The sequence below is a fragment of the Argiope bruennichi genome, chromosome 1, assembly GCF_947563725.1.
Source record: "Argiope bruennichi chromosome 1, qqArgBrue1.1, whole genome shotgun sequence".
NCBI classification, from domain to species: Eukaryota; Metazoa; Arthropoda; class Arachnida; order Araneae; family Araneidae; genus Argiope; species Argiope bruennichi.
The window spans coordinates 47342700-47486878 of NC_079151.1; the positions used below are offsets into that span (position 1 = coordinate 47342700).

The following is a 144179-nucleotide window of genomic DNA, read 5'->3' on the forward strand; positions in this document are numbered from 1 at the left end:
ATTGACTAAACATAAACATTCTATATCTTCAAAGTTTGAGACTTTGGCACTGAAGCATATCAAATCGAGTCAGATACAAAATGCCTTAATATAAACATTTTAAAAACATGTTTGTTTTTATATAGATCTAGTTTATATAATAGACTGTGTTCGAGATTAAAAACATTTCCAAATACAAGTACTTATAAAGCAGTTTACGAAAATTTGATAAAGGAATTGTTGTTTCTAATGGCACTTGTCATAGAGAAGCCCGTTAACAAAGTCAATGATTTTGAATGGAGAGTGCGTCTCTTGTTTTAGGAGCGCCAACTAGGGGCAAGCGTACGTCTTAGCTACTCACGCGCCACATTCAATCGCACAACCCTTTTTTATGGGGGGGGGGGCACAATCACACTTCTCACAGACAAAACAACCATTCTCGAACCCGGGACTCCCAGATCACAGGTAAGGTGAGCTACCCCTATGCCAGGACGTCGGAAATAAAGGAATTTAATTTAACAATTGAAATTAATATAACAATTTGATAAATTTAATAAAACAATCTGACAAGATTGTTTTTTTTTCTTTATTCATGTACTTATCCTTCATTGGCCTTATCTACCTATCCAAAATGTTAAATTCAATTTTTATAAAAAAAAATTCAAATTTGATTCCAAACTGTAATTAATTTTCGATTCAATGACTGAAAATTTCTTTTTTAAGATGTTTCACTACTTACAGAATCATACAGTCTTAGAAATACTCAGAGATGGATTTACAACTAAGCAATTGCCAAGGGTCACTGGTTGAGAGGGAACTGCAAGCAGAATGATTAAAAGACTTTATTTTTTTTAGTTTCCAAATTATTGTAAAATTACAAATTATGTGAATGATAAATATTAGGTTAATGTTAAAATTTCGTTTCCTAACGTTTACTTAGTTATAAGTATATTTATAAAATTTTTCAGTCAATAGTTTGTTGTGCAGTCTGGAGTCATAATACGTTAGTAAAAATAAATATACGTTTTCCAAGTTAATAAAATAAAAAATGTTAACTTAAAATAAATAATGAAATCTGAAGCCAAATTGACCGCCTTATTAAACGAGACGCTTTACCCTAGTAGCACACAAATACTGTACAATATTATATGACATTGATAAATATTATATAATATTGTGGAATATTGATTAATATATAATATCGCACAATATTGTGCAGCAGGCTGTGTTATCTGGGTATAATGGGTTTTTGCCTAGGACCGAAAAATACTTAAATTCACAGGTGGAAACGCTCCTAATTTTTAAAAATTAACTGATATTTTAACAAAAAATTACATGCTCACTTAAAATTTAATTATATTAAAAAATTAATAACAATAAACAAGAAATTTAATTCTGCAAATTTTTTGTTAAATGAGCAGTTTTAATGAAGGCTAAAGAAGGTTCGAAAGTTTATATTGTTTAGAGGGAAGTTGTTCATTAACTCCATGTGAGATTTTGTCTATATGGATTTAAAGCAAATTTCATGAATTTCTTTAAAAATTAACATTGACTGCATGTCTAAGAAAATGATTTTTCAGTTTTATTGATAAATATTTCATGATGAGAAAACAATTTTTAAGGACTAAAATATTAACATCGGAAGAAAACCGTAAAGCAATTAGTTGTAAAAATAGTAATAGGTAAACTCGTTAAGGTGGAAAATGTCCATTTCTTTCATTTTAACTCAGAAAGATACTCTCTTTGAATAATGAAAGGAAGTGAATACATGTTTTTGTATACACCTCAAAGATGATTCACTGCTTTAATTAGAAGTCCCTTTCTCCGACTGGTGAATAAGAATGGGATTTTACATGATTTACATATCAAATGACAGAAATAGTTACACACAACATTTAAAATTTTCAGAAAATTAATTTACGTAACACCACAATCATATGAGATATTCAATTGCATTTGTCCCTTAATCGTGGATTCATGTGAATTGAATTCCTTTAATTCTATTGGAATTTTAATCTCCTTATCTGTAACCTTTTAGGCACTTATGAGAACTTGTATTTATTTTAAGAAGCACTATCTATAATAATTTTCCAAAGCTGTGCACGTATCAAAAAGGGCAATTTATAGTAACTACAAAAGAAATTTATGGGTTCTATAAATAGCTTTCATTTTCTAAAAACAATTTCGAGATTTCCCAAAGGAACATAGTCGAATTTCAATCTTATAATCCATCATTATTATTTGAAAACAGCAAATCAGTGTCTCCCCCCTTTTGTTCATGAGCATGCAATTTCCTGATGTCATTACATGTAAGTTTTCTCTTCCATCATTTCTTTGGAAGGGTACTAGCCGCTATGGAGAATTTGTATTCTAATTATTTGCTAAAGGGGATTTGGTCGATTTATAATATAAAAAAATTATTTTTCATAAAAGAGAGAGCACTCAACTGATTACCGAAATGTATGTATATAGATTTTTTAAAAAATTGAAAATTCAAAATTAACTTAAAAATAGCTTAAATAGTTTTCCAAAAAAAAAAGTAATTAATAGAAACTTTGATAAAAATACATCGTTTTTTTTTTCCTTTCAAAACATGACTGTTTCAAATTTCAGGGCGTATAAATAAAATTCTTTTTATTGCAAATTATATTTCCTTATTTTCAAACACTATGCGTCTGTTAAATCTATCATTTCTACGCTTTAATAAATTTTTTAAAGAGATTATTCAAAATGAAAAATATCATACGTTATATTAAATTTTCATGTTGTTTAAAAATTTTAAATCATTTTAAGTATATTAAATTGACAAAAAGCTCATTATAATTCTTGAATCTATACTCACATATCCTGCTGATTTTGGAGTAGTTTTTTTTTTTTTTTTCCTAAACATACCAATTTGTAGGTATGAACTTAAAGTTCATCTATCTCAATATATAATTGACTTGATGTCGTCAGGAAACTAAGAAACAAATAATGTACTCTTACATATAACGAAAAACTTCAAAACAACTCCTTCTCTATAGAGACATTTAAATTTTATATTAGATATAATATTTATTTGCAAATTTTTTTTTATTTATACGTCAAATATCAGCCATGTTCGTTGTTGAGATTAAAAATAAATACACAAATAAAATTATTTACGAAGATTGCTATTAAACGTTTTTAAATAATTGGGAAATATGTTGGCTTTTAAGCTATTTTAATTTATAAGGGATATTTGAGTCAAAAAAATTAATCAAATTATTTTTAAGAAGAAATTAAAACTGCGATTCTTTATACAAATTATATATATTTTTTAATTTTTTTATTCTTTTTTTTTTTTTTTTTTTTTTTTTGATCATGGTACAAGGAAAGGCAGAATATTTGTCGACAGGTTTTCTTACAGATTTTTTTCATGTTTAAGCAGGAAAATTACTTTTAAAAATTTGTGTCACTTTTTTTGCAGAAATAAAGTTTTACGCATAAAGCATGGTAAAGTTTTGAATTTACAAGAAATATTTAAAAAAAAATTACATCTGTACTTGAGACTCAAATATAAAATCTTGCTGTCATCTGAAACATTATTTTCATGGTATAAGTAGCGTGAGAGATTTTGCTTCATTTTGTTTCTAAAATAGATTGGAAATTTTACTTGTATTGATATACTGAATTAATAAACCTATTTCAAAACTGAACGTATTTATAATGACAAATGTCTAATAATAGATTCTTAAAAATTAGCTGCAAGAAAATCTTGCTGCACAAAGGCAATTGCTTCGCCGCTTCAGGGAAGTGTGGAATTTGGAGATTTATAATATTTACTGTCAGTAACTTTTTCGCTTATATAAAATAACATAATGTAATAAATTTCTTTGAAAAGTCTATAAATATTTGTGGTTCTTAAATATCATTCAATGCAAAGCCTCAGTTAATAAAGGTATTCTGAATGTAGATTATCGCTACCAATGCATGTAACCATTTTTCTTCCGTTTCTTTGCAGTTTTGAAGAAAGTATTAATTATTTTATTATTTCTGTATTTCGAATTCAGATTAGCATATATTTAATATAATCTAATAGTTAAGAAATGAATTAATATTTAATTCTCATCATATTCAAATTTTCCCATTTGAATCACTTATTTATCATTAGTATATGATTATTTGGAAAAAAAATTTCTGCATTATCGTTTTTGTAAAATTTATTCTCAAGGAAATAACAGCAACGAAATTAACATTTTTAAAGTAGTGATTAAATTATTAATAAATTTTTCAATATTAAATGGCAAATTAAAAAATTTTGGCATTGATATGATCTTGCAGAAACATTTTTTTTTCCTTCGAAGATTATAAGCAATTATTCACAGCATGGTATCTAAAATTCAATACATTCTATGATATATACTTGTGAGAAATTTGTGAGCTGAATTTTAGCATAAATTACAAGAGCTATGGAACTGGCTTTTCCCTATTTGTAGCACTGAAATGTAGAAGTTCAATTTTAGGATATCCGGAGTTCTTTCCTTCCGAAGCATCATGATTCCAAATTCGATCAAATTAATTCCTCAAATTACATACAAATATCTGATTCTGAATTAGAGACAAGTAGACTTCGATACACCAAGTATGAAAACAGTTAAAATAGAAGAAATGTACTTCTTTTCATGAAATGTACCACTCACATTCTCAGTAGCAGTTAACATAGCGATAAAAAAATAGAGGCCGAAGCAAAACATGATTTTTTTTTTTTTTTTTTTTTTTTTACCACAGTCATTATCAACAATTTGGGAAGAGTAAATGGTACTAAGGGCAAGCCATATTTGTTCACCGATTCCTCACATCTGACTTCAGAAAATTAAACAAACGCATCGATGCTTTGTCTTCATTGTCCCTTTTGTGCTAGGCATTTTACTCCATTCCTTTCCTCCCTCAGTTGATATGCTACTGCTGATCAAACATTTACTAAATAATCTCATTGCTATGCTATTACTCTATTTACCTATTAGGTCCGGTAGTTAAAAACCTTGAGTTAAGCACTCCGTGACTCTCTCCTCAAATTGGTGAATAGGCCACTGCTGAGTAGAGATTTGTTGCAGAAAGTAGCAGCCAATTATTCACCGATAGCTTGGGATTTGCAAAACTGAAAATTCCGAATATAGAGATGGCTTGACGATCGGGTGCAAGGGAGACGTATTCTGGGTTCCAATCTTAGAGGGGGAGAAAACATAAGGCAAAATATCAAAGGAAGAAAAAATAATTCAAAGGCCCTGGCACTTTTAAAATTCGTTAATACACTAGCGACATCACCCAAACTTAGAACGAAAAGTTTGAGGTCCCTGGGAGTTCCTCACCATCTCTATACCACCGCTGTTAATTATCAATCAAGTTTATCAATTCATTACTAATTATATTTACAATTAATTCTGTTGGCTACTAATCGACTGAGTCGAAAAGTTGGTTCGCCGTTAACATTGGTTATATTGAATTTCTGATAAATTATTTAAATATAACTTCATGCTCATGATTCTGCCAAATTGTTTGGCAATAAAATCCTATTATTTTGATTATTGGGCACATGAACCTTTCTAATGGAGACCAGTCTCATAGCAGCATAGCTCTATCAAAAATATAAGTAGCTCACTTATCTTCTAAATTTTCCGAAATTATAATTTCGCTTTTTTTTTATCTGTCTTGTAAACAGTAAACGCGGATACTAAACAGGATTCTTCTTTTTTAGCTTTCAACAATAGAAAAAAGTTACGTAATAAAATATTTAAAGAAACGATGAAAACGGTTTGAATTTCAGGGCAATCATTTAATTAATTATTGAAAATTAAGTAAAAAACATTTTTTTTCAAAAATTCATCAGCATTCAGAAAACATTTGCACGACTATGAAATTGTATCATTAAAAAGACATTTTTATAAAACATTTGGGGAGGGTATAAAAATCATTTTCGTATTGTAATAATTTCGTAAATAATCAAGGAAAAGTGCAATATTCAGTTTAATTTCTAATTAATTAAAATTGTAGTAAAAACCTCATAAAAAATCGCATCTAAGTGCACATCCTCTGCACCCCTTCATTATATATAGGTACAAAATTTAGTAACTGTAGGTCAAACAGTCTAGCTGGTTAAGCGCCAGAACATACACTCATCTTCGTTACTAGTAGGTACTGCAGCGGATTTGTAAATGAGCGAGGATAGAACCTGGGACCTTGTGGTTCGCAGTCCAATAACATGACCACGATACAAAAGCAATTGCTCGGGTAGCGTAGTTGTTAGCTGGTTTATAAGCTTTCACCACAATACTAAGACTTGGCATTCTTAAATTTTTCTACCGGAGAATTTGTACCTCTATATTCTAATCCTTTAATATTTTACTAAGAAAAGTGGGGAATGAAAGTTAATTATCCGATTAACAGATTAATTGAATGAAAATAACAAAACTGGTTTAAATATGTAATTTGGTAAAAAAAAATGCGAGAATAATTAAAAATTAAACTTCTCAAAAATTTTCAAACTTCTACGGCCTATTCTTTGATGACATTCATCCATTCAATACTTTTACATTTGTCTCCTCAGTATATTGTTTATCATCTGTCACCTCATCTCACTCAATTTTCTGGTATAATATTATGGATATTTAAGGCTACTGTTTTCTGATCATTAGATTCAGACTTTGCCCGTAACTTCAAACTTTGAGCAAAATTATTATTCACACAACGGGTTAAACCGTTAATGAATCAGTTTTACAGTCAGATACCAGATAAAATAGACGTAATTAAATTCTTCCTGTTTGTTAATGAACTTAAAAAAGAAATTTGATAGACGAAATAAGGATTAAACTTTTGTTATATAATGCATTTTAGAATGCCAAATTGAATAAATTATAAATTCAAATAATGAAAACAGAATTCCAAAATCAAAATCCTTCGTTTTCGTGGACGGTAATTCATTCTATAAAGAAACGATTATTTTGCAGACATTGATTATTTCTTTGGTAAAGTTATGCTGTTGTCGTTCAACTGGATGACCACGAATCCTGTTTTTGAAATTTCTTAAAATCTTTAAATTCGTGAATAACATGTGTAAAAAAAACATATTTGTACTAAACATTGCCCTTTGCAGACAAAATGTATTAAATTATTTATATAGAATAGAATTTGCACTTTATTTACATTCCTGCAAACTGTAGGAATCATCTACAGTTTGCAGGAATGTTTAATGAAATACGTTACAAATGGGCAATGAAATGAAATTAAAAAACGTTTACAAATGGCGGTGGCGCTGCTCATTGCTTACTTGATATTTAAAATATTGTATAGAAACTAATATACAGGGCATATAAATATATGCATATTAGCGGTTTTAACCCGCAACTTGTTGATGTATACAAAAAGAAATTCCTAGGGAGTAAATAATTTCAAACTCGCCAATGTGAGCAAGATCACCTCGAAATATAAGTATATTTAAAATTTATCATTATTAAAACTTGAAAGTTGCAAATGAATAGAAGTCTGAACAGTTTATAAGGAGAAGCATGTAGTAAGATTAATTATCATGTTTGAGATTTTGTATCATTATAATGAAATCATTTAACACACGAGTGTATTACCGTTTCAAAGGGCATTTTCAATGCTTTGTCACGAATGTTGTTCCCGAGACATATATTTTCTTTGAACTAGCTGAAAATTCAAATGACTGACAAAAAGATATTTGATGAAATGTAAGCTACAACAGTCTTCTAAAATTCATGTGACTACTATCTGCATTCATGCATGCGAGCTTCCCATTTTCCAGCAAATAGGACTTTCCACCGCAGGCATGCAAATGCGATTCCACCAACGATCATTCCAGACTAAACTTTTATTTCAATAAACAAAACAAGTAACTGATACTGAAAAGATTTTTTTGCAGTCTTTGTTGCGTGTAAAGATTCTTCGTTGTTTGACGTTTGCTTAGCAACTAGCAACTAACAGGCAGCTTTTGATACTAAATGGTAATTTCAGATGCAAATGTTTACTTTCACTAGCATAACCAGAAAGAATTACACTAATATACGAAACGGTAGTAGGGTATTTTGTTTGCTTTAACTAGAAAGCGAATATTTTGGAAAAAAAAATCTTCCTCAGACGTTACTAAAACATTAACACTGAAGAACAATTTAAAAAAACATTAATAAATCTATTACTCATTGCACTAATCATCCAACTCCATAAGAAAAAATAAAATAAGAAAATAAAATCAGCAAAGCATTGGTAATGCTTTAATGTATTTAAAAAAAGGACATCGTTGATGACCTTTTTAGTTTTTTTTTTGTTTAGTTTTTGTTTACTTGAAAACATCTGTACTCGGTAGAAGTAGTTCTGGGGTGTTATAAGGTGCAAAGACTCACATTATTTGCCAGACAACTGCAGCCGCTCATTGATAATTTTAATAAATGAAAAAAAAATAAAGACTTTGCTTAAGAAATTTAAATTTTCTCAGTAATAAACTTGGTTTCTTTTTACATGGAGATCAGCAAATATGATTTAGACCAGAAAAGGCATAAAAATGAGGATTCATTCACTTTTTAAAATAAATATTCAATTTCTATATGCATATATAAACTAATATTTTATTAATTTTTAAACTTCGCTTTATTCTATCCCGAGAGGCATAATTTATGTACAAGTAAAAAGCGACAAAAACTTCGATATATATCACAAAACAAGAGCAAAAAGAGAAAAGAGCCACAGAAATATTTTCCCGATGATTATATACCATGAGATTCTGATAGGGATTTTCTTACACGTGTCGATTTAGGTAACTGGAAAATAGTCGATTCCAACAATTTTAGAATTCTTGTAGCATTAATTATATAAAAAAGATGGAATTGGATCAGGGAATAAGAAAACATTTCAGAATTAAGTTAATATGAGTTAAATTTTTAAAAAAATTAAATAAAAATTAGAAAATTAATTAGGATTTAATATATACATATAATTAATTTAAACTTAATTAATTTCCTAACTTTCTGTTTCATTTAGCCCATATCAACTTCCTTCTAAAATATTCTCCTATTTCCCTACCCCATTTCATTTTTTTTCTATTCAATTAATTTTAGAGAAACTTTGTAAAATGCTTTAGTCAGCGATTCCCACGCTCCAAGTGAAGGGATGAAGGGCTGTCCAGCGGGCACATTCTTTTAAAACATCCCTGTGTTTCACTTACCTAATGCGACGCACGCACGCGTATATATATATATATATATATGTAACATTATTTTGGTTGAAGCAGAGTGCAGGTTTGAAGACATAGACGAGACGTTGTATTTTTAATTCTCTTTAATATGCATCTCAGGAAAGCAATTTATTTACAAGCAGACGCATTGCGGCACAACAGCAGAAGTAAGAAAGAAGCGAAAAAGGCCAAAATAAATGTTCACTAGTCTTATATAAGATAGGATTTCTAGCCATGCGCCAATGGAATACATGTTTTGACCTCTGATAAGGGCAAATAAAGTATTACTTTCATTTGATACGTAGTACTAAGGGCACATTAGTTTTACAGAGGAATTAATTAAACCGAAAGTGGAATTGGATCACGAAATAAGAGAATATTTTTAGAAGTTACTATGGGCTAAATTAAGATAAAATCTTGGAAATTAATTAAATTGAAATTAGAATTAAAATATCATTATATATATATATATATATATATATATATATATATATATATATATATATATATATATATATATATATATATATATATATATATATATATATATATATATATATATATATATATATATATATATATATATATATATATATTAATCACAGAAGGATAATTAGAAGAAGATCCCAAATTTAGAAGAAAACAACAATTATTTCAGAAATGGAAATTTATTCAATACAGAAAAACTGCCCTATCTGAATATTTGTCCAGTGCATCATCCACTTAAAATGACTTCAAAGAAATTTTCTAATCAGGCATGATGCTCTTCAATTTGATTGGCCAACAGTTATAATTTAGATATTATATATAAAGGAATAGAAACTTGAGAAATTGAATAGTGTTACGAATCTGTAATGCTCCTTCCCAGCATAGTTGGTTCCATCATCGGAAAGAATGTTTTACAGCCATATGTATTGGACGGAGTCTGGGTGTCGCGTCGGAGATCCCAGAGCTTGGCGACGAATTTGGCGACTTTGGCGCCAAAATAGATTATACCCGAAACATCGAGTATTTTCCCGATCCGTCCAGTAGGAACCGAGATACGCCTCGAACGTTCCTGATTGGTTGACAGGCTTCTAGCCCCGCCTCCTGAGACCTATAAAAGGAGGCAGCCGCAGCTGCCAGAGTAGTCTTAGTCGGAAGCGACAGAGTAGAGTAGTCGGGATCGACGGTGAAGAACTGGCCTTTTAAAGATAAGCAGAGCAGCGGCGGAGTCAAGCTAGTGCTGAACTAAGCTGTGCGCTACTGTCTGCAGTAGAGTCTTGTTGTATGCTGCACGTCTCGGCTGAAGATAATCGTCCTCTATGCTGTATATAGTTGTCGTCTTTGTGCTGTCCTGTGTGTCTTCGTGTAAATAAACGTCGTTGTTTTATTTTCCTGCCACCTGCTGATAGAGCGTTCTCCAGACCATATAACTTCCACTATCCAAACGAAGCCGGAAATTTCGTAACAATATTTTAGATATATCAGGGTAGTACTGGAATGCGAGCAAGAAAATACATTTCCTCACACTTAGGTGATTTCTAAAAAAATGGAACATTCAGTAACAACACTTGGATTTACTGACTTGTATGTTGCATACAAACGTAATGCTGGCCTAGTTAAAGAAGAATACAAACGTCTTTTTTTGAATTCTCATCACCATTCTAGGAAATGTGTTTGCAGAACGGTTTAGCGATTACAAACTGCAGGATCCTTATATCCCTGAAGAGGAACGGGGAGGTATTAGAATTGTATCACAAAAATTGACATTTGGGATTATTTTTCAAATTACCCTGCTCATATTAGTGTACGAATCATCAATTCAAAATTCAATATTTCAAAACGTCAATATAATTTTAATTTACAACTGACATCCATATATATTCCATGTATTCTTACTACATTTGCATAGATACATTGCTATAAGATCGACATTTAGAATCTTATAATTGGGTCCTGCCTTAGGAAACAACAAATTTGCTACTCCGACCCGCTACTAAGGCACACTGGAAAATCTGAATGGCCGGACCACCACGACTGTAATGGCGGAAACTAAGGCTGAGTCCTAAGGGCTATCACCGGCCACGGTACAACCTTTCCCATGAGAAGTAAGTCCCATCATCGGTTGGGGGTAGCCGACCCCACACCATTTCTGTATCCATTTGGGTGGCGAGAACCAACCACCATACCGAAAGCTTCTCATCCTCATATCTGAGGTACCCCCATGGGAACCTTGCCTGGGATGAAATCAAATTCTTTTTTTCTGAAAAATTCAATTTGGACAGACTAATGTAGCTTTAAGCGAAACAGAAACATTAATCTAAAAAATTTTCTCTTTTGGAATGGTAAAAATCCACTTTTTATACAAGAGTTCTATATTCTATAAGTGCATGGTGTGGCAATTTTATAGATTCTATGGCTGGTTTCACTTTGTACAGCGGTATGCTGAATAGTGATTGATATATTCAATAAGTTTTGATTGCCATTATGCTTGAACTAAGGGATGGATTCGCTTTGGAGGCACAACTCTTGATCTTTACTGATGAATTCAAAAAGCGTGTACTTAAGTCACATGTGATAAACTCGATCACATTTGCGCAAGTATTGTTAAAAGAATGCAACTTTGTGTAGTTGACGAAGCTGTTTATTTTGAACCAGTTTTTAAGCATTTGAATTAATGTGTTATCTAATCACTTTTTTTAAAATTTAATGAAAATTAATAAATGCATTTTTATTTTCTGATTATGTCCTTTTTATAATTTTTGACGATATACATATTATTCCTGAAAATTACAACAACAAATACCAGTCAGAAGTATAGAAAAACGATTCAAGCAACAAATTTGCCTTTTAATATCTCAGTAGATTTTAAAGATAGAAACATGAAGTTTTGTGTCCTTTTAGATGAATGTAAGAAAAACATTTTACTCATTGAAATTTTTTCATAATAGGCTCCGTATAAAAATTTATTTTGCATTATTTTTTATCATTCTCCCTTGTAAAGTATTTTCATATATTTGGGGACCTTATTTGTTAAGATTTTGCAATTAGATGAATGTGTCTAATTGTAATAGTTAAGGAAATAAATGCTTGTTCCTCTTTTTTTTTTTTTTGATGGGGGGGGGCATCCTGAAAATATCTTTTCTAAGCCACTGATGACGACTAAGTGTAAAAAGACCACATTTTGTTCAGGATTCAAATTATTTTTGCAATATCACTGTTCCCATCCGGTATTTAAGCGCGTAATTTGTAATACTTTGTTAATAAAATAATTTATTTACAATATTTTTGATCTGAACAAAAGCATTTCTAGAATGAGTTAATTTTGATTAAAAATTTAAATTCAATTATATTTTTCCAGTGATTTTTTTTTCTTGATTCTTTATCATAATTTGCAAAGATTTATGCCTTTGTATTTGAATAATGAAAGAGTTTAAAATATATCCTCTATCTGAAAAATTATTTTTGCATTTATTTAGAAGAAATAATTTATGACAATCCTAAAATACAGCATTGTTCGTTCGATGTGCATTGACTCATAATTACTACTACCTATGTGCCAAATTCCATGTTTATATTTGCTATAGATTCGTCTAATGTTGCAGAAATAGAGGCATGCATGTACATAAGCACTTCCTCTTATGATATTTTGTATAACTGCTCTAGGTTTGAAAAATTACGATCTATCAAACTGATCGTTTCGCTCTTAGTCAAGGTTACACTCGTTCAGGATCATTCCAAATTAATATTTAAATTACGCAAGCTTCTCGAACATCTTTCCGATGTAGAAAAGTTCCTTCTTTCCGAAAATTTTATTTAAAAACTGCAACACCCTTTTGGGAAACTGCATTGACTTATTTTGTGGACAAAAGAGGGCAAAAAAAAAAAAGTTCGAAATAATTATTCGTATAACATTTTTTAAATTCATATTTAACCGCAATAAAAGAACATACTAAATTTTATTCTGTATTAATAATTCATCCTTCTTTTTTCTTATTCATATAAAATTTTTGAGTTATAAAAAAAAATTTCGAAAAAAGATCATAAATTATAATAAAAGCCTACTCAACAAACAATGCCGCTTTCTGTTATTAAATATTAAAAACTGAAAGTTTTGAAATACACTATTATTAGTATATAAAAAGTAAAAAAACACATATTTTTAATAGTAAATCAAAGAATACTGTGTCTGAATTGATAGTAAAAATCTTGTACTTTAATTTTAGTTATACGTATTTACGTTGTGGCTGAGTCATGTTCTGATAATGAAAGACCCTTGAATCTACAAGCCCCTCTCTAAATTTCTGGGCCACAACAATGGAGGGGGGGGCTATGTTTGATCTCAGTGGATTTAACTTTTGCTAGGTGGATTGTAAGAATCGGGTTTCGAATTTCGAACCCTACGAGTCTGAGATTTCATCACTAGGGATTGCAATGCCGGTACACCGGGATACCGAATACCGGTATTTTGAGCCATTTGTACAATTTTGCAATACCAGTATTCACAAGTTTAAATACCATTTTTTCGGTATCTGCTAGAAATTTTTAAAATTGTCTCCACTATATGTTCAGGGATCGGCAACATAGCAAAATAGCATACGTTTTTGTTTTTGTGTCTCCCTAACGGGCGAAATTAATTAGACTGTGAATACAAAGTTGCATCGTATAATCAAGAGAAGTGATAAAATAATTTGACAACAGAAGAAAGACATACCGAAATACTATAGTAGAAAATGTCTTACGGTATTTACATAATTATAATGATTTTAAAAATGGAAATGAAAAAGAAGAAAAGAGACTAACCTATTCAAATCTGATCAGGTTTATAGTGAATTTTCTTAAAAATTTTTACCCACAAATCTATCCATATTCAGAAGAATTCGGTTAAGAGGTTATGAAGGTTTCGGTTCGAAGATTATGATCACACTAATGTCAATAGTAAAAAGGAATTGTCTCGAACAAAAATTAGAATTGGCGGTAAATAAAAAAATTTCAAAAAACCAAAATACAATACAGAAATCAGCTATATCCAAAACCATCAGACCAGATATCGATTTATTTGAAGATGAGGGGTTTCGAGGTAAATACCTGGAAAAAGTATATCGCGCATTGCTAACAGTACCACCAACTAGCGTAGATACCGAAAGAGCGTTTTCGACAGCTGGTAATTTTTGCACAAAATTACGTTCCAGGCTTAATGACAGTACATTGATGCATTATGTTTTTTTTTAAAGTCACATTTCAAAAATTTGTAATAGTACCACAGACTGAATAGTGATATTTACACTTTTTTGTGATTTAAATAAATAAGATGTTTCTTAATTTTTTTGTGATTCTTTATATACTGTTATAATTTATAAGTTACAGATTATTTTTTGTGATATTTGCACTCTCTAATAAAACTGGCAAATAAAACAAAGAAACCTCTGTGTTTTCTTTCTTTTTCTAAAATTTCTACTGCTGCTATTAAAACCTGTATCCCGGTATTAAGATCTAAAAAATACTGAATACCGGTATTGAACTTTTGGTCCGATATTGCAATCCCTACTCATCACTAAGCTACAGATACCCCATAAATATTGCAAGATAGAAGGCTTTAGATATAAGAAATGCGATAAATACGATTAAAATTTAGAGTATTTTAAAGTAAATTTCGACTTTTTACGATTTTGTTATTATATCCATATTTTCGATGAAAAATTATTTTTGTAGCTTGATATCCTAAAACCAATGAAAATGCCGATTTTTGAATTGCGTATTTAAAATTGTCTGTGAACCAGTGCCCGAATTCTTTAAAAATTTCAAAACTATCGAACAAATATTTTTTTATACGAAATCAATTTGAAAGATGCGATGCCAAGGGCCACATTCTCTTCTAATGTTTTATTTTATATTTTTAGTGGCAAGATACCAAATTAACATAAAATAAAGCATTTTTTTTAACGTTATTGCTTACTTAATGATTGTCTGTAACTTTCATAATTCCACTAGTTTTTTTCTGTCTTAATCTGCCCCATCAAATTTGAATAACTTTTAAAAATTAAATCAGCTTTTTCAAAATTGCTTTATAATTTCCTGCTTGTATTAATTCTGATAGATTTGAAAAAGTCCCACATAAATAAAAAGAGATTAGAGAAATTGTCCGAATAAAGTAGTTAAGAAAACGGTTTTGATATTTAGGTATCAAATTCATAAATGAAGGCGGAATTAATGATCCTATCTTACAAAAACGTCATTATTTCAACTAGGAAAACTTTATAATTGCTTTATTTTACAATACAATTTTGTTTCTTGCAAAAAATAGTGTGGATAAAAAGTTTCTATAGATGTGTTTAAACCTATTTTTATTCAATTCATTTTTCTAGAATTTTTCGTACATCAAATGGATTTACAATTTATATTTTATTCAAAATGTTTACAATTATTATTAAGTATTAATAAACAACTTAGGAAACATTAAGAATCATATCCTAAATACAGAGTGCGTTATAAATGCGTGCAAACTTCAAAAAATCATAATACAAAAAGTAATGATGGAAAAAAAATGTGGTTTGCAGGAATATATTCAAAAATCTTTGGATTTTTTTTCCTATTAAAAATAATTTAAAAATGACCGATAGATGGTTCTCAAACGTTGAATCGAGATGTTTTATGCAAATCAGGATAGCTATAAAACACAAGGTTGGAAATGGATGCGCCGTTCGATGCCAGCAGTATGCCATCATTACCGGATTGAGCATTAGTGGTTAAACTTTTCTATATGGATGATGAATCCACCACTAAAGCATTACGAAAATTCCACACGGTGAAAGGAATCAAGATGAATTAAATCCCTATTTCATTGAACGGGATACTGAATTTAGCATGCCGTTTTAAGGAAACGGATAGTTTGGAGGATTGTCCAAGCAGACCATCCGTCAGTGCGGATCGTGTCCTTGTTGTACAAAGTGTCATGGGAAATTTAGTAGCCGAGACATCATTGGGGAGGAAGCAGTGCACGTGAAGCTGAGAGAGTAACGGGGATTACAGAAATGTCGATTCTACGCATTTGGCAGGGAATCTTAAAATTGCATCCATACAAGATGCAAGGACTTCATCAGTTATTGCCAGTAAATTCCGATGAAAGACAAGCTTTTGTAACATGGGCACTTGCATAAATGGAAACTGACCTATAATGGTTGTAGAACATCAAGTGGATAGATGAAACTCCCTTTTCAATGTACGGTGGCATCAGTAAGCAAAACAGCCATATCTGGACCGCATCAAACCATTGTGAGTAAACGACAAAATTATTACATTCTCGACGTGTGACTGTTAAGTGTGATTTCCTCACGTCCTTCATTCTGGGCCCTTTCTTTTTTGAAAAGCGTTATCCTGTATCCAGTTGGAAAATCTGTTCCGTCACTGTAGAATGGTAGTGCGAGACAACGTTGTGCTTTGTGCTACAAAGATGTGCATTACCTGCTATCACTTTCATGCAGGATGGTGCTCCGTTAAATTTTGCTTTTTCCTCCAAGATGTTCTTCCTAAATACATTCTATGAGGATAGAGTGAAAAGACGAGGACGAAAAATTAAGTGGCTCTCACGATCAGCAGACCAGCGGTCTTTTGGTTGTGAGGATACTTGAAGACTCGAGTCTACCAGCACTCCCCAGCCACTTTGATGGAACAGAGAGATGTCATTTAATAAGTCGCCAGTGGCATCAGTGCCGACATGCTACACTCAACTGTAATAGGCATAGTTACGCGCATCACTTGCTTAATACCATGTGATGGGGATACCTTGTGAACCTTTTGCTTTAAAATAAAATGCACTTATTAAATTACTATGTTCAGTTTCCTTTATTTTCATAAACCATGTAAGAACGCCATCTATTGCCATTTTTTGAATAATTTTTCAATGGGAAAATGTCCAAAGGCTCTCTGAACATATTCCCGCATACCGTGATTTTTTTTCTAGCATTACTTTTTTTATTATGATTTTTTGAAGTTTGCCCGAATTTATGGCCCACCTTGTATACTGTCAGTAAAAACATTAAAATAAATAAATAAAATAATAGATTTTAAGTCTTTCAATTATAATTTTCTAATTATAGCGAAGTCAAACTAGAGCAATTATTGACTACGGAAACGATAAAATTTTATAAAATGATTACTTTTACGCTTACGAATGTTTGCTTATTGTGGCGAAAAATAATTGGTTTAATATAATATCTTAAAATTTTTTTAATGTTACTGTGTTTGAATCTTTAAACGAGTTTTTCTCAGTTTGCTTTTTCTGAAATCGTATTTAATATAAAATGCTAAAATGTTAATCAAATATATTTTATTAATCAAATTTATTTTATTCAAACTATTTGAAATTTTTTTGTAAACTCAGAAATATCAACTTAATAGAATTAGCCATCGGTTTTTACAATTTCTTTATTAGAAATATTTTAAATATAGCCCAGTGAAAAAGTCGAATATTTTCAAAAAATCTCAAAATTTTTTGTGTAAACATATTTTTTTTTCAAAATTAATTTAAATATTCAAAATTGGATGCTTAATTCCATTAAGTTTATTAAGAGAATTCTTCAAAATATTTTAGTAAAGAAATATTGAAAATTGAATCATAAAAAAAATGTAATTTCCTAAGAAATTAAAATTTTTTTTCAACTTTTAATTTCTGAAAAGAAAAAAATATTTTTAAGAACTAAATTTCTGAAAAATTTACCTTTAATCATAGCGAAGCAAAGCAGATAATGTCGAAATTGAAATAAAAAAAAAAAAATTAAGGTATGAATCTCCTTAAGAAAATTTTAAAGTATGAATCTGCTTAAAAAAATTACAAAAATATATTTATTTTTAGATTAAGGTAATATTTAAATACATACTGGGATATTAATACATACATTGGGTGAGTTAGAATATTCTAATAATTTTTAAAAATGTCAAGAGAAGCTTTTTCACTAATATTTAATATTATATAATAGTTTAAAATTTAAGTTTAAAGAAAGCCTTCGGAACGCAACATCATAACATTACGCTGCCCACTTCGATTCCCTGATAAGGCTAGAGAGTTTTATGGATGATCAATTTCTGCCTTACAATGAATTGAAAAAAGAAAAATGTATATATCTTTGCTGATTACCATATGTAATTCCTTTCCTTTGTATTCGACTCCTGTCTATACTAAGAATAATATATATAAAATTTCTTAAAAATATTTTAGTTGGTGTACTTTGAACAGGAAAAATAATTTGTAATCAAATGAAGAGATTAAAATAAAAATCGTAAAAGCACGTATCTTTGAGAACAATTAAAGAAAGTAAAGAATGAAACGATTAATATCATAAATTAAAAATTATTTACATTTAATATATAAATTTCAAATTTAGAATTCTGTTATTTAGAGGTGATTGTAAAGGATGAATTAGTCAAATAATTCTCGTTTTTTTCACAGCGCCACTTGTACTTGCAATGAACATATTTTGAAATATTTCAACAAGGAGAGTTTGAAGAAAACGAAAAATGCATTTTATCTTCATGAGATCTGTGATGCTTTTGATTTTGAAAAATCTCATTTTAAAACGTTATAGCATCATATAGTCTTCTTGGAAAGATATTCGTATTTTTCATTAACGAATGTAGAGTACTAGACTAATATTTGAAATATTAGGTTCAAAACACAGACACACGCCCAATAGGTTGGATTAAAATTCTAAAAATCATATTTTTAGATTACTGTAATGACATTTTCTTCTTCTTTTTTTAAAATTTTTTTTATTGACTATTATTCACTTTTGCTAGTTGCAGAAGTTTCATCTATAGAAAGTAACAGAGAAGATTTATTTATTATGTTTTATAAATATACAGCTAATATTGTTATGGAATTTCAGGGGAAAATTAGAGCCATTCTCTAAATAATGTAAATTTCGCATTTCAGTCATTTTTAATTCAATGGTACTAATTTTGTTATAGTAGAAAACAATACTACACCATTATGCAGTAGTGGAAAGGAATATCACATGATTTGTTGCCATCATTCATAAGTTTTCGTTTCCTTTACGCAGTATGATGTCATTTCCTTTTTCGATGCAACAGCAGAATGAAAATCGAATAGATATTGATTTCTTGCGGCAACGTTGATAAGATTCGGTAACCTGGGTTTTAAATATTACCTTACATTATAAATTCGCACAAGTCGTAAAATTCAAGAATCTTTGAAACCGCTGAAATTTGTTAAGTTGATTATTTATTTTTAATTCTTCGCGATTACGAATATTCTGAAATTTTATTTTCAACAACTATGAGTAGTCCTTTAATTGCCTGAAATTTGATTGGGATTAATTATTTGGTTAAAACTTCCGTCTTATTGCAATCATGGGTTCCATATTTCGTAGTGAAGAAATGACACTATGCCAGTTGTTTCTGCAATCAGAAGCAGCTTATGCATGTGTTTCTGAACTTGGTGAGCTTGGTTTAGTGCAGTTTCGAGATGTGAGTATAAAATCATACTTATCCTGCATTTCCTCAGTTCCTTTACTGATAGAGATATGCAGCTGTTTATCATCTTATTTCATTATGTTAAATTAAATGCTATTTTTCTTTATGTAATATGTTTTAAATTAAGGTGATTTTAGTATATGCTAGTATTGTATTTGATTACTGTTTATTATTGTTTTTAATATTATTACTCGCTATTAGTTTAATTGCTTTTAACTACAAATAATATTTTGTCGACTGAAAATAATAGAAACATCTTGCACTGTAATGAAATCTATTTGGAGGGTTATAATTTTAACACAAAATAAATATATCCAAAATATGTATCTTCATAATCAAATTGTAAAAATATCCTTGTCATCATGTGTATTACTCATGTAAATATTTGGAAATTTTGTTCTTTACTTATTTTATTATCTTTTAAATCTGAATATCACTTTAAATACTCCAGAATTCTTTCCCTGTGATCAATAATTGTTTTTCTTCATAATTTTCTGATTTACTTATCAAATAGAGAAAAGTGGGGTTTAAAGAAATCTATGAGGTTAAAATAATTAAATCCTTAATTGTGTTTGTGTTATTCCGATTTTATTAACTGTGTAATTTTGCTTTTATATATATATTGTGAATAAAGGAGTATTCGTAATAATTATATTTGAAAATGCAAGCTGTCAGTTTGAATAATCTATAGAATGTCAAGTTTAAGAAAACACCGAGTTATTTAGAAGTTTGTCAAACATATTAAAATTTTTAATCTGTATAATATATAACAGTCATCAATATCCTTTTCATGAATGACATTTTAAATAAAAGATGTTAAAAAAATTTTTAAGTAGTGAGGTTTTAAAATATAGATATCTTACTTGACAAAATCAATTTTCTTTGGTCAAAGATTTTTTTATTAATATTAAAATAAATTATAATTAGCTGGCTTATAGAAGATATCAGTTTATCAAAAGTTGCTTTTTTTTTGATATGGCATAATTTTCCCACAGATTATGTATTCTTTCTTCCTTCCTATATACTAATAAAGTAGTTTTAATATATATATATATATAAACATTTACAGAATTTTTTTCTTCGGTATATTTATTATTACTTTTCCTTTCATATATTTATTACTAGTTTTGTTTTAGGCGTGAAGTATGATATAAAAAAGCTTTCCTGATTTAAATAGTTTTTATACTTAGAAGAAAGTATGAAATGTTCTTAATTTTTTTTTTAATTTTAGAGTTTTTGTGTTACAATATTTATATGCATATATGATTTTTTTAAATCAAAATGAGTATGTGTACCATTAAACTCGTATTTAAAAAAAGGATTTTTATTGTGTTTTGACAATTATTCAAAAAAAAAAAAAAAATTGAACAGACCTTTTCTCAGATTGATTTTTAAAAAATCATATTTTGAAAAATTTAATAGGGGCACGATTTTAAAATTTGTATAAGAAACCATGGGATTTAATGTCTAAAAAGATTTGGTTCTATTTAACTGTTACTAATTTATTGATTTAATACTAAACAGTACTATAAAATTATAGTTATGTAATTTGAAATGAAGGAAATTTATGAAATTAGCTTAAGAGTATAAATAAATTTTAGTAAATAAAATTATTTAAAAGTTTTTCAGTTTAAAATTTGTAATATTTTTATTCTTAAGATGTGAAATCAATAAGTTTTTATAAATTAGTTCTGATTTTGAATTTTGTGGAGATTACTAATTTTTTAATGTATTGAAATATATATAATTTCAAATTGTTTTTATTGTAACTATATGTTTATAACTAATTTGATATATATGTAATTATTTCATATATTTAACTAGTTATTTGATATTTATATTTATATGTTTTTTAGCTTAATCCTGATGTTAATGCTTTTCAAAGAAAATTTGTTAATGAAGTTAGAAGATGCGATGAAATGGAAAGAAAACTAAGTAATTTTCTTTTTAATTTTTAAAACAATTTTTTTTTATATATATATTCCTTGATTAATTAACATTTAAAAAGCTTACAGGAATTGGTAATTTTATATATATATATATATATTTTATTGTTTATTTGAATTTAAATTTAATTGTGCAGGATTTCTTGAAAAAGAAATAAAGAAAGATGGAATTGCAATGATGACCTTTGGTGATAATCCAGAAGCTCCTCAGCCAAGAGAAATGATTGATCTTGAAGTAATTAAATCTTGTCATAAGAAAGCGGAAAATATAGATATTGATATTCTACTTTTGTTTGTTTGTATTTTATATATTATATGATTTTAAAATTTATTAAAACTAATAGTTTGGGATTTTATATCATTATTAAGTGTTAAATATATACATGAGAATAATTTTGTTTAAATATGATAATGTTCTAATAATGTTGTATTAATTAATATTATTATTAAAAATATTTTTTCTGACTTAAATTTAATTACTTAAATAAATAAAAAATAGTTACGCTAAATATTAGATCTATAATATAAATCACTCGTGTTATAGATTTGTGTTTTTGTGTGAAAATTTGTCTATTTGAATTACTTTATTAAAAAAATAAATATTTATTCAGTTTTAGAAATTTTTTAAATATTGAATACTTATTTTTGTTTTGTTTTTAGTAGTTAAAATACTTCTTTGTTTAGTTGATTTAGAATTTTATTTTATGCTTTATGAATTATTGATTTAAAAGTCATATGAATTCTTTTTGTAGGCTACTTTTGAAAAACTGGAAAATGAACTTCGAGAAGTTAATACTAATGCTGAAGCTCTTAAGAAAACATACTTAGAATTAACAGAACTAAAGCATATATTAAGAAAAACTCAACAATTTTTTGATGAGGTAAATTTTTATTTGTAATATTGTCATATAGTATTTATAATTTCTTGATTGGAAGTGTTCATCTGTAGTATTTTTTCATCATTTATTTGTCTATATTTACTCTTTAATAGATAATGATTAATATGCATACCAGCAATTACAGGATCTGAACCTTTTATCTGATATCTGTCAAGAAGTTTCATAAATGATATAAGTCACTAAACAAAATGTTAATATATATGTGCATGGAATCTTGTTTGTATTGATTACCCGTCAGTGCTATTTTTTGACTAATAAGTTCATAATAAGTAATTTATATTATGAATTAAAAGTTTAGCTTAAAAAAATTTAGTAATGGATTTTTAAATTAATCAATGAGTTTGATTACTTCAGTATCTTTATGTACAGAATCTGTTTAACATATCATACTGTTTTTGACTTCCATATCATTCTGTAAGTAAAAATCATTTCCAAGAGTAAATAAGCACTTGATTTATAAAAATGAAACATAACTTATTAAAACTTTTATTGTAATTGCATATTTATCTTTAGGTATTGAATGAATTTAAATATTGAAGATATAAAAAATATTAGTTAATACCAAGTAAAGTCTGTTGATAAAATAATAAAAATATTTATCTTTTTTAAAAAAGCCAAATCATCATTGATTCAAAAATATACATTTTTCTTTAATATTATCATTTTTTTGTAATACAATGAGTATTTTTTTGTCATAATCAAAATATAACTGAATTGATTAAAAAGATTCAACTTTTAACATAAACACTTTGAGAATTTGTCAAGTAATATTCCTTTGAAATTTAATTTTTAAATAAGGCAAAAGGTAAAGGTCACTGTATTGCTTCCACACATCTATAGATTGTGCATGTTTATTGATAGATATAGAATGGGGCCTTTTTATTAATTTTCACATTATGCTCATATTTTTCTTGTAATAGCATATTAATATTCTTTATCAAATCAACTCTGTAATTTTTCTTATTAAAATTAATGTAGCACTTTTTTTTCTTTTTATGATTTGCACTTTGCTATATTTTATTTTTATGCTGCATGCTATTATTTCCTCTTGGTTTTTTGGGCCCCAATTGCATGTAAATAGTAGAATTTGCTTAATAGGCAGAATTTCATGCTGTGCAGATGCACGATCCAAGTATGCAAGAAGAAAATGTTACTCTGCTGGGAGAAGAAGGGCTGCGATCTGGTGGACAAGCTTTGAAACTTGGGTAATTACTTTCTTTGTAATGTTATTGATCATAATCACTTTGTTGGTTGTCTTTATAAGGCATTTAGATTGTTGATTAGAAACATCTTAAGACCTTTTTGAAGGGATATTTTTTAGGGGAATAATAATAATAAAAAAATGTTCATTTGCTTCCTTTTAATTCTTTAGATGATATGATTTATAATTACTTTAGATCATCTGAGACTTTATCTATTCTTACCATTCAGTATCTATCAGCTTATTCAGGTCTTAAAGCAATAGGAAAAAGGAAGTAATATTACTAAGGTGATTTGACACTTGACTCCTTTATTTTGTTAGGAGAGAGGAATTCTGCTGATCTGCTGCATATTTCATCAGCAGTAATTATTAGTACACATAACGGTTAAGAATAATATTGTAGTTAAAAATCTGGTGTCAAAAGTTTCTCTTTTCATTATATGTTTAAATTGTATTTGGATAAATTTGGGTGTAGAAAAATTTCAAAAGTTTTATTGTCGAATGTGTATTAATCTTCCAAAATTACTGTTAAAGATTTCATAAGAATTTGTTAATAATCCCACAGGAATATGATCTAATAATGTTTCTTAATACCTAATATGATATCTATTCTAAATATTAGAAGAAGCATTAAATTGCTTGAATTTCTATATTCATTTCTATATTTGTTATAAGTCTGCTCTTCATTCAAAAAGATTGGAACGTTCTTTAAAAAAATTATCATAATTTGAATTTCGGTAACTCTTGAAAATCACTTTAAATGTTTTAAAATTTTTTTTAAATTATAATCTGCATTAAGTAATTTCACTTATATGTGTATTGCTCGTGTTTTAAATTCTTGGTAAATTATTATGTATTTTTCTTCTTCCCCACCCTTTTTTTGGAAAATGCATCTTTTAAAATTATAACAGAATAGGTGAAATTCTGGATTAGTTATTTAAATTTTATTAGGTGACTTTATTTAGATAGATTGAAAGGATGCAGGATCTTTGAAGATTAAAAAAATTAAGAACTTTTGATCATTGAAATGAAAATGCAAAGTTGATATTGAAATTTACCTTTTATCTTTTGCGAAGAGAAAATAAATTTGGCTATCAGAAAAAGAAAAAAAAATGCAGTAATTATTTTTTTTTCTTTAGTTGTAAATTCAGACTAATTGCTGTTTGCTTTTTGTGTTGGCATTTTATCTTGCAATCCATTATTTGTGATAGGTTTGTGTAGATATTTGTTTAAAAAGACCAGGTGCCTTCAGAAAAATATTGAAAATGCTTACTTATGTATGGAGATTAGCAATTCACATTTTTTTTTCCTATCTTGATAGTGCTAAAATTTGCAGAACCAAACGGTCAAATAACTTTTTAAGTAAAATTCTTATATTTTGCTGTGTTTGTAAATCTTGGCTTTACAAAACAAATTAGCTTAAAAAATATTTTATATTATAAAATTTTATACAAAAATGATTAATTTGTGCTTTTTCTCTTTTTTTAAGATTTGTTGCTGGTGTAATTTTAAGAGAGCGTTTGCCAGCATTTGAGAGAATGCTATGGAGAGTTTGCCATGGTAATGTTTTTCTGCGTCAAGCTGATATTGATACTCCTTTAGAAGATCCCATTACTGTAAGATTCTGTTTTTATTATTCTATAAATATCTGTTGTGATATTCATGTATACTAAAATGAATTTTTAAGCTATTTAATAAATATTTTGTTTAATTTATAGGGTGACCAAGTATACAAATCTGTTTTCATAATATTTTTTCAAGGTGATCAATTAAAGACAAGAGTTAAAAAGATATGTGAAGGGTATGTATGTATGTATGCTTAATCTAAAGAACTTGCAGACTGTAAATTAGAATAATTTTTATTATGAAAGTGAAATTTTGTCTCCTTTTAGCTTCCGAGCTACATTATATCCTTGCCCTGAAACACCTGCTGATAGAAGAGAAATGTCGATTGGAGTAATGACTAGAATAGAAGACTTAAATACTGTATGCCTCTTTTAATTATTATGTATTTAATAGTTAAATCACTTATGTATATTGTAGTTTAATATTATAATTATTGTAATGCATATAAATAATTGTTTTGCAGTAATTCCTTTAAAACTAGTTAAATAAAAGATTTTTATTATAATGACTCTGTAATTAAATGATATTTTATAATTGTATTGTCATTTGATAACCAGTAGTGGTTTGTAATACTTTTGGTTATTTTTAAGGATTCTACAGAATTTTTATGTTGTGCTCAGCCAAAACAATTGTGATGTTTAATATTTTAAATTTATCGTTATTTAAAACCTGCTTTTCTAATTTTTCCTGTATTTTTTTGTATTGAAATTTTTATTTTGAATTTAGGGAATTGAAAATTGGGTGAAATGTTTGTAACAACAATAATCTTTTAAATATGAATTTACTTCATTTGTTACTTTTAAAATAGCTTTTTTTTATATTGCTTATTTTACAGGTTCTTGGACAAACCCAGGATCATCGTTATAGAGTTCTTGTAGCTGCTGCCAAAAACATCAAAAGTTGGTTTGTCAAAGTGCGAAAGATCAAAGCTATTTATCATACATTAAATTTATTTAACCTAGATGTTACACAAAAATGTCTTATAGCAGAATGCTGGTGTGCATGTTCAGATTTGGATAAGATACAAATGGCACTTTGCCGTGGAACGGTATGATATAATTTCTTTTGGATTCTAAATTTCCTATCATTTATGTTTAGATTTGCTTTTTTGGTTATTAGAAAATTACTTTGAAACATTTTTGATTATCACTTTTAATGTTATTATAAATTTATGAATGAAATAATTTTAAGATATTTGTTTAAAGAAAGAATAAAAAATTTGATTAAATAGAGAATTAGATATTTGATTAAAGAAATTTCTTTAGATAAAGAATGAAAGAATGTATATGAAGTTATACAAATGCCCTTTTGGTTTTTGTAAATCGTAATTTTCTGCTTTTTAAAAAAGGCATTGGCATAACTTGCACTTCACATTTGTGCCGACAGAATTTTGTGATTAGTTTCCCCTCCTTTCCATATATACTAGAGTTCCAAAATTTTATATAGTTATTGCTTTCTAATTATAATAGAATATTTTAATAATATTAAAATGCTTAAATATCAATTAATATATTTAACAAAAAAATTCATTCTACAGAGATGTCTTCTTGATTTTAATTTCAGATATATACATTTCTACATTCCATGTTACTTATACACAAATATTATTAAATATATTAAAAACTAAAATGTAGAATATAATAAATATTAAAAAGTTTACAGACTATTTGATTAATGTAGTAAAAGGTATAAGTTGATGAGTAATATTTTTTAATTGAAAATTCAACATTATAGAATATAATTATATGAAATAAATTTTGAAATATTCATTGAAGATTAAAATATATATATTAAATAGATGCTTTTAGAGACCAGCTGGTTTACCCATCTGATTAATTATAAAATTTAAAAGTTGTTTACGGTAGTCATTATTATTATATATGCTAATTATTATGGAAACTATAACAACCTGACAAAATTATTTTCATTTGAGGTTTCTAAAGATAATGAATTGTTACTTTTGAACACAATAACCTATGACATTGAAAATTCAAACAAATTTCTATAAACCAAGCACAATATGTAAAAAATGTCAACTTTTTGATGAGATTTTAAATTACACAATTCCAAAACTGAAAAAGAATTTAACTATTTTCGTGCATTAAAAATAGATTCTCTTTAGAGTGCATAATTTACACTTCATTATTAGACAATAAATAAATTAAATCTTCTGTTAGCTGAAATATAAATGACTGAAATTATGTACTGTCACTTTTCAAATATTGATTAAAATTACAATTTGAAATGTAATTTGATTTCAGATGTAGAAGATATAAAATTAAAAATGAATAAAAAATTGAAATAAAAAATGAGATAATCCTTATAAGTCAAGTTCTATTAGAGAATCAAGCCATGGAAAAAATGAGCTTGTATGATCAAAAAATGTGTATATATTTGTAAAAGCAGATACTGATGGTGCTAAAAACTATTTTAAAGCTTATTATTTTTTCCACTCTATAATAATTATTTACTATAATCAATTCCACTCTATTTGTGGTTTCTTATCTGAATTAGTGTAAAAATTAGTTCAGTCTATAGTTTGTATATCAAATCTTCAGTTTCAAATGCAATCTCAAAAAAATGAATTATGTTTTGAGATTTAATATTAAGAAATAGATTCATAAGAAAATTAAATTTTTATATAAAACAACTATTTTAGATAATGAATGAATCACAAAATATCTTCTCTATATCCCTTCCCCTCTTCTTTTGAGTCTGTTTATTTTTCTCCTTTTCATCTCAAATGAGAAATATGCAAAACTTTATTCTTGATCACTGATTGTAATAATTAAAAAAAATCAATAAAATTAGATTCAACTATTGTATAATATTCAAAACAGTATCATTGGAAAGATAAATATTTTTACTTTGATAGGATATGAAAGTAATTGTTGTGCAAAATTATTTAAAAGATTATTAAAAATAATTAAAATTTAAATCAGCTTAAAAATGCAAGTTTAATATTGAAAATATTCCATTCTAAATTTGATAGCTTTAAATTCTCCTATCTGTTTTGTAAATTGCCAACACACATGTACACATATGTTCATCTTTATTTGTATTAAAGATATTATGAAAATTCCCATTTACTTGGAGTATTTTATGAGAATTATGCACCTTGATTTGGCATCCACATCTTTGATGAAAAATTTAAGCAATGAATTCGGAATACTATTAGAAATGAAGTTTTTTAGAATTTTTTAAAATTATTTTCAAGGCAAACTAGAATTTTAAATGTATAGATTGTGTGAGTTAGAATATTTTTTCTTAGAAATCTGGAATAGCAATAGTAGGTAATTTCCTTTATCATGAAGTTTTATATAATTCTTTAGAATATGAATGTCAAGTGAAAAGAAACCAATAAATTTGAAACACTGTTTACATGCAACAATGTGACCACTATATTATGATATTCAATTCTACACTTCTAATGGAATGATTATGTATTTTTTAATACAATAGTAAAATAAAATATTATTTGCAAAATGATAACTGACCTTTAAATTAGCTGCTTTTTAAAAATTACAAATATTAATGATATGATAAATTTGCACTTCTTATCTAGAAGGAAGTGGGGAATTGCCTGTTTCTGTATTTACTCTGTCTCATAACATCAAAACTGATAAATCAAATAAAATGATTCTAAAATAAGACTAGCACTTTAACACAATTTATGAGCTAAATATACTTTTATGTTTTTTTGCAATCTATCACTAGAGTGTGGGTCACATAAAAGTTTGTGTTTGAAATTCAAGAAAAAAAGGCCTGTTACATACATAAGTCTACTTTGACATATTCTCTCACACAGTGTGTTTTCACAATGAATGTCACAAGAAAAATTCTTTTATCAAAGTATTAAAAAGAAAAAAAATATATATATATATATAGAAAAATTAGGGATCAAAATCATAAAAATTATAGATAAGAAAATGATAGATGAAACTTTAGAAACCATGATAAATATTATAAGAAACAAGAAAATATCAAACATTCATTTTATATCAAAATTAAAATACATTATAAAAGTGATTATGATTCCAATTTACTTAACTTTTCTCTGTATATCTAATACATTTAGGGTTTTTTTTATAGATTTTATTTTTTATTGCTGTATACTTATATCTAGTTTTAATTGATTTCAGCAAGATTTTAGATTAACAGATAATTTAGAACATGATTTTATATTTCATTATGCCATATATCTCTTTTTTCATTCATTATTGCATTGATATATATTTATATTATATCATGTAACTAATGATTGTATCTTTCATATAGGAACTCTGTGGTGGAAGTGTTCCATCTATTCTGCACAAAATGCAAACCAATGAAGTTCCTCCTACTTTTAATCGTACAAATAAATTCAGCCAAGGATTTCAGAACATTGTTGATGCGTATGGTGTTGCCAGTTATCGAGAAGTTAATCCAGGTATGATTAAGAGGGATAAGGCAGGGGTGTTTGTGCTCCGGGGAAACCCCGGAATTCCGGGGATTTTGAACTTCGATACCCGGAAATTCCGGGGATCGTCGTTCAAAAGGAAGTAGGAATAATAATGAATTATTTATTTTGATCTGGGTAATTTTGTTTGCTTTGAAAGCAGAAAACGCAAGGTCAGTGTGTGTGGTGAAAACTTTTCCTTTCTTTCTCCAAAGGCAGTGATAATGCGTGAAAAGGGGGAAAAACTTCTTTTTTGTTCTTTCCTTATTGCGAGTTATGACTCATTCCCCCTGTTCTCGGACATTCTCTTCTGGATTCTTTTCGGCAAGTAGGCGCGGCAGAAAAAAAAAGGGAGAGACTTCGTTCGACCAGATGTGCGATCACGTGACCTGGGTTCAAAGGTCTTAATTTTGCAAAAAAAGTAATTCATTGAACTTTTATAATTAGGTCATTCAATACTTCATAATCGTAATTTTTCATTTCTCCCCCCCCCCTTCTCGAAACTCCAAAATGTCGGTAGTAAGTCCGTAAAAGTTTCCGGGGATTTTTTGGGGTCCCACAAACACCCCTGATAAGGTTGCAAAATTTGAAATGAACATATCATGTCAGTTTAAACTTTTTGTTAAAATTATTTTTTTCTGTAAGAATGCTTAATGAATTAAATGTTTTTATTTCAGTTTTTCTCTATCATAATCTTGTACAGAACTTTGAAAATCTTTATTTGAATTATCATAATTTCTAGGCAATAACTTTTCCAAAGCATTTATAAGAATATGAAATATTTTTTTAAAAAATGTTATGTAAATGTATACATTTTACTAATTCAATATTTGTCTTATGTTTAAAGATTTTATATAATACAAATATTGCTTATAATTAAACTTATCTTGATTTAGTATGAAATTAGCAAATCTATAACTCCTCTTAAAAAATGAATGTAAAAAGAAAAGAAAAAGTATTAACAATATATTACTAAACTCCTCTTAAAAAAAAAAAAAATCCTTTTTATAGAAATATTTAATACATTCTTAATTAAAGAAATTTCATTGTATCTTGCTTTAAATATTAATATTGGTGAGAGAAAATTTTATTCATTTATGGTATCATAAGTTTTTGATTAGAACAATTGTTGTTTTGATGTTATACTTTGGCAGTTTCTCTTGTTAAAGTTTTTCTAAAATATATATTATTAGATATGTATAATTATACTTTTTTTTATGTTTATGTTGCAACATGTTATTAATGCTCTTTACATAAGTATCAGAATTAGTTACTGAACTATTTTAAAGTCTAGAGCAAAGATAATAATAAATTTTACTATTAACGTAATTTCACTAGTTCCCCCAAAGTATGGTTTTAATATTTTTTAAATTTCTTATACAGTTTTAAAAACAAAATATTATTTAAAATTTCTTTTTTCTCTCTTTGCATTTAAGAAATGTTAATATATATAATATTAATATAAGTAGTAACCATAAATCAGGGAATTGTAAGTTTAGTTAGGGAAAATCAAATTTCTAAAAGAGATTTTTACAATTTTTATAGCTGCTTTGTTTTAGTATTAATTTTAATTTAAAATGGAATATTAATTTTGTTAAATTATTAATCATACTAGCTGCCTTTGGCAACCAGTCGGTTCGCCAATCTTAATGTTCGTGTAAATTTTAATAATTAAATATTTTATGCAATTCCTACTTTAATAGATTCTTCATCAAAATATTTTAAAACTTCAAATTTTGATAGTCATATAATTCAATCATAATGTTATAAAGGCCTTCAGTCATAACGTAATATGTATCTCTTTCATTTTCTGTTAGCACCCGTAGAATTTATGCTTTAAATTAAAGTGGAAAGAATTAATCTGCAATTAATAGAATAATATTTTTTACTGAAACAAAGCATTTTTTTTATAAACTGATTAATGAAAATAGTCACTCAGCATTTAAACTTTATGGGCACTAAAGAATATCTTTTTTAATTTACTTAATATCTCAAGAATTTGTCAACAAAATTTTCTTAGATTAATCATGAGCAGATCGATTCATTAACAATGTTTAACTTTAAATGCATCAAACACTAAGAAAATAAAATGAATCATTTAAAATAATCGGTCTAAATCAGGTTTAAAAAAATTACTTAAAAAACGATGTACTTAAAACTATAAGCATATACAAAAAATATATAACTAACATAAATACAATTTAATTACAAAAACATGCAACTAATCTAAAAATAATTTAAATCATCCGTTGATGATGGTTGTCATGTCAACAATCAGAACACAATGCGCATGCGTGAATTTTCAAAGCCAGTTACGGTAACGGAAATGCGTGAGTTATTCTACGCCAGTTGGGGTAACGCTATGCAGATTAGAAATTTTTAATTTCCTTTATTCGGTGTTATTTTAATTCAAAAGTACTTCAGAGGGAATCTGAAAGATCGATTAATTAACAATGTTTAATTTTAAATGCATAAAACATTAAGAAAATAAACAGAATCGTTTGAAATAATCGGCCAAAAAATGTTAACTCTAGCCTCATTACTGTTGGGGGGAAAAAAAACAACAAACTAAAGCCTTACTCATTACGTTGGGGAAAATGAAAAGATTTTTTTGGCGGGAAAGTTAATTTTTAATTAATAATTAAAATTCTAATTAAAAATTCAAAAAAAAAGGGACCCCAGGTGCACATTCCTGACCTCTAAGGTATACATGTACCAAATTTAGTAGCTGTAGGTCAAAGGGTCTTTTCTGTAGGGTGCCAACACACACACACATTGAGCTTTATATATAAGTATAGATAATAATCTGGCATAAAACTGATTTTTTTTTTTTTTTGCATAAAGATAAAATAATAAAAAAAAATAAAAAAAATAAAAACTATTGTTTTTATATATTTTCACATTATATTTTAAATTGTTTTCTTAAAGGTGTTTTCATTTTAAGAGAGGAAGATATTCATTTGTACTGACTTTTTGTGAAGTGCTTTTGTCAAATTTTTAATCATAATTTAAAAATGAGCAAATAATAAGAAAATTGTAATCATTTCTCAGTGTTGTGTCATATAATAAGAGATTGCACTATAAATATTGTAAATAACTACTATTTATTTTATTTAATGTTTCTTTTATATTTCTCTAATGCTTCTTTTATATTCTGTATCTCTTGATGTATACATTCATTTTAATTTTTAAAGTTAAAAAAAAAGTAATCAGAAATGAAATTAGGAATATTTATTTTAAATTCTTTTAAAATTTGTCTTTTAAAAAATTATATTTAATATATTTATAATACAGCTTATGAAATTTTAAAGAAATAAATCTCATTTCATTTATTGTATCATTATTTTTTTCAGCTCTTTTCACTATTATAACTTTCCCATTTTTGTTTGCGGTGATGTTTGGTGATGCTGGACATGGATTATTGATGACTTTATTTGCTTTATGGATGGTCTTAAAAGAGAAAGGTCTTGCATCTGAAAAATCAAATAATGAGGTACTCTGTGATTTTATTATTTCAAAAGCTTTGTAACATTTAACTTATGGTTAAACTTTAAATTGACAAATATATGCTTGTAATATCCACTATAATTGTATTAATTTATTTTTATCATGTAATTAATGACATACAAATTGGAATTTTTAATTTTTGTATTCATTATAAATTTATGTTTTTAATAAAAATTAATGTAATGTGTGTGAAAACTAATATAATCATTTTCTAATTCAAAGATCATAAAAAAGTTTATATGCTTCACATGGAAATTTTTGAAATTTTGTGCATATTTTGCATAACCAAATAGTGATAAACTTAGTTAGTCTTTCAATAAAATTGTTTCTAACTTTTTTCTATAATATCTTTCAAATAACATATGGTTATTGCATTTAAAATTGACAAGGTTGTAAGTTAAAAAAACTGCTGAAATTGATCTTTTTGTTTTATGCACTGTATCTTGAAACAGCCTAAAATGCCATTCTATTTTAAAATTAATCATTTATTAATCATTATTGTTTAATATATACATATATATACTTTATTTGATATTATAGTATATAAGAATTTAGTATTAAGGTTTTAAATATATATATATATATATATATATATATGCCATTTATTTTAAAAATTTGTTTAAGCTTGTACATTTATTTTCAGATCTGGTTGACTTTTTTCAATGGAAGATACATAATTTTGCTTATGGGAATTTTTTCTGTTTATACTGGAATTATTTATAATGATATATTTTCTAAATCATTGAATCTATTTGGCTCATCATGGTATCCGACAGAAAACTTGTAAGTTTTATTGCTTTATTTATGTAGTAATTGGAAAGAAATGTTTTAGGAATGCTATTTTAGAGTGTTGCAGAAATTACTATGAAATTCATAGTAATAATTAAGATTTAATTAATAATAAGTGAATTTTGAAACATTTGATAAAATGAATATTTTTTTTAACTGCTTGATCAATTTACACTTGAAACTTACATTTATTATAAAAAAGAATTTTGAGTTGTCATTGGAAAATTCTTTAAAATTGTTTAATCCATTGATTCTACTGTGTTTTGTTGAGATACAGTAAAACTATTTAAAAAATAATTCTATTAAATTTTTTTTTTTCTATTTGTGCAGCTTTGAAATATTAATTGATTTGAAAAGATTACAAAAAAGTAACTTTTGTTTCTTGTGTAAGTAAGTCATGTGTATTGACAAGAAAAAGTTATATGAAATAGTAAGCCAATTTTTTAACAGTTGGATCTAATGTTAAAAGGCACAACTTCAGTCTTCTGTATGCTTTTGTGTAATGCACGTTTTCTAATAGTATTGGACAAAATCAAACTTTGCTACAAAAATATCAGATTTTTCATGATTTGATCAATTTCTTAAATTCATATTTGTTTATGTGATAATTTTGCTAACTTGATCTTATGGTATTGTTCTGAACGTTATTAAAAAGAACTTTAAAATATTTTTCAGAAATTATAAGAATTTGCCAAAGCTGTATCAGTTGGATCCTAACAGTACTGATTACATGGGAAAACCTTATCCATTTGGAGTAGATCCTGTAAGTATTAACTATGAGAGAGCTTTGTGTTTACAGTCAAATCTCGCTTAACAGGCACCTCACATAATGAGCGAAATAAAATGCAATAAAATGACTGTCTTAATGAGGGATATTTCGCAGAACAAAAAAAAAAACAAAAAAAAACACACCTTTAGATTGACTAATCTTTGTTAAGAACCTTAATACATAGAAGTTTTGACTGAATAGTTTGATAGTTCAGTTAGTTAATAGTTTAATAGTTGAGTTAGGTCAAACCTCTAAACTGAACTAGGGGTTTGACCTAGTGTCTATGGAGCTTTAATTGACATGAGTCTGATTCTATCAAGGTTATAGGTATAGAGATGGACAGTAATGTTATTGCTGAGCTAGTGGAAGAACACAACTAGAACTACCAAAGAATTTGTAGAGCTAGCTGTATTCAGCATCACAACAAAAAGTTGTGTTGAAGATTTGGTCAAGAGAGCAAGAAAAAAAGACAAAAAAGACCAACAACCTTCCAGTGAAATAAGGAAAATGTTGAAAGTGTGAGAAATTATTGTATGATATGTTGAGAAGCATCACCCTGATAAGGCAGTATCTATGCATGCTACAAATTCATTTAATAATAATATTGTGTCTCATTTTCAACAAATTTTGAAGCTTTGTTAAAGAAAAATCTATTTGGACAATTTTCTTGTTAAAAAAATATGCATTATAAACAATAAGTTATAAATTTATTGAATAAAATTATTATTTATTATTATACATTTGATTGAGATCTTTTTCTTTCTCCTGAATAAAAGGATTTTACACGGATCCTAATGGGGGGGGGGAAGGGTTTCTCTTATACTCTGTTTCACCCTAACTTGGCAGTAGTGTATATTCTAGGCATGCCGAATCACAGTCGCTGTGAGGGGAACTGGGTTACTTTAAACTATAAAGTTACTAGAAATGCAGATCGCGGGCGGAACTTTATCTCGCAAATTTTCCGCCAAATAGTAAATATTTATTGGTTGGGAACTAAATGAAGCTGAGTTGGCGGAGACGTAAAAGAAAAGCGCGCCAAATATTTGACCTTGAAGACCGGTTCTAGCCAAAGTGGAATTCATTATGTCAATCGTTTCGTTTTATTCGTTCGCTTTATTTACAAAATACTTAACAGATAAACACTTCTAACTTGAGAATAATTTTAAATACATACTGATAAAAAAAAGGATTTCTGTAATTTATGATATTATTTGATAAATTTCTGAGCATTTTAACTATTTTAAAGTCGGAATTGATGGGGAACTCTTTCCCAACGTGGAGCATCACATTTTCTGCCTTTTACAATACTGCCAAGTTAGGGTGAAACAGAGTATAATAAACATTTAGCATTATGAGCAAGATTCAGGGAGAAATTAAGCTTGTTAAGTGGAGATTCCACTGTATTTTGTTTCTTTTTAATGTATTTATAATCTGATATTTTTATTTTGTTCTTATTGTACTAATACTATGCAATAATTGTTCTGTATCAAAACATACTGTGTGTTTGAAAACTATTATAAATACTGGCCAGAATGAAATCATTCTCTATACATTTGCTTTAATAATTGTATTTATTTTAGCCTTTGAAATTAACTGTAGGAAGTAACATTTTTGGATTTAAAATTTTCACTCTCTATTCATTTCTTTTTAATTAAATGAATGTCCTATTGGTGACATTAAAATAATAATATTGATATAAATTAGCTTAAAGTTAAAAAATTGTTTTCCTAGGATTATATTGATAGTTTTTCAAAATCTTATTAGTTAAAAATATCTATTTAATTAACTATGTATTATAATGAAATCATTGCTGCATATCTATATCTTTACATATAACAAAGATGGATGTGTATGTTGGCACTCTACAGCTCAGACCATTTGATTTAGAGCTACCAAACTTAGCATACATATGTTTTAGAGGGAAGAAATGTGCACATTGAGGCAATTTTTTTGAAATTTTATTTATAATTTTCAGTAATTAAAAATTGAGCAAAATTTTGGAATCTTTCCACTGTAACTTTAGAAAATATTACAGCATATAAATGGTTTTTTTGTATCATATTATTCTTACTTATAAATTATTTCAATTAATTAAAAAATATTTTATCCATACTTTCCAATAATTTAATTTGCACAAGTACATTATGCATGCATAAGAAGAAAAAAATAGTTTTGGCAATGTCTTGGCAACACATTGATAAAAAGCTCAAATTAAAAAATAAACTAATTAAAAAAAGTGGTCTAAGTGAAATAAATAATTATATTATATGTAATTTGTATCAATAAATGTTCTAATAAATTATGAATTTTAAATTTTTATACATATTCTCTTTTCTGTGAAATCCTATTTAATAAAATATTTTTGCGACACTAATATTCTAGATAAAAAAAAGTTCAACTTTTTTTGTAATTATAACTGATGGAATTATGAATCATGAACATATAATAAAAAAAAATAAAAAATAACCACGATTTATTTGAAGTCAAATATAACAAATACTCTCAGTGAACCAGCTGATTGCCATAGACAACTATTTTGAAATAAATTTATAGCTTTTATCAATTTTGGAAGTCATAAAATTATCCGTAATCAAAAATTTTGAATTGAGGAAACATCTTTTCTTTATAAATGCTTTATTCTGATGCTTTGAAGGAAAGAATAATTATGGAATATGATTATCCTAAATATTGTCAGTAATCTGAAAATATGACATTTTATTGCTATTTTAGTTGCTGTGAAATTATTTTTTTCTATATATTGTATTTCTTTCAGGTTTGGCAAATATCTACAAATAAAATCCTCTTTTTGAATTCATACAAAATGAAATCTTCTGTAATTCTTGGTGTTTCTCAAATGGCATTTGGAGTTGTTTTAGGCTTGTGGAATCATCGGTAAGCATGTAATAAAATCATAAATTCACTGTTTTTTGATGAAATTACGTAGATAAGTTAATTGTTTTTGTGTTCTATATAGTAATTATAGAACATTTTTCATTTTATTGTATATGTTATTACTTTTTTTGCTACTTCTGTTTATGTATTGTAAAAATTTGTGGATACTTCTTTCTCTTTTTCTTTTCCTTTCCAGTAAATTAGAGCATTCTGCTTGAAATTGCTTTTCTAATTTTTGTGAACCAACTATTTCATAATCTTTCAATTTCATTTACTCAAATTCTGTTTTTTGAATGTAAAATTTATAATAATGTACAATACATGCTTTAAAACATCAAGAACACAGACTAAAAATGCACACAAAACCACTCTATTCCATTAAATGGGGACAAGAAAATATATAGCTATCATTCAAGTAACATAGTATTTTTGTAATTACGCTTAATTTTCCCTGTTGCCATTCTTAATTTAATTTCATTATTTAGCTGCATATTTTTCTTTCACCAATAAAGCAGCAAAATTTGTCTATTGAGTGATTTGGAAATGAGCTTCATGTATTTCTATTGATTTAAAAGTTCATCATGAAACTCAGTGCTAAGAATTTTGATCTCTCATTTTCAGTAAGGATTCCAGATTCTAGTGTCAGTTTTTATTAAATGAGAACTGACCTTTGAAATGCATTAAAAATTTTTTATTTGTGTGATAATTATAAAACTCATAAAAAAACTGCAATTATTTTTTTTTCTTTAATGAAATATCTCTTTCTTACTTAAAAAGTTATTATTTAGTATTCCAAGAATACATTTTTTTTTTATTAATTCCCTCCCCCCATAAGATTCAATTTTTCATCATTTGATATTGCAAATTAAATTTTTTCCTGAATTCGATTTCACTTTAAATTTAACAGCTTAACAGCTATAGTGCATGCATGAAAGTTAGTATCAAATGTCTCTTTTTTTAGCCAATTACCACAATATCAGTTGTCACAAAATGGGCTTAGTACAGAAATTTTGTGCTACATTAATTTGCTTTGTAATAAAAAGTTTTGATATTTTATATGGATTTTAGGGCTTCCTATAACATTTGACATTTATTTTGAATGTTAACAAAAGTATCAATAATTTTAATTAAATAACTTTTGTTATACATTAATTTCAATTCTCTTTTACAGATATTTCAAGAGACCACTGAATGTTATATGTGAATTTGTGCCACAGTTGATTTTTCTTATTTCCATATTTGGTTATTTAGTTCTTCTGATATTTTCAAAATGGTCAAATTATAAAGCCAAAGATGCCAGTTGTGCCCCTAGTCTCTTGATCATGTTGATAAATATGTTCCTGTTTAACTATCCAACTGAACCTTGCTATTTAAAAAATATGTATGCTGGACAGGTATGAAATATTTTTGTATGAGATTTTTGTTGCTTCAAAATTGTTTAAAGAGATTTTTTGAAAAGTTACATATTTTATTTAATAAATGACTGGATTTTATGAAATCTTATGAAAATTTGAAAAATAACAGGCTTTTGATGAGTTTGTTGTTCAGGTGTATGGTAAATAAGGGAATTGTCTTTCCTTTATATAAATGAACACATTGACATACTTCAAGTGAAATATAAATACAAATAAAAAATAAATTATCATTCTTTTAACTATATATTGAATTCCAGGACATTGAGTATTAAATAATCCTTTTTTCCCCTTGCATAAAATACTATTTATTAGTTCATGAAATTCCCAAAGAAATTGTTAAAATTTATCAATGATGGTCAGTGACTTTTTATTGATAAAATTTTTTGCATAGGGCTTCATTAATATTGAGTGTTTGCACATATTCTAAGGTTATATAAATGTGTTTATAATATTAAGATGTTTAAAGATACAAAAAGATGAGAAACCTTCATCAATTTTCCCTTTTTTCAGATTAGCTGATTTTATTAGAAATAAAAATAAGAACTACAGATTTTGATTACAATGAAATTCTTCTGAGAGTATTATAATAATTGTAATTAAAATAAAGATATTTTTGTAAAACGCTTAGTTTCTGTTAGAGTAAAATTCAAGTTTAAAAATAGGAAATTGTATTGAAGTTAGAATTAAATCTTAAACCATTAAATCATATGAAAAAATTCTTTTCCATGTTAAAATTATATTGTATGATGCTGTAATTGATTTTGTTCAATTTATTATTGCTTATAGAAATGTGTCATGAAAATAATGTAGAATGTTTATTCTTTGATATTTTAAACATATATCATTATCAAAAATGAATAAAATATAGTATGCTCTGTATTAATTATATAAGATAAATTGTCTTTTCTTTTTTGAGATAATAAGTTTCAATAATTTACTTCTTTAATGGTCTACTAATTTTATTCATATTAGTTTTTTTTTTTTTTTTTTCATTTAGTTTATAGCATTTCTAAAATTTTGACTTGTTATGTACAATTTTTTTTTCTTTGTCATTAACTTGCATATTTGTTAATATTATTGACTTACTCTTTTGAGTTAATGTTTCAGGAATTAACTATTTAGAGGATATGTTTTCATTTTATTTAAATTACTTTTATCACTTTCTATGAGTTATCAACACTTCACTAGGTATCTTTGATATTGTATCTTAAAAATTAATCCAATATAGCATCAGAATTTTTACTGATCTTCTAAATTTTTTTTTCATTTTGGTTTATTGATAGATTTAAAGTGAAATATGATTTTCTGCTTTTTTTTTTCTTTCAGCCTGTTATTCAAGGAATGCTTGTGGTTATTGCTCTCTTATGTATTCCCTGGATGTTATTTGCCAAACCTTACATGAGATATAAGCAGTGGGTGAAAAGGCCAACCTTAGTAAGTGGTTTCTGATTCATAATTATCTTCAGTAATTCAAAATGGCCATTTATTTGATTTGAAATTTTTATATTCTGAGATGTAGTTGTTTATTGAAATATTTGTATCATTATTCATTATAAATGAATAAAAATTATGCATAGTAAATTAGTAATGCATAGTAAAAATTAAGAATAGTAAAATGAGCACGTTATGCAAAATATTTCTGTGGAAAGTATATTTCATGCTTTGTCTCTTAATCTTTGTTTCCTGCAATTTAATTGAGCATTTCTATGATATTGTGAAGCTACTGTTCTGGTTTATTTATTTGTTAGACTATATTTTCTAAAACACTTTGAGAATTACTTAATGTCTTGTTGTTATAAATAAAAAATGCTTATTCAATTCCTCTCTTTATATATAAAATACTAATATATGTGACACAGAAATCACTTCTTCTGTATTGTCGAATGGCAGCAGTCAAATGTAAACAAATTAACCTATGAATTTCAGACTGCTTCATTGAATGTTTTTACAGTTTCATTGAAATCAGTATTTTGCTTAGTTAATTAATGAAAGTGAAAAATATTGTTAGAAATGTTCTGAAGAATGTTTGCTATGGCATCAAGGAGACCATTCAATCAGAGGAAAGAAGATATAAAAGATGTCTGGAGATAAGCTTCAAACAGAAAATTTAATTGAGCACAAAAATATGTTTAACTGCCACCAAATGGTTAACTGCTATGATTTAATAATAGAAATTAATGTTCATAATTTCTAAAAAGATTATCTTACAAATACTGCAATGATTTAATAATGGAAATTAATGTTCAAAATTCTAAAAAGATTATCTTACAAATAATTTTTCTCTTAAAACTGAAAAAAAGTGGTTATATCAATGGAAGTTCCTCATTGATCTATCTGATTGATATTTTCTTCTCTTTTTCTTTCTTTCTTTTCTTTTCTTCTTCCTTTCTCTACTGTTGGTTGGTGAAAGATTTGCCTTAAAAAGCTTTTGCTATATGTGCTTCTAGTTTCTATGAAACATATTTAGACATGTGAACTGTATGCGGCAACTTGTAATCTAGAAAATAAAAATTCTATATTGATCTTTGCTTATGCTTCTGGTGGACAAGCTGATATACTTTGTAGCTTTTTACTTATTAGTTAGCTAATTAAATAACTATTTCAGTGTTTACATTTCTATGAATTAAACTGTTGCATGAGAGTGATGATAGTCCTCAGCGTGACCTTGAGTGTATAAATACTGCAAAGTTCCAATACTGATAAGTAATTGGATTCAGTTAGGTGGGCATTATAATTGGAATTCAAATTACTGTTCTACAGTGCATATGCTTGTGAAAGGTAAAGCTTTAACTTACTACCCGTTTACTTTATTAAGTCATCTGATTTGCCCATATTGTTATCTAGTTTGCTTTAATAAACCCATATTGTCATCTAATTTCCTTAAATTGGCTTAATATACAAAGTCATGATATCCTCATTAATCCTAAATCTCATTAATTAATCTCATCTCATCATCTAATCTTAAAACTGTTTTCACAATAGCACTGTAAAAGAACAATGAACACGTATGATCGGTTGATTGGAATTGTGAATTATATTATGTTTTATATTCCTATTCTCCATGACTGCCTAAGAAAGACATAGTATCTATTAAAATTTGAAATAACATGCTATTCTCTAGAACAATGATTTAAATCTGTAAAGTGAAGACTATCATAAGGAACAACCCAGACATTCTCAAACTGTCTTTAATTTAAAAAAAAAACAAAAAAAAAACACCCTTTTAGATACAAGTTGAATATGCAGCTTTAGATAAGTTTTGAAATTGCATGTTCACCTGGTAAAAAGTAACATAGGCAATTTTAGAAAGAAATTTGTTTTTACCTATAATCCTAATTTTCAATCTTTCCATTTTGTAAAAATAGCATCTTTCAGATTCTGACTATGAAAGTATTTTACTACAAAATGATATATTTTCTAATCTAGTTTCTGCTTTACTAAATATTTCTGATATTTTAAAACTGTTAAAAAAAAAGTGGTGGTTGAGATTAGAACTGGTATTAAAATTAATTATATTTAGACATATTTGTGAAATTTCCTAGAATCTATTATTTCTTGTTTCAAATTATGTGTTATAAACCAATAATTTTGTTATTTTATTTATGCAGTGAATGACTTCACAGTTACTGACTATAACTGTAAATTGTCTTCTGTAAACTATGTCATGTAAATTTTCTAACTTTTGAAACCTTATCTAAAGACCATCTCAACTATTTTACTGACAATGAATTAAAAACTAAAAATAGAATTGTTATGCTCCTTATTAATTAAAGATAAAAAAAATCTTGTTTATTTTGCCAAAACATTTACTTTTTACTTATGAAATTAAATTTTTAGATTTGAAACAGTTTTTAATATTTAATAAACCTATATCTATGGAACAAATTTAAAAAACAGCATGAGAAAAATTGTGATTTTGGTTTTTAAGAAACTTGATTGAATAATGCAAAAAATATTTATTTTTAAAATTTTTGCATTGCTTTAGATACTATTTTTTTGGGTATATTTTTCAACTATTTGTTGAGTGGTTTTGTTACCAAATGTGCTCATTTTTTATTATTATTTGGTTTACATGTTTAAGTGTTATTTGAATGAACACCTGCTCCTTTGTAATAATTTTATAGATTTCACCATTTTAGTTGGTCATTCTTTGTTAGCTGTTTGGGAAATTTCAATTTTTGATCTTAATTCTGTTATCAAATATTTTTAGTGCTAAGTTTATCTTATGTATATAATACACTGATTTTTGTCTAATTAAACATGAGAAATTAATTTGTTCTCTTCAAATTTAACTTTTAGTTAACAATTATTTTATGCCAAATGAAAAATAATTGACTCAGTAATGAAAAATATGAAAACTTTCCATGTGATTTTTAATTAAGAAGCATCTGTGGAATCCTAAAAAAGCTGTTCATAAAAAAAAATATTTATTGGAATTTTATGTCTCCAATTACAATTCACTTTAAAGAGAAGATATATACAAATTTAACATTTATATTCTAATTACATGATAAGGAAATGTAAGAAAAAATGATTTTATTTCATTTTGTATTTTTCCCCTTCTTGTTTGGGATAATTCCTTTAATAAATTGTATCTTCAGTTATTTATTTTTCATAATAAAAAAACTATAAGCATATTGTTTCACCAGAATTTTAAAAAACTGTTAAAATATATGCCTGTATTCATTGTTCTGAATACATTTTGATATATTTAATGAATCCTAATAGATGAATGATGCTCAAGCTATAACTGAGGATGGAAAGGTAGCTGGTGATGGAGTAATACAAGAAGGTCAACTACCACCACAAACTGAACAAGAAGTATTAGACATGCCTGATATATTTATAAATCAAGCAATTCATACCATAGAATATTGTCTTGGATCTATATCTCATACTGCTTCTTATCTTCGACTTTGGGCTCTAAGCTTGGCTCATGCTCGTAAGTTTTATTTATTTATTTTTTAGTATTTTAATACCAAGTTTCATTAATGTTCTGCTATTGATCTATTTGGCATTATTTTTCCATACAGAATTGTCTGAAGTATTGTGGAATATGGTATTGCGTATTGGTCTTCGTGAAAGTGGGGGTATTGTTCTGTATCTAGTATTTGCAGCATGGGCATTTCTTACTGTTGGTGTATTATTGGTTATGGAAGGATTATCTGCTTTCTTGCATGCTTTACGTCTGCACTGGTGAGTACAAAATGCAGTTTTCATTATAAATATAATGAAAAATCTTCTAGCTAATAACAAAGATATGATGCTATAAGTATATATATATGTGTGTGTATGTGTTGATATTATGAATATGTGTTTGAAATTTAGCATTTTACAAGTTGAATTTTGAAGTATTAGATAATGTATGTAGTATTTAAAGATCAAATTTAATGTATTACTTAATGTTTTTAAATCCAACTTACCTTATTTAGTCATGTATAAAAATTTAAATTCTATCATTCTATTTATATTTTATGTAACTTAAATATAATATTTCCATTCACTCTGCAAAATTTTGGTAGGAAAGTTTTATATATTTCAAAATATTTCTTTCCATCTTTTGGTAATTAGCTTGCTACCAGCAACATGATTCTTGTCTCATTTTAGTGATGTTTACACATAATTTCTATCATTCAAAGTTTGCATTATGAAATATTTAAATTATTCTGTTTTCGTTTCTATCAATGGATATAAAATAGACATCAAAATATATAATACCTTGTTGATATGCTTTATTTTGTTCCAATTTAAGATCTATTTTTCCACTGCCTGTATTGTGTAAAATTTTCATTTCATTTATTTTACACTAATGAATTAAATAAATTGATGTGGAATAGCCTTTATTATTATGAGCTTGAACATGTTAATTTATGTTTTTTATTAAATTTCTTATGCCTTAATCATTGAAAATAATAGATTTGATATATTAAATAATAATAAATTGATTTTCTTAAATTTTTATTGTATATTTTCTTTTAGGGTGGAATTTCAGAGCAAATTTTACTCTGGGACTGGATACATGTTTGTTCCATTTTCATTTGACACCATTCTAGATGCTGCTGGAACTGAAGACTAAAATTAAGAACTGAGATTATTTATTAAAAATGTAATCATTGTTGCATTTTCCTAAATTTGTGTATGTGTTGATGCTTAGTTAGAGATTGAAATGTACAATTTACGAATTTTATTTTTTTGATCGAGCTTATATTTTCAGTACTGTTTAGAAGGTTTTGTCTGAAAAATTGATTGTTCAAATAGCTCTCAAAATGGAATCTAATTTTATTATTTTTTTAGTAAAATAGCATATTTCCAAATTTAATATACTATTGTTTCTATTTTCATTTTGGAGAAGATGATATGATCATCCTCCTTTGCTTTTTTATTCAATGTTTTCTTTTCAGTGCTACCATGACGTGTTCATTAAAAGTCCTCTGTGTTTTCTTTTCTTAAGCTGTGTACATTTCTTCTAAACTTTCATTTTAGTGTTAGTTTTTAAAATCAATCAATATGCTTTGTGGATCTGAATAAAGTAAGCATTTGTGTGGTCACACAATTCTTTTTAACTTTTGTCAGGGATTTCAAATAAAAAGATATACTTCTTAAGATCTTTAAAGGAAGTACAATGAAAAGTATATATTTTCAAACTGAAACTCATTATTCAATGTTAAGAATTTCTTTAATTTTTAAAATTCTTTTAGAAGAAAATATACGAATTTCTATGCAGGTGTTAAGCAAGATTTATATCTAATAATTTAATTAGTGAATAGGGGAGCAAATATTTATTCCTAAAATAATGCTTAATTTATGGTAATTATGATTTTTTAGATGCAAATACTTTAATCTGAGTCTTGTTAAATGTATTACAATGCTTAGATGTAATTCAAAGTTAATTGTAAAAAAATCTAATAGTTAGTAACTATTGGAAAACTTATTTGATGAGTTATAAATGATATATTACAAACTTTAGAGTGTATAATTAATGTTATGCACATGATTATTTTTTGTCAACATTTGATTAAATCATTATTTAGAGTGATAAATATTTAATTTTTTTTTCATGATTTCTAGTATATCTGTTATTTATTAATTTAACTAGACAGTTATTTGGTATGAATTGCAAATTAGATTTTTCAGAAATAATTTAAGGAGAGAGAAAATGTTGGATTACAAATATTAATACGTAATATATGCTGTGTTATTTGCTGAAATTGTGTAAATACTCATTTTATGTGTTTGTAATATTTTATTTATATTGCTTGTATGTTCCAACTGTTTTAGATGTTAATAAATGGTTATGCCAAATATAGTTTAAGGTTCTTTTTTATTGAAAGAAGTTTTCTTTACTCCTACTACTTATAATAAATTTACATTTTAGTATCACAATAAAAAAAATTATGGTAATATAAATTAAAATGGAAGTCCCTGAAAAGAGAATTTTAATAGGCAGTCAGGTATTGTCATTATAGCCAATATTGTACTGGCAATTTGAATATTACCACTTTAAAGTGTGATCAGAAAGTTAATAGATTTTAAAAAGAAATGTTTGGTTTAGCAATTGTGTAATGTAGTAACAATTCCAATAAATATCAATTTTTAACTAAAATCAAATATGCACAGAAGTTATAAAAAAATATTCTTTATATATGGATTTAATGTTTTATATAATCACTCATATATTGCCAATTTCAGAGATTTACAAGTTCTTATTTGTGGTTTATTTAATAATTGTAAAGGTATTTTAAATGAATAAGAATTAATCTAATTTTAGTTAAAAACTAAAATTCTTGATTTTAATGAAAGCATTATTAAAGTTAATTGTTTATATTTTTAAAGAATAAATTGATAACTGATTCACATTTATTGTTTCAATTAAATTATTTTTCAAAATAATAAATAAAGATTAGAAATCATTATGGACAGCCAATTTAGTATAAAAAATGATGGTTAACTTATTCTCTTTTAATGTTTCCTCTTGCTATTGGATTGGATTATTAAAAGCAGAAATTAATTTATTGTATATTAAACAGATTGCCACTCATATCTGGAAAAAAATTTCACTTAATGTATATGCAGTAAAAGAGAATACATAAACAGCACTAATGTGCTGCTCATTAGTTGTAATAGAATAACTATATCCACCTAGTTTTTATCTGAAGACACTGGAACAGGAAGTAAGCAACAATTCAATATTACATGAAATATATTAAATGAATATTTATATTTACATACAAAAGACAAAGTTTATATGTTATATGAAGAAAAGAGATTTATCACTTGCCTTGTTCTCTAATTTAAAGTCATACAAAATCAAATGCATGAGTGAAATGAAACAAATTAACATTCCTGTTATTATGATACAAACTATTTAATGTTAATTTAACAAGGAAACATTAAAATATCTTTATTTTGGGCAATTCATATAATTATACAACAATTTGTACATTTTGTAGCAATTTAATTTGCAAAACTGCTTTGAGTTGAGGGATTTTTTCTTTTACCTTAAACTTTTCCATTTTTCTAAAACTTCTTAATACCTCACTTGCACCATATTTGTAAACTAAAATATCTTAGGTTCAGAATATTTTAAACACCTCTATAAAAGAGTATGGCATCACACACAATTCTTTGGACAGTCAAAGAATCTTACATATTTTCAAAGCCACATTGTCATATGACAATATAAGAATTATTTTACTTTCCAAAAAATAGTAATAATAATAAAAAAAAATCTTAAAAGATTAAATTGGTCATTAGCACATTCTGAAGATGTAGTGAATTGTGTTATGGTTAATAAGTGTGTGTTTTTTGTGTTGAAGCAAGCCAAAGTTGAAGCAAATAAACCATTTGCTTTTTAAATAAATACATTATTTTTCAATAAACATAGAATAAAATAAGATGCAGCTTTCAAAGCAGCAAAATTTTTTGGTCAGTTTGATTCTTTTTTTCGGTTTTAGTAGTTCCATTAATACTAATATTCAAATAGCTTGCAGTCACTATTTTAATATCAATATTTTATTTCTCTCAGTTATGAAAATTCAACTGATCTATGCAGAAGTAAAAGGATGAGCTTCAGCAGTTTAACAGTCGCCAATAGTGATGATCTTCTATGTTTGCAATGTTTAAAAAGATTAATTATTTTTTATCTTAAAAAAAGCTACTGATTAAAAAGTTTCTGTACTTTTCTAGTGCCATGGCAACCCTATTAAATTTGGCTTACTTCTATATAAAAGCCAATGAAAGTGTTTTGCAATACAATTCACAAATACTATAATTTATAATAGTTTTTAATATTTGAAGTGGAATATTTATACATACAAGTATTACATCTAACGAATTATGTTAGAAATGGATTGAAACAAAACAATGTAAATTTCTCAAATCTTATTCTAAAATGTAATTGAAAAATTGTATTTTGTATGCTAACTACCTGAATTTTTTTTTTTTAAGATAATGATTCAATGAATAAAAATTGCTTAATGTTTTTAATTTATCCTATAATAAATAAGTATACAATATTTAAAATAATTGCATGTTTTTTGTATTTCAGTTTTAGTATTATCAGTACGTGAAAATGGATTTAGATGTCTCAGTTTATAAATTTAGTCAAAAACTCATAGTTAGATTTTTATTAATTTATAACAAATACAGGGTAATCAGCTTCAAAAAGAATTGATCCATTGAATATATCAAATGTAACCTGCTTTAAAACTGATTAATTATACTTTGTATGTACATAGTAGGCAAAACATAAATAAAAATATAAACTTATTTTGCAAAATACAAAATAAATATAATAAATGCACGTAATTAATATTTTTTAAATTATACATTTTAAAGGTACAAATATCTTGAATATGAAAAAGATTCTTTATTACTTGATGCATATAATATTTTGAATGTAAGTTTTGAGTTCTTTATATATTAAATTGTTTTATATTTTAGTCAATTAAATATGAATAAAAACATATTTACTGACTGTTCAAAGATAATTTATTTATGACAGAGATAATCCTGTCATATATTCAGCTATTCATTTTATATAAATATCCAATGTTTCAAATAATGATCATAATCAAATTTTTTTAATAAATGAATATTTTAGGATTTAAAATTTTTTAGCATGTTAATATTTTATAAATATAATAAACATAAGAAAAATAACACTTATGCATGAAAATAAAATGTTGGCAAGTATAAAAAATATTACTAAGGCAAAACATTCATACAATAAAAATATCACTAAAATAACTAAGATTTAAAATAAAAAGTATCATTTGTAACAAAGCATTCACTGGAATATTAACCAAAAGTAATACTCTTTGCTAATTTTGATGAATATAATACTAAACAATATTCATATGGAATACTATATTAAGTAAAAAATAAATAGACTAGAAATAAAACCTGAAAAAAGGTAAACAAAACCAATATCTCATTAAACTAATTTCATTATCAAACAACTATCACAGTCTCATTCTTCAATGTAAATCTTTCAGAATGTATCTTCATAGCACATAAGTGAATAACAATCTTTCATATTTCAAAAGGTCACTACATTACCAACTTAAAGTACAAAATGCCAAATTATAAAAATTTTAGTAAAAAAAATTATTGAATGTTATATACAAAAATATTGAATATTCAATTTATAAAGAATGAATGTTTACTGCATCATCACATACTTTTAGAATTAAATACTGAATAGTCAAAAAAAATGTATTGGCTTTTTTGAATCATAAAAGGCATAAAAAGCACAATCTATTTTCTCTCAGTTGATACTGATCTAAAATTTATCCATTGTAACTTCCATAGTCCAGATCAAGGGAGTATCAGTTGCTATTGTTACTACATTACTGCCATCAAACATATTACAAGTACTAATCAATCCACCAAAATTCATTTTGTCATTTGCTGCAAGAGATTTTATTATTTCAGTATTTTTACTAGAAAAATATTTATGAAACAAACAAGCAAGCAAAAAAAAAAAAAAAAAAAACCTGAATACTTTAGTTGAAATATAGATTCATTAAATAAAGCTTATTTAGAGATTTTATAATCAACTTAGTATGCACATATACAAAATACTCTCTAACCATGTAATATTCATAACGTATATATCAAAAATATATTGAAGAAAATACATGAGTGAACTGTTATGAGAAGTGCTGATAAATTAAAAAAAAAAAAAAGTTTTAACTTTATGGTTTAGAATTACAATACTAGTACTTTAATAATTTTTTTTAGGTTGTACAAACTGAAAAGAATTTAAAAAAAAAAAAAAATTAGTTTCACTCTTTGTTTAAACATTAATATGAAACAAAAATGGGAGGGATTTCCAAACAAAAACTAAATCTCAATTAACTTATAGAAAAAGATTAAGCAAATTGTATCAGAAAATAACAGTAACACATTGCAATAAAAAAGATTTAAACTTGATTATCATGCCACTGTTGTTTGACATAAACATGACATCTCTTCTCATTGGTTATAATACTTGCAAAATAAGATATATTCATGCTGTTCAATATCTTTTGGGTTACAGTACATGATAGTATTATATCCATTGCCTATTATACAATATTTATGTCTATAAAGTGCTTTCTAAACACCATTTAAAACTATTAGATTTCAGCCATGCTCAATGCTTTTGTTGAAATACAAAGGTCAAGACTGTATTTAGCTCTCCCTAAATTCCACAGTTGTCATTAGAATAGAATAAGTTTTAGAAAAAAAATTAGGCCTTTTAAATATTATATTGATTTTGAATATCAAATATTTTAATGTAAATAACACTGTGCAATTTCAACTAATAGCTAAAAATATTAAGCCTTTTTCCCCAATTTTATTTTTTTCATAATTTTTTTTGTTGAAATCAGAACAAGTTTTTTGTTTATTCTATAAGATAATGAATAACATTTATACAAGCATAATTTTTACTTACTCAAATTCCATTTCAGTCCAGTGGTAGTAACATTTTTGCATGCAGATCCAAGAGGAATAAGTCCTACATGAGATTCCATCATTTTTTCTGTGACATAAATTTTATGAAATCCCTAAAATATCAGAAAATTTGATTTAATATATGAATCTGGCATGAATGAGAATATAAGACATGTATATTCTCATGTATATAACTATGTCAATAGTACATAGTTCATCTATTAGTAGAGGGGACTTGAGCGATATGTGAAGCCCGAGGATAGAACCTGGGATCCTTGTGGTTCGCAGTCCAGTAACTAAACCATTATGCAAAAGCATTTGTTCGTGCAGCATAGTTGTTAACTGGCCTATATGCTATTCACCACAGGACTAATCCATAATTTAATTGAATTGAATTTTTTCACAACTTAAATGGCACCACACCAAAAAATTAGTGGACTGGTTTACTCTGATTTTCAGAACTTCATATAATTATAAAATAATTTAAAAAAGGAACACATTTAATTAGACCATTAAAGATATTTTATCTTGAGATTATTTAAATTGGCTTGATTTGCATGGGAATTTATGATGTAAGGGTCTTCTGTGCTAAATAAATTAATGTGTAGCGAAATGTTGCAAGTTCATATAAAAAAAGCTGTTGTCAAAAGTAATTTAAATTGGGATTACAAAGTTCTTTTGCTAAACAAATAAATGTAACGTTCGATTTTCCTAAAGAATAGCTCCTCAACTACAAAAATGCTTTATAAGTGGCAGTGTATAAGGGGAGGAGGAACAAAAGTAACTAAACTTTTAATAAACCAAGAACTTAAAAATAACTATAATGACAAAAATAAAATAATAAATTAATTCGGAAATTACAAATTCGTTTTGAATTAAAATTATAAATTTGCATCAAATGTTATATTATTCATATTATAAACAATTTATTAATAGGTACAAAAAATTTCTTTATGCTTATAATGATGGAGGAATATGAACTAAATGCTATTTTCTGGAGAAATGATCAAAAATTTATTTTAAATAATTTTTTTATAGAAGTAGGACGATTATTCACTTGATTTAAAAATAAAAGTTTGCATTTCCATCAAAAGTATATTATTTATAAGATAAGCACTTTCAATGGAAGAAAGATACTGAATTTTTAAGTTCTATTTTCTTATTTTGTTGTGATAAATGATTATAGTTTATAAAGGAATGCAAGAAAAGTGTTATTAAATAAACTTGTTATTAAAAGATTGTAATAGAACACATTTAAGCATTTTTTCACATCATAACTCTGAATAGTCATAAACATAATTAATCAATAACTTTCAAATCACAAATAGCTTCAATCACTTAGTATTATTCATTGCATGTAATGATGAGGTAAAAATAAATATTTTTGTGTGATAAATGAAATAGCTTGTAATCACTATAATATTTCGTAGGCAACAAAATCCTTCAGTATAGCTCATTAAATATTAACAAACTGTTTAATGATAGCAGGAAATAGATTGTCATGAAAATGAAAATCTGAGAGTCATTAAATGCAGATTATCATGCTTATGAATGCAAATGGATAAATTAAAATATGATTGTAAATCATATCTAAAAATTAATTTTAATTTTGACTGAACCTAAATGACACTCTCAACTTAATAAAATAATATTTCAAAATTCTAAGAATAAGACTATAGATGCAGAATTTCTAAATTTATAACGATTCTACATACAACAGATAAAAGCCAAGTTAAAGAATTGTTTCCTAATATCAGAACCGGAACTGAAGTTATTTCATCAGCTTGATACAAAGTGTTTAGATTTCCCAATATGTGATCCAATCGATCACCATTTCTTGCAACTGCTATAATTGATGAAACCTGCAAAAAAAGGATATTGTTTATATGAAGTTCAAGATATCTTGGTTAATAAATTACAAGAGATGTGTATATGCATATAAAATTAGCAGATTATCGTCCGTTTATAAATACCAGACCAGAAAAGTAGTCAGTGTATAAGTGATTATTAAATTTACACATTTGACATACAGTATGTAGATACTGTGTATAACAGCTATGCATTCCAAAGAATAGTAAACAGTAATTAAGTAAAGTATGAAGATCTATTCATGAATATATTGGAAGTACTTTAAAATAACAATACAAAAAAAGATGAGAAAAACAAGAGAATTTTACAAAATATCAGAACATACCAACTGTAACAGCATAATAAGTCAAATAAAATGAATGGTTATGTCACAGGCATGATTTGACGTAATAGACTATAACAATTAAAATCAATAAAGAAATTTCAATCAATACTGAATTAGAACTGAAACCAGAAATTTAAATCAAACAATTTTTTTAAAATGATATGAAAATTTTGAATGGTAATTTGTATAAAATATTTGATTGTATGATAATTTTTGTGAATGGCAATGAAATAAGAGCATATTCATTGGCAATGAAATAAGAACATATATTAATAATGACTATGACTATATCAATGTTTATGATGGAATGTTTTTCCTAAATAAGCATTTATAAGAGATTTTTATCGTATATATTTAAATCTTTAGGTTTATTTTTAATCACTATTATTTTGCTATCAATAAAAAAAATGAAATTGTACTTTTTTTTAATATGCAAATCTCAATAATTTCAAATTTGAAATAAATTTTTAAAATAATGTTTTTCTTCATTTTAAAATATTAGTAAAATGAGAGATAATTATGGAAGTTTCTACAGTATTCAACTAAAATTGGTTATGAAAAGATTTTGTTGTATAATTCCATTTTACAGAAAAAACAAAACAATGCTATTATTATTATTATTTTTTTAAAGTTACCTCAATTTTCCTATCCTTTAAGTACATATCTGTTAATCTTAAAGCTTTAGTGAAGTCGGTTTCATCCTGATCTGGGGTATGAACAATAGATACACCCTAAAAATAGGAATATTTTTATTAGTTAAAATTACAAATAAGTCAGGAAAAATTAATTTTTATGAAAAATTTAAATGTAAAATATTGTTTACTTTTAACTGTCATGTAAATTAAAATTTCATTTGCAACAATGTTTCAAGCAAACTTTATCCTTTTTAATAACTAAATATACTCTCTAAAAATGAAACCATGCATCTAAAAGTAAATACATAAGAGTTAGAAAGTCAATGAACATTTTGATCAATATTTTTCAGCTCCCATAAGAAATAGTTTCTTATAATTTAGACATAAAATTGAACAGCAAACTAAGATCACAAAACAAAATAAATTTTGATATTGCCAAGACCTAAAGTGAACAACACTTAAAATCAATAACTACCGCTTACAAAAGTTTTGAATGAAAAAAGTTTTCATATGATTGCACCTGCATGGTAATAATAAGGGGAAAGAAAAAATAAATCAATAATTGAGCCAGTAAAATTAAATTTGAAACAGTACATTGGAGCTGATATCTCTTCATAAATTAGAGAGAGCAGAGTAAAGGAAAGTAATGAAAGAAATTTTAATTTTAAATAACTATATTTTTTAGATATGTTTAGTGAAAAAAAGTCAAATGAATTTACATATGTAGTTTTTCTGATGTAAAAACACAAACAATGATAAAAAGAAAAATATAAAGAGACCGAGTAAGAAAATGAAATTCTAAACCTTAGATTTATAAAATTCTAAGACGTCTGGAGTTGCAGAATCAAAATCTCCACAAATGAGATCAGGTATAAGAGGGAATTCATCATCACAAAGCTCTTTCAGTTGATTTGCACCACCATCTACACCAACATGAACTAGTGCTAGAGCAGGAAAAAAATTGCAATATAAAGGTAATCTGTATGCAAGAATTCTAATGTTCATGTGAAATATACTTATAAAAGTTTTTAGAAGCAGTAACTTTTAACTAATTACAGTTCATAACTGAAGTTTGAAATAATGACAAAATATTTAAGGGGAAAAAAAAAAAAAACTTTCCTGATTTCAATTTTCATAAGCAATAACACAGAGATAAGACTTTCGCATCATTGCAGATAACTATTTCTTAAAAAAGTAATTAATATACATAATAATTAATAACAATGATGAAACAATAAGTAATAGTTTGAATGCAATTGATTAGCAAATGTATTTTGTATGTAGGGAAAAATAGTTTTAAAGTGCACAGAAAGAAATAATAATAATAAACTGCAGAAAGATATACAGAAATGAGATCTATTGGGGAACATACATATGTGATATTTAATTAAAAATTGAGTTTCAGTAACATTATTTGAGGAGTATTTTTTCTACAAAATATTTATTAATGAAAAAAGAAAATGAGCCTATATCAAAGTTTACAAACTAATAACAACTTAAAAATGTGTTTTGCTTAAAACTTGTGGCTTTTTTTTTTTTTTCTGAATTAACACTGAACTCAAAAGAATATCTTGATAAACACTATTTAATGAAGACAGTAAAAATTGACTATGTTTAAAAACAAAACCAATCTCAAGGCTTCTTTTTAATAAATATGCAGATTATTAAAGTTATTTTTTTAGTAATTTCACTATAAAAATTTGAAAAATCATAATTATAATATTCATTAAAAGAAGAGTAAAACACAAATATATGAAAGCATCTCATAAATGTAAAAAAAATCAATGAAAATAAATATGCAAGCTTCTTTTAAACAAATAAACTTCAATACAGTGATAATTTCATAAGCAATTCATGGTTAAAAAAGATAATCTGTGCAGAATAACATTCATTTTTCAGCATAACTAATTGAAAAATGCATTTAATAATCAATTGAATAAAGTATCTTCCTATTTTATTTCTCACAAAAAACATTGCATTTTAAGCTACCTTCATTCAGAAACTGAATAAATCATATTTTGCATATTTCACCTTTTCAATATTATTTTTCAGGGTCATTTCTAGCTTTGCAAAAAAATGAATTCGAAATTCATCTAATACTGCAAACAGCTATTTAAATTAGAACAATTTACTAATAGCTGCTTAACACATAGGTTGATGCAACTTTTAAGAATAAATATTGTTATGGCAATTAAAATATGAGAAAAATTTTGAATATCAGATTATAAAATGCATGTGAAAAACAGTAATTTAGATAAAAATGAATAATCATATAAATTTGCTAACATTAAATACTTTTTTTTAGTTTTTTAAAAAATGACATTTAATAAAATTGTGAAAATTTCACTATAGCAAGAATAATTCTTATCACTAAAAAGCTAGATTTCATAATTATGGTTAAAAGTATTAAATTGTGATATCCATTTTGGATGGAAAGACAATTTAAGGTATATTTACCAGATTGCCAATTTCTTTTCACAAAATATTTACATTCTTCTTGAAGAGGCTGATTCAAAATCAATAATGCAATATGTTCCTCTAATAAAAAAAATTCAAATCATCAAAGAAATAGAAGAAAAGAAGTTATAATATAATGGAAATTATACATTCAATCAAAGCAAAAGTTTCAATTAGCATGAATTATTTTAAAGTATGCAAATAATTTTAATAATTTCAATCACAATTTTTAAAATCAAAATATATAAAATTCAGATTGTGTAAATTTTTAGTATTTCTATATTCAAAAGAAAATTTCCTCTTTGGTTCTAATTTTGTACAGTTTTCATTAAAGATCAAGTGACAGTTAAATTTTGTAAGCAATCATCTCAGTAACTATTATTTAATCATTATATATGAAAATAACTATAAAAATAATAGAAAGGGTAAAAAAAAAGTATTTACCACCAGAAATGATACGAGAAGGAAACCATTCTTTTGGTTGAGATTCAGGATTTTGATTCATAATGACATGTGGACAAGAGATTCAAATAACAGATCTATATAAAAAAATAAATTAGGAACCACTGCTACACTTTTGAAAAAAAAAAAAAAAAAAAAAGAACAGATGTTATAAGACATCTGATCAAAAAGCTGAAAGGATATAAAAAAAAGGTTTAAAAAATTGAAAAAAAAAAAAAATACCCAAAAAATAATTATATTTGCTTTAACGAAAGAAAAATATATACTAAATAGAAAAACATTTAAATTTAGAAAATTCCTATACTTTATTAAAAGAATTAAAATAATAGTCATCTTACACCAATCTTTTAGTATAATAGCATCAGTTAGCTGAAATGAAAGACATTCAACTGAAATAGAGCTACAGAGCAGTTACAATGTTTTAATATATTTTTAAATCTAATCTTACAACTGCAGATTAGTTTTATATGCCAAATTTATATCAACAAACTATACAAAGTTTAAAAGTAACAAAATGAATACAATATGTACATTTTATTGCTTACACCAAAGTAAAAGAATAGCTTTACTGATAAGAATAAAGAAGACAAAGATAGGTGTTATTTATTACTTGCTGGCAAACATTTTTCAGAGAAATCATAAATACTATAGAAAACTGAAAAGATATGATTTTATAACTCTAACATAAGTAAAAGAGACTCTTCTAAAGCTATTGCTATGTAATAACGTTTTTTTTTGAAGACAAATTGCAAACATAACTTCAATAATTACAAAGAAAATTACTTTTAAGTTGTATATTCCTTACTTAAGACACACAGATGAAAAATTTGCATTTGGTTTAGATTTATATACAGAAAGTCAGGTGGCATAACCCAATCAAGAAGATAAAAATAGAATAAATAGATTATATTAGAGATATTCAACATATCTTAAAATTGCTTCACAACAGATATTGAAATCAATATAATAAGCAGAAATTAAAAATAATCAAAATTCAGGAAGCTGTCAAATAAAATGATAAACAAAAGATAAGTACTCAAATCTAAACTATATTATAATAATGAAAGATAACAAAATTACTAGTTACAGAAACAAAAAAAGGCATTCAATTTTAAACATAGCAACAAGAAATTCACCACTTGCATCTTTTAACATCTTTTTAGGTAATTAAAAATTATCCAAAGTATGTTTTAAAAGAATAAGTGTGCATGTAAGAGAAATTAAATGAAATGAGTGAAATCCATTCAATATTTCAAGAAATATTTATAATATAAAAAAAAATCAAAAATAGTTTAAAATTACAAAATAATAAATGAAACATTATACTATAGAGAAGATATTATAATATTTAGTTAAACATTTTGTACCTCTAATATAAAATAGTAATTACAAAAAAAAAAAAAAAAAAAAATATTGTGAAAAGAAATGCTGGTGGGAGGGGATAAATTCTATGCTTTACAATGAATAAATATATAAACTATTTTTTACTATTACATTTGAAATTTAAAAAAAAGTGAACTGAAATAAAAATCATAGCATACATATTTAATAATCAGGGTGTGTTTATTTTATTGCTGATGCATAGGACAAAACATTAAATGTATTAAATTAATAAATTTAATAAGAAAACTTTAGGGAAATGAAAATATGCACATAGAGTAATGCTTTGAAATTTTTCTTAGAATTTTAAATAATTAGAAACTAAACACAATTTTGCTCCTAACAGCAAGGTAATTTTTGTACCCTGTAAAATAAACAAATAAAAAATCATTTTTATTTATATGAATATAAATAATTTTCATGAATTTTTTTTCCCTAAAATTATTTTCTTTCTAAATATGACTTGAAAAGAATTATTATAATAATAGAATTTAAAGTTTTTTTTATTTTTCTTATAAATATTTGCCATTGTTAAAAGCTAAGTTAGATGATGCAATATATTAAAAATTTGAAATTTTATTATTAATTTTAGTTTTGAAAGAACTGCAGTTATAGTTTAACTTTAAATGTAAGCAATGAAGATAAGATTTATTCATATATTTACTTTTCCTGTCATTTAATTTAATGAATAGAAAATATTTTATTGTTTCCGTTACTTTGAAACTTTTAATTCTCTGTCCCATTTTATTTTAACCTTAAGTAACATATCTCTAAGATAATTCTGATGCTAAATGACTATATATGTTTATAAAAATTATATAATAATAATTATTATTATTCTAAATATTCCATTTTTATAATGCTTATGAAAATGTTTTAGTTTATATAGCATGCAATTGTATTAGATGAATTTTATAGAAAATCATAGATACATAAAGAAATCGACATGAAGATGACATCTTGAAATTCACAAGATGCCCATTAAACACACTATACAAATTTAACTTCAGAATTTACATCATACCTTTTAAAATGGGGGAAAAAAGCATATTTTAGAGCACAGTATTAGCCATCAAGTGGTTATTTGTTAGTTAACAAATCTATATCTGTTTTTCAGATCTTTATAATACCTTGGGAGTTTACTCTATTAGCTATATATATATATATATAGGTACAATAAAAAGAGCAGATGTAATGCTTCTAAAATAGTAAGGATTAAATCATAGTTTGAAATTTAAAAAAACACACCGTTAAGAAAGCTGTTAGATATTAAATGAAATTAATATCTTATGCATATTAATTTCATTTAATATGCATAAAATATTTAAATGAAATTAAATATTATTGCTATCCTGGAAAGCAAACTTGTCTCTAAAGTGATATAAATACATTCCGAAATAAGAAAGAAAGAAACCTATTTCTGCCATGATATATACAAATATAATTGATATTTACAACTAGGAAAAGCATGTTTTTGGATTAATAAAAAGTTAATTTGCATATATTGATACATGTTTTGTATTGTAGTTAATTTTGCTGTAAATTACAAAATCACGATGGAGTGGAAGAGCTCACAATATATCTTAGAAAAAAGAAGCACATAATTTTTTTAGGATTTATCTTTTAGAATCAATTTCTAAATAGAAAATTAATATTTTTGACATTTTTCACTTTAATACTTCCAAGCAAAAGGAAAGAAGAGACAATACATGAGAAATTGTGTTAAATGCACTTTAAAGAAAAAATAATGTGGCTCAGCTCCAGTATACGGCCTCCGCCAAATTGGCGAGAAATTTGGCGATAAACGGTCATTTCTGGGCTGTTTTGAAATCTTAAGATTATGATTGTATTACTCAAGAAGGCCAACTGATGATTCAAAAGTAAAAGAAATAAACAATTCCATTTAGTATTTTAAAATATAAAGAGTTGACTGTCAAACTGTATTGAAAATCATTCAGCATGATTTGGATATATTCTTAAGATCATGACATAAATACCAAAGGAGCTAAAAGAAATTATTCTCACTAAAATTGTTGATATTCACAAAGCTTTTTCAAAACATAAAAGGAAAAAGGTGGTGGTGGGAGAAATCAATGAAATTACTTATCTTTAGAATTTCACAAAAAAAAAAAAAAAAAAAAATGAAATGAATTGCTTTTTACAAAGTTTTGGTACAAATGTGAAAGAAATACTGCAGCTAATTGGACAAGAGTTGCCAGTTTTGTACCAATTCCAAAGGAACAAACTATTTCATATGTATGTTTCTTTCTCATTAATTATATAAATTAAATGACCTCAACGAATACAAACACATATTAAGTAACAGTGACAAATTTATGTCTCATAATAAGAATCGACAATATCAATTGACTGTCATCACATAATAATTTGTTTCATTTCTTGATAAATAATTTAAATAGTAAGTCAGAACTGAAAACTATTCATATTATTGTTACTGTTACTCTTTTTTTCGCCAAGGAAAAATAGTTTTGTAGAGAAATAAAGCTACCTGAAAGCCAATAGAAAGTCACAGAGCAAATAAAAAATAAATTTTTTAATAAATTATTTTTTCAGAAAAAAAAATCGTTTTCAACTTTTTTCATTTCCTAACTTTTTACACACAAAAATATAAGTCACTTGGTTGAGTAAACACAATAACGTATTTTTTATGTATTGTTAGGATAAAAACTCAATTTTTTACGTCTATAATTAGTTTAATATAATTATATCAATGCACTATTTTATAACAATACACAAAATTATTACTCATCAACATTTTATAAAAGTGATAAAAGTCAGTTAGTTTCCCGTTAATCTCTCAACAATTTTTCCTGTGGTACATTTAAATAAAATTCCAAAAACAATAAATATAATCAGACACAATTTAGAAATCAGACATATTTACAGGTAAATGGAGGAATAACGATAAGAAATGAGATATAATGCTTTGTAAAACATTATACGACTAGAAAACAATTTCAATGGCATAAAACACAACCTAGGCTAACAGACATTTTAAGTCAACTTTGTTTGACCTATGAAAACGTGTTTCTATTTACAAATTTTTTTATTTTGATTCCCGGGTTGAAATCTGGCAGTTACAGTTAAGTAATTAAGCTTTAATAAGTGAGCTATTATATATGCAAATATTATTTGGTTCAAGTTTTTTACTTAAATACATCTTAATACAGTTTTAAAAATGACAATATAATTTTGTTTTATATAACTATTCAATACTGAGCAATCTTACTGTAGAATTTTAAATTTCTCGTTAAATGCACCGTGACGGAATTTCGTTCGTCAGCTAGCTTTGGGTGTGTTCATCCTGAAAGTGCAACATGCTTTGATTTGGTGTAAAATGTGTTGGAAATTTTTGTTTTGAATGTTATGTTTACAAGCAATGTTATTAAAATTATTTATACATATCTGAGAGTGTGTAAGTCATGATGAAAAGTGCGCATTTTACATTTGTTTGTATTCTTTTGATCGGTTTTACATATTTAAAAGCCGATGGTATGTAACTCTTTAGTTTCATTTAAAAGTTTCTAACGATAATTACACATATTATGAATTCTGTATCTATTTTTAATTTTTCTTATATTCATTGCTAGATTATTTTAATTTTATTAAAATTTGCTTTACATTTTGAAGATAGTGTATAATGTTGTGAGAAAATGAACACTTTGTTTACTTATATGTGTAATATTAATTTTTAATAATTTAACATATTTCTTCTTATCTATTTTTAGTACTTATATGTGAATTAATATTGATTATTTTTGGTTTTTGTTAGTGCTGCTTAAAGAGTCTAATTTATTATTCAACTTGAATCACTAATTTTAAAGGGCGTGTTTTTATAATAGCAGTATTTTTTTGCTAACTTAATTACATAAAACTGTAACTAAAAATCAAAAAGGTATTTTCTTAGTTATCCTACTTATGACTTGTTTTTTGCTGTTTGAGAAATATCTGTCATGATATTGATATTTAGTTTAAGTGTTATGATATGCAATAACGTTTTCTTGTTGCACATTTGGTTCCTATTTTGATGTTTATACTGTAATCGAAATATGATAAAATTGCTTAATAAAATTTCAGAATGCAGTTAATTAAAAATTGGTGATTATTAATAAGGATTAGGAGCATACAATTTTGTTGGAACAGATAAATCTGATTTATATCAAATGCCTAAAAGCTAATGATATTAATTTTTTAATGATAACTTCTGACATATTATTATTATTATTTTTCTCTTGAGTGCCTTGTGGATAAAATCTATTGTTATCAAAGAATTTTAACTATTATTTTTGTAATGTCTCTTTCTTGTTTTAACATTTTATATGTTGAATTTTGTCTGAATTTGTCAATGTTTTTATTTTTTAAAAAGTATTTAATATTTACTTATTGTGTGTTGTTACAAAGATAATATTTAATATTCTGAATAATTTAAATTCGTATATCCATTTTTTTTAGATGAATGTAATGAACCCCTTCTTGTAAATGCCAAAATTTATGCCTCATCGTCAATGTCTAATGATAGAGGTCCTGAAAAAGCTAGGTTAGATGGTAAGCATTTTTAGTCACACAGTATTGTGCCATTAATTGGAATATACATATTTTTAAATGAGCTATTTGTATGAGTATTTTATAATTTTTTTTATTTAAGGCGTATTAGTTACTAATATGATTAAATATAAAAAGTGAATAAATTTGATTTATTATTTCTGAATTCACTTGTTTTTACAGTTTTTAAAATGCCAGTGATGTTTATTAATTCATTTGCTTTTTTTCAGTCTTTATTATTATTTTTTTTTTAGAAATCTAGTTAGTAATAATATCACTACTGAAAATTTAATTGTCACACTTGTATAGTGAAATATATTATTCACTGTGTTCTGGTAGTGTGTTGCATGAAAATATTAAGAATAGTGATAATGGGATAAATTTTCATTTCAAAAATTCATTATTCTTGATATTTGGTTTGATATGTTTTTAGGAAATGGAGCATGGACTGCTAAGTCATCTGATTTCAGTCAATTTTTGAATATTGATTTACGTCGTAAATATAATATAACAGCTATAGCAACTCAAGGCCGCCCTTTTACATCTGAATTTGTACAAGAATATCGTATTGAATATGGAAATAAGCCTTTGGATTATTCAGAATATAAAGATAAAGAAGGGCACACACGGGTAGGCATAATGTAGTTTTTTTGCATCGGTCTTTTCTCTGCACTTTCCTTCAGTGGGTATTTCAGTGCTCTTTCTGTTGGGAGATGGATCTTTTTCTTGCTAGTTGGGGTCGATTTTCTATTCCTATAACACTGCAAATTTTATTATTTCCTTCTTGTAACATAAAAATAGCATTAAGTGCCAACCACTCTTGTCTTGCATATTCTGTATATGGTGTCATTTTCTGTGTTGTGGCTCCTGTTTAAATTCTGGTGGCAGATAAAACGAATTTTCATTTCTTATTTCTGTGCTTTATATTCTTGAATGCTATGCATTTTAAAATGTTGCATTGCTTATTTTTTTACTGTGTATTTATAATAATATTAACTTATTTAGCCTCAATGTATATCTTGTTTTTGCAAGATTTATTACATGGATTCTGCATTTTGTGTAGGTAGATTATTTTATTAGTGTTGCAATTTTAATTCATTATTAAGTACTGTGATTCAAATGAGGTGCTAAGAATCAATTTCATTATAATATTTAAAATGCTTTTTAAGCTGACTTATGGTTGAAGCTGAATAAGTTAATATTGTGTTATAAGTTTTTTCATAGTATGCATTTCTTTTCAGTTATTGTTTCAGAAACGAACATTGAAAGTAATTTTATTTTTAATGGGAAAAATTAATTGCATATTAAAGATTCTCATGTTTTATACTTTTTAAATGTGTTTAATTTGTTTCCTTAGGTCTGTACTCATGGACTGCAGGTTATAATGATTATTTTCAATATTTAACATTTAATTTACGTAAGAGAAAAATAATTAATTTGATTGCTACTCAAGGACGTTCACATACTATGGAATTTGTTTCTGAATATTGTATTCAATATGGTTATGATGGAGATGCCTGGAGAACTTATACTTATCCAGATGGTGAAACACAGGTTGTGTTAATAGGCTCTGCTTTTATTGATAGTTAATACCCCCTCCCCCCTAGCTTTCTTTAGTTTGCTACCTTTTCTGAATGGTAAATTTATGAATGAAGTTTTGACATGTAGCATGGTGATACATGTGTTGCATATATAGCTTTAAGTCATTCTATTTTTCAACTTTTGCTGATAGAATTTTTGTTTTTATTTTTCTAATTTTAATAATTTATTTTATTTTTTCATACTTCATTTGATTTCTCCACTTTTGCACCATTCAGAATTTTCTACTATTTATGCATTTGAATGTGAATAGAGAATTTTGTCTTTTAGAATGTTTTTAGTCCATGCACTTCACTTCTCTGTATTTTATGATATCTGAAATTAACCAATTTTTATTCATTACATATATTTTTTTTCGTTGATTAAATTTTAATGTAAAGTTGCATTTGAATTTTATGAAAACAGGTTATAAAAAATTGTCAGTTTCTTTTAAATAATCTAAATTTGTTGTATGAATATGCATAAATTTTAGTTTTATTTTCCAATACAGATGATTATTAGTAAAAACTTTTGGTCTCTGAAGAATAGATTTATAATGTATTCTGATGTAATGTGACATCCAGGAAATAATATTTTTGAACAATTTTCATAAAACTAATTTAAAGCTATTCACTTTATTTAGATTTGAAAGATATAAAATATTCTTGTTGGGGAAAAAGCTTAAATTATTTAGAATATTTACAATTTTTGAGGCTAAATTAATAATAAAGAATTATATTTAAAATTTGTCAGAAAATGCAATGTGTAATTAAAATACAATATGTAAGCTGGATAATTAAGCATTTATTTTTTTTAAATTATCAGCATTTTCATTATATTTTTTAAATGCTAGAAAATTGAAAAAAGATTCAGTAAGAGCGAACTACTTTTTTTTAAGTAAAGAATATTTATTTTGTTTTTCTGTTTCAACAAACAATTGATTAAACATTATATTTTCCTTTTATTCATTTTTGATTCCTGCTATTTTTATATAAAATATTTATCGTTAATTAAAATTCATTGGCTTTATCATAACACTACCAGTGAAATGGCATTAAATGTTTTTTAGGTATTTATTCAGTACTTGAGTAAGTACCCCTCAAACAAGGTATTTTGTAAATAAAAAAAAAGTATTTTTAAAGGGTAGATGAATTTTTTAAAAATCTAAATTAAAACATATATGTATATATTACATATATTTATATTCATAGTTTATAGTATTTTTAAATTTAATTTTTGGAAAATCTAAAAAGAAAGATGTAGCTATTTCAGTGAAATTCTCTGCCAAAATTGGAAATTATTGGCTCTGTTTTTAAAGTTTAAAATCTAATAGGTTTTAAATATTAACAATAAGAACATAATACTGTTAATTCTGACAATTTTGAAAATTCAGCTACTTTTTAATGGGCGAAAAAGTATGTTAGATAAAGTTTTTTAGATATGTATTGCGAAAAATAGCTTGCATATCAGAATTAACTATAAAATTACATATATTCTTTAATTTATATGATTTACAAATTATTCCTGCCACTAAGTAGTTTTAACAACTTTGAGAACATCTTGTTAGAACTATGTCTTTATTTCAAAAATCCAAAGAAAAGTTAAATATCAATATTTTAAGAGAGAAGAATGTGGTATTATCATTTTCCCATATAATAGAAATTTTTAATCCAGTGAATGAGAGGATCATTTGAAACCATTTGAACTTCATGATGATGTAATTTTCATTTAGGATTTGGGCAACAAATAAAGTTAGATAGCATTCAGATGCAGGCAGATCTAGCTATTTACTCGAAGAGGATGAGCCAAGAAATTTATGGAAAAAATTAGAAAATAGAATTCATTGTATTATTATAATAGCTAAAATGGCTTTGGGAAGTTTAAATGTACCTATTGCATGTACTGTAATTGAAAATATTTTCAACATTTTAATTTAAATTCAAGCTAAAAAAATTATTTGATATCTGAAAAAAGCAGCTAAACTTATATGTGCTTCCAGTGTTTTATTTAGACATTATGTGAACACAAACAGTATGCATTTAAGAGGCTTCCTCTTTAATAAGTGGCTAATTTAGTTTTAAATTTGAGCATATTAACTTAACCAACTTATTAATGATTTTGTTTTCATTTTTTTGTTTTAATAACTTTTAAAAACATTTGTTTTAATATATTTTTTTATGTATATAATTAAAAAAAATGGCTAAATTAATAAAATTCTTAAAATTTCTCAATGGTTTTTAAATGACTTTCTTTATGTACAAAGAAAACATTGAATAATTATGATAATTATTGGGAATAATAAACTTTAAGTATAATATTAAAGTATTATTTTACCTGACCTGCCAAATTGAATATATCGTAACCTTTTAAATGAATAATTATATTCCATTATATTAAATATGAGTAATTGATTATAAATTTAATTGAAACATGCAATATTAGCCTTTTTCTTCTATTTCATAGAATTTTTATGTCAGATTTTTTTAGCAATTAGACTAATGAACATTTTTCAGGTTTTTGTCTGTCTGCCTTCTCTTCGGCAGCTTATTTGGAAATCTGCCTTTATATGTGTCATATAATTGAAAGCTTCTAAGTTGAGATGAAGAGATTTAGCAAATTAAAAAAAGTATCACATAAAAAAATAAAGAACAAGAAAATATACAATATATTTGAGAATCAAACTCTTGAGTTTAAATTATGTGAATGTGATTTAAATTAACTGAGTTATTTTGATCTTTTATTTCTACAGTTTGCAAAATTAGGTTTATAAGTGGATGAACCAAGCTTTTTTATATTTATATTATATTTCGGAAATTCTAAGAAAGTTTTACCTTTGAATGTTTAAGAAAATACAAATTTTTGACTGAATATGGGAAATAAAAAGAGCTGGCTCTTTAACCAGAAAGATTAATTTATAAACACAACTTAAGAATGATAAAAAGCTGTATGTTTTATTTTAGGTTCTATTTTTACTTTTTATTTTAAAATCAAACTCGCATTTTCTTTTTAAAATACTTTGAAAAAATCAATAAATGCCTTGTTGCCCACTAATTAAAAAAGTATCCAAGTCAGATATTTTATGTAAAATGGCCAATGAAATGTAGCATTAGCTTTTCTGATTTTTTGTTTTGTTTTTATTAATTAATAAGTTGTAAAAGTTTCATATGTTGCCAATTTTCTTCTACCTCATCTAATCTCTGACTATATATAACAGTATTCCTTTGTATGAATCAAATTAGCTGAAAATATATACAAATAAAAGGTATGTGCCCTTAAAAATAAACAACCATTTATTACAAAACACAACATAATCAAATTCTGGGGGTAAAATGGATTGATTTAACATTATAAAATCAATTAAAATGATCAAATCAAAATAGTGAAAATTAGAATAAGTAAAATATAAAAATACATAACATTGTAATATATTGTTTTGATTTTTTAATAATGCAGTTTTTGTTTCAATTTTTAAATACTTATTAATTTTTTTTTTGTTTGTTTCATAGCTGTTTAGTGGTAATGTAGATGGAGATTCTATTAAATTCAATAAATTTGATTCACCTATTATTGCCCAGTGGATTCGTATTAATCCAACTAGATGGAGAGACAGAATATCTTTGAGAGTAGAGCTTTATGGATGTAACTATGGTAAGAGTGTATTTCAACCTATTAAGTAGCATATTGTTTAAAAGCTGTAATAATTTATTTGCTGGTTTTTTTAAAAATACATATTTTTATTTGCACTGATAACTGCTATTAGAGTTATTATTTTAATTTATAAATAACTGGTATGTATTATTTTTCAGTGAGTGAAAATATAAATTTTGATGGACAAAGTTATTTTAGTAAAGAGCTCTATTATGGAATATCAAGTGAATATGAAAATATAAGATTTAGATTTCGAACAAATGAAGCAGATGGAATTATTTTGTACAGCAAAGGCAGCCAAGGAGATTTTTTTGCTTTGCAGTTGATCCATAACAAACTTCTTCTAAATGTTGATTTGGGTAAATTTAATACTTTATTCTTTTTAATGTAACTAAATCATTATTTTAAATACTTTATGCCATTTAAGTATAAATGTTATTTTTTGAAAAAATATATTCTTTAGTATTGTAGCAGCTGTTGTAAAATGTAGAATTAAACCTTAGAAAGTGGTGACCATGGATTTAAAAAAGTTATTTTTGACATGTTTCACAGTAGAAAGTTCTACATTTGGTACTTTTCTACTAATATGTTAACTGAAAACTACCAATCTATTTTATATTTTATTTAATGCATAAAATTTTTCATTATTTTAATACTTTAATCTGTTATATTATTTTTACATTGCATATGTTGTAATATTCCTTACTTTATGCATATGACTGAAATGATTTCTAATGTTTATATATTATGTGATTTTTTTTATGTTAAAAAAGAAAGAAAAGAATAATTTATTATTGCTCATAAAAAATTACGTATGTGCTAATAATTCATTAAAATTTGACAGTTATTTTTATATTAAACTATTTGTATTGCATTTTTATATGAATCACATATTATGTAGTATATTGTAAATACCAAGATTATTTGAAAATAGTAAGGTTAGGTCACAGAAACCGTAGATGATATTAATTAAACATAGGGAGCACAACTCTCTGTTTCAGTGTTATGTTACATAACAAATTGATCATTTGAAAACACTTTTAGCAACTAAGAAAACTCTTTGTCTAAGTCAGATTTTTTTGCTAGAATGGTAAAAAGTCACATATTATGAAATAATGAAATATTAGAATATTTAATTGAAAATTTCTAGCAAACTCAGGTCTAACTTTCTGATATGGTTTCAATGATAGAAATGATGAAATTATTACCCTAAATCCCCTAAATTTTAAAAGTAAAACCTATTTTTAGTTTAAACAGAAAATGATTGTTAAGGAACAGAATGACAAATAATTTTATTAGGGATTTAATAAAATACACATTGGTTCAAAAAATAATGTTTTAATTACATTGATCTAAAAATTAAATCAACTATGTTTGAGTGCCTTCTTAAAACTAATTTACAATTTTGACATGAAAAAAAAAACTATATATATACATGTTTGCTTTTATCACTCAATTTTTGATTGAATTATATACATATATATCAGATATATAAGTATTATATTTTCATACATATATTTACATAATTTCAAAACTTCCAATCAATGTGATAACCACCATTTGTAGTACATATAAACAATTGCAAATATGGCTAATTTACCTTTTAAACAGAATAACTTTTAACAAAATTTATATACCTATGATTAAAACAAAAAAAGTAATTACATTTCTGAAAGCTGACTGTGGAGTGCATTTGTTTCCTTTCTCTCTTTAGTTGCCTTTTTTGAATTTTCTATCTTTTAAGTATTGCATTAATCTAGTATACCTAAATAAGTGAATGAAAGTTCGTGTGTTCAAATAGATTATAATTATTAATTTTATAACTTGAGTATTGTGATAAAGTTCTATTAGACAGCTTTCTTCTTGCTTCACTCATATTCTGAAATTTCTGCTTCAATGACTCTAACTTAGTCTGAATTACCAAAACATGTTTTTTAAAGTTATGAGACATCAGTTGCTCACTGTTTTCAAATGATGATTATTCTCATCTGATGGCTAATTTAATGCTGGCACAGCTTTTCTTTTTTGTAGGAATGTTAAGCAAACTAATTTTTAGTTTACGAGAATAATTATTTTCTTCTGCACTAAATTTTTCTAACATCAGAATCTTTCAGAAATCAAGCAAATATTTTTTTTCTTCTGAATTTCTTGAATTTAAATCATCCGGCAACAAGCACAATCAGGCATTTTATTTGTTAAAAAGTTTTTGTAAAACTATAACATTTGATTTTGAAATTAGCCATTTCTTGGTCTTTAATTTGTGAACCAGAACGAAACTAAAAAAATCTCTTGAACAGTTAAGTAAAGTTCAGCATTAGAAGTTAGTTCAGGAGAAAGAAGGAAAAGAAAAAATAATATCCTAATCATTATAAAAATTGTGGTAATTTATTTTAGCAATAGAGTAATTGACATAAAAGTTGAATAAAATAATAATAAAGATTTTTAAATTAAAAGTTTTAAGTAGTGACTATTCTATTTTAGGTGGTGAAGGAATGATTACAAGCGTGTCAGTTGGTAGTTTATTAGATGATAACATGTGGCATGATGTTTACATTGTAAGGAAAAACAGAGATATTACTTTCTCAGTTGACAGAGTTGTTCTTCCTGCAAAAATTCGTGGCGATTTCTTAAAATTAGATATAAAACGAGAAGTAAGTGAACATTTGAAATATTTGGATTGTATTAAATTTTTCTTTCATAGTTGCATAAATACCTTTATTCAAAGTTACATAAATAAAAAATCTAATAGAGTTAATCCATATGTAATTGATTTAAAACAAGTAAACAAATAACAGCAATTTAATTTAAAAAAAATTGATGTCTGCGATATACTAGAAAATTGGATTGTATAACATAATCATTTAATAAAACTTGTTTCAAAATTTCCCGGAATTAAGTTAATACTTTATAAAGGAAATTTAGTATATTTATTTTTAATTAAGATGGAGTGAATTAGAAGCTTATTATAATAGTTATATTGAATGCATTGACAAATCTTTGGTGGATTATGTTCATTTCGTATGTTGTTCTATGAAAACATTAAGCTTATTTATTAATGTACTATGTTGACAAATTATTTAATTTTTTATTTTAATTGCCTGTGTAATTAAATATATGATGAACTTTAGGATACAGAAAGAAATTCCCCTCTCAAAATTTTGTGGTATGTTTGTATCTAAGGTGATTGATGGCAGTGTGGAGCTAATATGATGAAAAAACAGAAATAATTGAGAAATGTGTTTTTTAACAATCAGAATAATTTTTTGATAGCTCTTTATGAAAAATCAAGTTTATAAATTTAGCACTCATACAAATATTTATCTTTATTGCTTAGTTTCACTAATCTCCCAAATGATTATGCATTCATTTTTTTTTTGTATTATTTTTTAGATTTTTGTTGGTGGAGTTCAAAATTTTAACCAAGTTGGATTGGTTGCAACTAAGAATTTTACTGGCTGCATAGAAAATCTTTTCTTCAATAACACTAATTTTATTGCTGAATTAAAGGAAAAAAAGCCCCAATACAGACAATATGGTGATCTCACTTTCACATGCCAGGTAAGTTTCTATATTCTTAATTCATATATATGTATATGTGTGTGCGAGAGAAATACTTGCTATTAAAGAAAGCAAGCAATGTGTGTTTTAAATAATTTTGTTGTCCATTTTTCAAGATGTTTAAGGAAACTACTCTATTTTACGATGCCTTTTAATAAGTTCTTTTTTAAAATCATAAACAGCAGGCAATACATTCAGAATATGGAAATGCATCTGGGTTTTATATAGCTTCAAGTGGGTTTACCAAAATTTTTGTTGAGCAAGCATGTTGATTTCAGCATTTCTAGGCTCTGGGAATAAGTGTAGGTGTGAAATAAAAATGTACACAAACTGTAAAATAATGCCAGACATATATCATAATCTCTGTAATTAAAGAGAAAAATTTCTTTGTTTTTGTGTTGTGATGTAGGATGTGCCTTTATCATTGAACTTCCAGTGGGCAAATTATGCCTATCATAATGAAATAAATTAAATTTTACTCCCTAAAGTTTCTTCTTTTTGGCCACACATCTGCAAAATTATGAGTGTGTGTGTATGTATATTTATATGTATATGATTTGTTTCTGTTAAAAGTAACATACAATGAGTTCTTTAAATAGCATCTTTTATTGCTCTTAATATTATTAAAGAAACAATATATTTTTCAGCAGAGATTGTTTTGTTTTGTTTTTTTAATTTATGATTAAACACCAATACCTTTCAAATAGAATGATAAAAAAAATAAAGAAAGCAAGGATTTAGAAATATACTCAAATTAGAAGTATACTTATACAATTTCCTTAGAAATATACATATATAATTTCTAAAGGGAATTTTCCCTAAATTTAGATGAGTTTAGCATTTATTTTATGTATGTATATCATTTGAAAAGTGTGGGAACCAAAAACTCGTACATCTCAGAAATTAAAGTGAAGCCCAGATTCAAGTAAAAAGGAAATAATAATTTTAAGAATGCAAGATTGTTGAAATTATAACTTATATGTATGTACATATAATTTTATCCCAATGTATAAATTTTTCACTTGTATAAATTTCCTTAGAATCAAATTTATTATTATTAAATAAACTGCTTGCTTAGTATTTTTAAAAATTACTTATTAAAATTACTTTTATGTAATTTTCTTTTATAAATTTCTTAATTGCTTTTACATTGCATTTCATGATTATTTAAAACATTTTTCATTACTTAATAATTTTTTTAAGTCAGCACTTACAATTGTAGATATTTTTATGAATTCATGTCATTTTTTTCCATTAGTATGAACAAGTCATTCCAGTCACATTTGCTACTTCTGAAGCTCATCTGAAACTGTCAGGTTACAAGCAGCCTGTTATGAACTGTAGTTTTGATTTTAGGTCATTCAATGAAGATGGTCTTCTTCTCTATAACAAGTTTTCTCAAGACGGATTTGTAAAGGTAAAAATAGAGATTTTTTTTTGTTTAATTGAATTGATGTCGAGTAGGAAAAGAAGGGGAAAAGAAAAAGAAAGAATAGAAAAAAGAATCAGAAATCAAATTTTAATGTTGTTTTTTACAAGGCCCTTTATTTAAATATCTTATTTATTTTTATGGAAACAGAGTAGAAACCCATGTAGCAATTTTCTCCTTTTATTAGCTTCAGTTGTTCTGTTGTCATCAGATTTCCCGAATGCTAATTAAATGTATTGACTTTCAGAAAATGGGGGAAAGTCAGAAAAAGTATTTCTCTGCTAAAAATAAGTATATTTTCATAAAATTTTGCAATATACTCAAAAAGTAATGCTGCTTCAAAATATGGTATGAAATTAATAAAACTGCTGCCATTTCAAATCATTGGACACATTTTAAAAGCAGGCTTTAAATATATATAATTTCTGTTATTAGAAATTGTATAATGAAGTTTTGAGAAATTCCTTTTTTAAATATGACTACTCAACATTATTTATCTGAAAAACTACAATGGCTTGTCTTAGGCAAATAAAAATAGGCTTATCTAGCAAAAAGCTTGATTGCAAGTTTTTCCTGCATTCATAGACTATAGGTTTGTAGAAGCAATTAGAAATCAGTTTCTATTGAATATGGCTAAGAAAGACTATGGATGAATGCTTTTTGCAGCTAACTGCCAGGAAAAGTGCAGAATTGTTACACTTACCAAAACTGACCTTTTTTCTTGATAGCATCTACTGGAAGTCCTAGTTAAGTTAAATGCTTAAAAAAGGTCTCATGAAAGAGCCTTGTAAACAAAATGTTCTGCAATGTGTGTATCTCTCATACCATCTCACCAAGTAGGAGGTTTGAGTTCACATGCTAATTGGAGCACAACTAAATAAGATTTTTTTTTTTTTTTTTTGCTCATTATTCAAGAAAATTGCTAATTCAGATTGAACTATGTACTTGCATTATCTGTCATATCTTTAAAATAGGCAGATTTGCGAGATCCAGTGTATGGGTTTAGATAGGCGACTCGTTGCTATATATGCACTATTGATATTTGGTTATATAAAGATGACATTATTCATTTGTTTGTTCATCCTTATGAGGTGCATTGGTGACTTCATCATACAAGATAATCCTTCATTTACTGAACAAATATCTTTGTGAGGAGATTTGAATTATGCTATATATTTTTCAGAATTGCTTAAAGCAATGTTTTAATATATTTGTTTTTTTAGTATTTTTTAGTATTTTTTTTTTTTTTTAATTTTTGGATTTGATAACAGTTGTATTTGCTGATTTGCTATATTAATGCATCAGTGTCCTAATTGATTTCATTTTTGAGTACTATCAACTTCATGAGACTAATTAAGCCAGTTTTTTTTTTTTTTTATATAATATGGAATTTAAATTTAAGAATGTTTAGTTTTTTGGGTTATCCATGTAAACATTTAGTGTTTAAAATAAATAATTGTAAATTGTCCTTAAAGAGTTTTCTTTAAGGAAGAAAATTTTTTCATTCACTTCTTTTCTGTAATTGTATTTCCATTTTTCAGATATAGTTCAAAAAAATTTTAATAGAATTTTATTTATATCAGGAAAAAAAAGAAACTGTTTATTAATCTAATTATCGATTTCATTACATCTGTGAGATTTAATCTTTTTAAAAACAATCAGAATTTTATTTTCTACATGACACATGTTGTGGTAATGTATCAGCATAAAATTTGACATTTTATATCTGTTTTTATGTTCTAAAAAGGGAAAAAAAAAAAAAAAAAGATTTTTATTCATATTATTTGTACCATTTTTCAAAATTGGAATTTTAAAAATTTTAATTCGATTTTTTTTTAATAATAATGTTTTATCTCTTGTTTAGGTGTATCTTGAAAAAGGCAAAATTAAAATTGAACTGCAAGGACAAAATACTCCTGCAGTTGCAACTCAAGCTTCTGACAGTAAGTATTTATTTAATAAATAATTTGTTTAAGCATTATCCATTTTCATAAACTAATAATCTTTTTCCATCTAGGGTATCTAACTGATGGATTATGGCATAGAATTATGCTTATTCTTGAGAAGAATCATATTGAACTTCATGTTGATGAAGTACCAAGTATAACTACAAAACAATTTTCAATGCTGACAGGGGATGAATATTTGGTTGGAGGTATTACTGTTTCTTTATTATTTTATGATATTAAATTTGCAAATGTAAAAGTGAGTTAAAATTGTGTGAATAGATTTTGATGAGATATTTACGGGAAAGATGTCGCCAAGGCAAACTTATCCATTTAATTTTTTCTTCATGCGAAATTCTGGGATGCTCTAAAATCATTTTTAATTACCTGACAAGAGATTAATCAGTTATCTATCAGCATCAACAGAAATGTTGTTAAATTTTATATCATCACTTCCAGATTAAGCATTCTTTATTCCCAAAGTATTACAAATATAAAACTGCTTCATTACACCAATCACCAAGAAATTTCAAGAAATAATTAAAAGAATAATAAAGGGTTAATGTTAAACATTTTTAAGAAAGTTTGCTTAAAAATCTTTGAGATTTTAATGAATTTATCCAAATAGGTTTATCCGAAGAATTTTGCCATTTGATTCTGATTGAAACCTGTATTTAAGTTATTAAAATGAATTTTTAAGTGCAATTGAATTGGCTGAAAAGGAAGTAATAATGGTCAGATGATTTGTGGTGATTTTATTTAAAATGTAATGTTTTTTTTCTTTCTATGCGAGTTTTGGGAGTGATGCAATTTTTTCCCTATCGCTTTAATTGTTAATATCATTTCTTTTAGAAAATATATATAAAAAATGATTAAATGAGGTATTTGTAGCATTATTCAATGATCACCTTGTATATAATATTCAGCAATACAATTGTTTGAATATATTAGGATAAAGGCTACTGAATGTAAGAAAAACAATTTATAATGTAACAGAGGAAAAAGAGTAGGGGACAACCATAATATATGTAAAGAATCATTGTAATTAATATTATTATTTGTTACTAGATTAGGCTTTTATATATTATGATGACATGAAACTATTTTATTTGAAATATTTAAATGGGTATTTTAGGTGGTCTTTATGGAACTAAAGGCTTTATTGGGTGCATGAGGTACATTCACATTGAAGGTCATTATATTAGAGTCACTTCCTTGCCAAGTCATCGTTATTCTTCTGAAGGAGTGGTTTTTGATGCCTGCCAAATGACTGATAGGTAATTATTTCATTCTGCATTTTTATATCTAATAAAATTTAGTTAATTATATGTATTTATTTGATTTTATTATATTTGCTTTTATTTAATAACTAATATATGCTTTTCCTCTTTAAAGATGTAACCCAAATCCTTGTGAACATGGCGGAATATGTAAACAAAATTGGGAAGAATTTAAATGCGATTGTGATGGAACTGGTTATTCTGGAGCTGTTTGCCATATCCGTAAGTAATTTTTTCTGTTAATAAATATTCCTAATTTATATGAAGTGTTTTTGTGTTACAATAAAATCATTGTTGCTTTATTTGCAGCTGTAAATTCTTTATCCTGTGAAGCTTACAAATTATCACATCCTAGAACTAGAAGAGTAGATATCAACATTGATATAGATGGAAGTGGACCTTTAGATTCGTTTCCTGTTACATGTGAATATCCATGTGAGTGTATTTTTAAAAATAATTTTTTGACTATTTAAAAATTTAATTAGAAGTTTCTTCTAGTGATCAAAACTAGAAACCATTCATTTTCTTGAACTGTATATGGTATAAATGTATTGAAATGTAATTCATTTTACTCATTTATCAAATTGGTTAATCACCTGAATATTTTCTTTCTAATTATTCATGTGTGTGATAACAGAATTATGATCTCCATTAGCATGCAGGTTTTTCCCCCCCTACTCCATATTAATCAGATACACTTATATAAATTAAAATACATAAAAGTTTAAAAAAATTTTTTAATTCATTTTTTTTATTTTAATGAAGATTTTAAGGATACAATAATATTTTTGCTAACAAAGAATTGAAAATTCATGATCTACTAAATGTTATCCATAAATTCTTTGGCTCTTGGGTTTCAAAGAACAAATTAATGAATTACTTTGTAGAAATTGTTTATTAAATCATGGTAGTTTTCATGATTTTGTATATGCATTTTGAAAGGGATTTTTATTTTTTTTAACAATTGGTAAAGCATCCTTTGCTTTCCCATTTCTTCTCTCTATGAAATGAAAACAACAATAAAAATGGAAAATATATATATCATATATAAGGAATGATATTTAAATCAACATTTAAAAATTACTGAAATTTTAAATGATATCTATTAAGAAAAAATGTACAACAAAAAGAAATTTGTTACAAGAAAAGCTAAGGAAATATTCTTTAAAATTATTCTGCCTGATTATAAGATAAATTCAAGAATTGTTTTAAATATTTATGCATTTCTTTGTAGTTCTTAATTATGTAATTTTTAATCATCTTTATAATCTTGTGCACCTGTCTGATATCATTGTGTGCAGTTAAAGATTGTTATTTCTGCTTTTTGAAATTATGTTTTTTTTTATTATTGAAATTCCTAAAAAGCAATCTATTTGCTTAATTTATTGATAAACATTTCATGATTTTAAATAAATTTTCTAAATAAATTATTTATTTTTAAAAAGGCATAGTTAGTAATATATTTCAATGAATTCTTAATTCATACTTTTTAAAATTAATTATAGTTGAAGGTGCTGCTGTTACAATTTTGCATCACAAGAATGAAAGACCTACAGATGTTAAAGGTTTCAGTAAACCTGGAAGTTTTATTCAGAACATCATCTATAATGCTGAAATGGAACAAATTATCCAGCTTGTCAATCGATCGTATAGCTGTCGGCAGAACTTGCGTTATGAATGTTATAAAACAAGGCTTTTCAATTCTCCAGGTGAGGCAAATTAATGTAAATTTGTTCAGTTTTTGTCTTTAACTGCTTTTGCTTGATTAATTATAACTGTTGTCATTTTTCACATATTTTATGTGTCAAGCAAACTATTTTATACATTAAAGTTTCTTATTTTAGATTCCCTTCCCCAATAAATAAATTGTTTTTCTAAAATTTTCATGCAGATTTTTTTTTTGTTGGAAATTTCAATTGTATTGAAACTTTTAAAGTACAGTTAAATTTTATGTGTTTTATCTAGTTGGAAGATAGCAATTTATATGTGAAAAATTACTTGAATCTGTGCACAGATATAAAAATAAACATTTTTAGATCAAAATTTTTTGTTATAAACATCTGAAGTTCCCCCCTTTAATCTCGGGTGTTTATTTTTACCTATTTCCTGTGAACATGCATGCAATTTCGAAAATGTTTCTTAATCCAATTTGTTCTTTTCCAGCTTCTGAACCTGCTCCTTTTGAACCTTTTTCTTGGTGGGTAAGTCGAAATAACAGACAAATGGATTATTGGGGTGGATCTTTACCTGGTTCAAGAAAATGCAATTGTGGACTGTATGGAACTTGCAAAGATCCAACAAAATGGTGCAATTGTGATTCAGAAGGCTATGACAAGGATGGATGGTTATCTGATGAGGGAGATTTAACTCAAAAAGAGTTTTTGCCAGTAAGACAACTACGTATTGGTGACACTGGAACAACTTTAGATGATAAAAAGGGTCGTTACTATTTAGGACCCCTTATCTGTGAAGGAGATAGTAAGTACCTGGCATTTTGGTGTTTATATTTTTATTTTTGTATGGAATACAAATTTATTTTTATTGTTACTCTTTTGTATATCTGTTCCAAAATAAAAGTTCAAAGCTGTGTTGATTTAAGATAATTACTTTTTACAAGTAAATATTTTTTCTTTGTTTAGAAATATGTTATTAATTTTGACTTTATTACTAATTGGAATATATTGGGATGCTTTTTATATTAACACTTTACTTAACAGTTTATAGCAAAGTTAAATTTCCTACTGAATTTTATGTACTTTCTAATTTTATGTGCTTATATAATTATAATACTTAAGTTGGTATCTTTAATGTATCTTAAACAATCAGTATTCTACTCACCTAGTTTAAATAATTTCTTTAATCATTTTGCTCTTTTCTAATGCCGTTACACCATGTATATTGTATAGTTCTATTGCTAATAAGTGAAACAACTCTAAAGGCTTTGGAGTGAAATTACATAACATAATACCATCCTGTGCCCCTGGTGCCTATAACATTAAGTTATCTAACCAGTTGAATAACACAAGATGGAAGGAAGGGGGAGGGGGAGAGAAAAAGAAAAAATGTTAAAAGAAAGAGATGACGAACCATCCAGGGATCTTCAGAAAGAATCCCATCAGTGTCAAATCCTACATGACTGTATTCAATTTTTTGGTGAAGTAATAACTGGATGGAGAGGACAAGAGTACTTAAACAAGTGGTGACTATGGGTTAAACTTACAGGGAAATGAGATTACTAACTGAAAAGAAAAAAAAATGACGAATTACATTGAGAATATCTGTATGACATGTATAAGCATATAAACAATCACTGCAAAATCAGAAATCTGTAGTGTCCATCTGGATCCTGTGGTTTTGATTTCTTTCGAACTGCACTTTGAGGAACTTTTGAAGTTATAATTTCGGATGATTTTGACAAGTGCCATTTTGGTCATGGCTATTGTGTAATCTTGAAGAGGTCTTGGTATTTATGAATATGGTTTACTATGGAGTGGATTTTGCCACATGAAAAGGTATTCGATGCAACTCTCCTGTACCATTCTTCTTCGAGACTTGTTTCTGGCTTTCTCATGTTCCATGAGAGAGTCAGTAAGCATTCGGTGGCATAGTGAATTGGAGATCCTATCTCCCCACAGCTACAGCAAGGAGATTTCGCCAGATTGAATATGTGTAGGTATGTTGAAAATGGGCCGTGTCCAGTGAAGAAAAGGATACACGCTCTGTTCCAGTTGGCCACATAGAGAGATACTTTCGGTATTATTTGAATGTGGACCGGCTGGTTTCACCTTCTTTCCATTCCTTTTGCCATCTTGTCATCATATTGGTTTGGAGGATGTTCTTCAGATGACATCTTGGAAGTTTCATTACATTCCGATCTTGATTAGCACTAGCCGCAGTTTTGGCTAATTTGTCCGCCACCTCATTCCCGTCATTGCCTACATGTGCCTTGATCTGAGTGAAATTACAAACTGAATTATTTAAAAAGCTGGGTAAACACCCTGCTATGTCATCCTTAAAAACTTCATTATAGAATGTTTGATTTTTTCATTTGTCTGTAATCAATGGGTTAATTCTGATTAATTCTAATTAAAAATATGTTTTTTCTTATTATTAAATTATGAAAGAAGATTTAGTAAAATGTTGATATTTCATTTAAAATAGAAATAGTTTGATATTAACTGTCATCTTTAATTGATTAAAAAGTTCATAAACTGAGTATAATCTTGTTTTTTTTTAAATCAATTTGTTTCATTGATTGCTTTTTAAAGATTTCCAATTTCAGTGGAGGGAGATTTAAATGTATTCATTAATTAATTAATGTATTCATAATTTGATTTGATCATATTTAATTTCTTTGTTAATTTGTTTTGTTATTCATGTATGCTTTTTGATTTATCCATGTCTATCATTTCTCTCTGGACTTACTTTGAATCTCTGTCCTAATTTTTTGTTATTTATTTACATTTTTGTAATTGAATGATTATAAATTGAAAAAGTACAGATCTGATCAAAAAAGTATCGTTTCATGTTTTTGGAACATATTTTGTTCAATTATTGTCAGAAACTATAGCAAACTTCTGAGTCGTATTCGAGTCGAGTTCTTAAGTATCGATTTCTCATTTTTGGAAGTACAACAAACCTAATTACAAATGAATGTAGTATTAATAAACAAAAGTTTTGAAATATTATCACATTTGCAATTATGTCTTTTTTTTTTATGTACCAGTAAGGCACCAACTTGGAAATGCTTATTTTAGAATAATTATTTCCAAAATATATGGCAGAAAAATTTTTGGTGTTCTGCTTTTCAAATTTCATTAATACTTTATTTGCATTTTGTTGTGCAACCGTTTGTAATTGGCTTGCATTGCAAATATAATTGAGAAAGTTTCCAGTAGAAGAATACAAAATTGTTTAAAATGATTCCTAATTAAATACATTTGTTCAGTTAGGAATTAATAGGGATTTTATATTGAGCATTCTTCTCAAAACGTCTTAAGAATAAGAATTAAATACTCAATAGTCACCCTTGTTGCTTTTTTGCATTGCTATATGTTCCTTTGTAAAATTTAAAAAAATTATTTAAGTGTTTAAATGTCTAATTTTTTAAAGTTGTTTATTTTTAGTTACAATTTTAAATATTAATTTATTTTATCTGCAACACAAATAAAATAATTTTAAAAATGTATTTTAAAGCTTGATTTTTATTTATGTTGTAAAACTTTCTTTATTTGGAAGTTTGTGGTCTGGAAATATATATCATGACGGTAAATCAAAATAAAGTTCTTGTGTTAACTGAAATACTGCCTATCTAATGATACTTTTCTTTTTTTTCAGCTCTTTTTGATAACACAGTTACTTTCTACTATGAAGATGCAACCATTGATCTTCCTACTTTTGACATGGGTCATTCTGGTGATATATATTTCCAGTTCAAGACTACTGCTGAAAATGGAGTTTTAGTTAGCAGTAGAGGTCCAACTGATTACATCAAAATAATGCTTGTAGGTAAGTAATTAGAGTAAAATTCTATATATATATATTTTCAAGATTGGATTTGTATTGAAGTTTACTTTTTTCTTGACAAGTAGGACATTTTAATGCTATAATTAAGAATTTATAAAATGTCAGATATATTTTATATCTATTTACAGCATTATATACATTGTTTTAAATAATCATTCTTTGCATGTTTGCTTTTTATTTGTTAAAAATGCTACTTTTTGGTTTTTTTTGGTGTATATGTCTCAGTTGAGGAGAAAAAAATATTTGAGAAAAAATCACTTTAGGGATTTTTATTTTTCTTCTTTCAAAAATTGTATATCATTTCTTAAATGCATATTAAAGGGAAGAAAGTATTTCTCAAATTCTGAATCATTATTTATGAAAAGTACTGTCTACTTAGTCTTTAGGATATTTAAACAAATATATTTCTTTAAAAAGATATTTAACTTACACAATTTTCTTCCTATATTTATTAATATAATGATTGATAAATTGAACATGGCTGTTTGTTTGTATAACTAATATTGGTATGTTTTGCATTTTGCAGAAGGAGATCAAATACAGTTTCAGTATCATGCAGGCAATGGTCCTCTTGGAGTAAGTGTCGAAACTTCTTACAAGCTGAATGACAATAACTGGCATTCTGTTTTGGTTGAACGTAACAGGAAGGAGGCTCGTGTCGTGGTTGATGGGAGCTTAAGTGGTGAGATAAAGGAAAGAACAGGACCTGTTCGAGCTTTGTATCTCACTAGCAAACTTGTAATAGGTAATTATTATCAACATTTTTATTTTATGTTGAATGAAATTTGAAGATACCTATAAAATGATATTTTTTTCGGTCTAAAATATGAGTGAAAAGTTATCCTGTTTGAAAAATTAATTGTAGTAATTTCATTTTTAGTTTGTACTTAAGTATAAAGAAACTAAATATTCTAGATTTTTATGGGAGTTCTTAGAATATTCTTTTTATATGTTTTTAAATAGATTTTATATTTGAATTGATGATGATATGAACTGAAATGAATGGTTTAAATTTTAGCAGCATTTTCTTATACATTTTCCTTTAAAAATTTCCATAAGTTTTTAGAAAATCTGTATATTTCATTTTAGGGTGTATGTGTTTTATTTGCTGTCTGGTTTGCTAAATTAATTTACGGATTAATTTTTCCTCAATTTAATTGGACATTCATATGTATGTGGCTAAAAACAAATGAAATTTTTGTGAAATTATTATGGTTTTAGGATGTGTTCATTTTTTTTTCTTGTTTAAGCATTTAATATAAGCAGTATATATAGTTTAATTCAATTTTTTATTTATAAAGTTATTTTATTGTATTAATCAGGATTAAAAAAAATGACAGGATTCATTGTTTTGATCATTAAGCTCTAGTTTTATTATTATTATTTTGAATTCTCATATTTAATGCATATTTGATTTAGTTTCACAGAATGAAACTTAAATAGTTGTTTTTTTTATATATTATATGTGCAACTAATTAAGAATTAACTAAGAACATGTATATAAGGTTATAGACTTGTTGAATGGGATCTACATGTTGATTTCAGGAAACACTAATCAAATTAGCACATATTAGCAAACTTATTTTTAAAATTGAATATTATTAAGTTGTTTATATATACTATAAAAATAAAAATTAGCTAAATTCTGTAAAATGATATTATTTTACTTTAATATTTAAAATAAAAATTTAGTTATGAAGTAAATTTCGTTTGGTTTCTGTTAAATAATGATATTTTCCCCCCATATAGGTGCAACTGTTGAATATAGAGAAGGCTTTGTGGGTTGTATGCGAGCACTTATGTTAAATGGTGCTGTTGTAGATCTGCAGCGTTTAGCTGTGGATTATCCATATGGTATTGCAAATGGATGTGTTGGTAAATGCCAGAGTAGCCCATGCTTAAATAATGGTACATGCATTGAAGGGTATTCAAGCTATGTTTGTGATTGTCAATGGACAGGATTTAAAGGTCCTATTTGTGCTGATGGTAAGATTTTGTTCATATTATTACACAATTTTTCCCTCTCTGTTGAGGATATATATATATATATATATATATGTATATATATGTAATTAGATGTAGTTTTTATATTATTTATCACTTATTTTGTATTGCAGAAATTACTGTACATTGCCAATTTTCCAATATGTATTTATATTTCTTATAGAAATTGGAGTGAATCTGCGTTCTGACAGCTATATTCGGTATAATTTTGAGAATTCTATTTCAACTTTGGAGGAATACATTCGGGTAGGTTTCACTACTACAGATAAAACTGGAATGATAGTTGGAATATCATCATATAGTGAAGAATATTTGAATTTAATGATGTCCACTAGTGGTAAATATAACATATTTTAATTATGAATATTATAGTTTTTAAAGTATCTGTTTTGCTACAAATAATTTTGAAAATTTCTAATGATTTGTAAAAGCTACATAAATTTTTCTAATGATTACTAAAAAATAGAGCTAATAGAAACATTTTTTTTGAATGTGTATTTAAGATGTTAATGCAAATTAAGATAAAAATTTTAGTGCTTTATCTTAATAAATTTCTTATTATAAATGTATTGTGTATTACTGTGGAGAAATTACTGTACATATAATAATAATTATAATATAAATAAAATATGTTTTATTTATATACCAATATTTTTTTCATAAACATCTAATCTATTTCTGAAATGCAGATATTTTTTTTTGCTAATGTATTCTTGCCAGTGCTATAATTTGATAGTAGTAAATTTTAAAAAGACTTGTTTCAATTTTAAATGTTTCTGAAGTAAAATAAGTATAGTATTGGAGTATTAGATATTTTGAACTACATACTGTGGAACTTCCCTAGAATTTTTAATAAAATTATTAATTATTTTAGGCCACCTTCGTCTAGTATTTGACTTTGGCTTCGAAAGACAAGAAATAATCATAAAAAATGAGAATTTTGCTTTGGGACAACATCATGATTTACGAATTCTTAGAAGTGACAAAGGAGCTACAGTGACAATATATGTAAGCATTTTGTTATTTCAAAATTTTGTTCCTCCTGAATGACATTAAATGCTTTGTATTGAATTTCTAGCAATTGTTTTTCCTGATTTTTGCAGGTTGACAATTATGAACCTATTATACATACATTTAAGATAGACGAAAAAGCCGATGCACAATTTAATCGATTAAAAAGCATATATGTTGGAAGAAATGGTAAGTTTCTTCTTTTTTAACATCATCAGTTAATGTTTACAAATTTATGCTCTTAAAATAATAACTCTCATGTTTTGAATGATCTATCAGATCACAAAATCTTTTTGTAGAAAATTAACATTGTTTGATAAGTTGTTTCCGTTTCTTTTCTTCTCAATCTTGACTAACTTTAGCATTTTTTTTTGTTACTACTTTAATTGATTTCGAGAAAAGATAATTTAAAGATGCAGAATACAAATCAATGAAAAAAGCTATACTCTGGCCAGTATGAATCGGAATTTGCAGAGTTTAACTGTTTTTTAATTTATTAGACAAATTGATTACAAAAATATTCTTTTCCTCATCACTCGTAGTTTTTTACAGATTAAAAAAAAGGCAGGAGGATAATAAAAGTAATAATTTTATTTCACTTTATGCTGTTCTTTCAATGAAGGAATCATATAAAAACCTTTATAAGAGTTTGAAGGATTTGTTTTTCTCTCTCTGAATTGAAATAAAATATTAAGAATTTAACTGGTAAAGTTGTATATATTTTATTTTCTTTACCAAGCTCTTAGGTCAGTAATGTTACAACCCCCAAAATTCCCTGCTCCTTATGCAAGTGAGAAAAGTAGTTCTGAAGACTAACACTGGGTATGGAAATAATGACCTAAAATGAAAAATTTAATTATGGGATCTAAAAGATAATTCAGCAAAATTTTGAAAATCTAAACTTTTCCTTCTATTTTTGCACATAATATTAAGGTTGATGGAACAGTTTGTTAATGTTTGGATAAAAGTAATGATTGCTTCTGCTGTGTAATGGATGCCTTTTCGTAATTATTAGGAGGTAAAATCTAAGAAGTTTTGTTTGTTGTTCCAGATGTAACACAGTTATCAAAAGATAAAAAAATTTAAGGTAGGAATAAGTTGAGAAGAGAAAAATACATGGATTAGTTCCAACAATGTCATTTAGAATTGCAAGGGAAGTTACAAAGATCTTGATTGTACACAGAAAGAGGGGGAGAAACTGCTGCAAAACTTTAAAGATAAAAATATATTAAAAAAGGGAAAAGACTTCAAGGATTTAAAAATATGTTTGTTGTTGCATTGCCATCTTTAATATTCTCCTAAATGTCTTGGTACACTGAATGAGGAACAAGTAAAAGATTTCGCCAAGTTATTAATTGCATATAAAAATGATAAAAAGTTTACACTGGGAGGTGTGTATGATGGGCGATTACTGTTGGAAATAATAAAGTGATATTAAACCAGTTTCAAATTTTGAGAATCACAAACATATCATTATCAAAAATTTAAATAAATTTGTCTAATTTTTTTAAAGAAATTTCTTTTTGGATATGTATCTAAAGTTATATTATTTTTTTGATTTTTCAGTTTTTTTTTTTTTTTTTTTTTTTTTTTGTTTTTCTTCTTTGGAGCAAATTTTATTAAGATGATGACTGTTTTGTAGATTGTATACACAAGTGTTTTTAAAAATACCCCAAGTTCAAATTTTTATTTCCACAGTTGTAAAAAAAATTTCTTATGAGATACAGAAAAATGGGTGTTATTTTTGTGCTCAACATAAAAATATTGTATAATTAATATTATTTTATGTAAATTGAGAAAGAGTTAAATTTTGAAGTCTTTTTTTTTTTTCATTATTGGTTTTCATAATGGCCAATTGCATTTGCATTGTTAAAATATTATATATAATGACAAAAGTTACTGTATCAAAAAAGATCTGTAGAAAATATTTTTTTTTATCTCCCTCCCTGATATAAAGTATGATTTTCAATTATAACATTATTTATTTATTTCTGAAACATAATTTTGTATTCTGTTGTTTTTAGAATCTATGGGAACTGGAGAAGGTTTCAGTGGTTGTATTTCTCGTGTTCAGTTTGATGACCACTTTCCTCTGCGAAGATTATTTCAAGAAAGCCGACGGTCAAATGTCTGGGCTGTTCCAGAGGACATACGAGAAGATGATTGTGGTATTGAACCAGTTACTCATCCTCCAGAAATTAGGCAGACTCGTCCACCACCAACATTGCCACCTGGAGTCAGCATTGAGGCTTATACAGCCGGTGGAGATGATTCTGCCATATTAGGAGGTAATCTTGACACTTTAATTTCTTGAATTCATTTGTTTTATTATAATTCTGGTAAGGTTTTTTTCATGGTTTTATTTTAATATATAAGTTTGACTTTTCCAATTGTATTTTATTGATTTTTTTAAAAATTATTAATTCTAATAAATTGTTAAAAAAAATTTCTACATAGAACTTTTATCTTTGGAAGTATAATGTTTTGTTTTTCTTATTTATTTAAAAAACTTTTAGACTGTAAAAAAACATTGAATCACTTAATTCTTGAACTATTGGTAAGAGAATAATTAATAATAATGAAAAACGCTGGTACTTAATTAAATACATGCCTTTTTTTTTCCAACTACATTTTTCATATATTTTAGTCAGTTTTAGTGTGTGTTTCTTTGTATTTGTAAAAATTATGTGTATCAGATAGGACACAATTCCGCAGAAATACAGATTTCAGCATTTTTCAGATTGAATTTTATCATCCTTTAGGGATATTAATTTTTTTATCTAATTAAATTTATTCATTTAAAATATTTATTTCTTATTATTAATATATTCATTTAATCATATTTATTTTGCTTACTGCTTATGTTTAGCACAGTTCATAATTTTATAAAGTTTAGTTCTTTGTGTTCCAAGCCTGTGAAATGTCATATATATTTGTATTAAATATTACACTTATACAATTTTTACTTATAGTGTGTTTAAATCTTGTTAATAAATTAATCTTTGATTTTAATATAATTTTTTTATGCAATTATTATATGTGTGCCCTTTTTATAATAAATAAAAGCTCAAGGGAGCATTGCAGGAAAAAATATTTTTGTCTTTAAAATTTAATTGAAAGCAACACACTAGCACAAGAAATACTTGAGTAATTAACTGCTGACACAAATTAATATGTTTGTGTCAGTAATTAATAGCAACAATTAAAAACTTTTTTATGGCAAATCCTCTCTCCTTTCTACTTTCATTTTCATTGGATTTCTCATTTCATTTTTTCACAATTATAAGTGTACAAAAAATAAGCAGTAAAGAATTAGTGAACAGTAGATAGAATGAAAACTGATACAATTATTTAGCAAATCATAATAAATAAGATAAAATTTGAATATAAGACTATTATTTTTTTGGGAGCTTTAAATAGATTTTTATAATAATGCATATTTTTATTCTTAATGTTTTAAGCCCTTAAAATTTCATCAAGTAGTTCTTAATATAAATATTTTAAATAAAAACATAATGAGCTTAAAAATTTGCATATATGTGTTTGAATAAAATTGATCACTTTTATTTAGAAAATAGATTTCTGTTCTTAAATGATTGGGTGCAATAATATTGAAATGTTTAATTCCAGGTATATTAGCATTAATTTTTATCGCCTTGATCCTGATGGCGGTTTTGATTGGGCGTTACATGTCCAGACACAAGGGTGAATACAAAACTCATGAAGATACTGGTGCAAAAGATGCTCCAGATGCTGATACTGCTGTGCGGTTGGGTAAAACTGGCCATGGTGTGCCCAAGAAAGAAGAATGGTTTATATGAGAAATGTTTTTAGGACTGAAAGCTAAGAAACATAACAATGAAGTACAATAGGAAGATAATATTGTGTGTCCCTTTATGGGTCATGCTATTGCCTTGCTCAACAAATCGTGTTATAAAAGGGGTTAAGGGATTACAGATCCTCTATATCTGTAAATTATTGTGATATTGATTGTATGTGTTCATAGTCAATATCGCGAGGGTGAAGATAAATGTATGTAGTGTGCACTGGTCTAAAGGAAAATATTTTGTTTATTTTTCTGCACTATATTTCAGGATAATATTTTTCATAACCATATATTCTTTTGACTTGACTTCACGATTATTTTGCAATACTTTGTGTGCATTCTCTCATTTTTCATGGAATTTTACATTTTTCTAATATCAGATAATATAATGAATATTTTTACACTGCCATCATCCATAGATTTCTGTTTCTTTACTTTTCCAAGAGTAGGTAAATCTCAAAGTAATGTAATTTATTGAAATGTTAGATATGAACATTCTAAATTTCTTCTACTAATCAAAACCTTTTTTTAGCAATTTCGTAAAGTTATGATATTTATTAAAAAAATTTATTTTTAAAATCAGAATATATATATCTATTTTTGTTGTATTGGGATTTTTTTTGGACTTATTTATTTTTTTTAGTAATGAATTTTATCATGATTTTTATTTTAATTTCGTTTTGTCTTGTTTTTGCTTTACTGCTTGTGCATTCTTTGTCACTGTCAAATAACTATTGCATTTAGTTGAGAATCTGTACTTGGCCAAAGTAAGCTTTCATGGCAAAAATCTGGCTAAAAACTTAGTTTAAGATCTTTAATATTTTGTAAATAATTTGATAATATATTAGATTTGTATTTTAATTAGTGTTTTATAATTTTACTAATTTCTAGTGTAATATAGATCATATTTATGAAAAATAAAATAAAATATTATAATGCACTGTGGGTATAGGAAAAATTGAAGAAAAAAATGATATATGTTACAGTTTATATATAATAGGGAACTTTACTATTCCGGTGATAGAATGATCTGAAATTTTATAATATAGTTTTATTTGTATTTATATTTTCATTGTGTTACATTTTGTATAATTTACAGTCATCCTTAAATTTTTGAATCTCAATCATATCATATTTGTATATATGCCACATCGAAATCTTTATCATTAGAATTATATCTATCAAAATCACTCTTCCACAATTTTACTGTTAAAAAAAGAGGAAATGTATATTAACATGCATTTTTTAATAAAATATTTCCAATTTAAATTCTTTCTACTAGTACTCCTAATTATTTTATAAAATTCTAAAGTTACTACTTTTAATATATAGTATTTGAATCTCAAAGTCTCATTTTAACATGGTGCTTAATGAAGAGTTTTATTTCATTTTTTTTCCTTTGTTAGACGTCCATTTTTTTTTTTTTCCTTCTTTTGTGATTTAATATCCGTCCTTTTGTTTTCTTTGATATAGAGGAAATTTTCTCTAAATGAAATGCATTTTGAGTTTTACATTCGTTCTTTATAAATACAAATGTATATAGTATTTAGTAAATAGTTAAAAATATAAAATTGAAAGCATTGATATTATTGTTAAAATTGTTATGATATTATGATGATGAATTGTTATCCAATATTAATGAAAGGTAGGCTGTGGGATGGGTTTAATATTTGTGATATTTTGATTTATTTTGGTTGTATCTTGTTTTATTCCATTTATATTTAATGTCTCCATCTTTCTCTGCCCATTTTCGTTATGTAAAAGTTTTAAAATAATATATTTGATATGCATATAGCTTTTTCAGAGTTGGGTATGTTTTCCTCTGTTAGTTGAGCTTGAAAAAATTTCATGATACTATTTTATAATTTAAATTTTGTATTGCTTTTATTATTTTAACCTGTGAATAATTGTAATTAGTTTTCTACATTTATTCATTATAGAAAATGTTAAAAGTAAAAAAACAATTGTACCATTTAACACCCAGTCTTTTCTAATTAGTAAACATTTTTATATTTATTATAATTGTACTAATTATAATTATAATTGGTTTTCTACATTTATGCATTGTAGAAAATGTTAAAAGTAAAAAAAATTGCATCATTTAACACCCAGTCTTTTATAATTTGTAAACATTTTTATATTTATTTATTTATATTTTATTATTAAATATAGATTATTTTAATGTGACTTTATATGCGAAATTTCACAAATCTTTTATTATATGTTATTACAAAATCGATTATTTTAATGTAAATATTTAAAATGTGAATAATTATATTCTTTTAAAAATTCATTTCATATATGAGAAATCTTTTAAGATTAAAAAGAATGTTGAATTTATCTTTTAGAAATTCTTTCCTTCTCTAGAATTATTATTTTTAATTTCTAATCTGTGGTTGGAGGGATTTGAATTTGACATAAAATTCAGTTTGCAAATTTTTTTATATTTTTGTCTTTTGAGGAGATGGTTGAAAAAATGATTTTTTTAAATAAACTACACTCAGGTAAAATTTTATCTGAATATAGTTTATTTGATGTATCTTTTATTCATCAATAATACTTGATGATTTTTTTTATGTGCACTTGTTAATATAACAATATTTTATAATAAAAAACTTCAAATTTGGATACAATATTTGTCTTTTTTGGCATGCTATATTGTTCTAATTACAAGAATTTTAGACCACCAATATGTTATTTTTTTTAATTAATAAATATTTGAAAATTAAAAAGAGAAGGAATTGCATGCTTTGCTATTTATAATTCATTGTAACGTTTCTCTTAGGTTGTGATGTATGAACTATATTTTGAAGACACTAAAATTTATGAATTTTCTTTGAAGTTATGAATTTACACAAAATAATCATTTATAACCTTAATATTTATTACTTATGCTTGTGCCTTCTATTATCTATAAAAGAGAGAGATGAAAGCGATTCATTTGTGTCATGAATGACTGGGTGTTCATTTTGTTTAAACTAGTCCTACAAAATATTTAAAAAATTCTTTTTCAATGAATATGTATTTTAGTTCATGTGCAGTAAATGTATCTGTAGTACATTCCATTTTTGTTTTTACAATTGCAAAATGTTATTTAGAAATTTTTGAAATTTCTTTACAATATACAAAATTTTTTCTGTAACTGCAATTTTATTTTATGTTCATTTGTAGATTTTATATGTAATTTTATATAAATAAAATTTACCTATTTCTTCAAACAAGCTCTATTGTGTTGAGAAAAACTTTTCTTGCAGTCCATTTTCATTTCTTTTCTTCAAGAAAACTTTTGTTGTATCTTCATATATCAACAATTTTGAGTACTGAAATATAATTGAATAGATATTAATGAACTACTCTATCTAATGATTACTACTCTGTGCAAAATTTTAATTGAAAAGTTTTTGAGTAGTTAGTTTTTCTTAATTTTAAAAACTGTTTCAGATTTTCGAACATTTTGTAAAATTTCATTTCTGATGTAAAATATACATTTATTATTGTGGAAGGGCAAATTTCTTAATCTAAAGGATAGAGAAATATATTTGGGTAGGGCCTGATAACAATATTTGTTTGAATAATTATATTGGATTAGTTTGTAAATGGTTCATTGGAAATACAGGTAAGATGAAACACATTTGCCAGAAATGGAATTTTAGCCATCCATTTCTGAAAACACAGCATATTACACAATATTATGCGATATTTTATTATATTATTCAATATTAAACTGTTCTATACAATATTATGAATATTATTTAATACCGCGCTATATTGTATGCTACTGATCAGAGCATAGGTTGTTTTGATATTGAATATTTTCTCAATATTTGAATAATATAGTTAGCAGTTTTTTATCAAAATCAAAGCTCATACTGATATCATTTCATGATATTATTGTATATAATAATAACTTGTTATTATTATCATACTCGTAACTTGATATTATTTGCAAGACATTGCTTCAGTTATTAGATTCTGATTGCTGAGATAATACCTTCTTATGTTTTTTCATAATCATATCACCAAATGATAGCTTTAAATATCTGTAAATTTATATCTGGTTAGATGTAATATCCAAGGTTATTTGATAAAATATACTTTCTCATATGAATTAGTATACAAAACCAGACTCTATTCATGATCTATCATATATATAAATATACACACATATATATATTGATTTGATACATGCTATTTTTACTATCATGCTACATCTGACACTGATGCAGTATGGACATTTGTGTAGTTGGGATGATTTATTATTTTTGAAAACTGCAAAATCATGCTTTCAGGATGATCTAACGATTTTAAATTATTGTTTTGAGTTCAGTACCATAACTAGAATGAATTTCTGGTTACAACAAAACTGCACGAGTTGACTTTTATTAAATATATGCAGTTTTATTTGTAACTAGTCGCCTTTGGCAATTACTTGTTTTGCTGGGATCATAACTTCATTTGCTGGGGTTGCTTATTTTTAATTTCAATATAAATTTTTTAGATATACTTTCTTGTATATGATTCCTTCAAAATGGCAGACATTAAAGCTATATTATTTTAATCTTTTTACTAAAACTACGTTTATCGTGGACCTGAATTTTTCTAATGGTGATCAATCTAATGACATCATAGCACTATAAAAAACATAAATGTCTGGTTCATCTATTTTCTACATTTTGCAATATTGTAACTTCACTTTTTTATTCATCTTGTAAATTACATAGAATTAAATTAAATTCTTTTTTAGCTTTCAAAAGAAATTATTGGATGTAATATTTGATGGGAAAATGAAAGCGACTTGAATTGTTGAAAACAGGGCAAAATCTTTTTTAAAAAAATGCCAATATTCAGGAAAAATCTGCACAAGTATTAAATTTTCTTCATTAGAAAGACATTTTTTAAAATTTTAAATCTTTGTAAAATTTATGTTCATATAATGATATTCTCGCAAGTTATTGTGGAAAATAGCCAAATAAACTTAATTTTTTTAAAGATAAAATTTTAATTAAAATAAAAAAATTGCTTTAAAAATATCGAAATGTATATTCTCACCTTCCAATACATAATTCCAAATTTGGCAGCCGTAGGCTAAATAGCCTCCCAATTGATCGTCATCATGGACATTCATCGTTATTATTTGTAGAGATAGAGATTGACTTTCAGAACTGGAGTTGTCTGCAGATACAGGTACATAAAATGAATATTTGAATCAGTAAGTGAAATTTCTTTAAGAGCATCTACATAATAATAATAAAAAAAAGGATTTTATAAGAAACTAATCGTTAGGTCCACGGCTTCGCCTTAAACTATTTCATCTCTCTCTATATATATACTATGTGGAAAAAGGCAAAACACATATAATTCTAAATCGTATATTCAACTCATAAAAGATTTAAACGCCAACCTTCGCATAAAGAACATTTTTTGGCGTTAATGCTTTATGAATACATCTCAAAATTTCAGTTCACGATAGAATTTGTTTATATACTGAACATGAGAGAAACATGGGAATTTCTAGGTTCTTAGGGGCGTTTTTAAGAGATAAAATGCTTAATTAAAAGATTAAAAATGTCAGAGAAAGCAAATATAATTTTTTTTTTTAGTCTCACGTACTTAATTGTTCTTTTTTCGTAATGTGTGGGAGATTTCTATTTAGCAAAAGGCCCAATAATCCCTTTAGCGATGCAAAAGGTGTTAAGGTCTCGGCCATATAGCCGGAAGGCCTGCTTCTTCTAAAGGTCCGCTGTGTGTGCGGACTTGATTCTAGTTAAATCTAACCTCGTGGGATAAACGTTCTACCAGCAAGTTTGAAAGGGGAGGGGGATGTCAGCTTAGGTAAAGCAGATGAATTAAGAGAATTTAAACTTCATTTGGATAATGAACAGCTTCTTCACTATACACAACTGTGTCCATTGAATAATAAATTTGGTCTGGGATATCGAGTAAAGATGATGCTCATTAGTAAGAAGTGAATATGATGGTTCAGGAGCGGGAAGGATTTCTTCTAATTTAATCTTTTCTTGTAAACAACATATGCCTTTTGATTCATCTTTCCATTTTAAAGTTGAACAATATGGTCAGACTATAGACATTATTCCTATTGAAATCGAAGTATCATTTCCGTAATCCGCACATGGATTGTAATTCAGGACGGAGTACTCTTTTTCGGACCAAACATCAGGAACGTTTGTTCTTTCACTTCTCTTCTGTCTCAAATTTAAATGTCTTTCGCTGTCAACAGATCGGCGATCACTTCGCCCCTCATGAGATTTTATTCTGTCTCTGTAATTCATTTGCTGTGCGATTTAAAGAGACGGTTACTTCGCTCAACAGAAGACTTTCCTTGCCTAAGTGGGAACATTCTTTCTGTGATATTCGCAAACCGAACGTTTCTTTCCTCTACATTTTCATTATCGCGCAACAACCGAAGCGTTTTGGCATTTAATGTGCTCCGTCCAAGGCTGAATTTCCTTTTTTCGGGCTTAATGAGTTTTGAGTCGGTGTTTAAAATCAGACTTAAACAAACAAATGTATCGCATATGCATATCACAGCTCTTGCTATTTGCGATGCACAATTTGAGGTTTCGCACATGCGCGAATAAGTGCAAACCACAGATACTGCTGTTTTACGCATTCGCGAATCGTAGTAGGAAAATAAGTAAAATCTCAATTATAAAACTCCTTTTTCTATTCTTCAATATACTAAAACCTTCCCCAACAAATATCCTACACAATGGTACAAATATTTCCAATATCAGTTAAATATTTGTCGAGTTTTTCTCTTTCTAACAAACAGACGCTTTCAGGATACTTCATTTTATACTATGCATAGATTTTATTGTTGAATTATTTATATTTTACTTTTCAGTATTTGTCTTTGGCATAATTCAGAAGGAATGTTGGAAGGAAAATTTTGAGATGGTGTCAAATGTTTTACCGATATAGTTGAATGGAAATTTTGAAATGATGTCAAAAATTTTAAAGATCATATTGAACGAAAATTTTGAGTGGTGTCAAATGCTTTATCAATGATGTTGAATGGAAATTTTGAGATAGCGTCAAATGTTTTATCGATGGTGTTGAAAGGAAATTTTGGGATGGTGTCAAATTATTTATCGAAGATATTAAATGTATATTTTATTCTGTCAGGTGTCATTCATGTCATCTGACTGCGGTTCAAAATTATGGAAGTCCATCTCAAAATAACTATCGTAATGTTTCAAAATAAAATGTCAATATAACTAAACAAAAAACTTCCTTTTAAAATAATATTTGTCAGAAAAAAATACGGTAAGCAATAAAAGCATGATAAAATTGTTGAATTATACATTCTGATTTTTTTTTTCACTTTGAATAAACAAATTATATGCACATAATTTATATAGAACAGGAAAAAAAAAAAAAAAAACTGAATTAAAAATGTTTCTTTTATTTTAAAAGTAAAAAATACTAATCTCTTGCTTTATAAATCACATTGATCCATCGGTAGTGGCACGCAAATGAAATATTTTTTTAAAAAAATTAAAATTCTCCTGAACTATGAAACTATTCTATAATTTCATTTGTGCTATTGTGGACACACTTTTGATATTTTTTTTTAAATGAAAGGAAGGATTTCTTATTATATGGTTATGACATCTTTATGAATAATTTTCATAAGAACCTAAAAAGGGAAGAAAAAAAGATGATAGAAAAAGTTTGAAATATTCCTTCAAATAAAAATATTTTATTCTCTCGAAATAATCCTCTTTTTCATCTTCCTGAATAAAGGTACTAAAATTTAATTAATCTTGAAAAATAATATTTCTTGTTATTGACGAAAATAATTCAAAGAAATGAAGGAAAATTGACGACTTTGAAAATTTATTAAGCAAAATATTTTCTAGAATAAAAGAAAGTCAGATAATTTTTCTAAAATATTCAAGAAAATGGCTGTATTAATATATTACTTGTTAAAATTTATAAGATTAAAAATGCATAAAAATATTTTATGTATTTAGTGACAAATTTACTTTTTGTTAAATTGCTATATCAATTCTAATAGATTTGCCGAAAATATTTTCATTTTGTGGTAAATCTGATTTCTCTCTCTCCGAATACTTTTTTAAAGGAATCAGGAATATCAAATAAGGCATAAAAATTATCTGAAATTAAACACAATCAACTTTCCTTGTGGTTTAGCTAGTCGCCAAATCCTGCTAGTTTGAAATAAATAAACTCTTGTAGCAATTTTAATCACATCAACGTATATTAAAATTAAAATTTTACAATGGTAAACTTATGATTTAGAACTATTAAAATTGAAAATATTTGAACCATTTTAAGCTACGAGTTTTCATTGAATCAAATTGATTAACAACCATGAAAGCGACTGGGAGATCACTAGATTCAATTTCCGGCAACAGCTGATATGCTTAGAGTGTAAAAGTTTATAGGTAATTTCTTTTTATTAAATGCACTAAGTGAAAAATGCATGCTTTGCTTATCTAGCTTCATAAAAATGATTTCCTTTGTGCAAGCAGTTGCTGATTTTATATTCTATTGCAAATGGAGTTGTAAATTTTTATGGCAATGCAATCTGTCGAAACTGTACTGAACTTCTTTCACTAAATCTTTCCGTTATCCTAAGTTAAGTTCAGTTCAGTTCAGAGTTAAGTAAAGATAAATATTCCAAGTAAATGAAAACTGGTTAGTCATTTAAAAATTTTGAAGAAGTTGTAACTATAAAATTACTTAAAGACTTTTGTAAAATTATTTGCGTGAGTTAATAAAGCATTTTTTACTATTTTTCAGAATTTTAGGCTATAATGCTTATAAAAGTCGTTTTGCTTTGAATGTGGAGTGATTCGAAAAGAATTATTAAAATATAAATGTCAAATTTACAGTTTTAAATTTTTATTTAATTCGACTTGGTTGATGCTTGTAAAAATGAAATTTTGAAATACATTGATTTTTCAGCCAATTTTGCTTGTGTTAATGGTCTAAAATCTTAAACAATTATGTATGCTCGATGATTATATTTTATTTTAATATTTTCAAAAATTAATTGCTACTTGTTCTTATTGTATTATTAAATTTCAATACTTAAATTCTATATAAGTGTCTCCGCTTGGTAATAAATTACAAAAAATATTTTCAAGATTCTATAATATTTATTATAATAAATTATAAATTAAAGATACAAAAGAAAGAAATAATTAATATTAAAAACAGATTTTTTATAAATTAATAAAAGTATGTTTTTAAGAATGGTTTTTATTAAATTTATTATTTAAACAGAAAATGAGGTTTTAAACAAAAAAAATTAACACAGACTTTTCAAAGGAATGGTATGTACGAATTTTCATTTTCATTAGCGTGTCTTTGAAGTTTTTGAAAATATTTTAAGAGTGATTTCATTCGAGTGACATGTCTAAACTCGTATCAAAAGAACGGAATTTAATAGTGCATAAAAATACATTTGACGAAATTGGATTCGTATTTTAAAATTAGAATTTAAAATGTTACAAAGTTCGGGGTATAATGTTATCTTCAGAAATAGATAATCGATTTTTCTTCGATTCGCATTAGTAAGATATTGAAGTTTCTCAAACTTAGAAATATCAATTTAGTCTCCTTTTCTAATCTAAATTTTCTGTTCTAATCTAAATATTCTTTTTTTAAAGGAATAGCAGAGAAGTATTTCAAAACAGTATAAACATTTGAACTGGAAAAACCATCATTGATACGGAAAAATTGTGAAATTAGGTAATTGAAACAGGTTGGCCAATACTACAATTAATAATATGCTGAATAATTCTTAGAAGTTACGATTTTTGAAAAATTTGAGAAATTAGTAGACTAACAAGAACAAGAAAACTTTTTTTTTGGTGTGTGTGTGTGGATGTGCACGCGCACAGGCGTGCTTGTGCTTCTGAAGAGAGGTGGAAAAGTAACTTACTAGTACTGCTCCTTTCAAAATTTGGCCCACTGCTCATTTCAAAAATTTTGTAATTACTTTTGAGAAATTAGTAGATACAATACATACTTTTCTTATTGATGGTACACAGTGAGTGATATTCAAGATAAATACTTTTCTATATTTTTTCTTAGATATTTTTCATTCATCGATTCTTTTTCGATGTCAATATTCATTTTCTTTTCGAATAGCATTATTTTATTTTAATCCAAAATTCTTCTGATATTTTTATATATTGCTTAATAGAAAATATGTACTTCTACAACATCTTTTATCACATTCCTATTTGATGAAGACAAAGCCTTCTGATAAACACTCAAAAGAACGAAAGGTTTAAATATCTGAAAACTGGTTATGGAAACCTTTCCTATTTTCTAAAAACGTATTTAACTTCCATTACGGAATTTTCTAAAAACATGTATAGCATCCATTATGGAAAATGTGGAACGATTTCAAGGAAATTTTCGAAATTTTGGCAGAAGATCAAATGCAAGATGAATAGCGATGGCATATTTCTGGGAACTGTTCGTTAACAGAATTAGAAATGATTTCAAATAACTTTCGAAAATAAAAACAAAAGCTCGAGGGGGGAGGGAGCTGAACTTTCTTCATCCCAATAGCAAAATGCTTTTTATTTTTATAGGTGATATATGAATGCAAACCAAAAGAAGTCTTTAATTAATAGAGCGCACAAACATAGCATATGTATATTCTAAAATAAATAAATAAAATGCTTTATTTTACGATTTTCTCATATAATTAGACAATTTTGAAATCTTTTTCGGGTTGTGGTTGTCTGGTGGTAAGATAAAAACAAGGAACGGATGGTTCCTTGTTTGAGACTAATTCTACCGAGGAATCGTCGTGTAAGCAGGTTAGATGCATACTAAATCTGTTGCAATCAAATATCTTTTCTCTGGTGTGATGCAGTATTATGAAGAAGGAGAGTAAGGAAAGTAAGGGTAATGGAGAACCTACCCTAGCATCAGATCTAAACCAGAAAAATATTTCTAAACTAAAAAATTAGAATCAAAGTGGAGTAATTTCAAGAAAATAGTCAAATAGTTTCTCTAAATTCTTTAGAGAGATCTCACACGCCTCCCCTGAAGTAGAGATGTGAAATTTCCAATTGTAATAATCGATCAAATGTTGACATTTAAAAATATTGGATAATCTCAGAATACAACCTCAGCTACACACTTTTTAAAGTCACAAACTTATATTTTTTAATGATAAAAACAAACAAAAAAAAACTTTTTATATGATGATCCCTGCTGTGACCACAGATATGCATTTCCAGTATAGGAATATACAGTTGAAATCCAAACGAACAGACTACATAAACTTTACAAAATTCCTTCGAGTGATAAATTTCGAAAACACTCGGATTAATCGGAAAGAAAGATACTTAAAAAAACATTTGCATTTTAATTATCCAAGAATTCTTTTTCAAATTTGCAAAGAAAAAAAAAAGGTTCTTTAGAAAAAGGAATGATAATACTAACGATGTCTTCAAAGATAATCCGATGTAGGCTGAAAAATAATAGAAAAATAATAGAAAGACAGCATGGTCGCAGAAAAATGAATGGGCCAATAAAAATAATGGTATAACAATAACACCGTCAAAGCAATAATTTTTAAACGTTATTATCTTTTAAAAAGACATTTACAACAGCTCAATTATCAATAAAATTCTTAAATTCTTTTTGATAAAAGAGAAAATGAGGCAGTTATTATATTACCAACCATTCAATTTCACCAAGAAACAATGTATAAAGTACATTGAATTTAAATGCTCTCCAGAAACACGTTCATCCTCTTGTTTGCACTGTAGATATGCTTTTATTCAATATCTTATTTTTCCAATTTTTATGGGTTTATAGTAATAGCATATTGACTTTATTTAATTTTGTTTCTTATTTCCTTTTTTTAAGTTACCAATCCTCCCTCTCTTGCTTTCAACTGGATTGTATTGTACATAAATGTTATGCAGCTTGAAATTCATCGATTTTAAAGCGAAACACCATTGTTTTATTTGTAATAGATCGTGAGAATGCATTTATCCAAGTTTGAGTGGAATTTATATTTATTTGCAAAACAAGGAAAGAAAAAACAAAAGAAAAGAAGGGGTAAAAAGACATTGCCTACTTTCTGAAAAAAAAAACAATAATATAAAAACCCTTCTTTTGTATTAGTTCTAAACATCATTGCAATATCAATAATGTCGTTTCAGAAATACTCACAAAGAAAAAAATTTCAAAATGAGAACATATTTTCTTAAAAAAAACAATAACAAAAAAAAGAAAAGGGGAAAAAAAAGACATCTTATCAGAGAAAATATAGATTCTTCAGCTAGGTGACTAAGAGATTTTATACTGAAAAAATTATCTGCATTACGTATGCCGAACTTATAATACATCTCATAAGGATTTATTATTCTGAAAAATATCAATCTACATTTGCATTTTGTCTTGAAATCTTTTGATTTGAACCATTACTTTTATGAGTCTATAAAGAATAAATAACTCGAGGCTACAAGATGTTTCAAAGTATAAAAAGCAATTTAGAAATGAGTTGATTCGTTTCCTTCGGCGCCTTAAATCAGATGAGAGAAAAAAAAAGAATCTTCAAGAAATATGGAACTCTTTTATCTGGATTTTATCGATAGTTGTTTACTAGTTACAATATATAACTGTAACAAATCAATAGAAGTGCTATTGATTCTTTTTCCAAGAGAAAACGATTTCTTTTTCCTTCCTTCCAATCTTTAATTTGGCAATTCTAGTACTTGAGGAATTTATTTTCGCTTGCTTTTTCTTATTATTTCTTACCAAAGCTTTTTCCAATAACAGAGTGAAAAAGGAATAGAAGGAAAGAATGTATTTTCTTAATCCTTGTCTTCTCAATTTATCGCATTCAGTGATTGGTATTTGTATTGATTCATTCAATAAGGAAAACATGTATTTTTAAAAGGCTTTGGTAAAATATCATGACATTTATATTTCAAGGCATTGATTCACGAAGGGAGGAGGGAATTGAATTTGGAAGTATAAACTTTCTTTTTATAAGAATACATTCAGCAATCAAAAGAAGATTTTATTCTGCAAACGTGAGATTCAAATTTAAACGATACAACTTTTTTTTCCGTACTATTTCTTATATAGTGATCAAACCTCGAGGAATGCAAGGTTTGATTTGAATTGTTAATGTTGTGTTTAGTTGTACAGTCGTCCTAAGTTTTCGGAATGATAACATTTCAACCGGTTCTGAAAAATGGGATAAAAAGTTAAATAAATTTAAATTTTAAGAAGCTCGATTTTATAATACGCATAAGATAATCATAATTTAGAAGAAGAAAGAAAGTATAGCTTTTTTAACTAATTAGATGAATTCGCTTATTGTGTTTACAAAAATGTATTACTGTACGCGTGAAATGATTAGACGTTAAAGCTTATAAAAATAATTTGATTATTTCTGGTTTTTTAATTAGTCAATTATCTCCAGAAAAATATATTAAATGCATTATTATATGTTTACATAAACAAATAAAGCGTAAACATTATCTTGCCACAATATTTCGGTTTAAAGGTGTAAGTATTTTTTGTGTTTGTGCGTTACAGAATCCTATTTTTTAACATTTGGTTCTATGTTTTAATAAAATGCTTCAAATTATCCTGTGTATTCTTTACTAATCGTCTTTGGTAACCAGTTATGGTTGATACAAATTTTTGTAACTTGTATTTAATGGTTTCGTCATCAAAACTTTTAAAACTTCAAACTTTGGTAGCCATACAACTCATACTATTTTACAAGACTCATACCATTCCTTTCATTACGCTATGCATTACCGTAATATTGTTACAAAAATTTTTCTTCTACCATAAATACCGCAGTAAATCGTAATAACTCAGCGCATTTAATTGCTATAGTTCAGCAGCTTTCTTGCTGTCTAATCCTCCAAGATCTCTACGTGTCGGCGACTCCGACTCTCACCACACACCGCCTCTTTTTACGATCCACACGACTTCTTCTCCAATTTCAGATTGCCCATCTTTTATAGTTCCGGGAGGCGGGGCTAGAATCTTCAGACCAATCAGGGCGTACCTGGCTGTATCTCGGGTCTTAGTGGATGGATCGTGAAAGTTCTCGAACTTTCCAGTAGTATCCATTTAGTCGCCAAACTTGCCAAATTCACCGCCAAATCGCCAAATGCTCGCCAAATTTGTCGCCAAGCTCCGAGGTTATTGACGCGGCACCCACTCAACATGCACAGGACAGATCGTACAATTGTCTTTCTTACGATGACACTATTCGGGCCGGGTAGCAAAATTACAGATTTGTAACAATATTCTATTTGTGTTTTTATACATTCAATACATCACATGAAAGAGAACCAGTGTTTAAAAATGGGCGTATTTTAATAATTTTTTTTTATCATTGCAACAAACATTGTTATAACAGTATAAAAAAAATTAAAAGTTTTATCAAAAACATGACTTATACTGAAACCTATTCAGCATGGAAAATTAAAACGAATATTCATATCCTAAACATCAACAATTGAGAAAAAGTTTGGACAAATATTAATAATACCAATAAAAATTATTTGAAATTCACTTCAGTGATTACATACTATATTGTTGCAAAATACGCTTAATATTTTTTTTGTAATTAATGAAAAATACATATAAAATCATGTAGCAGAAAATTGGTATAATTGGAAAGATGATTTTTTGAAATTTTATACGATGTTAGAATCATTTTTTACATTTTTATATTTTCGGAAGTAGCAGAAGAAAAATGCCGAAATTCTGCTTAATTTTTAATTAATTAAAATTTAAAAATATCATTCCGAAATACATATTCCCAGTCTCAAAATGATATATGTGCCAAAGTTTGATAGCTCTAAGTGAGACGGCTTTATCTGTGGAGCGTCATCCCACATCTTTATTATTAGTAGAGACGACTAGATAAATTCTACTGCAAATTTCAAAGAAGATAAATTAAAAATATCTTCTGAATATGTTTTGATAGCTTTTATTATTAGAATTTATTACCACTTGTAATAAAATAATAGTGTTACTAGCCTGTAAAGTTGCTTCCCAGCACGGTTAGTTCTATTACCGGAAAGGCTGATTTGCAATCATCTGCATTGGATGCTGCTCAGGTGTCGAGCCAGTAATCTCAAAACTTTGCGACAAAATTGGCAACCATTTGACGACGAATTTGGCGACTTTGGCGACAAAATAGATAATGCTGGAAACTTCGAGAATTTTAACGATCCATCCAATAGAACTGAGATAGGCCCAGAACCTTCTCGCTCCATCTCCCAGGAATTATAAAAGGATGGTAGTCTCAAACTGCAATGAGGCGTGAATTAAATCGTAGTCGAAGTCTTAGACAAGTAACGAGTCTATGAGAGGATAGCGAAGCAAAGGCGAAGTGCCAGCGTCATGTGGAGCCCAAGCTATTGCTGAACTGGGTTGTGTGCCGAGTCCTGTTGTCTGTTGTGGAAGCAGTATCATGTTGTGTGTGGAGTAGCCAGTCGTGCGGTAGTGAGTGGCAGTAGAATACAGCTAAAGCGAGGAGACAGTGTAGAACTTCAACCGTTTGGAGAGACCGTAGAGTGAAGCTCCGAGGATCCCCTCTCCTGCTGGATTCTATCTGGCCGCTTTGTGTGCTGTGGTCGATTACTACTTGTGGGCTACTGTTTATTGTAGTGTGCTGCTGTGTGCTGTCTTGTGTGTATATCTCGGCTGTATATAGTTGTAGTCTGTGCATTCGTCGTCTCTGTGTACTCGTCTCTTCGTGTGTAATAAAAGTCGACGTCGTCGTTTTCTAATAAAGGACTGTTTATTTCTACATCGACCATGAAATCGTAAAAGAACCCGCAACGGAAGTAGTAGTGAATCCGTAATAATAGCATTTCGATGTTGCAATTTCTTCGAACATTGAGTTTTATTTTTTATAAAGAGATTTCATAATATCAGCGTAAAGAGACCACGCACCGAGTAAGCCGAGAATGTTCGGTTTTGATTTTTAACTTGACCTGCCATACTCTCGCCTAACACTCATTTAATATCTGGAAACTCAAGACTGTTTTTAATAAATCTGATCACTCATTCTTATTTAATTTTTTCCATATCCCTTTAATTTCCATGAGGCGCATCACAAATGTATAAAAATAAATAAATAAATTGACAAACAGAGGTATATTTTTTAGCATTTAAAAGTAAACTAAATTTATATGAGTTTGTTCTTAAAACAGCGAACAGTTCGATAGAATAAAAATATTCGTTAGAATTCCAATATATTTCTTTCATTCAACAGTGCTAAGTATCGAAGTATGAAAGTCCCTCATTGATTGATCAATAAAATCAATGATTCTTTTCCTAATAACTATGTGCGCCATCTGCTTCCTCTTCAGCGAACCATATTTCAGAATGCCATTTATGTGTATGCAGTAAATCAGCTCACTTATCTTCTTTCCGATAAGCACAGTGGTAGAGCGACTGTTTAGGTGAAATAGTAATTTTTATTTATTGATATTTGAAAATTGCCTAATGTATTGGAAAGTTGCTTAATCTTTACAACCTATGGTTGGCCAATTTTGATGTCGAAAGCTTTGTTGAGGTAATTTAGGTTGCTAAAGATTTTTACATGTTAGCTATAACAATAAAAAAATATTCATACTTGTGCTTCCACGGATGCATTATCAGGTTGAAACATAAAAGGGATCTAAAACGTAAATGGTAGTGAGAATTTAACTGTGTTGTCATAAATAGTTTGTTTCAGAATAGCTGAATTATTTGTTTCATCAGTATGAAATGCAATAAAGGTTAGCTTTTCCGTCACCAGGAAGTTATACATTCTCATATCATTATGTTCTACAAGTTCCATATAAATTTAAAGGGCATATGTTACTTTAACCCTTTCTAGGGCCATGGGAAGTATGCTTCCCACCAAATTTATCAATCTTTGTATGAAATTATTTAGTTTGGCATAAGTTCTGACAAATTTTTTTGGTAAGTCAGAAATTTAGAGGCTCAGTTCTTTATCTCAGACAAAATGATGTGTCTTGATTTGTTACTTAATTATTAATTAACCAAATTAATTAATTAATCAAATTAAATTTATCTAATAAGCTAAATGAATCCCTTTTCTTATTCTAATTTCAAGCCTAAAAATATTTTAACATAATATGACTAGAAAAAATGGCTCTTTAAAGGGTTAGTTCTTATTAAGAGATATTTATCCTATCTAAGTGAATAAATATGATTCGTGATGTTACGGCAAAAGAAATAGTCTATAAGAATATAATAAGTTTGCTTGTATATGTTTTTCAGTCTGACTCTGGTTTTAGGAATTCTGGCTTAATAAAAGCTTCTCCTTTTCGCTATATTCTTAAGATCTATGTAGCCTCTCCCTTTCTGATAGTTTGAATAATATAATGCAGGAGCATTTCAGTGGGGTTTATGAGCATTGCATTTGTCTGTACTAAAAGATTATTATATCAAATTCACAGCACGTAATGAATTATCATTCAAAAAAGCTACAAAAAATTTCATAAAGAAATAAACTAGAAACCTGGTTCTATAACATTTCGAATTACATTATACGTATATGCACAAATTAGAAATTTTTTTAGACTTTGAACTTTAACTTTGGACTTTTTTTCACGCTATATTTATTTTACCTTTTAAAAATTTGATGAAAATGTAAAATTAGAAAAGGAAATTAAACGGCTTTTTTCTTTCTTTTCTTTACAAAATGAGCTATAAAAGATTTCAGGAATTTTTAATTGGCTCGTGATGCAAAAGAAATCGCTCATTTTGTCATTTCTTCTATTCGGAATTTGATATTAATGATGTCAGTAAAATACTGAAATCGCAACATAACAAGGGGTTGACAGTTAATTAGCTTAACGGGGTCTGGCTCCAAATCGTTACTATAAAATCATGAGTTAAGATTCAGATGTCAGAGAAAACACTAATAATAAATGAAAAAACAAAAAAGCGTTGTTATTTAAAAGTTACAAATTATGGAAACAAGGAATTTTAAAGAGTATTATATTCTAGCTACATGGCAAAAAATTAGGAAAAATATATTAGTTTGCGATGCATACATTTTGTGTGACAAGCTATCATTGAGCTGTAAAAGAAAGTTAGGGTTTTATGTAGCCATTGATATCGAATAAATTTATTTTATCAGAATTCTTATTTTAATATGTATAATTTTGTTTGGATATGTGTGAAAACTACGTTCCCTCTGATATGCTGTTCTGTTTCCTAGTTATTGTTCCTAATCAGTGGAAATTTGCATGAGATTATAAAAAACTTAGATACAACTTATGTCCCTTCCTTAGATATCATTTATAGTGTAATTTCGGAATGTTATTAAATAAAAAAAATATTTTCTGTCTTCTTACTGAGTAGCCTCTTAGCCGTTGCAGTTAACAGAACTGTGGAACGTTGCCCAGGGAACACCACGTGGAGGTGGACTACTCTCGTTCCCCGCCCACCAACCCTCCCTCCACAGCTGTATTCAACGACGGATCTGATTTTAAATAGGATCTTGACGTGGCCTGTACTCAGCGCGAAACTCCAGAGCCAGACACATTTGATAAACCATATAAGATTCAACTACTGGGATGTAATCCTCCTGGACTCCAGCAGGAGCCAGTTGTGCTGGCAGATCCAAGGCCAGACATAGTTTATAGACCATATAGGAGTGCACCACAGGGATGGATGTTATTTGTGACAGCAGTGGATCCGAATCTGTATCCATGGGCTCTAAATCAAGATCACTCTGATACAGTGAATGAATACAATCGGAGAAATTGAAATAATTCAATATTTACCAAATCATCACAAAAATAGCAATTATGGCCATAACCACATCAAGATTATCTAAAAACATCCTAAGCATTGCTCAGAAAACGCACAATCATGAGTTGCAAAACAACAAATGATTTTCCAATAGAAAGCAAAAGAGAATGAACTTCTTTTTCCATTATTTACCTATGAACAATAGTTACATGTACACTGTTAAACATCTAAAACATTGTTAAGCATACAAAATATTGCTAAGCATTATTAGAAACATTCTTAAAAATCAACAATAAGGAAGGACTGATGATTATATTTCTGTTAAAAAAGACAATTGAAGGAGAGTTTTAGTAATAGCTATAATTAGTCATATTTGGCAACCATCTGACTGAAAAATATTAATTATCTTAAAATTTTAATCAAATTTGTCAATGTATAGCTTGGCGTTCTCCATTATCTCAATCAAATATTAAAGCCGCTTATTAAGCATCAAATATTACAAATATTAAATCCGCTTTATTTTAATAAAGTATAAATGTGTAAAAAATTATTATTAAATGTAAAATATTACAATAATTATTACACATTGTAAATATTAATAAATTTGTAAATACAGGGTTGGCAAGAAATAAGTTATCCACTTCAGAGGGCTCTAAAATTCGTTCTATTAGTCCAAATAAGATAAAATTTGAACTACAGATTATTCAGATGATGCACTTTACATTGATTAATTAAAAATTTAGTTAAAAAATTGACCAATAGATGGTGCTGTAACACAAATGGTATTTATTTGCATATATTGAAAATATGAAATATAATTTACGTTACAGCGCATGACTATCACCATTTTTCTGTCGATAAAAAGAAGGTGGATTCTACACGAACATTAGTTTCTTCTCTGTCTGTCATGCCTACGTTGCAAGAAAAGGCGCTACTGGTGAAAAAAATTGTTCTCCAGAACCAATAAAACTCCGTTGCAGCTCTAAAGGAATTTCGTCGTATGAAGCAGATACTAAGAGGTCCAATGTCTCCAGGTGCCCAAAGCAAGATGATAGAGAAATTTGAAAAAACTAGGCAATTTGGCATTCTTCCAGGCAGAGGACGAAAAAAAAAAAAAAAAAAAATCCCGTCTTCCAGCGCCGAAAATGTTGCGACCGCTCTCGTTGAACACCTGTTGCAGGATGGGGACTTAGAGATCCGTAAAACTTTTGCACTTCAGTTTCTTGTTCGAATGGTGGTTGACACAACTTGGCCATGGAACATTCTGTGGAGTGATGAGGTCCAATTTTGCCTCAATTTTCAAGTTAACACCCACAACTGTCGAATTTGAGCAGAGGACCCCCCCCCCCCCATTATACAGGAAGAGCCCTTGCATCCTGAAAAAATGACAGTATGGTGTGGTTTTACTGGTACTTTTATCATTGGACTGTATTTCTTTCACGAGATAACTTCAAATGGAATCCAAACCTGTTTTTACGGTACCATGATATGCTGAGGGGTATTGTAATCCCAACTCTTATACAGCGTGGATGCCTTCAAGACATCATTTTCATGCAGGATGGTGCAACACCTCATATTGATCGTCGTGTAAAGAGATTGTTAATACAGCATTTCACAGAAGCATGAGTTATCAGCCGTGATTTCCCAATAGTATGACCTCCTCGCTCTCTGGACATTAGCCCTTGCGACTTTTGGTTGTGGGATTATTTGAAGGACAATATCTACAGTCAAAAGCTATCATCTCTACCAGATCTGAAGGACAACATTCGGCGCCATATTCTTAATATTCCGGCAGACTCACTCCGGTCATCTATAGAAAATATGGTTCTTCGATTAGAGCATACTGTTGAAAATGAAGGGCGACATATTGAGCAATTTTAATTTTACTTTATTTAACAATTATAAACCATATTAAATGTTTTTTTTGTATTACAACGCCACCTAACGGTGGATTTTTGTACTGATTTTTTTTTAATAAATATAAAGCGCGTTATCTCAATTATCTGTAGTTTAAAATTTATCTCATTGGGATCAATAGAACGCATTTTAGAGCCCTCTGAAGTGGGTAACTTTTCTTTCTTGTATATCTATAAATAAATTCAATCATTTATAAAATATTAAGATATTATTAACCCTTCATCAATTTCAATTGGTCAGTTCTTATATGTTCTTATCAGTTTCTTATATGTTTTATGGCTTTCATTTCTTTCATTTAAATATTTATAAATACCGAACATCTGTTTTAATTATATCGTGTACAATTATAGATGCTGAGCAGCATGAAGTAATAAAAAAATAAAGGAAAACAAATATTTTCCCACAAAGTTCATAAAAAAATTTTCATACAAAATAAATCATTTGCATGTAAAAAATAGTTCTGATCTATAATGATAAGTGATAAAAAATAAAGGAAAACAAATATTTTTCCACAAAGTTCATAAAAAATTTTTCATACAAAATAAATCATTTGCATGTAAAAAATAGTTCTGATCTATAATGATAAGTGATAAAAAATAAAGGAAAACAAATATTTTTCCACAAAGTTCATAAAAATTTTTTTATACAAAATAAATCATTCACATGTAAAAAATAGTTCCGATCTATAATTAAATCCATCAGTTTAATAAAAAAGAAACCAAATAATGATCACTTTTTAGGGCCTAAAAACACCTAAATTTATCTCTATTCTTGAATATTCCTGAATTGTTGAATCAGAATTTTTTTAGCGTCTAATCAATAAATTACTAAATGAATTAAACATTCTTTTTTTTTCTTTTAAATAAACGAATTTGAAACTCAACTTAATATAAGTAAGAATAGAATTTGGAAGGAATTTCAAAAAGAAATTTCTTTAAGAAAAAAAAAAAATATGGCTAAAATACATGTTAAAGTGTTAGCGTTGGTTCAAAATAAAATATTTGAGTTATAAAAACTCATATTTCTCTTTATCGAGATTTCGAGAATGCTAGTGTCTAAAAATAAATCTATTGAATAGAAAGCGACGCCAATAAAAACAAAGATATTTATTTATAAATAGAATTTCTTTCAAGCTAGACATTCTCTCAAGAACAAAATCACAGAACGGTCGATTCCATGTCTTTCAGTTGGAAACATATATTGGTTCAAATTAAACATTAAATGTGATTTATGCCCATAGTTTATGCTTGGAAATGGTTAGAATATCGATGTTTATGCTATTTGAAATTCAAATTTTATCTGAATAAAAGTTGTAAATTTTTCTTGTCATAACGTTATTGAAAACAAAAGTTTTAAGATAACGATAAAGGCCAGAACACGATTTCATATCGATATTTTATCGATACATTTATTTTACTAAGATTGCATATATTTTATGTTCCGTTCTAAGATTGAATCTCAGACAAGCATGTTTATTTAATGTACACAACAATTTATTTTAATTTAATATTGGCGCTTCCAAGAATATGAGGGTGAAATAAGATAAATATATATTTAGACTCATGTATAATATCGTTTTGGACTCATGTTATAAGAATATATTTATGTTTTTATTAAAATATATTCTTTGATAATTAAAAAGTTCATTATAAAACAGGTATGACTTAATAAAATAAATATACGTTTCTTTTAAATGAATATTATTTTGATTAATTATTATTTATTATCTATTTATTTATTGACCATTTATAGTAATTTAAAAGAATAAAAATTGACGTATCCCAAATAATGCATATTAATGGAAAAACGAACTTCTTTCTCCAAATTTAGAACAAATAGACCATTATTGATAGTAAATTGTTTAATGTTTTCCTAATGGTCGTCTCATAAAACTTCCTTATTTTGCAATAGAAAAAAAAAGAGGCTTTTGTTAGAGTCTACCATAAACTTATGGAAATTACTCTAGTAAAAAATCGCAATGAGAGTTATAATTTGTTTTTACTATAATGTGGACTATTTCATTTAATCAATTAACTATTATCATTTTCAACCACTACAATAGAGTGCTATAGTGGGTGTCCCACAAGGTATGAAGCGTCTAATTTTATACGAAACATGAGTATTTATACATAACCGAGTATTTTGATACATAACATGTAGGGTCTCCGAATATAGCATCATTGTCTAATTACACGAAAACGTTAATTATAAATCCGACAGTTTGTATTTCAAATTACGATGCATATGGCTATTACACAACATGGAAGCTCCCCTCGGTGATTATGCAAATTCATGGCTACCAATGAGAGGAAAAGCGTGTCTGCAAGTGAATATGCAAGTTCCTGCAGTGGCATATAAGGCTAGAAAACAGGTTTGATAAGTATGAGTCGCGCATTATTTGCTAAAAAAATTCTGTGTAATGTGTGGATTCGTTGAGGCTCTGAAATGAGCAAATATTCGATTGAACGTGTTTTCATGGTGCTGACTTATCATGAATTGCAATCATATCATAGCGTGGTGAAAAAATTCGGCAATCACCACAACATAAACGGCACGACGATTTAAAAAACGTACGAAAGATTTAAGAAAACCGGCACTGTGTTGGACAATGAGCTAGCGAAAATGTGAAGGGAAAAAAGAGATGCGTTCAAGAACAGAACCTAATGTTCAGAAATTGAAAGCTTTTGAATGACAGTGACATCTCATTTTTGCATGGTATAGACAAGATAAGCGATTATTGGTTTATGTAACATAGTGCTAGACCTCACCGCACTTTCAAAACTTTGATCTCTTAACTGAACCTTTTCAAGATAGATTGGTCGAGTTGGATTCCATTACGAAACAAATAATGGTAGAGAATAGCTACCTTTCTCCCCGTATCTTAACCCGTGCGACTTTTTTTTGGATGGGGACGTTTGAAAGATACAGTGTATCTCATATAGCCCTCAACATTGGATGCCTTGAGAGCAGCAATCAAAACCGAGGTCAAGGAAATTGGAACAGTTGTTTTGCAGAAAACAACTGTTCCAATTTCAACTTAAAAATTTTCTTAAAAATTCAAACTTAAACTTCAAACTTAAAAATTTTATTTGTTCGAAAGGCCGACATGTCAAAAATCTGTTGTATTCAAATTTCTGAATAAAAATTTATTTTCACTTCGTTTTGTTCTCATTTCTTGAAGTTTTCATAACACAAGCTTCATACCTTAATTAGATTAGATTCGAGGACCACACATCTTATACATCAGAATACTCTTCTTGACGTGTTCTATCCGTATCTGTAAAAATTAGTCACTGCATACCTTGTGGGACACCCCGTATTTTTCCCATGTTGAATTTCGAATCACCAGCAGTTTAACTGAAGCTCCATAATAGATTGTTTCTCCATAATAGAATATGACATATCCGAACCAGTTGTTTCGACGTTATTCTAAATAAGCCTATTGTCTCGTGCAATTTTCGAGTTTGTTTTGAATATAATAATGTTTATATGCTAAACACGTTCTGTAAATTACATAATGCTGCAGACATGATGTAAAAATTAATCAAAATGCTCTAAAGAACAGACATTTGAATCTAGAGCTACCAAGTTTGGAACGCAGTTACTTCTTGGGTAGTAAGTGTCTAATCTAAGTAAGAAATATTGAGCATTTGTATTGAATTCTTTAACTAAAACTTAATCAATTTTTTAACCTTCTTCCTCAATAAGTTTGAGGCATATTACTTTAAAAAATCAGCTTTCTAACGATACCAATCTTATTTCCAAACTCATTTTTAAGCATTTAATAATGTATTAATATATAATTATTTAACATATTAACTGGGTATGACAAAATATTTCAATGCAAAGCAAATTGAATATGAGTTAATTACCTCGTTAACAGGTTAAGTTATTGCAGTGCCTATACACCTCCGAATTTTGACAATATTAAATCTATTTCTTGATTACACATTATTGTAAATAATATTAAGAAACGATATAAAGATAGACAGATCTAGTTTAAAGGATTTTCAAGTTCCTAGGTTTCGAATTAGACTTTCCTTTTTTTATTTCTTTTTTATCATTTGGAGTTATCTATTGAGAAAATGAATTAATTGTATTTAAAAATATCCAAACAAAACAGATATCAAGTATGGTAAAAATAAAACATAAGTAGCATTGGTCATTTTATTATAAAGTTTCGTTTATTATGCCGAATTTGTGAGGCGATAAAAACGACGAAAGAAATTCCTAGTTCTACAATTAGCTACAAGTAAAAAAATGTTAACTATTATAAGCAATAGATTTTCAGTAAAAGCGATAAATCCAGTTTCTTTCCTTCAACGAGAATAAGAATAAAAAAAAATCCTCAGCTGTTTCCTGCCTTGAAAAGGAAGTGCAGTTTCTTGAAACAGATGTGTGTGTTTGAATGACAGTTATTAAATTCTAACAACTAGACATCATGGATTTTATATTTTTATCGTACATAGGAGTAAAACCTCAACACAATTTGGCCTTTTGAGTTTTATTTGCATTTATTATTTTAATTAATTGAATAGTTTTTCTACAGCAGTATTATTCATTACAATAAAATAAACTAAAAAAATCATGAATATTGCTAACATGATAGTAAGGCAAAGGAGAACTGTAGAATAACACACACACAGACTAGGTCATCAATTTCTCTATACGCATAGCGAAAAATAAATATTCTAATTTTCTAAAGAGTTATTGAGTAGTATTTCAATCATATTAGAGATCGTATATTACCTGTAGTTTGATTGCCAAACTTTCACGACTCATCTATTAAATATGTTGCTGGCGAAAGTCGTCGTTTATCATTCTTATTTCCCTCCGCCAATAGATTTATTCTTCACAGACCTATTATAAGTGATATGATCTCAAAGAAAAAAAAATTCACAAACAAAGCAAAATATAACATTTTTCTGTTACATAGGTGTAATTAATTAAAAATTGCAGATATTTTATGTACAAATAAATAGATTTGTTCAAAATTTTGTTTCGAAAGTGGATTCATGTCAACCAAGATACAAAATTTTTATTTTGCGTTTAATTCTGTACACCTTAATTAATTTGAAAGTTTTTTAATCGTGCCAGTGTGAATTTCTGACTAACATCTGCTTAGAACCATAGTCAAAGTGATTAAAAGAAGTTATTAGTCTAATTATCAAATAAATAAATTTGTAAAAAGAGTTCCAAATACAATAAATTTTAAAATATTGGGATTGCAATGGGTTTTTACATTAAATTTTTGACTCAATTTCAATTAATTAATCATTTATTAACGATAAATAATGGGTTAATAATTATTAATTTGATCGGTTATGTTATATTCTATTTAACAAGGAAAATAATAATTTTTGATATTATATATGTTTGAGATTTATTATTTTTAAAATTTATTATAGTAATTAAATGATTTTATAGTAAAAGATTAATTAATAATTACGATGTATTTTTTTTAAAGAACTGTATTATTTTAGCGGTTTTCTCCTATGATATATTCATTAAAAAATTTTTAAAAAATATGAATCTTCGAGAAAATTTATTTTTTTACTAAAATGAACAATTAAGATGAATCAGTAATACGTTGATTAAGTTAAAATGTGTTAAAACGTGAATCTAAATTGATCAATTATTGAAAGAGTGGCTTCATTATATGGACTGCTTTGGACTGCAAAATCTGCCACTACAACTGTTATTACTCAAACCCACTAAAGGAGGGCAGCTCAAGTACATACACGAGAGGTTTCGGATAAGTCAAGAGATTTTTGCTTCCTATCCGAGTATACAATGTTTTAGAGTCATATTACTTCCGGTTCAATAATGAACATATTTTCGAAGGAAGGGATTGGGTTATTAAAATTTAAAGCTATTGAATTACCTAGGCACCTCCATAATTTTCTTTTAATTCTCATCATAACAATTTCAATTTTCGCAGATATTAAGAGGAACATCGTAAAAGATAATATATAGATTTTTTCTCATTCAATTCATAATTTTTGTATTTACCGTGAAAGTAAAATTTTTTATTATAATTTTATTGCACAAAACACCAAATAAAAGTAACTATTCATTTAATGCAAGACAATTAAAAGAGTATAAAATTCGACCACCTTCCTCTTCTCAACATCCCAAATATCTTATTTTCTAGATTTCTATTTTGTCTCCAAATTTCTATAAGTGAAATTTTATAATAATTTTCTTATATAATAATTTTCTTATATAATAATTTTGTTATTAAAATTAGAGGCATTATAAGAAAAATGGTTTTAATTTTGCCCGCATAAAAAAAATTTAATTAACAAAAAATTTCACATAACAAACAATTACAAAGCATTTTAACTCAATCTAAAAATTTATACTTTAATACAAAGTTTTTCAGAATTGTTGAGTTCTGAGTCTATCGCTTAAAAGCAACAACAAAAGAGAGAGAGAGTGAGAGAGTATTTATTACACAATGAAGAAATTTAAAAACACGGAAAAAAATCTTAAAAATTAGATTCTGAAAATTAACGGATAATTTATTTGATTAAGTTCGAGTAATTGAACGGGTCGTAGTGGCTTGGTGGTATGGCCTTTGAACTGTAGGATTCTAGATTCGAAACCTGATTCCGTAGAAGAACCGTCGTGTAAGCGAGTTGATCATAGCCGTCTAGAACTCGATGGCAATGGTTTTGAGGCACTTTAACCCTTTAAAGGGCCATTTTTTTCTAGTAATATTATATTAAAATATTTTTAGGCTTGAAATTAGAATAAGAAAAGGGATTCATTTAACTTATTAAATAAATTTAATTTGGTTAATTAATAATTAAGTAACAAATCAAGACACATTATTTTGTGTAAGATAAATAACTGAAGCATCTAAGTTTCTGTCTTTGTAAAAAAAATTGTCAGAACTTATGTCAACCTACATAATTTCATACAAAGATTGATAAATTTGGTAGGAAGCATATTTCCCACGGCCCTAGAAAGGGTTAACTCCATCGGGGCCAGAAGGTTTAAGGAGTGCCGTACCTACTTTGCTTGTTTGACAATCCAGGCATGGTTGTTACACTATAAAAACGTTTGATAATTCAAAGTTTGTGTTTCTTCGAAAGTGTTTTTTTGAACAAAATATAAACCTAAAATGTTAAGTGTTACAATAATATGGAGAAATTAGCTTTTAATTAACAACGTTCATTATTTTAAATGGGTTACAAATACGTTCACTCATTTAAAATTATGAATGCTGAAACAGCACACATTATTTTACGATAAGTTAATAATTTTCGTTAATCGGAATGACAAGTTATGTGCTTGCTAATGCACCTGTTTAGAAAAATTAATCATTGAGTTTTTTTCCTTTTCCTATAAAATAGTAAATAATATTTCATATCATCTGCACCTCAGCAGAATAATTATTGCATGTCCTATATTGAGAACATATATATTTTTCAGAAGAGGCGAGAGTTTTTAAAATTTTGGTATGCAAAAGCTCTTTAAGAAATGAACCATTATCATATTTTTTTTTCACTCATGAAGAGCGTTTTTTCAAAAAAATCAAGATTTTTAACATGGTGTTAACACACATGTGAATAAAATAGGTTGGGTTTTTATAACAAACTAATCCGTCGCGGAATCATATATATTCAGCCTGCTATTTCAAATCTTGAAACGCTTAAAACCTCCTGTCAACTGTATATTAAATAAGAGGGTGAAAAATTTTACTAAGCTAATTAATACTTAATTGACTTTTAATAAATGCAAAATTAATTACTGTGAGTTATTTTGAAACTAAATTAGATAAATTAAACTTGCGCCCCTGTCAGATTTCTCTGAACTCCCATTCTGTTAGGAAACACCTGATGCCGCCTCTGAATTCAACAGTGATATACATCGAATAGGGAAGTCCATTATTGATTGTTAAAGAAAATCAATGATCCTCCTCCTAATAATCACATGTGCCATCTGTTTCCTCATCAGCGAATCATTTCTTATTTGGAGATACCATCTTTCGTCTTACAGTATATTAGTTCACGTATCTTCTTTTCGATAAATTGAACGTTTGGAAAGACGTTTGTTTTGGTAAAATAGTAATTTTTATTTATTTATATTTGAAGAATGTCTAATGAACAGGAAAGAAGCTTATTCAATTTTTACAACATCTGAGCGGTCAGTTTTTCAGTCGGAAACATCTTAATGTAATTTTAGTTTCTTAGGAGTTTTGCATGTTTGCTATGATGAAAAAAAAATACTTGGCAAAGGGTACATTATCAGGTAAAAATATAAAAGACGATGGCAGTGAGAATTTAGTCGTGTTGTCACAAATATTTTGTTTCAGAATAGCTAGATTATTTTTCATCAGTACAAAATGCAATAAATATTGGCTTTTCAGTCGCTAGGAGTTCATAAGCTGTCATATCCTTTTTCTTTACAAATCTTTAGCCTAACTAAGCAAATAAATTTGATTATTGATTTTACGGTAAAAGCAATGGATTACTAAGAATATAATATGTTTAATTACACATATTGTTTCTATCTAATTCTATTATTTAGTAGTTTTGGCTTAATGAAAACTTCAATATCTAGGTAGCTATTCCTTTTCTTATAGTTTTGATAATAAATTACGGACGCTTTGCACATATGGTTTATATGCATTGCATTTGCTAATATTAAAATACAATAAAATCAAATCATTAAACAAATGCCTTGAAAACTTTCATAAAGATAAAAACTTGGAAAGTTCTTCCTGAATCATTAATATCTCGAATTACGTTATACGAATTTTCAGGAATAAAAATTTACACCTTTTTCGACTTTTATTACTCGTTATTGTTGTTTCAGAATATAAATAAAATGGTCAATTCAGAAATATAAATGAAGTAAAACACTATCTTTCTGCTTACAAAATTAGCCACAAACGATTCCTGGAAATTTTAAGTTGCTCGTGAAGTAGAAAAAAAATCGGGTTTTTCTTTAATTTAGAATTTGACAACAATGATGTCAATGAGATATTTGATTCACATCGTAATAAAGAATTAATAGTTAATGAACTTAAAGAAATGTGTACATAAAACGGTACTATAGAAGTTGTAAATATAGCCCTGATTCGCCGAAAATGCAAATAACAAAAGGAAAAGACAGAAGGTCGTTGTTAATTGGAAACTTAACTTGACGAGGAGCACAATCTAGCTATAAGATCGAGTTTAAAAAAAATATTAGTTTGCTATGAAAAAATTTTATGTTTGACGTACCGTGATTTAGTTGTATAAGAAGTTAGATTTTACGTAGCCATAAATATTAAATCAAACTTTTCGTTTAAAACTTTCTTATAAGGTATATTATTTTGTTTCGCTGTGTATGAAAATTACATTTTCTATTATATGCTTTTCTGTCAATTATATTTTCTTCTTTTCTTCTCAATTGTAAACAAACGTAGACCAGATTTGTGTCTTTTTCTCTGATATTATCTATCATGTAATTTCGGAGTATTATTTTACAGGAAAGTTCTTTCTCTTTTACTATTGAGTAGCCTCTTTTCAGGAATATATTATTTTGGAATGTTATTACATAAAAAAATATTTTCTGTCTTGTTATTGAGTAGCCTCTTAGCCGTTGCAGTTAACAGAACTGTGAAACGTTGCCCAGGGAACACCACGTGGAGGTGGACTACTCTCGTTCCCCTCCCGCCAACCCTCCCCCACTGCTGCATTCAACGACAGACCTGATTTTAAACAAGGTCTTGACTTGGCCTGTATTCAGCGCGCAACTCCAGAGCCAGACACATTTGATAAACCATATAAGATTCCACTACAGGGATGTAATCCTCCTGAACTCCAGCAGGAGCCATTTGTGCTGGCAGATCCAAGGCCAGACATAGTTTATAGACCATATAGGAGTGCACCACAGGGATGGATGTTATTTGTGACAGCAGTGGATCTGAATCTGTATCCATGGGCTCTAAATCGAGATCACCCTGATACAGTGAATGAATGAAATCAGAGAAATTGAAATAATCCAATATTTCCCAAATCATCACAAAAATGGCAATTATGGCCATAACCACATCAAGATTATTTAAAAACATCTTAAGCATTGCTCAGAAAACGCACAACCATGAGTTGCAAAACAACAAATGATTTTATAATAGAAAGAAAAAGAGAATGAATTCTTTTTCCACTATTAAATTATGAACAATATTTAACACAATTAAATATCTACAGCATTGTTTAACATCTAAAGCATAGTTAAGTATATAAAAAATTGTTAGAAGCACAGTTAAAAATCAACAATAAGGAAAGGTTGATGCTTTTATTTCAGTTAAAACAATCTATTGTAGAAGACTCTTGGTTATCTATGTAACTAGTGAGCTTTGATGATTATTTATCTCATCTGGAAAACAGATTACACATTTAAGCATATGATCTCTTATGTAAAGGTCACTGTTCTTGATTATCTCAAACAAGTATTTTTAAGTAAAAAATTATAAAAAATATGCATATCGTATTATTTTAATAGTATTACATCTGTTCTATTTATTGTGGGCATGAACCACTCTAATGGAGGTGAGTTCCTTAACGTCATAGTATTATTAACAGCTGAAATGTCTGGGTGTTTTATTAGAAATTTCAAAGTTTCTTAATTTTAACAGAAAACTTTAAACCTAACATTTCACTGAGTGGATAGAGAGATCAAACGAATCACATAAAGAGGTTTTGAGATAACAATGGTCTAAATCCTAAAATCGAATGTGAAGTTAGCTACCTCTCTTCCATTTTTTAGATGAAATAAAAACAAATATGTTTTATGTCTTATTTAAACCCTAACAGAGACTAGAGCGAAAAGTGCAGAGTTACCAAAATTTTGAACTTGAGAAAATATATTGAAGCAATCATAAATAAAATAGTAACAAAAATACTGTATAATAAAATACATAAAACAATAAAACGACCGTATTTTTATGACGATGGTGGAAATCTAACGAATCTAAAAATATCGAAACTAAACTATAGAAACTAAAACTAGTTACTAAAAAGGAACTATTGAACAATTATATTGAATAAAAATTTAATCGAAGTTTTAAAGTTTTTCCTCAATAAATTCGAGAATTATTATTGTTTGAAAACTTAAAAAAAAATTAATTTTTCATTATATCAATCTTATTTTCAAATATATTCTTAAGTGTATATGATAACAATAATACATTATTTAAGTCATTACGTTTACAATATTCACTTTAAGTTGATAATATTAAAAAAAATGATTTTGATTACATATTATTGTTGATGTAAGTAAAAATAAATAGTTTAAAATGAAACAAAGACAGACTAATGAAGTCTAAAGCATTTTCAGGTTAATAGTTTCGAATTAAGTGCTCTATTCTTCATTTTTTATCAATTGAACATTCATTGACATTATCTACTGAGAAATATTCGAAATTTTTTTCCATCATGTATGTTAGAATTATAATATAAATAGCATTGGTAATAACTATTATAAGAGTTCCATTTAATATCTGAAATTCAGTAAAGGGAAAGACAATGAGAACAAAATACATAGTGGTAATTAGTTGCGGAGTCAAGCAAAAATTGTTGACTCTTAAATGTAGTGGATTTTCAATAAAAGCGATAACCCAGTTTTCCAGTTTTTAGTCCAACCAGAATAACAAAAAAAGTCACCGGCTGTTTTCTGCTTCGACAAGGAAGAGCAGTTTCTTGCAACAGCTGTGCGAGTTTGAATGACAGTTATTGAATTCTAACAACAAGATTTCAAGAATTACATTTTATTTTCATCCGCCATGGAAATAAAACCGTAATATCAGATATAATCTGTTCCTTTTGTGTTTATTTGAATTTGTTATTTTAATAAACTGAACGTTCTTACTTTCAGCTGTTGTTTTCATTACACATAAAACAAACAAATAAACAAATAAATTACGAATATTAAAAATATAAGTAAGGTAAAACATTGAACAAACCAGCATCACTGTGAAAATGATTTAAAAGTATTCTCTGGATAACTGATGGAGACGTAGTAGATTGGCAGTAAGATTTTTTCTATTTTGCGACCGGTGGGTTCCAGATTCTGAACCCTTTTTGTATTGAAGAACCAATGTGCAAAGAGGGCCTAATGAGATGAACATATATTCAAGGCAAATTCTCTCCTGGTGTGGTTCTGAAGCGTAGAGAGAAAATATCAGCTCCGCCAACGTTCTCTTCATTTGACCGCAGTTTGAAATTTTAATATCCGTTAATAAATAAACCTATCGAAACGGATGTGAATATACTAAAAAAAACTATTATATATGTTGATTCAAAATATTATTTGTAAAAGTTTTCTGATTGATATTCATTTTTCATCCTCTAATAAAAGTAACAAAAATTTAAATAATTCAGATAAGAACTAATGATTTAATCAATATATTTGCTAAAACAAATTATATCATTGTATTTTTAACGTCATGTAAATATTTTCTAATCTACATTCAAAGAATGCTGATCCGTAAAGTGTGTTCGCAGCTTACGTTGAATTGTACTTTCAATCAATTTTAAATTACTGAGAAAAATCTGTGCTCTTGCGCAAACCCTTTTTCTTTTGCAAATACTTATTTAATAGTAAATATAATGCCATACAGTAACTCTCATTTTATATTTTCAACTTATCTGAAATTCTAAAATGTAATAAATATCTATAATGAATGAAAAAAGAAGTAATGTTCTACATCTAAAATTCTTCATACCACTGTTATTGATGTAGTGGAGGATTTGCGAGTAGACAGACTAGAGTTGCTGTGTTGGCATGGGACACCACCATCCAGGTTAATTAAAGACAAAGATTACACTTGAATTATAAAATATAATGATATTACCCAGACTTTTTTCAAGTGCAATTGGACGAGTTCCTATTTGTTTCATCAATTCTAGAATAATTAAATACCAGAATCTACGTACACTAAGAGTCTACTTAAATAATTTTGCTTACAAGTGTAAATATTTTCGAATAATGTGTCTTAATAAGCAAATAAATAAAAATATGCATTTTTTCCAATTTACTAAATTAAAAAAATAATCTAAAATAAATCATTCACAAGTTGTTGAATTAAAAATGTGTTGAAGTATAAAGTTAAATTTATTAAAAGCAATGGTATCATGACATGCATCGATTAGAACATAAAAATTCCTAAATCCGATACTGAATCAGTATCAATCGATTTGGAAGTGAAGAATCGGAGCGTTCATTTGCAAAACAATCAAAAGTATCCACGAGATCAAAAGCTTAATTGGTAAAATTTCTATGAATTAAATTGATTTGATATGGCGTTAATAATATTAAATATAGTTATTTCAAATCTGCCCCTTCTTTTTGAATTGCTCTATGTTATATACGATAACTTTCTATTGCTTTTCTTAGAAAAGGAAAGAAACAAACTAGCACCAGTATTGGCAAAGTGGAAAAAGATATTTCTGTCTTTGGGATTTGTTGAAAACTGACTAAATCATCAATTTCTCTATACAGATAAGAAAACAAAATTTCTAAAGAGATTTTTTTTACCTTTTTCTTTTAGTTTAATTTGGACGAATTCGATGATTGAAAATAAAATAGTAACAACATATAAAGATAGACAATATTGAGAAGTATATCAATCATACCGGAGACCGTGTACTATCTGTAGTTTGACTGTCGGACTTTCACGGTTCATTTATTAAATGCGTTGCTCCTGAACCTCAACGTTTTATCTTCCTTAAACCTCCTCCTATCCTCCCACGTACAAGATTCATTTTTCATAGGCCTATTAAAGAGTTAGAAGAGTTAAAAATAAGTGACTCCCAGGATTTGAAATCGAAGACAAAAGAGACTTGACTAATGATATTTTTCAATTCCATAATTGTAATTAAATAAAATTGCAATTTTTTAAAAACCAATAGATAAATATGTCCGAGATTTTGTTATAAAAAGAGATTCATAGGAAAAACGATGCAAAAAAATTTATTTTGCGATTAGTTCGATTTCTGTTGTATGCAGCAATTACTGTGAGTTTTCTTATTAGTTACCGATTTACGACTATACATCTGCTTAGGACCCTAGTCAAAGTGATTAAAAAACTTATTAGTCTAATTGCCAGAAAAAAAAATTGTAAAAAAATCCAAGCCCTATAAAGTTTAAAATATTAAGACAATTTAATGTAAAAATATATTATAAACTAAATTGAAGGCAATTAACCACTTACTAGTATAGATAATTGAATAATAATTATTTATTCAATTAGTTTTTATTAAATTCCACTTGACGGAAAATATTTTTTTTTCTTATATTACATATGTTTTAGATTTATTATTTAAAAAAATATATTATAGTACTTTTATAGTTAAAAAAATAACATAATTATTAATCTTTTAAGAACACTATTACATTAGTCGTTTTTTACTATAATACATGCATTTAAAAGTATAACAAATATTTTGTCTTGAAAACATTCTTATTTTTACTAAAATAAATAATTAATATAAACCAGTAACATGTTAAGTTAAATGTTTTAAAACATGAAATCATATTGATTAATTATTAAAAAAATGGTTTCGTAATGTGAACTGCTTGGTGCCACAAAGATCAAAATCCTCCACGGTTATAGTAATGGTTCAAGCCCGAGGCAGAGCGAGATTGTGGATGAGAGGTCATCCGGTTAAATAGCAAATTTTCACCTGTTTTGTGGCTATAGCAATGTTTTAAAGTCACGTGACTTTCGCTTCAATGCTGGATGCATCTTTTACCAGAGAATAGGGTTATTAAATCTCTCAAATTTTTAGAGCATCCAGATACCTTCATAATTTTCAACCTATCAGTTTGAAATTTCGCACCAATGAGGATCTCATAAAAGATGGCATATAAACTTTTTCATATCTAATTAAGGAGTCATGTAATTCAGAATTCAAGTGGAAATTATTATATTTTTAGGGCACAAAACTTAAAAGTAGCTATTATTAGTATTTTTATTAGTTAACGTACATCAAAGTATCGTACAAATATCAAAAACATGAATATCTGTTCAGAAGGAGGCTGAAATGATTGCATTTCTACTGTTATCAAAATTGGATAAGATTCCTCAGGACTCCTTGGACAATTCAGAATTCGCTCTTATTACCCTCCTCAACATCTAAATCATCTTATTTTTGGATTTTTATTTAGTTCCAACATAATTTTTTTAGATTCAAATATTATTACAAATTTAAAGAATAAAATTATTAATTGTTGCCCATCTTCAAGAGAAGAGGTTTTAACGTTGTGTTATAAAAAGTAATTTTTATTTACAAGTAATTTTATGCACAGCCTAAAATAATTGCTGAGATTTTTTTTAAACTGAATTTATAAATATTGTGGTGGATTGAATTGAGCGAAGATAGAACCTGGGACCTTGTGGCTTGCAGCCGAGTAACATGACCACGATACAAAAGCAATTTCTCGGGTAGCATAGCTGTTAACTGATTTATAAGCTTTTACCACAGTCTCTCCCTCCAATGAGTCGGAGGTGAGACGAACGATATGGCTGTTCAGTGGTGATGTATTTATTAGCTGTTGATTCTAATGCGCCTGTACTCATTTGAGCAGCGCCAAGCGTTATTGCGAGCGTCTGTGGATGAGTGGTTGCTGATGCTGTTGCTGCGTCAAGTTAGAGACGACTTTTGGGTTGCTGCGTCAAGTGAATCTGAAGACTCTGGTTTGCTGTGGGTAGATGGTGCCACAACAGCTATATGAAGGTTGAAGGATCACGTCCATGTCGCCAATGTGGTGGATTGAATTGAGCGAGGATAGAATCTGGGACCTTGTGGTTCGCAGCCCATTAAAATGACCACAATACAAAAGCAATTGCTCGTGCAGCGTAGCTGTTAACTGGCTTATAAGCTTTCACCACAATATATACTGTAATACAAAATTTACCAGAACTATTGAAATAAGAATCAGTCGGTTAACAACAACAACAAAAAGAGAAAGGATTAAATTCTAGTTCAATTTGAAAACACGAAAAAAAAAAAATCTTAATATATTGTTCTGAAACTTAAATGATATCCAGTTTCAATCTGATTAAGTCCGAGTAAATGTCTTTTATAAAGTGAAAGGATAAAAATAAATTGTTCTAAAAAATAATCCAACTGTATTTGGGATTTATAAAAATTGCAGAAACCTTAAGTCGCTCCTATTTTGCTTGTGCGATAATCCAGGTTTGTTTGTTACGCTCTAAAACATTTGATAATTCAACGTTTAATTTATCTTATGCTCTCATGAAAGCTTTTTCAAACAAAAATATATAATCAAAATGTTCAGTATTACGATAATGTAGAGAAACGAGCTTTTGGCTAACAACGAAGAAGTAAACTTGCTCATTGAAAATAATGAATGCAAAAGAGGCAAACATTAATTCACGATAAGTTGGTAAATATCGTGAATGGTTGACAAGTTAAGTGCTAGCTAATGCATCTAGTTAGTAAAATTAATCTCCCGGTTTTTTCTTTTTCTATGAACAAAGTAAATGGTATTTCATGTCATCTGCACCTGCTGACGAATAATTATTACATTTTCTGCGCTAAGAGCATTTATATTTTTCAGAGAGCCGATGGCTTTTAGAAAGTCTCCACGAGAAGTAAACAGAACATTTTTTTTACTAATAATGTGTTTTTTCCTAAAAAAAAAAAAAAAAAAAAATTAATTAATTTTTAAAAATGGCTTTAATACACATATGACTAGAACAGGTTGAGTTATTATATCAAATTAATGAGTAGTGGGAAAAATATTTATCTGCCATTTCAAATCTTGAGTTACTTAAAAAGGCGTAACAATACATTAAATATCAGAACGGCTTTTATATAATCCAATTGAAAAAAAAAAGGAAAAAAAAATATATCGCATTTTTAGAAAATCTTATGCTTAAATATATTCATTTTGAAATGGTAATTAAGAATTGAAAAATAGCGCTATACATTTTGAAAATAATTTTACGACAGAAATTTAAATAGCTTCGTTAAACTTAACAGAAAAATATTTGTTAATTTATGGATGAGTTACGAAATTTAAAGAGAAAAATTAAATGTGGAGATAAATTAGCCGTTAGATAATTTGAAACATAATATGTAAAGAGCAAGAATTTAGTCTTGACATATAAATGGAAGGGGAAAAAGTTCTGTATTCAACAGTAGTCGTCTTTGGCGATTAATTTGTTCGTTATTATTGGTTACAGATCAATATTAAGACATTTTGTTGTCCTAAATAGTACACATTATGAGATACCATTTTTAATAAATTTGTCATTTTCACATTTCAATCTATTTTAAAATTAAGAACAAGATTTAATTTAGATTAATCATTTATCTTACGAAATTTTGAAAGAAATACGTTATTCAATTTATTTTTCTTATTATGAATTTTTTAAAAATTCATATCATTCAATTTATTATGCACCGTAATTGTGAGTAGTCTACATTCATATGCAATTATTTAATAACTTATACATTAAAAAAGTAAATGTACAGAAGTAGATAAGAACTTGACTAGTTATGGTAGGCAAAATATTAATATAATATTTTATAATTCAAAACAATAGTATTTTTTTAAAGTTTTATTTATTTCACGACTAACAAATAATATTTTTTTCCATTTCCCACTCGGCCCAGTGGCGCTAAACAAATAGTTTGGGATATACATAGTAACATTTAGATAGTTAACACATAATTGGAAGTCTGCTTCTGATTGGCTATGTAAAATTTCAGCTGTTTTACGAACGTGTTTCGATTCAGCAATGATTACTGGATTATTTGAATTTTAATAACTTCTCTCTTAAAACTAAAAGCCAAAATTTATATGAAATGAATAAAATATAGCGCAATGAAATAACTGCGCTTAAGATTTTTGAAATTGTAAGAGTTGCAAGCTTAATTAAAATTAGAAATTGAAACTACTTTATTGAGGAAGTCATTACGATTGAGTTAAAAACATTGAGTTTTAGCATTGTATATAAAATAATTAACACTCTTTTGAAGTTGAATGTTAGCTGTAATTGCCGCTATGCTCAAAATTCTTACTAAAAGCACGCTTTAAATAGAAATTCAATATGGAAAAATAAGTCAACAGAGTTGGTCAACAAATTAAAAAATCAGCATGAAATCAGAAATTTTAGTAGCCACAATAAAAATGCGAAATGTACTTAAAATTATCTTTAAAAGTTTATATAAGCGAAATTAAAAAGACAACTAAATTGATATGATTGGAGCGATTATTTTTCATGAAGGTTTAAAAAAACTATTTTTATGTAGCAGTATTTTTGGTTAATATTTTGGCCTTTATTCATGTTAATTTTCAATTAACATTAAATAAAATCCCTTCGAAGTGAGCATTTGTATTCGTTCAAGTATATTTTTGTCAAATTTGGTAATTCTAGTCCAAAATGCCTAGCCTGTGGGGTCTCAACTCACACATACTTTTATTGTTGGTAAAGACCTCTCTAAGATGGGTAACTCAATTGGAGTGTTTTTCACTCGACTTTCTCTACCCATAAAAAGTCACGCGTTTTGTGTTAAAACTCATTGCACAGGATAAATAATTTAGCATGCATTTAGTCATCGACTTCTAGGCACTTAGGATCCAAAATATACGTATTCAAATTGTAAAAAATATGAAAGTTTAGTTATAAAATTTTATGCATCTATTCATGACCAGTGGTAGACTTTCATTACCCAGAGTAGGCAACTGCCTAGGGCCTTTAGGCTCAGAGAAGATCGCAAACAGATTTTGCTAGTTTCAAGTAAGTTCTACTAATGTCCAGAAAAAGCAAATTTTATATATTATTAAATTTAGAATAATGTTAACACTTTATCATGCATTATTGGTCCGACTTCTATTTTCTCATTTATTTATTAGAACGTTTAAAAACATTGGAAATCTATCAACATTATTGTGTCAAATGTTGATGCCGGACTGTCTAGATGCATAGTTAACATAAAAAAAAATTACATTTTAGAAATAGATTCTAGAATAAAACGCGTTGAAATATGAAATTAAATTCAAGGCTAATTGAGGGACCTTATACTGTACATTGCTTAAGGACAAGAAATTGCGCGAAACTAAATCTACCGCTGATCAGAGGATAAAATTGTCGCGTGAATATTATATCCAAAATATTGGCCAAAACAAATATTTGAAAGATATTGTACAATTTGGTGAGAATTGCAGTAAATATTTGTATAATTCTAAAATCTGAAGATGAATGCTCTTTGTTTCAAAACAAGAAATTGAGTAGTACTACCTAGATGCCTTTATCCATGTACCAAAATATTTTTTTCGTCATAATTCACTGTATTTAAATTTTCTACTATTTTATTTAAATTAATAGAAGGGATGGTTAGCAAATTTTAATGACCTCAGTCTTAAAGATTTCCCTGGAATTCTGATCTTCAATTTAAGAAAATCCCACTTAAAAGAATTGATATTTTCTTTGAAAATAAATTGAAATTTTTTTTAGGAATCATATTTCAAAAAGTCAGAATTTTAACCAATCTCGGAAAAAAAGCATTAAATATTAAAATTAACAATTGAAAAACAATAAAATTTTTCAGTCAGTTCAACTAAAATAAAAATCATTGATATTTAATAGCTATTTCAAGCGTTTACAACATTGTTAGGATGAAGAATTTCTTTATAAAGTTATATTCTTGACTAAGAAATTCCTAATAATGGACACATAACTTGCACCAAAGATGGCAGGAGACAAAGATGGCATCAGAATAAATCGGTTTACGTGAGCAACTTCCGAACTTGAGGCATCTTTATACATACGAGTGCTAATATGCATAAATCAAAAACTAATCAGTTTTGCTTCAACTGCTTAGTGGCCTGAAGTACTGTTTCGAAAAAAATCGGATACTTATATTGAATCTCAACAGTTTTCATACGAAATAGTCTCCAAATTAATGAAAAATTGAAATTTTTTGCTTCACAACAAGTGGACGCAATGAGAAGATTCAATTTTAGCTGGTTTCCATGTTCCAAAAATCGGATTCATCTATATGGAATACGAGAAGGAAAAAGATTAAAAATCATTAATTCATAAATACGACTGACAAAGCGTTCGTGCATGATTTAGCCGAATGAACGCTTTATAAATCTTCGTTGAAGCCACTGAACAGTAAGTCAGAATAATTGACTATGATTATAAAGTCTAAAAGGGTGCAATAATGCATTCGAAATATTATGCATTTGATTAATCTGTACAGTTATTAAAAGTCTGATTAAAAGGTCGGCATTCTTGCTGCAATATGTTTAATTTTAAGCTTCATTGGCAAGACATCGTTACATTTGCTACATGTACTATATAAATTTATCCCATGGAATTAACCAATTAATTGCGGACTTTTAAAGCCCCTCAAGTCTCCTTTTTTAAAGTTTAAGCAATAACGCATATACACATCGAGCGCTATTCAAGTAAATTTTACGAAAAATTTAAAATGAAATCTTATTAGATTAATGAATTAACTTTATTAGATGAAAAATTACAATGGATGAAGCCAAGATGAAAATTAGAACTGACGTATATTTATGTCGAATACACTTAATCAGTTAAATGGTGAATAAATTATGCTTATATGCATTTCAGGGAGCATAAAGTATCAGCAATGTTTAATATAGTTATGACTTATCTATTAAAAACTTAATACACGAAGAACTTGAGAGACATAATCCATTTTATTGACATTGATTATGTACAAGATCACATAGAAGATATATACAAGAGAAATCGAGATTTCATTAGAGAATGGTACTTAAATATATGCTCACTCAAAAATTGCCTCAAAATATAAAATTAAAACACATTAACATTGAGAAACAAATCCGTTTTTCAAATAAATTTGATAAATGAAAAATTTGACAGACTTAAAATATATAGCTACACATTTTATGAATTTAAGAAAAAAGTGTCCGACACGATATCGTTACATAACACATTAAGAAGTTGATAAAGTGTTGATACAAACTGCTATAAAAAATATTTCGAGCTCAAAGTTTGAAAACCAATCAATTATGGTATCATTAAGAAAACTTAATACGAAAATAAATCAGTAGAATAGTTTCCTACGATATATTTCACAGAAAAGTTGATCTTAATATACATTAATTATATTGAAAATTTAGGGACGATTTAAGGAAAGTAAATTAGGCTGAAAGAGACATTTATCACATCCGTTCAGTAATTTCCTAATTAAATTAATATATTACGATATTATCAGTAATTAAATTCTCTTTACATGTTCTTGTATCATTTTTGTAAACGCGTCCTGTCTTAAAAACCATTGATCACCATGGTGATCAGGCATGGCGATCAAATAGTTCTAAAATTGAAGATTCCTGATTAGCTGGCCGGCCGAGCCAATCAGGAATCTTGACGGGAAAAGTTGCCCTAATAAATCAGGTCTAAAATCAAAATTATTTCTTTAGGAGGCATCCAAACTCATATTGCAGACTTTGAATAAATTTTAAATTTGTTGCATTTAGTATAGAAAAGCAAAATTTTGATTTGGGAACGGATGCAATAAAATTTAAGAGAAAATTAAAGACTTGGTAAGAAAGGTTTAAATTTTTAAGTTTAAAGAAAGGCGTTTTAGCAACTGCATTAAGTATATTCTAATGCATATTAATTTGAATCTTATTACTTAAAAAAATATCATAACTTATATATATTCTCAAAAATTTACAATAATGATTATTAGTTGTTCTACAAAGTACTAAGATATAAACAATATAATTAAAATTTATGCAACAAAAAATTTATACAATAAAAAACTGGGAAAAATTAGAGGGAACAATATTGCCTTAAACATTTTTTAAAAATATTTCACATAATATGCATTTTATACAAGATAATGCGTCACTTATAATAGAAAAAATTAGAAACTTTTTACAATAAACCAGAAAATTTAACTTCAATTCCCAAGGCCTTTTCAAATATGTATATTTTTTCTTCAAGTATTTGATTAAAACCGACATGGATTATTTTCTATTGATATTTAATTTTTTTGAATACTTAAATACACAAGAATGCATTAATTCTTACTTTAATAATTTAAGAAAAAATAGGCCTAATAATTCCTTTATTAGTTCCACTGTATATTTCTGAGTATTCATAAAAAAATTCTCATGTCCGCAATTATTGAAAAAAAAAAAAGTCTTATGTTTCCGAAAATATATGAACAAGATAGAATGTGGAGAAATTTAAAAAGCTTCACTTCCTTCAAGAGCTTGATTCTCGAGTTTCTGAAATCTAGAGGATAGTGCTTTACATAAGGTTACATAACTTAAATTGTTCACGAATAAAAACTTAAAATTTGAGGCAATAAGATATCCTTACATAGAGCAAACATAAGAGAAACATTTTACAAAACTTAATCGTAACAATTATATAAATTATAGATCAATAAAGTCAAAGATATAAATACACAATTATTAGTATAAATATATAACGTACAAAAATATTTACACCATTTACATTTTTAAAGTCTTAAATGTATATGAGCAAAATGCTAAGGTTACCCAAATTTGAATTAACGCTTCAAAAATATTTCAACAATTGCTCTGATAATCAGTATCACTCGAGTCGAAAATTTAAAAAGTGAGGATACCAACATAGCTCTTGAAAACATAATCACATCAAGTAGTATTAAAAGCAGAAAGCTCAGGTACTTAAGAAATATATTCAAGCCGTCATGCGAGTCAATAGAAATATTGATCTGTTGAATTTTTGGGTAACATGTTTCCTTGACCAATATTAATTTTTAATTCTTAGGCAGTTTAATACGAGAGTGTTATGACAAATTCTTCCGATCGTAGATATGCAGTTTTTGCATAAAAATTGAACATTAATTGCATCAGTCTTTTTGGAAAGATTTGCCATGCACTTCAATCTATGGTACAGCAGTTTATGCATCTGATTAATTTTTCCAATTATATTCCAATGAGCTGAAAATTCGTTGTCCAAAGCAAAATTTTTAAAGACTTCAGCGTGAAACGAGTCTATTTTTTTCAGATATAGCTATGTTTTGTAAATAGCCTTCAAGTTAAAACCTGCAATCATAGAGGTTCAACCCTTAGCAAGAAATTATTAGTTGGATTTTGCTGGAATTAAAGCATTCATTCTGCGTTTATCAAAATAAGAAGTTTATTTAGGAAATGTCTTTGGTTTGAGTTTAATTGCTCTGACTCGTAGCTGTGCAAGTCTTTGAAACTAATATCACTTTAATGAGTTGAGGTTTGAGAATCCACCTGGAAATAGACTTTACATTTTTGGACAGACATGTTGAGAATGCGGCAGTTGCAAAATCTCACATGAAAGTTAAATATTAGGCAATAAGAATACACCAACAGCCGTTGAAACAAGTTATTTCATCAAGATTCTCGTAACTGTAGATACAAATCAATTATCCGACGACTTGACACAGATCGATGGCTGAACAACATGTAGCATAAGATAGACCTCAAAGAGATGCGTAAGTAATGATTTTTTCAGTAACTTGCATGACTAGTTGCAACATGTAGTAACTTGGCCGTCAAAATTAGAAGATTGATAATGTATCAGTTTATTATGTAATATTATTTCTAATTTAGTAATTTTCTGTGGAAAAGGCGGAAACAAATATTTATAAGGAATTGCTTTGTTAAAAAATTTGTCTGTGCTGGATATGCACATCTGTTCAGTTATTTCAACCGAAATTCATTTGCATTTTTTTTTCAATTAATTTAGAGTTGTAGGAGTTGCATTACTCTTATCTTTTGGACAATAGATGGCGATGCCTGATTAGGTACGCATCCCACAGTGCATTGCGAGTGTAATATGAGATGACGCTGTTTTGTTAAGCTACGTGCGTGAATGTTCCAAAAACGTAGTCTTCTTGTTTCCTGCATGGATCATAATAATCTACATCCATCACAAAGTGATTAATTTACCAGCAAATCTACATGTACTAGATAAATACCTGCTAGTTTTCTCCAATTACTATATAATGCATAACAAAATTCTGAATAAACATCATTACAAAATCCTCGAACATTTAATACTAGAGATGTAAAAAGTAGTAAATACCAAGATCCTCTAACTTGCAATAATTAGAGTCCATGGAAGTCTGGTACATACAATTCATACAATTGCCTCTGGTTTCAAATAAAACTTTAAGGTGTTTTAATGTAAAATCCTACAAGTCATTATCTGAATGAAAGTTCTCATTCGAACCTCACATCAATTACAACCTGAAAAAAAAAAAGAAATTACTGTAAGTTATATATTATTCCATTTCCTTTAATTCTACAATGCTGAAAAATAAACTATAATCATAAATAGGAATAAATTATGACAACTCGTAAGCAATTCAAAAATAGAATTCGTTTAAAGTTTCAGCAGTTAGTACGATTATAGTAGAAACTTGCTTTTGGATTAATTTTTCCTTGCTTTAAAATTAACAAGGAAAAATTTGAATAACGTGTGAACTAATCCGATTATGTTAAACTTAACTAATCCTCCCCCCCCCCCCAAAAAAAAGAAGATTTTAATGGTTCTGAATATCATTCTACACGAAGTTAATAATCGTAAAGAGATTAATATTTAGCATTTACTGCCAAGCTTAAAGAGGCAAACACAATGCAAACTAAGTAATCTTCCCATTATTTCGATAAGCAGCATGCAAAAGGAACTAAAATAAAAGTAATTTTATCCATTTTTAATTTTTCAAAGTTAATGCTATTATTTCTGGTTCTTGCAATAAACCGGTTTCCCACAAAACCTCTAAGAAATATTAAAAAAATTCTTATATCCCAGAAGATTTAAATATCTAAGTTCCATTTCAAATCAACTTTTACTGATTAAAATTTAAAGTTTATATAATATAGCTTAGCTGATTAATTATTACAATTTTTAAACATTAAGCATGTAGAGTTTTCATAAAACTTTTTACCCTGGGCACTTCCTTATCAGCATTGTTTTAAAGGATCTTTGCGGACAGCAAACAAATGTGTGGTATATTCCATTTGACTCGCAGATTAGCTCTGAAATTAACAAATCAAAATGGTCAAACAGTATTATTTCTAGATAGAATATTTTTGAATTTCCTAATCATTGAAACATTCAAATTTTGCAAATATGAAAAAAAAATATTACTTTCATGCTTTGGATTTCTTCTTAGGGTCAAGAGTGAAGAATAACATCAAAGTTCAGGTAGCAGGTATTTAGTGGCAGTAGAAGCAAGCAGTCAATGTAAATGGAAGAAAGGCCAAAAGGTGCAGGTCGTCCTCCCAGCAATCGGATCAGATAGCAGTAGAGCAATTGCTTCTCTCACGGTTTCTTCTGCATTGTATGCAACATATTTAGGAAAGATTACAAATGATGATCCATTGCTATCACATAATTTCCTATGTAGAATTCGTTGAAATATTTCATATCGGTTTGTATGCTGAAATCTAGAAGAAACAGCCAAGAAATCCTTTTTAATAAGCCAAGTTTACAATAACTAGAGCCTATGGATGTTTTTATTGCGATATTTGTTATTGCCGGTAGTTTTAAACAAGTTTAAGCATATTAAATTCAAAATCATATATATCATGACCAAAAATGAAAGCCTTGATCTAAACATCACATCGAACATAAAAATTGGAAAGAATAACAAAGAATTCATTGCACATTGATATAAGCTATAATGGAATATTATATAAATTTCTTGTACATCGACATGAACTATACTGGAATATTATGTAAAGTCTTTGAATTTATCATATAAAAAGAAATACATTTATGGTAGCGACTCGTGAGCCTTCCGAAAATAGATTCGGCAGAAATTATTGTACCTATGAAAATGATTATTGTAGAAACTCTTGAATTATTTCTAGTTGGCTTTCTCTCTATTATTCGAAAACAAATATTTAATTTTTTTTTAGTATTGTGCAAAATATGTGTTAAAATTTGATCAAGTTAAAATTTGCGAGTCCCCTGCCTTTTAAATGATTCCGTTTCTTAACATTCCACATGAACGTAATAATCCTAAGTGACGAATATCTAGTACTTATTGGCAAGCCTAGGAGAACGCAAGTAATATCCTAGGCTGCAAGCAAAATGTGAAGTAAAATTATTCGATAATTTCGAGAAATTACGCGGAGAAAAAGCACACTAAAAAGGTAAAAATATTGATTTCCAAGATTTATTAAAGACAAATGATTAACCAGAATGAATAGCAAATACCTTCCACGAAAATTCGCATTGGAGAGGTACAATCACAGGTAATTTTTAATTGGCAGCTTTAAAAGGTTTGTAACTGTTCACCAAGTATAAAATTTCAGTGACCATCTTTATGGCTTTCATCAAATTATCGAATTAAGAATCGAATAAGTTAATTTGATAAACGAAATTGATTTTTATCAAGAATGCTAAAATAAATATTTTCCCGAAAAATTGAATTTGAATCTTAACTCTTTCTGCTTAAAAGTTCTCCTTTTAATTTATATAATAAAATTTAACTCGTTTTTGGTTTATTATTAGAAATGTAAGCATTAGGTAATGCGATAGAAGTTTATTCTTCTTTATGGCTAGTTTAAATATACTTTGAGGGCAACAATGTGTGAAATTTGGCTGTAGCTGAGTATAGCACTGAATTTTACATAAAGGAAGACGTTCATACCGAAATATTTCCGAACAGAATATTTTTCCGGTTTCATGATCATTGTATCATTAATATCCTACAAATATGAAAAAAATTTTACCTTCATGATTTGAACTTGTCCTTAAGTTCCAAAATGGAATAATAGTATTGAAGTTCTGGTGGCCAGTGTTATTTAGTGGCAGCAGAAGTATGTAATCAATGGGAAACAAACTCAGCGTTGAAGTCCATCTTCCCAGCTTCTTGATCAGTTATCAATAGTAGAGTGCTTTAATGATGGCTGTACTTTTTGCCCAATGTCCAGTAGAATTCATAGAAACTTCCTAGATTTTACACGTTGGAATCCAGAAACGGCAAAGAACAATCGCAACGTTTATTCTTAACGTTGATATGGAGAACTTTTCCTAAATCGTTTAGAATACAGTGGAATGCATTCTTTATAAATTCTATGAAGTTTCTAGGCCAAACATGTTTGAAAAATTAGCTTTAGAATGCGATTAAGAACAACGAAGTTATTTGGCAAAAACATCCACTTAAAAGAAAAGAAATTACTGTTGAAAGTCGAGTTTCGCTCTTGCGTCTTATCAATTTAAATAGAAATTAACTAACCAACATATTTAAATATTTAAGGTATTAATGTGTGTACGAATGTATTTTGTATCCGTCTCAATATCGCACGTTTTCGCCCACATCAATGATGGTTTGTTTTCATTGCTGAATACATCTTAATTCTCGAAACGATTGTTTCTATAAATAAGAATTAAATTTTAGTTAAACCTCTGTTATACAATCACAGGCCATTCCTGCTTTTCTTAACCAAATGAAGAGATCAGTGAAACTAAGATATAATGAACTAATTACATTTGAATATTTAGTTTACCGAAATGGATTTCTAACGGTTATAACTGCTTTTTGCCCTTTCTCGGAGAATAAAAATTATCAACTAATCCATAGGATGCTAATTGACATTAGGCTGTTCTACTACTAACCTATGAGATGTTGCGGTATCAAGTTTCATTCAAAAGGCGTTGTACTAATCTGTACAAATTTGTTCTCAATACAAGTTTTATTTGGGGAAAATCGTATTCAAAATTTCATGCTGAATAATTAAGTTTCCTTACGGCTTACATAAAATATTGCAATATCACTTTAACAATAAATAATCGAGAAATTATGGACCTCTTAAATACTTAAAATTTTTTGAATTTACGTTTTTTTTAAAAGTGGGCATTTGATTCTCAACGCCCAGTTAAAAGAAATCTGACAAGAATATTAGAGCAGAGCTTCATTAACCATGCAATGGAAAATTCGTTCTAACAAGTTATTCGTATACAAAATGGGTATTTAAATTTCGTTAAAGGGATGGGGATTATAGCAAAATTTGAAAATTCGGTACACCTTTATTGAAAAACAGTAAGAAATCTATCATCGAATCTTCCAATAGTAAGATATTTGGCGAAAATACTCGGCATTGTGAAGAAACTAATGATACTCTTATAGAATTTAATTTCTGATCGAATTTAATGAATATTTCCATGGATACCCTCCCCCACCCCAAAAAAATCAATCGTTCGGGAAAAATAGGAACTAATTATTTTCACATAAATTCAACTGGAAATTATTGTTCATGTCAGTCACAAAGCACCAAATTCAAAGATGAAATTCTAAAGTGTTCCTTTCATTCGGATTTTGCAACTTTTTTTTTTTATGCAAGGTCATGAAAATAAAGTCGAAAGCATTAAGATGCTTTGAATAATTTTACTTCAAATTATGGGGAGGAAAACCGGTATTACAAATTAACTTCCAATTTTAAATTTTACGCAATATCCAATCGCTGGATTTTGAAAAGATTTCCCATTCTTTTATAAGCTTTCCAACTTGCATTCAACTATATGAAACATTTTTATTTTCACACTGAGGTACGAGGAAAGTTACAGTAGCTTTAACATCATTGGACTTTTTTGTAGGATTATTTGTTTCAAAATAATGAAAGAAAATGATTTACGGGAGAATAGATAAAGGATTAAATACGAACAGGATTAACTACTCCAAGTAAAATGTTCAGCTTTAAATTAGAGAATCGGTGAAAAAAATTTTTGCATTACTTTGGCCTTAAATCTTAGTTGCTCTTTGCTAAGATGATGCAGAAACGGAAGTATCAGTTTTATCGCTTCAAAAATCATGGGAAAATGGATTGAGTTTATAAAAGTTACTTATTCATTAATAGGATAATTACATGAAATTATCTAAACTTTTATCTAGTACGCTGAAAAAAATTGATATTCCTATCATTGATAAATAAAATGAGCAATTTCTAATATTTCGAAGTTGACATTAAATGGCAAGACATTTGATAGAATGCTTATTTTGTTACAGCCACGGAGTTAAATTAATTGATTTTCCTATGTTACCAATGTTTAACTTTGAATTCAGATCCATAAACAACAAGAGTCGAGGATTCTCAAGGATTCGGAATGAGGGAACAGAAAACAAACTATTCCAAATTCGAAGCTTTTAATCACTCTAGATAGTTTAAAAAATAAAAGACAGTTTGGTTACATTATTTAATTTTGATAAACATCTTTATGTGTAAGCTATCGATATTTAGTATTATCAGAATAATTTCTTTCCAAGTAGAAGATGAAGGTTCTATCGGCAGAAATGAAAGGAAAAGGAAAGCTGTTAGCATCACGTTTTCAGTTCCCACTGGATATTTTTCGGAATAATGATTCACAATTTAAAGATTAAGGAGTTTTATCAAATGGAATATTTTTACTAAGGATATTGTAATAAGTGCAAAAAATATGCAAAGAATCCAAGAATTTAAACTGTAATCAAACTAATGCCTTATACTTGCTGAAATATGCATTTAACATTTAACCAAAGAATTGGTGCAGATTTAAAGGCCCTTGATAAAAAAAAAATATTAAGCTAGAGAATGTTATCACACTTTAGACCTTATATCCAGAACAAGATATATATACGCAGAGTTTCAAAGAAAATATGGAATTTAAGTGAGCCTCATCCTTTCATTACTCTAGATTCTGTTCTATATACCATCAAGACCCAACTACATTCATTACCCACATCGCAAGCCACCACAATTTCGAAGCGATCCACATTCCTTTCATTCATTACCCACATCGCAAGCCACCACAATTGCAAAGCGATCCACATTCCTTTCATTCATTACCCACATCGCAAGCCACCACAATTGCAAAGCGATCCACATTCCTTTCATTCATTACCCACATCGCAAGCCACCACAATTGCAAAGCGATCCACATTCCTTTCATTCATTCCCCACACACCAGACCATTACCGAACGACCCTCCCTACATTCATTCCCCACACACCAGACCATTACCGAACGACCCTCCCTACATTCATTCCCCACACACCAGACCATTACCGAACGACCCTCCCTACATTCATTCCCCACACACCAGACCATTACCGAACGACCCTCCCTACATTCATTCCCCACACACCAGACCATTACCGAACGACCCTCCCTACATTCATTCCCCACACACCAGACCATTACCGAACGACCCTCCCTACATTCATTCCCCACACACCAGACCATTACCGAACGACCCTCCCTACATTCATTCCCCACACACCAGACCATTACCGAACGACCCTCCCTACATTCATTCATTCCCCACACACCAGACCATTACCGAACGACCCTCCCTACATTCATTCATTCCCCACACACCAGACCATTACCGAACGACCCTCCCTACATTCATTCATTCCCCACACACCAGACCATTACCGAACGACCCTCCCTACATTCATTCCTTCATTCCCCACACACCAGACCATTACCGAACGACCCTCCCTACATTCATTCCTTCATTCCCCACACACCAGACCATTACCGAACGACCCTCCCTACATTCATTCCTTCATTCCCCACACACCAGACCATTACCGAACGACCCTCCCTACATTCATTCCTTCATTCCCCACACACCAGACCATTACCGAACGACCCTCCCTACATTCATTCCTTCATTCCCCACACACCAGACCATTACCGAACGACCCTCCCTACATTCATTCCTTCATTCCCCACACACCAGACCATTACCGAACGACCCTCCCTACATTCATTCCTTCATTCCCCACACACCAGACCATTACCGAACGACCCTCCCTACATTCATTCCTTCATTCCCCACACACCAGACCATTACCGAACGACCCTCCCTACATTCATTCCTTCATTCCCCACACACCAGACCATTACCGAACGACCCTCCCTACATTCATTCCTTCATTCCCCACACACCAGACCATTACCGAACGACCCTCCCTACATTCATTCCTTCATTCCCCACACACCAGACCATTACCGAACGACCCTCCCTACATTCATTCCTTCATTCCCCACACACCAGACCATTACCGAACGACCCTCCCTACATTCATTCCTTCATTCCCCACACACCAGACCATTACCGAACGACCCTCCCTACATTCATTCCTTCATTCCCCACACACCAGACCATTACCGAACGACCCTCCCTACATTCATTCATTCCCCACACACCAGACCATTACCGAACGACCCTCCCTACATTCATTCATTCCCCACACACCAGACCATTACCGAACGACCCTCCCTACATTCATTCATTCATTCATTCCCCACACACCAGACCATTACCGAACGACCCTCCCTACATTCATTCATTCATTCATTCCCCACACCATTACCGAACGACCCTCCCTACATTCATTCATTCATTCATTCCCCACACACCAGACCATTACCGAACGACCCTCCCTACATTCATTCATTCATTCATTACCCACACACCAGACCATTACCGAACGACCCTCCCTACATTCATTCATTCATTACCCACACACCAGACCATTACCGAACGACCCTCCCTACATTCATTCATTCATTCATGACCCACACACCAGACCATTACCGAACGACCCTCCCTACATTCATTCATGACCCACACACTAGACCATTACCGAACGACCCTCCCTACATTCATTCATGACCCACACACTAGACCATTACCGAACGACCCTCCCTACATTCATTCATGACCCACACACTAGACCATTACCGAACGACCCTCCCTACATTCATTCATGACCCACACACCAGACCATTACCGAACGATCCTCCCTACATTCATGACTCACACCAGACCATTACCGAACTACCCTCCCTACATTCATTACCCACACCGCAGACCACCCTCACCGAACGACCCACGCGATATTATCTACATGGCAGATCAAGATCAGCCTTTACCTCTGCACACCGAATGTAACCTTCATAAAGCATTATACCACTACATTGCAAAATTTCCGCTTGCAAGCACCCCCCGCCCCCAAATTTATCCCCACTTATTACAAACCGGCATTCTCTCATTTCCTTAATACAGAACACTATTTAAGTTTTTGTATTCGTATATCTTACTCTGCTAGCTTGTTCCATTACCCCCCCCCTCCACTGTTGATGTTTTTCCTGCAATGGTACAATATAAATCTTCGATCTAAATGTTTCAGTTTAGTCATCGGAATAGAAGTCTAGAGAATCAAAATCGGAGATTTATGTTACAATAAAATTAAATATCTGGTTAAATTTAAGTACGGAAATACTAAAGTTAAAACTAATACAGTTTTTAGTGTTATCAATTGTGATCTTGCAATTAAAAATGCTATGTAAAGGGCATGCGATTTCTTTTATTTAAGATGAATGCTGCGAAGTTTTATGGAAGCTTACAGATTAATATATTCGACTTTATTTATGTTAAGAAATGCATTATTTTTTTCTCGAACATTTGGAGCTGTCGAAAACGAACAAAATTGCTTAATAGTACTGTATTTAGAATCCACCAATCAAAACTCTTCGATTAAATATCCGTTTTGAATTACATTAACAATGTTTTTATATAGCATCATTACTTTGGGAACTATATAGGACTGGAAAAAGTTGAATACTGAAATCCAAATGACTAGAAATATTAACATACTGACTTCACGGCATAAGATTTAATATGTAAATCGATATTTAGATTCTTCAGAAAAAAAGGGAATTTTAAAACGATTGAAAGTTTGTTGAAATCAGAAAGCTTTTCTGCACCGAATTCTGTACGCAGCCTACTGAAGACTGAAATATGGCTGTTGTGTAGAGCATTGTCTTACCAGAAAAGAAAGCAAAATTTTTTATAGCTTACTTTACGGAAATTATTCAATTAAATTATAGATGAATTTCAAGGCAGATAATGGCCTTTGTTTTTCTATCAATATTGTAACTAAGCAGAGCTCAAGGGAATATTCAGAGTATAATTGTTTATAAATTATCTAAATTATTTGGTAGAATTATTAAAAAAATTTAAGAGACTGCCTATTAGAAAACATGGAGGTATTTTCATCAAATTTTATTACTGAAAAATAACACCCTTTTCTTCAGCTATTATGAAATCGCGAACTCTGGCAGTGATTGCCATTGCTGTTGAAATGACTGAACCATTCATATGACGGTAAGATGTTTATATCATGTTTCACATACTTAAATGCAAGTCAAAGCAGATAACAGAATGGAAAATCATTTCAAGATTTGGCTTTTGAGATTGAACTGGATTTTGTACTTTATGCATTTTAATATCAGAATTACTTTTACTCCTCAGAAATTTAAATTTAACTATGAAAATCTGACGTGAAATTTTGAAGAGCTGGTCACCTTAAGTGAAAAAGTATCAAAAATCAAATAGTGGTAACACTTTGATGTCGATACTACCTCGTTCAGTCGTGGCAGGGTAACATTTTGGATCTATTACTTGAATATGGTTTTTCCTATTCATGCTTAAGTCAACATTCAGATCAATTAATGGCTGGACAACGGGGTTTTATTTCAGCCAAACAAGTGAATTTCGGTGCAACAAGCTTGACGGCAACATTTATAAATTTAGATAGATAATTAAATACCTTAGTAAAATAGTCAAAACTGTTTATTCAAGTGAATGTAGACATGTTCGTCAAATACAATGTTATTTTAAGATTCGATGGCAGATATTCTTGGTCAAATTTACATAAAGGGAGACGAAGAAGTAAATAATTCAGAATTTAGCATTATTCTCCTACCATAAGTAAAAGAAATACTTATAAACTCGGGAGACGGATACGAAAGGACAAAGACTAATTAGAATGGAAGATAAGAACTTCCCATTATATAATTAATAAAATTCTACCCTAATAGAATTGCCAGTTTCTTTTCTTTGGTAGTTGGAGGATCAAAGAATTTTTGCGGAAAAAACGGGGGCAAAAAGCTTTAAACAGAATTTTGCTTGCTCTCTTGAATTTTAATAAAAAAAATTTAGATTGAGATTATAATTTCAGAATTCAAATAGTTTCAGTAGCGAAGTTAGAATCCTTAAGAAAAAATCTAATTTACAAAATCATGGAAACCTAATATGAGGAAACTTATACCTCCCAATCCGAGTATTTATGTTTGAGATTCGTTTTACCACTTAAATGTTATTTTCTTTACTGTCTAATAAGATAACACCTATTTTGGGAACATTCTTTTGATTCAAATGGAAATCTATTGAAGACTTATCTATGTATTCGAAGTAATTGAATAAGCTTGAATTATAATCTTCATGAATGGTTAATTTTGCTTACAATTATCTAAAAATTCGGTAAATCGATGCACGTATGGCATTCGGGCAAAACCGTTAAAACTTTGTAACCAATATCATTCGTTGCAGATTGATACTTTAAAATTATACTATCAGTTAGATAGCAAATTAGAAAATGCATCGATTAATCAATTTTTTTTAGAAACTAATAATTAAACCCGATCAGAATCCTTTTCAAAATCCAAATTGAACTACAAAATATTACATCCTGAATTTTCACATTCCGACTTGTACTCGGAAGCACAAGGGCTCAAGTGCTTATATTATACCGTAAACTGAAATACGAAACTCGCAAGTCTTGAAATGTGTGATTTAAGTCTATTTTGTAAATAAGCGGGAATATTCTGAAACGATATAAACTTATCTATAGTTCACAAAATAAACAGCATATTTTGAAGCGATATTTTCAGAAATTTGATTTAATTTTAGTTATTTTTTCTTTAGATTATTAAACATGACAGATCGTTTTAAAAAGTGGAAAAATCGTTAAATCAATTGAAATGAATCTTTAACATGAAATATTTGAAAATTCCGTTGAAATGGACATACAATTATTCTACGAATAAATGA

General features: G+C 27.6%; 3 protein-coding genes across 10 annotated transcripts; 2 read left to right on the forward strand and 1 right to left on the reverse strand.

Annotated features, from left to right (window-relative positions):
• Window positions 1-19244: 19244 nt before the first annotated feature.
• LOC129963644 (V-type proton ATPase 116 kDa subunit a 1-like) lies at window positions 19245-46410 on the forward strand. Of its 2 annotated transcripts, none has more exons than XM_056078148.1 (19): window positions 19245-19648; window positions 21511-21589; window positions 21738-21835; window positions 22353-22481; window positions 23619-23704; window positions 25190-25316; window positions 25419-25501; window positions 25593-25686; window positions 26162-26374; window positions 29605-29755; window positions 33118-33257; window positions 33915-34054; window positions 34736-34823; window positions 37603-37721; window positions 38893-39115; window positions 40463-40570; window positions 43865-44078; window positions 44170-44332; window positions 45116-46410. In XM_056078148.1, exons 1-19 carry the CDS (start codon window positions 19532-19534, stop codon window positions 45210-45212), a joined length of 2469 nt encoding a protein of 822 aa, XP_055934123.1. In that variant the 5' UTR covers window positions 19245-19531; the 3' UTR covers window positions 45213-46410. The 2 variants fall into 2 exon arrangements, with proteins under 2 accessions (XP_055934123.1, XP_055934115.1); XM_056078140.1 differs by having other exon boundaries at window positions 23598-23704; window positions 45116-46409.
• Window positions 46411-49309: 2899 nt separating this feature from the next.
• Window positions 49310-61268, reverse strand: LOC129966187 (thiamin pyrophosphokinase 1-like). 5 transcript variants are annotated; one of them, XM_056080600.1, is made up of 8 exons: window positions 61110-61268; window positions 56807-56901; window positions 56363-56443; window positions 54710-54849; window positions 53906-54001; window positions 52792-52938; window positions 51078-51189; window positions 49310-50047 (listed from the first exon to the last, which is right to left on the reverse strand). In XM_056080600.1, the coding sequence occupies exons 2-8, from the start codon at window positions 56865-56867 to the stop codon at window positions 49920-49922; spliced, it is 765 nt and encodes a 254-aa protein (XP_055936575.1). In that variant the 5' UTR covers window positions 56868-56901; window positions 61110-61268; the 3' UTR covers window positions 49310-49919. The 5 variants fall into 5 exon arrangements, with proteins under 5 accessions (XP_055936575.1, XP_055936593.1, XP_055936587.1 ...); XM_056080618.1 differs by having other exon boundaries at window positions 61203-61259; XM_056080612.1 differs by lacking the exon at window positions 61110-61268 and adding an exon at window positions 57608-57626.
• A 237-nt stretch (window positions 61269-61505) lies between these two features.
• Window positions 61506-91732, forward strand: LOC129963529 (neurexin-4-like). Of its 3 annotated transcripts, none has more exons than XM_056077977.1 (23): window positions 61506-61717; window positions 62678-62770; window positions 64125-64321; window positions 67852-67993; window positions 68152-68352; window positions 70475-70644; window positions 71384-71551; window positions 72810-72968; window positions 74845-74923; window positions 74998-75135; window positions 76062-76203; window positions 76322-76428; window positions 76516-76641; window positions 77712-77915; window positions 78370-78684; window positions 81544-81714; window positions 82259-82477; window positions 83482-83718; window positions 83900-84073; window positions 84611-84744; window positions 84840-84936; window positions 86772-87035; window positions 88378-91732. In XM_056077977.1, the coding sequence occupies exons 1-23, from the start codon at window positions 61648-61650 to the stop codon at window positions 88566-88568; spliced, it is 3798 nt and encodes a 1265-aa protein (XP_055933952.1). In that variant the 5' UTR covers window positions 61506-61647; the 3' UTR covers window positions 88569-91732. The 3 variants fall into 3 exon arrangements, with proteins under 3 accessions (XP_055933952.1, XP_055933943.1, XP_055933960.1); XM_056077968.1 differs by lacking the exon at window positions 64125-64321 and adding an exon at window positions 63201-63397 and having other exon boundaries at window positions 61507-61717; XM_056077985.1 differs by lacking the exon at window positions 64125-64321 and having other exon boundaries at window positions 61702-61717.
• Window positions 91733-144179: the final 52447 nt, after the last annotated feature.

Coding starts and splice junctions, on each gene's coding strand:
- LOC129963644 (XM_056078140.1), top strand. CDS start 19,532: ATGGGTTCCATATTTCGTAGTGAAGAAATGACACTATGCCAGTTGTTT. Junction 34,824..37,602: donor ATCCATTTGGAGTAGATCCT/GTAAGTATTAAC, acceptor TATTTCTTTCAG/GTTTGGCAAATATCTACAAA. Junction 44,333..45,115: donor CATGCTTTACGTCTGCACTG/GTGAGTACAAAA, acceptor ATTTTCTTTTAG/GGTGGAATTTCAGAGCAAAT.
- LOC129966187 (XM_056080600.1), bottom strand. CDS start 56,867: ATGAATCAAAATCCTGAATCTCAACCAAAAGAATGGTTTCCTTCTCGT. Junction 56,444..56,806: donor TTCTCGTATCATTTCTGGTG/GTAAATACTTTT, acceptor TTTTTTTATTAG/AGGAACATATTGCATTATTG. Junction 54,850..56,362: donor GAAAAGAAATTGGCAATCTG/GTAAATATACCT, acceptor TTCCTGCTCTAG/CACTAGTTCATGTTGGTGTA.
- LOC129963529 (XM_056077977.1), top strand. CDS start 61,648: ATGATGAAAAGTGCGCATTTTACATTTGTTTGTATTCTTTTGATCGGT. Junction 71,552..72,809: donor ATCTCACTTTCACATGCCAG/GTAAGTTTCTAT, acceptor TTTTTCCATTAG/TATGAACAAGTCATTCCAGT. Junction 75,136..76,061: donor GGATGAATATTTGGTTGGAG/GTATTACTGTTT, acceptor TGGGTATTTTAG/GTGGTCTTTATGGAACTAAA.